The sequence below is a fragment of the Falco biarmicus genome, chromosome 3 (genome assembly GCF_023638135.1).
Source record: "Falco biarmicus isolate bFalBia1 chromosome 3, bFalBia1.pri, whole genome shotgun sequence".
Classification (NCBI taxonomy): Eukaryota; Metazoa; Chordata; class Aves; order Falconiformes; family Falconidae; genus Falco; species Falco biarmicus.
Genome location: NC_079290.1, coordinates 101,483,715 through 101,625,083, shown reverse-complemented (window position 1 = coordinate 101,625,083; position 141,369 = coordinate 101,483,715). Strand labels below are relative to the sequence as shown.

Below are 141,369 nucleotides of genomic sequence, written 5' to 3'. Positions count from 1 at the left end.
AATGAAACAAAAATTATGTGGCAAGCTATGAAATTTGCTCTCCAATAATTTTACTTTTATACTTGTCATGTGTTGGGAGAGAGGGGTTCTGTATGTGTCGGACTCCTGAGCAAGCAATGCAAAGCACTTATCATCTTGCACCGTCTACATTTCAAACAAACTGCTGTTGCGATGGAGGGAAGACACAGTCACTCAATATGAGTGATCAGCAGACTTCGTTTATTGTACCTTACAGTCACCTTTTATGCCTTCTTATAATTAGCTCATACATATTACAAAAGTTAAGCTCATTATTGGTTAGTTGCCTAAATACCAAGCCCGCCCCTAGTTTCTCTTCTGTAGTTATCTGTTCCCACCTGCAACATTCTTTTCCCACCGCGATCTTCCTGTTATTATGTAACAAGAACAGCCAAGGATAGTGTATTTTGCTTTACTTCAGATAAGCTGAGAGCGATGTGCATTTTTGTTCAGCCAGCTGGACTATGTCTATGTGACCCTTTTCAGCTAGCCAGTTATCCACAAACTGCAAGCAGGGACTTTTGTGCTTGGTTCAAGTAAGCCAAACACCTGCCGGTGTGGCAAGATGGATCTGCTCCTTGCCCATCAAGGAAGTTTTAGGGAAGGATGGAAATGCATGGCTGGGTGAAATGGAGAAATGATGAAATGGGGAACAGAGGAGAGGGCAGAATTACCCCTTCCAAAAGGTGCGAACTGGAAGCTTGGATCAACCTATGTCATGGCGGGGATGCAGCTGCACAGTGCCTATGAACCCTCTGCTTAGCCTTTTAAAAGGACGGTCCTACAACGCTCAGGATCCATTCTCAATTAGGAAATATTTCTGTTTTGGCAATGTTTGGCACAGCTGAAATACAAAATGAAAGTAAAATAAAATCTCAAAAAGCTGATACCATCAGAAACTTGTTCTGGAAATACATAATGATTCTTCAGCTCAGGCTTCCACCTGCACACTGGTCATTCAATAGATGTATCAATACACAAATATATGTGGGTTTATTTGTGTTTAGGTCTTAGTTATAAAAATGGAGGGCTTGGGGTGTTGGCTATCCAGGATGTTTTAAGTATCTTTAAGTGTCTGTAAGCTTCACCTTTCTAATATTATTTTTTACATCCAGATTACGCAATATCCATATGATTGTTTCTTAGTGGATATATAGAAGTACATGTAAGGAAGCAAAGAAAACATGTTCTGTTGTACTTAAAATTGCTCTAAGGTAAATCATTACAATGCTATGAATCTTTTTACTTTTTTAAAATATTTAATATTAATTTTAACACTTCTCTCTTCTCCCCCAGTCACTGCTGAGTTACTAAGGCAAAGGTCAAGTGGCAAGAAAAAAAAGGAAGTAATCATCTCCTATTAGTCGCTGAGGTGGGGCCAACTTTATTAGTACAAGTTATTTATGTTTGAGGAAGACACATGCCAGTTATCTTCAGTCTGTCTCATTCACAAAGTGTCAATATTTTGGCATTTTATAATCAGTCAGGAAAATTTCTGTACCTCATTGTGAAATCACCTAGCACTAGATACATCTTCATATATTATTTTCAACGCAGAGAAATAGTTGGCAGTTAGATCATAGCAATCTTACTTACCGTTTAGAAATGTTGACATCCTGAAAAACTGAAATTTCACTTCACTAATTGGCATGATTAAAATCTCATAGTCAGGGGGCTTAATACGAAATGTTGCTGTAAGCTACATTAATCGTGTATTCTCAAACTGAGAGTCAACAGAAGGATTTATTCTGTCCTGATTAGTCAGAAATTAAATAAATAAATAAATATTGAAGGTACCTTGCAAGTGATTTACCTACAAGGGAGTAGGGTAACGTTTCTACATGGAATCAGAGGGATATCATAGGGATGCAGTTCAATTTTAACAGCTAAAATGTTAATTTTAACATACGAAAGTCATTATACTATTACCAAGCAGAGATGTCATGAAAGCAATGGGCAAAACATCTCTAAAATTGTGATAGCACATAGAGATTGTTCTTTTACGATATTTCCTTTGGTAGCAAAGTCAGCTTATGAAGTTCCTGCTCCTCAGTGCTCCCCTGGCTCCTGCAGAACCCCTTTCCCTACCAGATGTGCTGGTAAAAATTTTATGGAGCACTTTGTCATTGCAATGATCTCCACTAAAATAATCAGCCCTCAAAAGCAAAGTCATATTTTTAGATGGTCTTTTCACCAGTCTTAGTCTTTTGTATGGGAAAAAAAAAAAAAAAAAAAAAAAAAAAAAGACTGGTGCAAATGAGGGACAGCAAGAGACAGCACACAAGTAGGTACCACAGGACAATGAGGCCCCGCGCTCGGGAGCCGTGCCTGCGGCCGCCCGGCCTCCCAGCGCCCGGCACCGCGGGGTGGGCACCGCCGGGCGGCTCCGGTCGGGCCCTCCCCGCCACCCGACATGGCGCCACCAGCCCTCCCCGCTGGGGCCTGAGGGCTGGGGAGCGCCCGAGGGGCCGCTGTAAGCAAGGCGGCGCTGCCGGCTGTAAGAGCGGGCAGGGGAACGGGGCTTTTCTTCTGAAACTCTACGGGGACGCACCGAACGCGCACGACTCGGAGGCGACAGGGCTGTCGCGCCTCCACCTCCCTCCCGGCACTTGCGGGGCAGCGCCGGCCGCGGAGCGATGGCTCTGCGATCGGCTCGGGGGGCTGCCGGGCCCTCGCACCTGCGCGCGGCGGCAGCGACTGGTCAGGCCTGGGCGCAACATGGCGGCCCCCGCGAGCACCAACCCCTCCCAGCTCCTGCCGCTCGGTAACCGGCGCGGCCGCCGCGCTCTCCCGGCGGGCGGGCAGGGGGAGCCCGGCTGCGGGCGCGGCGGGGTGAGGCGGCTGGCGGCGGGCGGAGCGGGGCTGGCCGGGCTGTGGCGGCTCGGCTCGGGGGGGCTGGCCTGGGCCCCGCCGCTCGCACCGCAGGGGCCCGTGCCTGCGCCGGTGGGCCTGATCGCCTCAGAACCGTCATCGCCAACGAGCAGCAGTCAAGTGTGCAATGAAACCCTCTTAAAATATATTTTTCTTGGTTTTGGGTGGTTTTTTTCCCTCTCTGTTTTTTGGGGTTTTTTTACTAGCGCCCGTGGCAATTACTTTTGTACCATCACAATGTCGGGGGGGTTGTTCTAAAAAGTACACGTTCTCTGAAATAATCTCTTGTACCTTTCAGTTTGTTTGTTTTTATTTTCAGAGCTTGTGGATAAGTGCATAGGTTCGCGCATTCACATTGTGATGAAGAGCGATAAAGAAATTGTTGGAACGCTCCTGGGATTTGATGACTTTGTCAGTATCCTTTGAGGGAGATGTGAGGCCGCTGTGGGCTGTTAATTCATTTGTTGCCTGTGAGAGGTTTGAGTTCACTGGATAAAACCTTTTTGTACGGTTTAATTGTATCTGTTTATTTTCCGGATAAAATCACAGTTCAGTATAAAATGAAAATAACTTTAAATATTTTGATTTTTAACTTTATGGGCCTCACTTTCCTTGAAAGTGGATTTTCAGATATGGTGTTAGAAGACGTTACGGAATTGTAAGTATAATTTCTGCCTCTTGTTATTTAGTGCTTGGTTTCCTGAGGAAAAATACTGTGTAAAATTTGTAAGCGAAGTGGTTTTGTACTTTTTCGAATACTTCCCAGCTGAATAGTTTATACCATGGAGTTGAACTACAGCAAGTGATCTGTTCCAGCCAGCCGTGTCATAGAGTAGCTGTTGCATGATTTATACTTGTAATCAGGCTCCTAATTTGTAGCCTTAATTCTACACGGTTTGTATGTTGAACTTTCCAGTAGTTTGTTTGCTTTTACATCTCCTTGAGGCCTAGGCAAATACTTAAAAAGCCAGCAGACTTGGGGATCAGTATTTATTACTTTGTTATGCCATGTTGCTATTTGAAACCTATTTTGACTATAGGTGGTATGCCAGAAATTGCCAAGATTAGAGGCTAAATCTGTATAGCTTTATGTACTGAGCAGAAAATTACAATGTATCTTTTTAGTTGCCAGCTAGCTTTCTTGACCCAGCTGGTCAGTTTAGCAAGATTATGCTGCGGTGTGGCTAATGTCTTTGTGAGTTCCAACGAGTGTCATCTTAACGCAGAGATTTATGTCAGTTCTGTAATCAAAACTGTAGTCATTGTCCCTGGTTATGTGTTCTTACATAGTTTTTCTAATGCTGTTTCAGTGAGATTACACCTGAGGGCAGACGAATCACAAAGCTAGACCAGATTTTGCTAAATGGAAATAACATAACAATGGTAAGTCATCGTTGTTAAAAAGCTGCATGCATTTATCTTCTGTACTGTAAATTGACTAGTAATTGAGTTCGACTACTTCAGGCTTAGCTTCCCAGGCAGTTCTGTTAAGCTGTTTCCCAGTGGCTTCCAGGGTATGGGTGTGTATGAAAGTGCTGGAAAAGTGATCTTGCTGCCTTACTTGGTACATGTTGCTGTAAACATGAAAAGAGCATGGCCCTGATTTTTGTTTGGGTGAATACGTTTCTGGTCTTCAGGTGTGCAAGGGCATAGGTGATCTTGTTGTGCGCATTGTAGGCTGGTTCATTCAGTGGCTTTTAACTTCTGAGTGTTTGCCTGCACTAAATACGTAGGTGGGGTACATCTATGTTTCATCCATTATCTTACGTATAAATGTGTTTGCAGCAGTTTGGATGCTTCCAGACTCACCAAGTCATGCAGCAATTATGTGATGCCCAGAGAGCTGTACCTTAGTGTGCTCTGAAAATAATACTGGAGGTCTGTTGGATTACACCAAATTAGAAGTATTATGATTTTTAGTTTATCATGTGCTGGTGTATGTAGATCACAACTGAAACAGTAATTAAATATTGTAATTCCGCAGCTGCCGAGCTCTGCAGTTCCTAAATACTGTAGAATCATACCCACAGCAGTTCCTTGTTGTCTGCATAAGTGTCTACAACATCTGGACTTCCTGCATAGGGGCATTCCTAATTTTGTGGGAAGGGGAAGACTGACTTGAGTCTTAAGTTGGCTCTGTATGAATGAAGAATAATCTCCATTTTGCAGTTTCACATACCTTGCATGTCCTTACTTTGTTTCTGAGCAAGTGCTGTCTTGGCTTAATTTCAAAGCCTTTTTCCAGTTTGCTTATCCTTCTGCATCCCTGAAGAATAGTGCATATTCTGGTAGAATTACAACTGTCCAGTTAAGCTGGTGGTATACTGCCCTCAAAGCAGAAGCTGCCAATAGTTAGAGTGCAGATTTTCAGCAGAACGTAGATATGTTTATGTATTAAACCTGTGTCTCATTTGGAGACGTATCTTTCCACATCAGGAAGGCTATGCTTTAGACTCTTTCTTGCTTCAGTCCGAAAAGCAGTGAAGCTCTTTGTCTTTAGAAGTGCTCAGCTAATTATTAAGAATATATGAAAAGAAATGATTAAAAAAAGAATATATAAATATATTAAAAGGAATATATAAAAAGTAAAAGGAATTATTATCCTCTTCTTCCCCCCCCTTCATGTTTTTCCTTTTTTATTTCTTTTTCTATTGTTTAGTTCTTTACTTTCTTCATGCGAAAATGCTGACTTAATCCACACTGCCTGTGGAAGGGTTCAAGCTCTTTGTTATTTTTTGAGCTCTGTTCAGCAATAGAAGTTGAAAAGAGGGAACCAACTTCCCAGTATTGCAGCTTCTTCCCCAGAATGTCACTATTGGAGAAATTCTTCATGAAAGGAAGTATATTCTTTGTCTTTTTAAAAATTAACTGGTCTGAACATAGAATGTTTCTAGACAGAATCATCTCCTTAAAGTTCAGAACAAAAGACAAAAACCAAAATGTGTGTTATCTAGGATCTCCTTATGTTTTTTGTTAAACATTCTTTGTATTTTGGAGATTCTTTTTGGCATGGGCTTCTCTGGCAGTAACAAACTTCCTCTGTTGGGAGAGGAAGATAATACTGAATCTAAAAAACGTGTTTGTGGTCTACCATGAAGTCTCCATCTGCTAGAATGCTGTAAAGTGGTAACTGTTATATACAGGTTTGTAGAACTCGGATCTATGGCACTCACAAAATTGTCTTATTCTTTTATAGCTGGTTCCTGGAGGAGAAGGGCCTGAAGTATGAATTGATACAGTTGTTATCTATGAAGACATGGATTTTTTTTATATATATATATAATCTAAATAGAGCTTTTGGGGTATGGGTGTGGGTGGGTTTTGGTGTGGGTGGTTTGTTGGTTGGGTTGGGTTTTTTTTTTTGTTTACACATTCTTGCAGTTGAGATTTGATAAAACACAAGGATTTCTTCTGGAAAGGTGCATTGATAATGATAATGCTTAAGTTGTGCTCTTTACTTTCTTGTAAAGATGCACTAATCTGTTCTGAATAAAAGGCTTTATTTTTGTTATTGTGTTCTAGTATGTATGTGTGCAAGTTGGATAGTTTTGTAACTGGCTGATGGAACAAAAAGCCAATTGTTAGATTTCAGTTGCTGTCAGTCTTCAGTTTTTCTACATCTGTTGCATTTGTTTGTCTATGTAAAACACAAGTCCTGAGCCAAGAGATTGTTATTGTTTGGAGTAGAAGCAGATACTAAACTGGATCGTTTGTTTAAACATGGCCTCCGGCTGTGTCACCAGAATCCGCGTGTTAGAGTGCTAGAGAATGCTGAAAGCTCTTCAAAGTGGATGCATCTGATGCTTAGCAGCTTTGGTTCTGCAGGCTTTGCCGTTCAGGTCTTCGGGACTTCTTTTGCTTGGTAGATATACTTTCTTACAGTAAAGGTACTTTCATGATATTTGGCCAGTGAGGATGGACAGACCAGATCTGGTTCATGTTCGGGGGGACGGGGGAAGTTTAAAACCAACCCCCAAAAAAAAAAAAAAAAAAAGGGCGGGGGTGGGGAAAGGCTGGTGTTAAAACTTGTCATTCTTGTCAGCGGTGCCTCCTCTTTCACCACGAAGTGGAGCTGTGCTGCCCATGCCTGCTTGTGTAGTTGGGAGTAGTCATTTTGGAGTAACTGTTCTTTTGGCTGCATCTGTTCTCCCGTGATAGAAAAAGCTGACAGATAGTGGGGGCAACTACTACTTTAGGAGAATTTATATAAAGTAAAGAATTTCCTTTTTTATTTTTTCATGATGGACAAAAACATAATTGAATCTAAATCCTGTTCACTGCACCTTATGCTTTCATAATAGCACTACTCAACTGATTTGTATGTGTAAATATCTTTGGAGAAGAATCACAGGTGCCCGCTGTTAGTGTAGGGACAAGCAGGGTACAGAGTGGGTTCACAGGGACAGGAAATGTTTTGCCTTCCCATCACCAGAAGAATAAAGAAAAGTTGAGTAAGGGGGTTCTTACAAGAGCTCTTATAATTTGCTTATAATAGCAAGCAGCGTCCTCTCTGTTTTCTTCTGTCCCTGATCTTCACTTTTAGTTACCTTTTGACTGTCCGCCTTTGAGGCAATTTTCTCCTCCTGTTTTCCTGTCTCATCATGAGCTGTGATAGAAGCAAAATAAGGGCACACTGACAAGATACTTTCAAAAGTGAAAAGCTACTCTCACAATTGCTATATGTGCTGTATCATACTAATTTATCTTGGAAAAGTGTATTTTTAAAGGCACATAGATGGCAGTTGCCAGTCCTTAGTGACCTTCTTTGCTTGTGGGGTGTTTTTGAAAATTGCCATACGTGTATTGCCATGGCAATGAATATTCCTCTTTCAGAAGTGGTATATTATTAATAGCTGATAACAATACGTACAAGTAGCTGCTTCTCTGCTTCCTCAAAGTGCTGTCCAAAATGCCACTCATGCCCTGCCCAGAACATTTTTGTTACCACAGTACTTAATGGCACTGTTACGGTTTTTGGCACCTGTCTAGCAAGAGCCAAACTGCTCTTTTCACAAGTAATTTGAGTAAATCACAGGCCTTCTTCTGATGCTTTGATTTAATTTTGCTTGTTATATCTATTGAATGAAAAATCAGAATTATATGTTACCAAAAGCAATCATTGTGTAAAAATTCTTGGCAGACATATTGCATCTCCTCTTTCTATTTATACATTATCCTATTAAGTATGGGCAGTAGATCCATGGCAGTGTAACTGTTTTACATGGAAACAACAGCAAAATTGTGGTGTGCTCACGCTACAAAGGTCCACCATAAGAGCAATGCAAGTCCTGTGTCTGCTTCCCAGCTTCTGTGGCTGTTTTCCAACATCCTGGGGTGAGCCTGGGGCAGTAAGCTAGCATGAATATACCCTTTTAGGTATTTTGAAGTTTCTGAAGTTTATTATATTTTTATTTAAAATATTTTAATTATTGCCTTTATGCTTTCCACTGGGATGCAGTAGCTGACCATCATGATGCAAAGACAGTTTTATGCGTATTAACTTTCAGCTGCAAGTTTCATTATCTCACCGCAGCAACTTGAGTCTCTCTGCTTTGTCCCTGCCATGTTCGCCCACCAGGCTTGGCAGTAAGGATTCCAGATCCACACAAAAGACGCAGCATGAGAATTTAAGGTGAAGAAAGAAAGGATCGAGCCTCCCACACCAGCTTTTAGCTCTCCTCCATGCCAGTTGATTCTCAAAGGATGTATTGTTGTTCCTAGATAAAAGTAGCCTGTAAAAACTAAGTTAAATGTCTTTTTCTTTAATGGAACTTAAACTTAGACTCGCTTCCTATAGCAGTTCTCTGAGTACAGCCGGAGCCAGTTGCAGTTTTCTGCTGCAACTGTAGAGAGCAGTCGGGACCAGATAGATTGGAGGATTTTCAGATTTCTTCTTTTAGGCTGTCTTCCCCCATTTTTCTGAGCATCTCACTCGAAACAGCAACAGATACCATTTTTCATTTTGAAAGTACTTTATGTGATTTGACTACTCTTAGTCCTTCAGAAACTTGTTTCTTGAATGACATGGGAGAATAAATTGTTTATTTCAAGGCCAGATCAGAATTCAGTAATTCCCTGACTGACATCTAAAACAGATATTGACAAAAGAATATCTGCACAGTGTAAGGGTATTTTATTCCTTCAGAGGGATGCTCCTGGGAAACATTTGCTCTGGTGTTTGTGTGATGCCAGTCTGTGCAGGGAGGTGCAGGAGTGTGTGTGCATTTGGTGCAGCGGGCTGGCAATGGAAGCCGTTGTGCAGGAATGCACAGGTGCTCTGCTGCCAGTGGTACCCATGTGGAACAACAGGATCAGTACTCTACCTGAGGGTCAGCAGGAAGGAAGAGAGAGCTCGTTTGTCTTTAGCGTATGTATTGTTATGTGGCTTTTTCCTTCACGTTTTATAATGGTAAGGCGTAACTCATTCCAAACAATTAATTTCAAGCTAGTGTCTCTAGGTGTTAAATATCAAGTATTTCTTATGGCATGTAGGTAGGTTAGATTATCCAGTTACCCATAAACATTGTTTCAGTCTCCATAGTTACTCAGGTGAATCTGGCATTTTTCTTCCACACCAGTGGTTGCCACGGATACAAGCTGTTATAAAATGCAGCAGCTACCAGTCCTTCCGCGTGTGGCAGTTGTCTGTAATAAAGCTTGTTTGACATGGCATTTGACTCTTGAAGGCATTCTTAGTGGAGTAACTTGAATTAACCAAGTTAATAAGTTTGTTGTAAAAGGAGAGGATGCTCACCAAAACTATCAAATGTAAAACATAGGGCATAACTACATTGCCTGAAATTAAGCACTTCAGTAACTTCTGGCAAAGACAGAGGAGTATCCTGATCCAAACTATATTCCTCTCAAATAGAATTCCAACCCAGACCAGAGGAGACTGAATCAGAGCAGAATGCTTTCTGCGTTTTAGGCCAGTATTACCTTACCAACAGGATAATCTCCTGCATTGTACAATAGCTACTTGTTAAAAAGAATCACAAGTATTTCCAAATGTCTGCTGCACTATGTAAACTGACAAAATGAGGCAAAACCGCCTATAAAACCAAAAAGGGGCAGAATAGAAAGTGCGCATAGCTGGGTTGACATTTTTCTAACCTCAAAATTGCGAAGACAGTTTTATGTGGACGTTCATGTTTAAGTATCTGAACTGTGGGAGGAATACATAGCTGCGATAACTGTATTTAGAAATTGAACCCTTAATGATCTACATCAGATTGCATGAAAGAAATGGATGCTGCTTGTAATTTTGCAGTTCATATATATTAAAAAATAAACCCCTGTATTTTCAGTAAACGCAGTTCTCCAAGATCTAAGCTTTTCAGTTCTTTCAAATTGAAGACAATAAAAGAATGCTGATACTTTTCAGACATGTGACCCCATAAAAACAACTTGCTGAAAATCTGTGGCTTCTTATTGTGTAAAAACTCAAAAATTGCTAGTGTGCTATAGCACATATCATCCTAGCAGCTGTAATATTTACTCTTAAAAGGACAAGCCAAAATATAATTTAAAAACTTTATGAATATTGTTGCTATCTGAAATGACAGTTCACATTTCTCACCAATAACGTGACTCTGAAAAAAATATCCTTTCCTCCCATGAAAAAGAACATTTTAGTTTTTTAAGGATAGTCATTTTCTGCCTTAAGTTCTAGAAATCCTGAGTATCGAGTGTCTAAAATAAAATCTTGAATTGTTTTTGTTGTCTTGTCATTTTTTTTGAACTGTTCTTGTCAATGGATTTATTTCCTTTTATAAGATGCTATATTTAAATCTGATCACACAGAGAGAGGTTTTTTTAATCCATACAGGAAATTTTTAGGCATTTCTTCATATTGTTTAAAACATACTATTGACAGTAACTGTGGCATACAAGGCACGGACTTTGCAAGGATTGTGAAGCAAAGGCTTTTATTGTTAGTTAGTTAAAGCTCTCATAAGTTTATACTTTGTACACACGTTGCTAAAAGATTTATTATTGGTCAAACTCTACTGTCCACGTGCCCAGCCGCTGTTCGCTATAGGTGACTCTTCTGCTGTTCACGCTGTTTCCTTATCTTCTAGAGGTGAGATCACATTCCTCCTTTGCTTCTGTCTCATCCAGGTTTCTTCTCGTACTCCCTCAAAGTTATTTACCTCTTTGCTGCAGGATCACAGCTACACATGGCCAAAGCAAGGCCACAGCTGCACATTATCAATGTCAAAACAACCCACTGTCTCTGTTCCCTACAAGTAACTTTCTTAATGCACAAAATGTATGCAATAATTAGAAAAAATAGAAATGGCTTTCATTTCTGAAACATACGCTGTCCTTTTAAAGCTAGACAGTCTTACCTTCTTCTTAGGAATATAATATAATTTCCAGAGACCCACAGTTTTCCCTTTAAAATAATATATTGCACTTTCAAATGGTTGACCATTCTTACACTAAGATATTAAAGAATCTGTGAGGGGAGTCTGATTAGCTGCAGAACAGGAAAGGTTGTTTGGGTTAATTTAATATAATTAGGTACTAATTTTTCTTTTCTCAATTGTGTGCTTTCCTTTTTTAAAAAAGATTTTAATGACTTACCTCCAGGTGTGCATTTTCAGCTTGTTAAGAATGCTAGTAGCCAGCTGATTAAACAGCTCCATGAAGAGATTTGAAAATTTATAATCATAATACTTTGTTTAAGATCAAATTCAAATCTATTAATTGTAATTGGGAAAAGACTTTTTAAGCTACCAGTGTTATAAACCGAAGGCATTAAAATTCTGTCAGGAATTCATTAGGAAGTTGCAAGTTTTATGTGCAAGCTAGTCCCCAAAACACCCCGAACCAAGCAGAAAGCACTCTAGTAACACTGTCAGAAGTGTTGATGTAAAGTAAAGAGCTAAATCTGTGCTGCTTTTAGGCTTGTCCTGAACATAAAAATAAAATCTGGGTGTTTAGCTCCAGCATAAGGGAGCTTTTGAGTCCAGGATTTTGATATGAGCTGTTATTCAAGAGCTGGCTGAAACCACCTTTCTAGACAGGTTGCACTCTACCCCATGAGACATGCTTCTCTGCATCAGAGAATAGCTGCATAGGCCTAGTAACAGAGAAACGTTTCAGCAACACTGAAGAAAGCAGTATAAAGGAAACTATGCTGCACAGTGCATGGTGTAGGTGTTCAGGAAATCAGATTTTTCTGATGCCTCTTCTGAGCCACTTCTTCAAAAATCCAACCTCCTTATGCTATCATCTACCAAGTTGTGGCAGTTTGAAGCTTTGGATCTCCTTCTTTCTATCTTAGGAAAAAAAGGAGCGTTTACCACCTCTGGAAGAAGGGGCAGGCAACTCAGGAGGACTATCAGGATGTTGCGAGGTTATGCAGGGAGATTAGAGGCGAAAGCCCAGCTAGGACTCAGGCTGGTCACTGCTGTAAAAGGTAACAAAAATGTTTCTACAAATCCATTAGAAACAAAAGGAGGGCCAAGGATAATCTCCATCCTTTATATGATGCTGGGGTGGGGGGCACATTGCCAAAAAGGCTGAGGTGCTTAATGCTGCCTTTGCCTCCGTCTTTAGTAGCAACTCCAGTTACCTCCAGGGTGCCCGGCTCCTTGAGCGGGAGGACAGGGACGAGGAGCAGAATGAAGTCCCCATGGTCCAGGAGGAAGCAGTCCGTGACCTGCTGCTCCCCTTGGACACGCACAGGTCTGTGGGGCCAGGTGGGATCCACCCAGGGTCCCGAGGGAGCTGGCGGAGGAGCTCGCCGAGCCACTCTCCACCATTTCTCAGCAGCCCTGGACCCCGGGGAGGTCCCGGCTGACGGGGGGTCAGCAGCCGCGTTGCCCACCCACAGGAAGGGTGGAAGGAGGATCCGGGGAGCTCCAGCCCTGTCAGCCTGACCTGGGTGCCGGGGAAGGTTCCGGAGCAGCTCACCCCGAGTGCCACCACACGACACGTGCGGGGCAGCCGGGGGATCAGGCCCAGCCAGCGTGGGGTCGTGGAAGGCAGGTCCGGCATGGCCAGCCTGCTCTCCTGTGGCAAGGTGACCCGCTCAGCAGATGGGGGCCAGGCTGGGGGGGTCTGCCTGGGCCTTGGTAGTATCTGCTCCCAGGGAAGGAGCGACAGGAGCAGAGGGAACGGCCTTGAGCTGCGCCAGGGCAGGGTTAGGGTGGGGGTGAGGGGACATTTCTTCCCTGGAAGGGTGGTCAGGCACCGGCACAGGCTGCCTGGGGAGGGGGCACCCGCACTGGGGGCGTTTCAGAGACGCGTAGATGTGGCACTTGGGGACAGGGTTTAGTGGTGGCCTTGGCAGAGCTGGGTTAAGGGTTGGGCTTGGTGATCTTAAAGGTCTTTTTCCACCTAAATGGTTCTATGATTCTATGACTCTTGCCAACGCATGGTATGGAAGCCAACAGCTAACACAGGTTCCAAAGGACTTTGGGTACTCACAGACTGGAAATACACAGACACAGAAATTCCACAATCAGCTCACAATGAGCCAAGTATGACTACATGCTGGGCAGATGTTAAAGCTATGATGCATATTTTTCCTTAGCCATCTACTTCTGGCAACAGTATAGGACAGGGTACTATCGACCTTTGGTTTGACTGTGCTTATGTAAGAAATATTGACATATGATTTCAACAAACACGTCTCCAACATAAAAAGGAAATAAGAATGAAAGATTCTGCTGAAGATAAAATTACACTGTGAGATACAAAACCACTTGAAGCTCAGCCTGGCTAATTGCAAATAGCTTGGATTTCCTGTTCCAGGCCCTCCATCGCTCCTTATAACCATAAATGGTAGTGATATGGTTACAAAAATGGATCATGACAACATTTATTTTTTTGAAAAATATCTCTCTGCTTTAGTATTACTTATTGTATTATACATATTATATATAACATATAACAATATTATAATATTATTAACAGATAATAATTTAGTAATTCCAGTCTGCTATTCCTTTTTGGAAGGGCAGCCTCACAGGGCCATGTCTGGTTGAGTACCTTTGCCAGCACCGACTGGAGGTCACAAAGCCAGCTGAGAAACTAGAAAGGGAGCAGGGCCAGTTGTTTTACTCTACTTAAAGGCACGTAAACTGTGCCAATCTCTTTTAGTTCCTCTGTTTCCACAGCCAACTTGTTTTTGAGGACTGAATAATACTATGCGAATCAACTATTGCATGCAACAGTGACAAACTTTTGAAATGAGAAAAAGACTGCTGTGGGGATCAGAAGCCCCTGTCCCAGCTCCTGTCAGCACCACATACCCCTCCTGCCGCCTGGGGGCCTGAACGCCCACCCTGGGGTGCCAGCCTGGCCTTGCTGAACAAGGCATTGTCGTGCCCTCTGGGGCACAGTTAACTGGGGCAGGGGGCTCGCCCATCATGCTCATGCTATAGGTTGCCCATGCCCTACGGCCACGGGGCTGCGTGCCTCTCTGCTGCAGTAGGTCGTGACATTAACCACAAATGGGAGATGACCAAGAACATTTGGATTGAGGAGAGGGTTAGCGAGTGTGAAGTAACCCTTCCTCTTAGGTCAGGAGCCCTGCTTACCTCCTGGCTTCAACAGGCTGCCCAGGTGTAAAGAAAAGCCACATCTAAACACAGCTCTCCATTATTTTTGGCTTCTTGAAGGGCAGCCATGATAGTACAATTGCAATAACATTGCCATAGTATTTTAAAGGAACTATTCTCACCATGCCCAAAAAGCTTCTCAGCAATAACACTCAGCTTAGAAACATCAGTGTGAAGCCCCATGAAAACTAAGGCAGAAAACTCAGCACTTGATTAATTTAATTATGTTCCCAAATAACTAAAATCTCATAAAATCCTAAGATACATGTTGCTTTTTACAGAACAGCTCTCAAACATACCAGAAGAAGAAAGAGTCCTTGGGTGTTTGGGTTTTTTTTTTTTTCATTTTGAAAGGGTGTTTTGCTTGCTTAAGGAAATGATAATGTTAGAGAAAAGGGGGGTTTAACATTGCTCATCATTTCCCACATTGCCATACTGTGTCTTTTATACATGTCCTTTACACTCTTTTGGCCTACGCATGTTTTTACAAGGAATGAATTTGATGTTAAATGAAATTAATCCCTCCCAGTTTAAGTAACTGGGAACATTGCTAAGTGAATTGGACTGAACCTAGTAGAAAGACCACTTTCTTGTACCAATATTCAGGTCTAATCCAAACCCTTGCATGGATATAAAAACTGGGACTGTGCCAGTAGTATGAAATTTGGAAGTCTAATATGAAATCGTTAGTGCCATGTAATGCAAAAAAGACAGCCTAGTTAGCCTTGCAATGTCAGTCCATATTTACTGGCATTTTTAAGAAGTTACTTCGGTACCAGTTGACTTTAGATCACCAGAGATGTTACCTCCCTGTATCAGTAACTTTGCCAGAGCAAGTCTTCCCTGTCCTCCTGCAGCTGGCTGTCAGCAACACGCCGGCGCAAGCCACTAAAGCCAGCCCCAGCAAGCAGTGCCCACACCTTTTGCTTTGCTGCACGCTCTCTTCGTCCCCACTAAGAAGAACAAAATGTCATGAGGTTTACTTTCACCACTTACATCTCCTTCACCTCCCTGGTAGCTGCAGCCAAAGGATTCATGAGGAAAGTGAAGACAGGGGATGGCAATTTAACATTCCGAAGGATCCTGGAAAAAAGCAAAACACAATAAACTCATGCTTTGTCAAAGAAACACCAGTTTACATGGCCTCCTGCATTAGGGCTACTTCTGTTTATGTGGGTACCGGGTACCCTCTGGACTATTTTAAAAGATAGGAAAAAGGCTAATGGCTGATGTTGTAGGATAGGTTTTAATTTGTGGAAGAAAGGAAGAAAAAGGAAGATTCAGACCTGTGTGTGACTTGGGACAGTGCCTAAACTGTGGATCCATCTCTAGCATCGACTAACTGATCCCTCCTTTGATTGGCAAGTTTCTTCACCTTTGGAATGGTGAGTAAGTGGGGACATAATGCTTTTATTAGGAACAAACAAAGTCGTAACACCTTGTAAGGGACAATTTATTTGTCTACCTATAAAGACAGGCAAGAAGAAGACTATATTCAGTGTAATTAGTGGTTAGTCATTCTTCCAGAATGAGGAAATCATGCATACAGCTTTTAAAACTCTTCTTGCACTACAGTAAAAGCAATCATATTTAAAAAATATTAAGAGGTCATAAATGCTAAATGTTTTACTGAGTATGGAATGCTAAGCAAGCACTACCTCTTTAATTAAATACACTTTAAGCCACTTAATAAGTACCCAAATTGCTGACAATCAAGAGTCAGAGCCCTTATATCAATTTGCCTCTTACGTTGATGTAAAAGGTAAAATAGCTGCTGAGTATGGCAACTAAAACTTGTAAGGAAACATCATAAATATTTAAAGGAATAGAAACAGCAAAGTGAAACCAAGCAAAACACTTACTGGGCTACAACTTATAATTTGATTTCTTTTCCTGATTCGGTGATATAATATTTGCCAACTATAAACCCCAAAGGACTTATACAAGCATGGGAATATAAGAAAATGCAGTAATTGTCTCCTATTAATAATCGGTGCTAACAATGGATCTTGAGGAATCCTGTGCTATCGGAGGCATTGTTTTATTAATGCTTTGATTCAGACATCAAGAGAAGCAGCTTCTTCTGAGGATCCAGGCAAAGTTTTAAACACCTCTACATCAAAATAGCTTGAAATTACTAAAAGAGAAGAGATATACATAGAACAAAATAGGGAAATGTTAAACATCAGTGGAGGTAAATAATAAATAGATGGATTAAAAAAAAAAAGGAGGCAAAACAACAGTAAGAGCAGAAAATCATGTTATCATGATTCAAAGTATACACCTGAAGAACATTTATGCTCTTAATTACATGGAGTAAACTGAAACCATAACTATAAAAATTTGTTTTACAAAGAGGAGGTACATGGAAGATTAAAGCTATAAATATCACACATCATATAAAGGTTTGGAAGTCAATTGACACAAGGACAAAGAAGACATATCCAAACCTACTAGATCAAAATACAAACATGACTACTTGTCTTATAGCAACACCTGAAAAAACATAACTATTGTTATGGTTTGTGCACAAAGTAAAAGGCTTTGCCCTATAGATCTTAACTAACTGAGAAATTAAAACAATGCAAAAAGTGGAAACTGTCAACCAGGAGAGAACAAAGATGGGAACAATTACACAGAAACAGATTGGTGTGTTTTGATGAGTAATTGGCATTATTTTCAACTGTATCAGCTGAATGTGATTTTAAAATCTCCATCTCTAAAGTCCTGTTACCACTTCTTTGTATTTTGGTGCATTTTACCTAGTGGCAGGCAATCCAATACAAAATCTTACCAAAGACACAGTGCATGCAGGTGCTGTCTTGAAACACCCAGTGCCCGTAAACCCCAAGCAGAGGTTACAGAGTGACTCCCCTGAACTTCATTAGGGTACAGGTTTCCAGGTTTTGTGTTCACTAAGAGTACAAAAAAAGACTAATTAATAAAGATTCATAAATAGCATCTTTTTACTTGGAGACTAGGCATGTTGTGGAACATCAGCTCAGAGGAAACAGCCCCAGCAACAGAGAAGCCGTCAGTGCAATGCTGCCATTCCAGTAACGGCCGAGAAAACAGGAGGCTTAAACAGGAGATGCAGTAGACAGGAGTTGCTGAATTACAATTGAAATGAAATTAATACCGTATTGCACCAACCCATGGTAAAGTCAGTAGTGTATCATTACTTATGGATTCATGCATACATGGCTAGAAATGGACCTACTAACATAAAGAAATGTTGTAAAACTACAGTTTTGGTTAAGGAAAAGGGTATACGTCTGCCTCAATGAAAGATAACATACTTCAATAAAAGAAAGAAGGAAAGGATTATACCATGTCACTCTAATCTTTTGCACTTCTACTAGATCTCCTGATACTGTCCCTAGTGGGACAGAAAAGCTAATAAAAACTTACTCGGACATCAGGTGTTGAGACAGAAGCTTTATGTGAACTGACACTGGAAATAACATGTGGCCAAATACAGCCAAGAAGGGGAACTCACCTCACTGAGACTTTCAAAAATTCTGACAAGTATTGGGGAATCAGAAATAAATCTGTCTCAGATACCTCGAAGGTGAATACTACCCTCCTTTTCACTGTCGGCAGACACTCCCTCCAACTGAAACAGATCAAGGTTTTTTTATCTATTTAAGATGCAAGGTGGGGAAAGGGCATTTTTGGAAAAGCACAGTACAGTCTAACAAAGGTTAAGTGTTGGCAACCAAAGCAGTGTATCTCCCAGAATTCTTTTTTTTGGAATAGATGTCACATAGAAAACTTCAAAGAAGCTGGTTCAGTGAAGCAGGCGAGAGGGGGAAGGAAGCAGGGTGCACGGTGAAGGGGAGGGCTGTGCCAGCCCCCCGGGATGCAAAGAACCTCTCTGCATGCCGCAGTGATGTTCTGCCTCAGGCCAGGGCTTCCCCGTCACAGCAGCAAGCTGCTCAGAAGGGCCATTTGGCAGTGATGGGGGGGTGCGTGTCAGAGGCAGACTCCGAAATGCCCCTGGATGTCTGGCAGTGAGTTAGCTGTGCTGGGTGATGACAGCTTCACAAGGCTTTTGTCTTACCAAATGAATGTGCTTACTGTGGGAAGGCAGCTGGAGGTAACCAGATTAACATTTACCTACATTTTGAAGTTTTAATGATTTTCAGATAGCGTTACAGCATGCTGAGCCTATTACTTCATGAGGGTTAAGCCTATTAGTTCATCAATGATACGAAAGGCAAGAGTTGGCTCAGCAAGAAAATGTCCTAGCCTCAGCCATCTGCAGCGCCCCTGGTTTCTCAGTCTGTTCCACCATTTCAGAGCGTTTCTAGAGTCTGCAGACTGTGAACAGGCACCAGGTGCTGCTGCTGGGTTTCTCGAACAGGAGCTGTTTGCTCTGGTGCCTTTGCATTTCTGTAGGACTAGCGGTGCCCCGTTCTTTTAATGGAGAAGGCAGTCTGCGTGCAAGAAAGTCAAGGGCACTGGATCAGCTCCTTCTGTGCAGAGAAAGCAAAAAGAGGGACAGTTACGGCTCTTGCCCCCTTCCCCCTGCTCTCGCTAAGGCGGTGGGAGGTGCCCCCTGACAGGGCTCACGGAGAACTTGCCTCCCTAAGCCTGTGCTGTGCTAAGGAGCCTTTTGGATCCTTGCACAGATGATTCAAAGAGCACTAGTGCTGAGTATACAAGTGAATAATCTTCCTCGCAGAAGAAATAAAAAAAAAATAACTGTGCCACTGTATCTGGTGCTTTTACGGTCAGTAAAATTAGGATCGCAGAACCACGCGAAGCATTGGAGGACAATCCTCTTCCCGCAGTGGGTCAGTAAATCAACCCTCAGTGCTGACAGGAAGGCTGCCAGGCAAGAGAAATGGGGCTGCCTCACAAGGGAAAGCTAGCCAGGCTTCCCTCCTATGCACACACCTCCTCTTCAAAGTCAAGAGGCCTTGGTCAACATCGGAAAAAATACAGCAGTTTTCTCATCAATCCTTTTGTGTTGTTATTATTCTGATAATTCTTAAGAATGCACATGATCCTTTTTACTTCAAATGAGCAACTTCAGCCTCCATAAGCTGGCTCAAACAGCCAACAAAGAAATCACAAAAAATGATCCTGTGGAATCAAAGGAATCCAAACTGGCATAACCACATAGCAAAAAATATATTTAAAAAAAAGTCAACAGACAATTTGTTTTGGCTCCTTTCCATATATTCACATGCAATCCACTATTAGAGTTCAGAGATTTAATTCCTTGCTTTACAGAGCAAGCACATGAGTTACGGGCTCCCCATGCCAAGAGTATTTAAGTAGCTTCGGGAAATGTCATACAGACTATTGTTAATAAAAGTCGGTAAAGTGGGAATCAGAAGAGGAGATAAAAGCAGCTGTATGCTCAAGAGATGACATTTTTACATCTTTACAGCACTTTTTTTTTCATCACCCTATAGCACCTGTGAAATACCATTTACCCTGAGTCAAGTGTTGGCAGTTCATTAAAGATTAAGCAGAACTTGGCAATACACTAGCATCACTAGCAGGTGGAAGAGAGGATTTGGGACACTGACAGACTGGTGCAAATCCACATGAAACCTTTGCAATTAAAACTTGAAACTCACAGCTCTATGCATTTTATTTTACTTGAAGTTTCTTGCTTAAAATTTTGCTAAGATGGACAAACTTAAAACTACTTATTTATGGCACATGGATTTTGGTGTCGAGTAGAAAAATGCCTCTTTCCAAAAGGAAATAGGCCAATTATTTCAGAGTGCAGTTGTAAAAATCAAAGACACGAACTATTTTTGCATGCTCTGACTGCAAACACTATAGAGTTCCTCAGCAGAAAATATGAATGAGGCAAGAACCAGGATAGAGCTAAATCAAAGATGCAGAAATGCTGAATATTTTATGGAAAACCTGTGCTGAACAAGCTATGGGTACTCTTATAGAGGGTCCAGAGATATTTATTAGGATGCAGAGCTTTGCCAGCTAAGCAACATCAGGTCTCTGGCCCAATGCTTTCCAGAAAATTGTAAAGAAGCAGAAGGTGCAAAGATGTATAGACTGGAGGGCCTGCCCCAGCACAGCTCACGCCAGACGGGTGCGAGCCTCCCGCTGCAGTCCCCACGCAGCCCAGCCACTGCGGAACAGCCCCGCCAGCAGTGCCAGCGTCCCCAAGACACTGCGCGTGGACACGGGGCTGCCAAGCACCGCACAGGTGGTGGAGAGCTGGGGACCACGCAGCATGACCGTACACAGGTGGTGGCAACACCATAAAGTCAGTCATGGAGAAAAACCCTCTAAGACTTGATTTGAAGTTTTAGAAGGCAGGCATTCTTTATTACAGCCCTGGGAGCACGGGGGAATGTTTCTTCCAAGCGCACTCACCGAGTTACTCGAGGGTACACATTCGATACAGCAGAGCACTTGCACATCCACAGTGTGTTACATTTTCATTTTCATTCACGTACAGGATTGCTTACAAGTTTCTGGGTTCTAATGCAAACTAGCACGCACCCTCACATAGCACTGCTGAAGTTTTTTATCAACTCCGCATGGTCCCCACGTGGGATCTGCCCTCTCTCGGGCAAGCCCCTTGAGTCGGAGGTCGTGGTCTCCCACTGCCACGATTACCTTTGTCCTACTTTCAACCAGCTTTCTGTGGATTGCAGACCTTATCAGCTTGTCCCCTCTTGCGGCCAGAACTTCCTCACTTGGAGGCTTCTTTCTGCATGACTCAAGATAACATAGTTCTTTTCCCCATCCATTCTTTGCTGCCCCTCCTTCCCAAGGCTGACTCCCTTGATTAGAAGTCTGTCCCTTCATTCATCACTTTTAACAGCTTCAGAAAGTCAGCTTGGCCTAAACTGTGTGCACACATTTGTTTAACATACAGCTAAACACTAAATCAGTGATTGATACCTGGGGGGTTTAGTCATCCTGTCCCTTATATGGCAAAAGTCTTTCAAGATAAACCTGAACACAACGAAAGGTTAAGACCTTTTGCTGAGCCAGCAACCTTCCCTTAACAGAATACGTAAACATATGTACAGTGACACCATGGGGACCCCCGTCGAGGCCCGGTGGCAGGCTGACAAGGACACTGCCCTCGCCCTCTGAGCACTGGCACACAAAGCTGGGCAGTATGGAGGGCTCGGCTACCTTGTCACAAAGGCTTGTTGAGTCCACGCCTTTAAGAATTTCTATGTAAGGCCTTAAGGCCTGCGAGGCTCTCGCTGCTTTACCTATCTCCAGCAGAGCAGCACCGCGGTAGAGCCTCTGGACCGGTAAAACTCCTCATAGCGGAGCCCTGTGGGAGGTAACCGGCTCCACAGCCGCTGGACCCCGCTGCGGCGGGCAAGCAGCCGGGCCCACACACCGCGGGCCCCGTGCCGGGCTGGCGGCCCTACCGGCGGGCGGCGCCATTTTCTGCCCCCTGCGCCCGGCGTCTCTCCCGCGCCCCCTCCTCAAGATGGACGCGCGGCAGCTCCCCGCCTTGCCGGCGGCGAGAAGCTCCCGCGTCCCTGCCTGGGGGCCGGTTCCCGCCTCTTCTCCCCTCCGCTGAGGCAGCCGCTGCCCACAGGTACAGCTCCCCACCGCTGCAGCGGGCGCGGCCGCCACAGCGCCGGGTCGGCGGTGGGCGGTGCGTGCCGAGCTGAGGGTGGGGGTCTCTGGGCCGTGATCCTGCGCGAAACGCGGTGGCCGCCCCCGGGAGGCTGCGGGGAGGGAAGGCGCCTGCTCCTGAGTCAGCAGCGGGGAGGAGGCGGGCGGCACCTCGCCGCCCGGGCCGGCCCCGCCGAGCTCCACCGGCACCTCGCCGGCTTCCAGCCCCTCCCTGGCACCGAGCACCGGGGGAGGAAGCGGGCCGCGGCGGCCCCGCCGGCTCCTGCCCTCCGCCAGGTAGGCTGGTCGTCGCGGCCTGGGCGCGGCCGCAGGTGCCGCCGCAGGTGGGGAGCGGGTGGAAAACCGGGCTCGGTGCTGGCCGGCTCCTCGCTTGGGCAGCGGCTGAGTGCCTCCCCGAGCTGAGCTACCGCGGCTGCCCGCAGAGGCGCTGGGCTCCGCGGGGCAGCGCCGCCCGCAGCCGGCCCGCAGGGCGCCGGGGCAGCAGGAGCCGGGCTGCGGGGAGCGCTGCGCCCTGCCCCGGGGCGGCGCGGGGGGGCAGCCGGGGGGGCCGGGAGCCGGCAGGAGCAGCCGTGCGCTGCTTGCGGGGAAGGTGTGTGTGGTTTGGTATTTCATTGCAGGTAGATCTACTCATATGGATATATAAAAGTATACCTTGCTATATATATGTGCGTATGAAGGATCAAATAGTTTTGCTGGGATGTTTCCTAAGCGAGCCCGTCCGTGTGGCAATATCTGATTTGAACTAAGAAATCATAGCTTTGTTGTCCTCCATGTATATGTGTGTGTATATAGATACTTGAATATTTACATATCCAAAGAATGTAAGAATATTACTCTTGTCTCCAGTCTTCTGACAAAGTGCGTTTGTTGCAGCCTAAACATGTAATTTCTGTGTGACCGGTGGGCACAGTGCTCATGTGTTGGGTGTCAGGTGCATTGTCGGATTGTGTTCTGAGTGGTAGAGCAGAGCTTAAATACCTGAAAATACTATGTGTGAATTTTATATCACTGCAGTTTTGGGTGCCGTCTATGTTGTGATCGCTTACAAAACCAGAAGGCAGTTCAGTCACTCCCCTGACCACCTTCAGGAGCATATCACAGATAACCTATGAACAGCCACATAGCTGAGCGAACAAAATCAGGCACCAACTGCTTTGCCCTGTGTTCCTTCTCTCTGTTTGTGCTGTAGGAGCGCTCTCAGTGTCTTCCCCCCACGGCAGGGGGCTTGGAACTACATGATCTTTGAGGTCCAAACCATTCTATGTGCCTCATACTGACTCTACTGACGAGATAGTGGAGTTCATACAGGATATATTGGCTTTTAAACTCAGGGGTAGGGTCTGTATCTGCCTTTGCCTTTACAATATCTTGCGTAGCTGAGGATCAGTCCCCTACTAAAAGTCTAATGGACGTTTGTCTTGTTTAATTACCCACTCATGTTTCAGAAGGTTGAGTGTTGCAGTTGATATTTCACATTTAGGCATTTTCTTGGGCTGCATCTGAATCTTTAAAAACCTGGCATAATACAAAGTTTGTAGTTGATACTGGCCATACTAAATTTTGGTACCTCAGATGATGGGGGTTGAGCTGCTCAGCATGTTGCACGTCAAATAGTGTGTCTGAGTGGTGCAGGTAGGGTGAGCACAGAAAATGCAATGTAGCCTGGATTTTACATTATTGAAGCTAATTGGAGTTATGGTTGTGGTCTGTGGAGGAGTCTGTGCTCTGGGGATGCTTACCCAGTTTAGTCTTTCCCCACATTTTCTTTCAGGGAGTACTGTGATGGAGGGCTGGAGGTGCACTTCTGTAACACTTTGAAAACTTCAGATTCCACAGAAAACGGATGTAAGCAAGTATGAATCTGTTACATCTTCATTAGTTGCCTACCAATGAGCTGCAATTCTGTCAATTCTAATGAGCTACGTGGAGTGAAGTTTTGTTAACCTGAAGATGCTGTATTTTAATTCAGCTTTGCATATGGCTGACTTCTTGCTGTATTGGTTTTGGATGCTGTCTGAGCAGGCTGCAGGTTTCAGTGGCGTGGAGATGACAGAGTTTGCATGGTCAGGTTTCTGAGCCTGCTAGTGAAATCTCCATCAGGAATGCTTCAAAACCAGTTGATTCTCTCTCCTCCCCAGGTGCACAGGCATGGTATTGGTTTCAAGTAGGGAGTCCTTTAGGTTCTTTCCAGCTGTACCTTCTGTGATGTTGAAAAAGTAGCCTTGCTGTGGGCTTCTTCACATACTGGTTAGTTATATGGACTTTGCTTCTAGGCCTTTCCTTTAAGAAAGCATGTGGTGATGCTTTATGTTTGCTAGTAGTACCAAATGTATGTCCTTACTAGGAAATTGGCAATTAAAGGTGGGGTTGTGATCAAGTGCTGTATATCCAGCAGTCTCCAATTTCAGCGCTGTAGAGGAAGCACAGAACCACTGTAATGGATATTGTACCCATGGGGAGAAATCCTTCCTACTGTCAGGCAGTTAGCTTTCAATTTCTGTCACAAAGTGTCTTTCTGTACAATTTTATAATCTAATTTAACTGCAGATATAGTTGCTTTTCCATTTAAGTACCTAATCTTTTTCTGAATGGTGCCAGGGCATGACTGTTGAGTATTTTTCAGGGTGATCTGACTTTGAGCAGATAGGAATTCAGTCAATCCAGTTGGAAGTAATATGAATGCGGTTAGCCTAATGCTGATGAAGGGGCAGTTTAGTGGATTTTTCCTGTCCTGATGTGTTTTCCTTGATAAATCTGTCCTCTGTACAGTTTATCAGCTTATCTGCACAGTACAAGGAGTTCCACTGGTTAAATAATAGATGGATTTTAAAGAAGTAAAATGTGCTTAGTCAGTCATCTGAGGTGGGGCTCCAGGGTTTTGCATCTTAGGGGAGTGGCTGTGCATGGGCACATGTGCTTTATCTGTTTATAAAAAGCAAGTAGTTTTCTGAACAGGAGAGTTAATGAAGAAGATTGCGCTTAATTTGTGTCTCGAGGTCAAACAAGGATTTTTCCATTGTGTTTGCAGGTGCCTGTATGTTTTTTGCATGCAATTCCCCCTTTCCACAGACTGCACTGACAGGGTGACATGTGGGCTACCATTTTCAGTTACGGAAACTGGATGACATGCTTTGGGGTTGAGCCTGTAGAAGTTCATATTGCAATTTTGCCTTCTCTGGCTTGGCTGTTTTTATAGAAGTGATAGGAACTTAATTACATGCTGGCAATCTGTTCTTCTCTGGCTGAAATCAGGTGATGGTGTAAAAGGGTACTGTAAGTAAAAAAAAAAAAAAAAAAAAATCTATTTACACAGTGGTCAAGTAAGCTTTTTCTCTGCAGGAGACCAAGCTAACAATGGACATAAAACTTGGCATGGTTATGTGGGTGAAAAGACTTCCCCATCCTCCCCCTGCCCTTCCTTAGCCATGGAAATTTACTCATTTCTCTGCTCTTAAATCAACACACAAGATTTCAAGTCTATAAATGGATGTACAGCATCTTTTCTTGGTGATAAAATAGCAAGACACAAATGGAGAGAGTGCTTATATACTTCACTTGCAAGATTTCGGCTTTTCTGGCTATCTGCTGTTATACCCATACCACCTTATGCAAGGTTTTTTTCTATAGTGTGTGTGATTGTATCTCGGGCAGTGACTATCTGCATGTTCAATATTCCAATCTCAAAAATGGTCAGTTAGCTTTGTTGACATAACTACTTGTATTGCTTGAGCCAGTCTCTGCCAATCAGTCAGTGAACAGCACTTGAAAGCTGTAATAAATTAGATGTACTTATATAACTTTTAATTCTGGCTTTATAACACCATAGTCTTTTTATACAAAAATATTACCTGAAATCCTAGCACATCCATTTGACTTTGTGTCAGACTGTTGTTTCTTCTGCTGTATGGTGTATTGTTAATTAGTGACGGTAATACTGATTGCCTGAAGTCCATAGAACAGAAAGTTTTGCTTTTCTCTGGAACCAACTTCACTTACAATGAACTTTTGCAGTAAAATTTTAATGTATTCATTCTGCATTGTCTTCCTCCACAATGTTTGCAGGGTAAGTACCATTGCCACTATAAAGTTAAAGTAAAATCTAGTAGTTGATTTAATTGCAGCAATTCAAATTGCACTGGGCAATAAATAACATAAAAGCTTTTGCTACCCTTTCTGTAGCTGGTATTGCTTTGGTTGAAGTTGTAAACTTTAGTTGTTTCAAGTCAACCTCATGTTTTACATGGTAGCTACCCTCTACGTTGTGGAGATAGCAAGTGTCTGCGGTGTCCTTTGAACTGTGAACATGTCTGTGTTCAGCACTTCTGAGATCAGTGTCCAGGGTTCCTACATAGCATATTTACCAGCTTTCATCCTCCGGATCTGTAAAGATTAGCTTTGATACTTAGGTAGAGATCAAATTACAAGAAGAGTTGATTATTTTTAAGTATTAGTTATTGAATAGCAGTATTAACAATTGCAAGGCTTCATGTATTATAAATGAGATCTCCTAAATCCTGACAGTGACTTAAAATTCATGCCTCATAAAGTTTTCCTTTAAAAAAACACACCCAAAACCCTGTATTTAAAGTCTTGATAGTCTGTGAAAGACAGCGAATCTCGTAGGTTCAGATTTATAGGGCTTTCTCTGCATTTATGAGAGAGAGTGTGGTTTGGTTTTTTTTCCTGCTGATGACTGAGGCTTTTTCAAGAATTACTGTAGTTTAGAAAACAGTACTTAAGGAAGAATTGTCAAAATCCTGAGAAATGCAGTACAAAGGTGCTTTGAATCAACTAATAGTTCCTTTTTATTTCTGAGGGTTTATCATTTTAGAAGAGAAAAACACTCATTTTCAACCCAGCACTATAGCAAATTTTTTATTGTAGTTTTAGTATGGTCATTTTTTACCTTGAACGAGTGCAAAATAGGTAAATTATTGTGTTCTGTGCACTTCTGTGATCCAGCTTAAACCATTTGTATCTGTCTTCTAACTCTCCTTATAATTTATGTGAGTTTCTCCAGAAGCATCAGCCCTCACCTGCAAATTGTAGTTCTGCTGCAAAAGGATGTCTTGGTCTCTAGTTGGAGCCCGCTGTGCAGAGCAGCTTGCTCTGTGTGTTGCTTTCTGTCATAATGGCACTTAGAAGTGGATTGAGACCACGCAAAGTTGTCACACAAGCCTTCAGTCAGCTGTTGGACAGCAACAACTTTAAGCTCTGCAAGTTTGGAAAATATTTGTACCATCCCTTCCATGTTATGTCTCCTTCCTCCAGGCAGTCTACTAAATCTTTTTTTTTTTTTTTTCCCCATCCAAAGCTCAAAACTGTTGTTGTGTATACCTGATGGATAGATTTATTCTGTGGTCTGTTTTCCTGCTGTAAAAATAGCTAAATAGTGAGAGAAGATAGGTAGAGAAATTCTGCAATAACCTTCGTGGGAAGCTTAGGGACAGGTTAGATAACAATCCAGAGGAGGATGTAAGGATGCTTGTCTTGCTTCTGGGCCGTGGAAGGGACAAGATACAGTCTTGTTCCTTCAAGCTTTCCCTTTCCAGGTCTCACTTCATTTTCACTGCAGAGTACTTACTTGATGACAGCAGAGAGAATTGGTAAGTGAGGCCATCTTCCTGTGAAAATGGAAAACATATGGAAGGCAGAGTATGTTGTTTTAGAGGAACTGTCTGATAGTTTGCCTCTCTTCTGAGGTGAGATACTTCTGCATCCCTGGCCTGTCACTGGGGAGTGTGGGGCTCTCAGGTGTCTAAAGATCTCACTCTGTCCTGCTAACTCTTAGTAAGGGTAGTTTTAGATTAGTTGCTGCCCCCTCCCAGCTGGTCTGGCTGACCTCAGGGCTATAGAAATGTCTGTATTACAAATCAAGGAGTAACAATCCTGAATTATTCTGAACTTTGGAAATGTATTATTGTATGCCATAATATGATGTAAATCCTGACACCAATAATAGTGTTTTAATTTCTCAGCAGAGCAGTTCCACCATTCAGTTCAAATCTTTTTTTTTCTTCCCTGTAAGTAATCCTTGACACTACATACACCTGCTAACCTTTAGGATTTCCACTGTTTGCTCTCTCCACAGCAGTTGTAATGAAGGCTGCTTTGTAATCTTGTAGAATAGAATGATTCTTTTCATGAAGCACTATTGGTTTTGTTTTTATTTGTCTGGTTGGTGTCACTTAGCAGTTGACAGAGCTGGGATGTCAGTGGAGCTAGTGGAGCATGTAGTCCATTCAGGGCTAGTGGAAGGTGTCCCTCCCCGCTGCAGGTGGGTTGGAAGCAGATGATCTTCAAGGTCCCTTCCAACTAAAACCGTTCTACTTAACATGTAGCATGTTAATGTTAAATTAACATGTTACATGTTAAAGTAACATGGCAGGATGTTTTCAGCTATTCAGTTTGTTATCTGTCACCATTAACTTGCTGTTTGTGCCCTGAACTTGATTGAGGAAATTGATTTGGAGTTGGGATGTAATGCCAATCTAATGTCAGCCTTCAGCAAGACCTGTGGGAGCCCCTCTGAATAAAGCAGAGAGATGTTTGCAATTATAGCTATATCCTGTAGCTGCAATAACTTTTCATCAGTAGTCATGGTTTTGTTTTCAAGTATAGGTACCTACTGTTAGAAAATTTTGTGAGAGAGGAAGGTTACTGTGCACAGGTGATAAGCATTGATGAGACCGATGTCTTCCACATCTGCTGAAGGGCTTGAAAATTATCCCCTTTATTTAGATGCCTAACCTGTGGCTCTTTTGGTAGTATGTGTTTGTACAGTACCTGTTTAATGTTAGAACTCCTAGTGCCTGCACATGTCCTGTTTTTCTCTGTTATTAGGGACATATTAAAGTTATATTTTTCTTTCTTCTGCAGTATTAATGCTCAGCTGTTAACTAACTGGCTTGAGTATTAATGCAGGTGCAATAGCTGATGAAATAACTAATTTCATTTTTTCATGAGATTTCCTGAAGGATTGTCTTGTGTTTAATAGAAATATTGATGTGTGTGTATATATGTATACAGACACTTTCATTAAGTGTAGGACCACCAGATCGGTAATGTGTTCATTTACTCAGCCACCCTGCTTTTTAAGAGATGCTGTCAGTTGAAAAATAGGGGGGTTGCTTTAGCTGTGGCTTGACTGTCAGATGCTGTTTCAGTATTTCTTTTGGCATGTTGCCTAGCTCTGCTAAGGTCTGAAAGGGCAAGGAGGTGAGAAGCCCTTGCTTGCCTTTCCCACCGATGCAAGTGTGGCTGGGCCCAGCATTCAGGGCCATCGCTGTCCCAGAGGTTTCTGTTGTCTGGCATTGCTCTCTGCCTGATTTCATGGCACTACTTGTTCCTGCCTCTGATTCTGTTAGCGTGAAGGGGTTCGGCTACACCTTTTGTAGGGTGCCAGTGTACTGCCTGATGCTGTATTTGCTGTTTGGCAGCTCTAGGATTTGAATGTAATCCCAGATACAGGTCATTTGGTCCATACGCTTTTTTTACTGTTTGAGCCCTGCCCTGGCCTTATTATGTGTTCGAGGTAGCAACATAGTTCTGCTTGGCTGACCTCTTTCTCTCTCTAAGGGAGAAAATTGAGTCTGCATTGAAGTCCAGGTGAATAAAATGCAGAGTGAGATTTGGATTGGAGAAGACTGAGACAATAGAGGCAATTCCTTTTCCATGGAAAGCTGTTGTAATTCCTGTGTTACCTGCCAAAAGATGTTGTGGTCCTGACCAGCAACTGCAGATGTTTAAAACTTTGTGAAGTTGAAATGCTTGTATTGGGAGATCAGTTCAGAATTCCCCTTCTATTGGCTAGAGCGCTGCCAAAGCTGCCAGCTGCAGCAGAAAAAATCCATTGCTTTCAGAGTAAGGCAATATGAGTGTAACATAGTTACTGTACCTGCCTATATAATTCTCAAGGCTGCCATATCTCACCTAGGTAAGAGTGCCAAGACATTCCAAAGTCATTACCAGCAGTGCTGTCTGCTCATATTGTTACAAAAATAATGGGCTTTTTGATATCAGTGAAGGATAGAGATTCAGCTAGAAAATTAATCTTGTGGCCTTAGTTATTTTTAACTGCTGAAATCTTAAGGCTGGCTGCCTTCTTAAATTTTAATGTCTCTTGCGTTTGTGATGAAAGTTGCACTTGTGGGGAATAGTACCAGGGGGAAGATAGGAGCATTGCACGTGTACACTGCAGCAGTGTTTACTATCTTAACTGCTTAAGAAAGCATGCAGGTTTTGGTAGCTGTGTTCTCATCTGTGGATCAGAAACTATGCACTGAATTGTGACCGTGTATGAGCTTGATCCTAACATTAGGAAATGCAAGCCAATTTTGCAGTGAATGCAAGCTCTTCTATTATGTGGAAATTAAACATTAATAGATGCGTAGCCACAAAAAAGCATGGGAGGACACAGTGCTGGTTTTGTGCATTCACTGTATCCTCATATGGTATGTTCCGTAAGGATTCAATCAAGAGTGTGCATGCAGTCCAAAGTCTGGCATTTTGTAACTTGGGTAACATATTTTTCTTAATATAAATTTAAAACAAAACACCACCACAACTGTTTATCACAGCTGTTTGCTACAACTACTTGTGTTTCTGAACTCAGGACAAGTAATGCTTCAAAAATCTGGATCATTTGCATTGTCAGTGGTTTTATTCATGTTGCTGGAAGTAATCACGTGGATTTCTCATTCAACTGTTCTGTAGGATATGGAAGCTGCTACTTGTTTCATTTTAGCAGCAGTGAGATAGCAAATATGGCCTTGCAGAGGAAAAAGACCTATAAAAACAACAAAATTATTTTTCTGCCTTTAACTGCAGTTAGTTGTGACCTCCTGATGTTCTGATACTGAGCCTGATGTGTTTTTCCTTGGGCTAAAGGATTGAAACTCTCTCTTAGACATCTGGTCCATTTGCCTGCTTCTGGGAATGAATGAAGGTTACAGCAAACGCACAATATCTCAGAAACCTTGTGTTTCAGTGATGAGCTCTTCTGCAAATCAATTTTTGATGGCTAACAACTTTTCCAAATCTAGGCAGATATCCATAGAATCAGGAAAAAGGCTGCATGTGGAATTAACGGTCTCACTATATCATCTTCTCTTCTCCTCAGTCTGCTGAGATACATGGAGTTTTTGCATTAATAGGTTGTAAATACTTACTCAGTTGTCTATCCTATCTATGTTCCTCTGTTCTCATTCTCAAAAGCAACAGAAACACTCCAAAAACTGTTGGAAGGTAGAGTTTATACAAATTGTATGTTCTGTACAGCTCTGTGGTTTAGTTTAAATGTTCTGAAGTACAACACTAAATAAAAATAATCACTTTGAGCAATGTGTTAGAATAAATGAGCAGATGCTAAGCATGGGCAGGCATATGCTAGTGGGTTCAGCTGGAAAGGCTTAAGAAATCTGTTTTCACTGGAGATCACTGCCTGCATAGCTGAGAGCCGGGATAGATTCACCAGGGGAAAGTTATGCTCGACCAACCTCTTAGTCATTTCATTATAGAAATCTGGCTTGGTAGATGAGGGGAGAACAGTGGATGTTGCCTGCCTTGACTTCAGTAAGGCTTTTGACACTGTCCCATAACATCATTGTAGAGAAGCTGTTGAAGTATGGGCTGGAATAAGCAAGACAGTGAAGTGGATTGAAAACTGGCTGAATGGCTGTGCCTGGAGCATGATGGTTGGTGGCACAAAGTCTAGTTGGAGGCCAGTAACTAGAGGTGTACCCCAGGGGTCAATACTAGGTCCATCTTCAGTACTGGTTAACATCTTCATTAATGATCTGGATGATGGGACAAAACTGTACCCTCAGCAAGTTTGCTGATGACACGAAACTGGGAGGAGTGGTGAGTGGAGGGCAGAGGGTTGTGCTGCTATCCAGAGTGACCTCGACAGGCTGGAGAGATGGGCTGTCAGGAACCTCATGAAGTTCAGCAAGTGGATGTGCCCATGGGGGAGATCAGCTCCGTTGGGATCACCCAGCTGTAAAGAAGATTGTCAGAAAAGGACCTAGGGGTCCTGGTGGACACCAGGTTGACTGTGAGCCAGCACTGTGCCCTTGCCACAAAGAAAGCTGTTGATATCCTGGGCTGTGTTAGGATGAACATTGCTAGCAGGTCAAGGGAGGTGATCTTTCCTCTCTACTCAGCATGGTGAGGCCACACCTTGAGTACTGTGCCCAATGCTGCGTTCCCCAGTACAGGACTAATATGGAGCTATGGGAGGGAGTCTACTGAAGATGACTAAGGGACTGGAGCATCTCTCCTATGAGGAAAGGCTAAGAGAGCTGGGGCTGTTCAGCCTGAAGAAAGCTTGGGGGGAACCCTTCAGTGTTTACAAGTGCCTGGAGGGAGGATGTAAAGAAGATTGAGCCAGGTGGAGCCCAGTGACAGGTCAGCAGGCAACACAAACTGAAACATAGGAGGCTCCCCCTGAACATTCGGGAAACACTTTCTTACTGTGAGGGTGAGCACTTACTGGCACAGGTTGTCCAGGGAGGTTGTGGAGCCTCCATCCTTGGAGATAGTGGGATCTGTCAGAATGTGGTCCTTGGCAGCCTGCTCCAGGCTGCCCTGCTTGAGTGGGAGCGGAGACAAGGTGACCTCCAGAAGTCCCTTCCAAACTCAGCAATTCTGTGGATTGATTGTGTGAGTCTGTGTAATCCATTGTAGCGCAAAATGGAACAATTCTCTGTGCATCACCCTTACAGTGAAATAAAGAGGATGCTCCACAGTGTGGGACCTTCAGGACTGACTTAAACACTTTCCCTCGTATGCTCAAGTGCTCATTTCTGTTCAGTTGTTGATGATACTGATGATACCCTGACACTGCTCAGGGCTCAGCTGTTTCAGTGCCTGCCTTCCAAGTGGGACATTTGGAATGACATGGCTTAAAGTTTTGAAGAATTCTGGGGCTTTTTGTCTGTTACAGAACCAAGTAACTTTATAATTGATGGAAGGACAGAAGAGCAATTGGGAAATGCAAGACAGTAAAAAAAGGCCCTGTTGCTGAAGCGTGCTATCTTGGAGCATCCGGACAACCTGTTGCTCCTTCTGAAGTGTGCAGCCTTGCTAAATGAGTCCCGTTCGCCGCAGAGAAACACAGCTATGTGTGTTCTGTCAGGAGCTGCTTCCTGAGAGAATATCTAGCTGCAGATATCAAAACAAGGTTATACTAGAAGCAGCGTAGTGTCTGGTGCATTTTGGTGGTGGTTTTGTGTTCTTGGGGTTTTTTTGTGCCAGTTCAGTTATTCCTTGTGATCAGAGATAGTTTTTCTAATTGTGCAACATGTGAGGGAATTGGGAGACCAGCTTACTCTTCAGTGTTCTGGCTGCTTTGCAGCTGCCTTAGGAGGGGGACTTGTTGATGTTGGATAGAAAAAAGGTCACAAAAGTGAAGCTGTATTTTAAATCAAATATCAGGCATTTGGAAAGTTAATAATACAATCTTTCCTGGTTTAGTGGGGAGCTTGCCCCAAGTCTTACATTTTTGTACTTGGGAGTTGTTCCTAAATCTAAGGGGTTTCCTTCCCCTTCCCCTAGTGATGTTCTGTGGTCATTTTGTTTATGTCTTGAGCAGAATTAGTGTTTGTGCCACAGACCTGAGGAGAAGTTGTCAGAGTCCAGTACTCTCTGATGGGGTTCTTTTAGATATTCCATGTGTGGAGGATGTGATGTTTAATATCAAATTTTTTTTAATTTCAGGTACTTGATGTGACAGCGGATTTCTGGTTTAGAACAATACAAAATATACTGAAATCACAATGTAAATGTACATTACGCTTGGCAAAATACAGCAATGGCAGTATACAGTTCAATCACAGTACTGATGTGATTCTCATTACCGGTCTTAAATTTTCCAAATAAGACAGCCTAAGCAACAAATAGGTCTACTGAGGAGTGAGTAGTTCAGGGGAGAAAAGCAAGATGGTCTTTCATCGTATAAAATTATGTGTGGTAAGGAACCGGCCAAAAGCAGCCAGTTAGCAGCATTTCTATCATATGTAGATCCAGGCAACTGAAATATGAAAGTCATTACCTTTACCAAGTCATGTAATGAACGTCAAAGGGAATTTACTGGGATATTTTGCCTTGAGAATGGCTGTTCTTTGGCAAAAGCACTGCCTGTGTTCTCATTTACAGAAGTGGTTATTTGGTCAAGCATCTACTTAAGTTCTTAAGATCCTTGGGGGGAGCAGGGGTGGGCGGGGGGTGAGGGAATTGTGAGTTTGGCTGAACTGCCTTTTTTTGTTGCTTAGGCTGCTTTATGTGGCAAATTTAGTGTCCTGTCAAGGAATATCTCCTTAGAAGTTTTGGAGAAGTGTCTGCTTGTGTTACCTTGATAGCTGGGAGAGAACAGCTTGAGGGCTGCCTCAAGAGCTGACTTAGTACTGCATGGATTTTAACATGGATGATACTGTCTGTGATTCCTCAGGTAAGGGTACCTGCTAGTCAGAGCAAAACCAGGTCTGGGTAACTGCAGACAGAATATTTGTGGGTTTTGAGGTACAGGAGCCCAAGCATGAAAATCTTCCTAGCACATTTTCTCATCTTCAGAGAATGAGATTTCCAGGTAAGTAGTTTGTTCTCGATCTTCAGCTTGCCTGATCTGCTACGTCATCCATCAAGAAGTCAGGAAATAATAATAAAGACTGCATTTAACTTATCTATTGGCTCTTACTGTGACATTCCAATTAATGCTCACATCTGACCTATTTTTTCCTATGCTGTCTGTTGCAGTGCTTCATGGCCACAGCAGGGTACTAAACGATAATAGAGGAAACCGACATTAAGACATACGGCTTAAATCCACACGGCTGGTTAGAAAAGCAGTTGTCACTGCCTTCCTGGTGCAGCATGGCGTTTGGACTTGGTGTTCTCTGCCTGTTACTGTGGGCAATAACAGGTAGGAGTTTACTACTTGTGTGTCTTGAGTCACATGGAATGAGTGAGACATGCTCCTGGAGTGTGTATACAGGTGCAAATGAAATATGAATAAGGCATGAGCTGGGAAATCTCGTGACTCCTCAGTGCAAAAAGTTCCTGTAAGGTACAGCTTTGTAACTGGCAGTTGATTGCAATGCAGGGAGGCAGTTGTGAGTAGCTGGAGCCAATCTCAGTAGGGCTGTTTCAGGAGAGATGCATGGGGCAAGAAGGGGTAGTGGGAGGGTTCAGAGTTCTCCTTTCTCTTGCAGGACAGCAGTTAAAGAATGACATGTTGTTTGTGTTCTAAGCTACATTTTTCCTTAAGTATTATAGAATGATTTATGAGAAGCATAAATGCATTTGTTTATCTCTCACCTCATGATCAGATTTACAGACATGTATTTCTTTTCGAAGACCACAGGGAAGTTCTGTAAGATTCTGCTTCAGCTGCACATATAGGTAAATTATTTCCATAATCAGATGAAGAATGATAGTAATTCTTAATACTGCCCCCATGTCACAGGAAGACTTGATCTGGCAAAGGCAGTTTCGACAGGGTGCCTACAGAACAATATATGCAAAGATGAGGTTTATTTCTTTAAAAGCCAGTGTTTGAATTCTGGCTGTTGAGATACTGGCAGAGTCTATATTGGCAAGAATTGGGAAAATAATCCTCGGTAATCTGGTTTTCATCTCCTGTGGTATAAACAGGTATGGCTGTTTCATGAGAGAGAGCCTTTATAATGTGCTAAGAATTAAACTGACTACTGAATTTGGAAATGTTGGGTGATGGGGGGGATAGCTAGATCACCCTGAGGATCTCATCATGCTAAGTTTTTTGAAGGGAACATGGAGCTGATGGTTTTATTGCTGTAGTAAACAATAAATATGCCTTCTGTAAATAAATAAAATGCTGTCCTATGGCATAATGAGTACCAGCTATAGGGTCTATGCCCTATCTTTAAAAAAACCAAACCACAGCCACTTCAATAAAAGGTAATAATGTGCAGTAAATACTGAATTTTGGCTGTAGACCATGTCAAAATTTTGTGCTTTTTATAATGCTGGTAATTGTTAGCAGGCTAGAATATCCTCCATGTGCATATAAAAAGTCTTGTTTTCATTCTTTAATTGCAATTTTGCTAAGTTCTCTTGATTTATCTGAAAACATGACCATTATACTCAGGTGCTGGCTGTATTCCAAGCCTCTCACTGTGTCTCAGGTACCAGCAATAATGTTTAGGGGCTAATACTTTCCAGTGTCAGATATTATTTTAGTAAAGATTTTAGTATTTATTTCCATCTTGAGTATTTACAGTATTTTCTGTCCAATTAATATTACCCCTTACCTAAAATGGAAGGTACTTGCTGGTTCCAGGATATGTTTGCTGAAATAAATCAGCAATGGATGCTCACCTTTAAGTCAGAAGGACTTATTTTTAGTGCAAGCTTTAAGGTGAACTGGCTCAGGCTCAGAATTTTCTGGATGTTCATTTAGCAATTTTTCCTCTGCATATGAGCTTGTGCTTTTTTAGCATCGAAACCTGTGTATGCAGCTCCCAATTTCTCCATGTAGGTGTTCTTTGTAATGCCAGTCTCATTTCACTGGCTTATATCCATTCATTGATGAAATCAGCTTGTATGGAAACAGATTTAAATTATTCTGGCCGTTAATAAAATCAATAGTTTTTAAGCTAATGCATCCAAGTTTTTGTTTTTGGTTTTTTTTCCTATGAGAGATATAGAAGACTTTGCTTTCCACCACAGAAACAAGGGTTTATTTTGCAACTCGGAATACACCTTGAAATCCATTCAGTCTAGCTCTCATCTTTATCAGGCATATTCTAATCTGGCATTTGAGGCAGAACTTGCAGATACTGCTATTGAAATGCATTTCTGCACATATAATAGCATTCTCATGGCTGATTCTCAGTTTTCTCGTACTGTGTGTTCATACTGTAGTGCTTTGTTCTGAGACTAGCCACTCCAACAAAGGCACAAAGATGGATTAGTGGGTAATTGCAGTCACAGGTGTTGTGCAGTCTAGTCTCCATGCAGCCCAGCTGTAGATTACATGACCTCCCAGAGTCTTTGCTGCACATCGCTAGTATACTTTTCTTTGCTCTAGGGGAGTGTTTTTCTAAATACATTACAAGCCATCAATTTTCAACACATTTCATTATTGCTGGTCTTGGACTTTGAAGAACAAGATGAATACTGTTTTCTTCCCATGTATTTAATGCATGAAAGTTCATGGAGTGTCAAAGGATGCCTTAAAACGTAGTATGCCTCTGAAATGCCAGTTAGAATGCACTGTGACCCCAGGTTAGCAGTTCTTCTCGCTTGTACTGCCATGGCTAGATGTTCTAGTAATGTGTTCTGATTCACACAGATCTTTCCAGAGAGACAAGATGGTGAAGTGCCTGATTATGATCTCTGAGATTATAGTGAGTTATGCAGTATGTCAGGTTAGTTTACATTGTCCATGTCTGTTAGAAGTGGTCTGGTGTTTCCTGGTGGAGGGATGTAATGGCTGCACCTATGCATCGACCCTTCTAGCCTCCAACTGCAAATATCCTGTGTCCTTGATGGGGCAGACAAGCTGTCTGTTGAGTGGTTCATTGGGCTTAGATGCTTGTGTGTAAATGAAGGGAAGAATGGGGCCATGGGTTGGATGAATTGTTTTGACAGGCTAGATCCTGGTCTGCAGTTTGGGCCTGTTTGGATCGTGAGCATATCCACAGCCTGCTTTACAAAAAAAAAATAAATAAAAAAAAAAAATTGGGGGAGGGAGATGTGTTCTTTAGGGGCTGGGTAGTTGTTTTTAGGTGGGTTTTTTTTTGTCTTTAGATAGCACTTGGTTGATTTATCAGTGGCAAACAGGGATGATAACAATTCATGCAATGAAAACAATACTTGGGAGAGGACTGTCAGGCCCACTGAACTAATTAGGGAGCTTTAACTGATCCTGAACACCAAGTGAATGATAAACATCATGAAGGCTGCTATAATGGCCAGAAATACTTTGCAGCTTCATTGTTTGTAGATTTAACTAGAATGCTCTTGGCTTTAGCTTTGTGTTGAGAATTTGCTTTTATGTAACTGAGCTTTTTTCTTTTTTGTCTGTTTGTTCTCCTTCTCCTCCTCTTGCAGTGATTAATCTGCAGTCAGCATCGTTACTGAGGCCCAAAAGAACACTTTGGTATGCCAGATGTGTCCCTGTTTAAAGTCCTGTGAGATTTCAGGGAAAGGGAGGGGAAACACCAAATAACCTAAAAGCAGCCTGTAGAAAAAAGAATGAAAACATATTTGTGGTGTACAGAGGTGTTAGCTGTTGTTAGAGGAACTAATGCAGTGACCTTTTAGTTATTGATGAAGTTCTCAGTAATACAGCTTTTCTGGTTTCTAGGACAGTACTTTCTATAGGCCTTTGCTAAAGCTGCTGGAAAATAAGTCTTTTTCAGCATTTATGATATAAAGTGTGTTCTTCGGTGGTTTGTAACTCTGCTGTGGGATTGGCCCTAGCTTGAAAATTGGAGTTCAAGTTCTCCTCTGAAGCAACTGAAATTTTTTTTTTGCTTCCAGAACTTTAAAAAAATTGTTTCAACGTGTTATGGTGGTAGGAAAAAAAGTTATTTCTTAGTGATACAGCATCTTTCATCTCAAAACTCAACAAAATAAGGTAAAAGTTACTTGGATAGATTTTTTAAAAAATAATTAACCCTAAAAATGGAATACAACTAGTTTGTTGCTTAGAGTGGAGGGAGCAGATGTCAAGAAAGCAGGGACAATCCTGATCTTCCTGTAGGAAACTGCTGTAGGACCTTCCATGTGCACATCATTCAGAGGCTCTCAGGCTGTGAGAACAGTGTGCCACATGGGCTCTCAGTGCTGTGCTGCTAGCAAGAAGGTAGTGGGAGGTGATTCTGGTCAAATGTGACTATTCTTGGTGCAGGGTCTGAATCTGAGCTCTCCTCTATTGCACATTTCCTCAATCCCATTTCTGCTGCTTATACTGCTTGCTGCTAGGGAAAACAAATAAACCAGCCCACAAAGTGGGTCGCTCTGTCCTTGTAGGGTTTCATACTGGGGTAGTTAGCCATGGTAAACCCAGCATTAGTGCGCTGTCAGTTTCCTAATTACTGACTGAAGAATATTTGCCTCCAGGTCATTCAGGTGCTCCAGGCCCTCATGGTTGTGTGAGCCTGCTGGAGATGGGAGAGAGCATCTGTTAGGCTTTGCAGCTACTCTCCATGTCCAGTTGAGGAAAGGTCTCCAGCCAGCTGTGACAGGAACAGCTGTGTTCCTGCTGGGCTCCTGACATCCGTGGGCTTGTGCACCAAGATATGAAAGATTTGTAGCATACAGCTCCAAGAAGGGTGTGGATGTTTCCTCACTAAAGGAAGGAATCTCTTTAAAATGAAGCTGTATTCCACAGTGTGACTCTTTTTATTAGGGTTTTGGTGGAGTGTATGGATTTGGGATTTTAGGGTAACCAGCTTGCCTGACTATGTCTCTGGGTCAGTGCTGACGTGCTTTAGACATAACAAGGTACAGCTAAAAGGGAGGGGAACACTTGGTTTGCAGAACCTTTAGGATATTGCTAGCCCAGGCACCAGAAGGCTTTCAGGGCTCATAATAAAGGGAGGCAGTCTTTCTGTTGGTAACACAGATGAGTACTTCTGAAACAATAAACAGGATTGCATGATGCTGGGTTTTTTTGCCATTACTGGTTAAAATAGAACAGTGTTTTAATTTCTGAGTTCGGTTAACTAATGGAAAACAGCTGTGCTATGACCTCAGACAGCAGGTAATGGGCAGGTAATGTGTTAATAGACACAGACCTCACTTTGTGACCATTCATGTGGCACGCTTTCAGTAAATTTTCTGTAAATAAGAGACCTTGCTATCTCTTAGTTGAGCTCATTGCAGGCTGGAGATTGGACAGTGTGAGGGGAATATGAAATCAGAGATCAGACTAAGTTCACTCGAAGTAGATCTTACCTGTTTTCTATCTGAACACAATTAATGGACATACCTAGTGTCAGGCTGAAATAGCCTGCTAAATTCACCCTTTCTTGCCCATCTACTGCTAGAATTTTACTCAGGTAAAACCCTAGTTGAAGCAAAACATGAAACCTTGATTACTTTGATATTTGGATTACACTGTTACGTTTAATTTAGAGTTGGTAGGGAAATAATTTTCCTGTTGTACAGAAATTCTGAAGTTTAAATTTTTTTCCATTTTATATTGGGATGAAACCAAGGCCTTCTGACATTTGAAAAAGGGAGCAGCTAAGGCCTGTGGCTAGGATGCTTGCTTGGGGGAAGTCATGCATTACCTTAGGAATATGCTGGGCTTGTTTCTCTGGATAAAGAAACACCGTTAATTTTGTGGGAGCTTGACTATGCAGTGTGGTAGCTGGTGTGTCAAACTGAACATGGCAGTGTGAGACCTGAAGCTTTGTTTGTCATCAGGCTGAGTGAGGACTTGAAGTCTGGCCTCAGGTTAGAGGTTTGGATTATTCCAGTTGTGTAAGTCTGTTTCTAAGACAAGAATTTTTGGCTATTCTTTTCTGAACAAATAAATAATGAAACCTCAAAACTTCTTAACAGGTTGGTCACTTTCTCCTTCAGGGGTGAGGTAAAGAAGGGAAGGGATGAAAACAGCCCTCAGAGGAGTTTCGACCCACCTCAATAGTGCTGGTCCTAAGGAATTAATTGTGATGAGTTGTTATTGACCTAATATTGCACATTCACACAGAATTGTGTTTCTGTTTTACCCTGTTTTAAAGGCCTGTTTCTCATATCCCTGCTGATTTACAGGATTAACTAAATTGATATGGGTTGAAAAAGGACCAAATGGTTAAGTGGACAGCCTGACTCCTATACTTCATTTTAACCCAGAGCTCTGCTGGCTCCCCTGTCCTAAGTTGTGCAGACGACTTAAAGGAAAGACTTGTGATGACAGTTCAGAGTCTCTGCCAGGTTCTTACATTTCTGGAGGTGAAAGGGAATGTAGAGGAACTATTTACATGCAGTGTGAAAATAAATAAATAAATAAATGCACAAATTCTGAGCATCTCCTGGGTACAGGTAAAGAAACTTCATGTCGGGGCTATATTAGAACAGGATAGGTTGTTTTAAATTCATGTTCCCCTGGGCAGATTTTTCACTGAAAGTGTAAAATAGAAGAGTAAATAGCATCCCAGCTGTGTGTGAGGGAGCAGCTGCAGTCAGAAAAATGGTACTTGAAGCTGTTTATCCTTTTTGTCAGCTTCCTATTCAGTTATACCTGTATGCAAGTCATTGATGTTTTCTTGAAATTTGTTTTTGTTTCTTGTCTTTTCCTCATCCCAAATAGCCAGCTCTGCAAAACCTTTGTAAAGTCTTGTCCTCTCTATCCCTCAGTGTGTGGTGCAATTTTTATTTTTTTTAGGGGGGGGTGGGGGTTGTTTGGTTTGGGGTTTTTGCATTGAACTTAACCTACTTTGGAAGCTGTACATTCATCCCGGGCAGTATGATGCCCCACAAGTATTTCAGTAGCTGTATTCAGGTCATGTATGGTGAGGGACCAAACTACAGTTCAGCCCAGAAGATGTGGGTGGAACTGTAGGGCGGTGGTTAAATGTACTGCATGTGCGGGAGAATCTCTGCATCTCTAAGGTCATGGTCAGACCTAACCCCGATTGCCAGCCTATTCCTACTTGATTTCATTTTTCCTGCCCATCAGCTCAACAGATTTGAGCTGGGATCCGTTAGTCAAGCTGCTTTTTTTCTTTTTCCCCTGCCATATACTGTTGTGAATAATGAGGTTTCTGCAGCCATAATTCAACTGTTAATGAAATGCAAAGGCAGAATAATTCTGTCTTCCATTACTGTCTTAGCTCCACAGTGGTGACATCTTGTTTTCATTGATTGAGTTAACATGATTTTCATCAAGACTTGCTAAGAAGAATGTCCTGGGTTTACTCAAGTGTTTTTTGTAGCCTGATTAGATTTTTTTAAGTTGCATTTTGGAGAGAGGAGTTCTGAAGAGCTGTTATAACCAGGAGAAAAACACCTAGAAGAGATGTTAAAAATTCCCTCAGATATACGGTATGTAGATTCATGCCTGACTTGAACACTTCACGCTCAGTCTGTGATGTGCTATGAAAATAATTCTGTTGTCATACGAAAAGATGACCACTTCACTGCAAAGGAAGGAAAGATGCTCCCTATTGGAGCAAGTTCTTAGGATTTCACAAGAACTAGTGGGTAAAGTAGCAAGAGTTTGAGAATTTGATCCAGGTTTTATATTAAGCCCAGCAATTATGTTGGTGTGAGGGCCTCTTCATGAAGTTCAGGTGAGATGGTAAATGTTTCTCTTATGTAGATTTCTGCTTCCTTCTCCTTCAGATGAAACAATGACATGTTACAGAATATTACTTGAGTTGTTTTAAAACATGTTTTGCTCACTGTGCTGTGGGGGTAATGGAGATACTCCATGATTTATTTTTTGTATGTTCCCTGCTCTGCTCCAGTTTTTAAGTATTGGCAACTCACTTTCATTTGTATGTATTTGTAGCAAGGGAGCAAGAGGTATGATGAAAAACATACAGAGATCCTACACTGAAAAATCCTCTAAAGTATAAATACTACTGCAAAGGGGCATGCTGAAACAAAAGTAGTAGTGACATTAGTGAAAGGAAATTACTTTATTTAAGGAGGTACCACCTGTCTTTATTTTGTCTCCTGTGATAAGCCATTTTTTGGTCACAGTAAACTATATTATGGCTTGGTTGTAGTGTTGTGTCTTATGTTGGTGGTGTTGTTTCAGGTTCCAGTTGTGAGCAGTGCAGAGAAGGAGCCACTTACTCAGGTGCAGTAATATCTCCCAACTTAGAAAACACAAAAATTATGCGAGTTCCTCGTGCTATGTCAGTGTCCGACTGCATCGCAGCATGTTGTGACCTCTCTGGTTGTGACTTGTCTTGGATGTTTGAACGACGCTGTTACATCGTGAACTGCCAACACAAAGAGAATTGTGAACCTAAAAAAATTGAAACTGTGAAGTCCTATCTTACTTTTGTGCTGAGGCCTTCTCAGAGGCAAGCCTCACTGCTAGGATTTGGGCAAGCGATCCCAGGCATGGTCCACTCTGTGGGACTCCAGAATGAGCTGTCTGAGGAAGTGAGTAGCCTGAAGGAGCTGTCTCTGCTTGGCAAAGATCCCGGCCTTGAGGAGATACCTGAATACATTGATGATTATAAAGAGTTGGAACAGGACCCCTTTCAGGTGAGCATCAAACATGAGCAGAAGGAGAGCACGGATTATGCTGACTGGAGCCTCATGGTGGCAGGTGAAAACGGCTTCAACTCTTCCATGGGTGGTGATGGAGATAATCAGGAAGACTTTTCTGAAAACAAAGGGGAGACTGGGAAGGTGGAAAGCCTTCTGAATAAAAACAGCTCTGAATTGAACTCTGCCACTGAATACTCCATAGAGAGGTGGTCATCTCTCCCAGAGATTACACCGTTCCCCAGGAAGGCATTTGAAGGTGAAGCAGCTGTTCAACTTCTTGCACAACCTGATGATGCTTTGCAAGAAGAGGTATGTTTGCCCTTCAGGAAGCAGGCAGAGTATGGTGAGGCCACTTGGCAATGTTTTGTTTTTCAAATCAAATTAGGTTATTGCTTTGTTATGTAACCCCAACACTCACATAACTTAGTGCTGTTACAGTGTAGAAAATGCTGAAGGGGAGAGGATTGTCTTAATAGGCAGATGAATCGCTAAAGGACTCTTAATTTTTCTGTTATATAAGGAGCAGAGCTCCTTTGGGGACATTGTGGGGTCTGCTTGAAAGTATACAGATGATTGGGCTTGGACCTGGTGTAATAACGTTACAATATTCTTCCTTCTGACCCTTGGTGACTCATTAGAAGTTAGCTGAGCAATCGTGGATTATCTGGTATCCAAAGGCCAAGACCAGTAAGCATAAGCTCCTCCACCAATAAAATCCACCCTGTTTTGGGGGTTTCATGTTACTAACACATAGTGGTGTTACAGGTGTAATGGTGCTGGGTAAACACCTGTTGTAATGCTTTTAAAACATCTGAGAGGCAGGCATAAGGAGGGACAGTGGTGGGTTTGGACCATGATGTGCAGTGGGGTAAAGTGGATAAGATGTTTTTAGTCTCAGAATCCTTTTTGTGAGTCTGGCAATAAGAAAAATAAGTTAAATACTTCAACCCTAAATACTTCAGTGAGATGCACTTGTTTTCTATTTATGCCACCCAGGTAGATCAGTTGAGACTAAAGGGGCTCTGGTTCCTGAAGAACAGAGTGGGATCAGTTAGAAAGTTGAAACTCAGCATTTACTGGGTTTGACACACGCTCCAGCTAGAGGGAAGAGGAAATTAAGCAATGTTAGCTGGATTGCTCTAAACTCCACTAGATTTTTGTAACCAGCAACTACCTATCTCTTGCTGTATAAAGATAATGTATTGCCATTACTGTAGGGAAGAAAAATACATGTAAGTAAGAAAGTTGCATGACATCTGTGACAACTGAGGTTCTTAGAGGGGGTGACTGAAATGGCAAAATTGTGTGGAGAACAGCAAGGCTTAAGATACAATATGTCTTGGATACCATTGCAGCGTAGAGGTGCGGCAGTTCCTGGGCTCTGCTTCAAGATCTTCTAGATATTCTGAGAAGTTCTGGGATTCTTGCTGTGAGGAATTTAAGTGGTTCCTGCAGCTGGAAGAAGGACGACTAGCAGGGGCTGGGGCCTCTAGCAGCTTCTCAGAAGCTCTGTCAGCTGCTCTTGATCAAAGAATGCTTTGGGCTTTTGCCCTAGCTGGCTCATGATCACGGAGGGTTCTTCTTCAGCATGTTCTAAGGCAAGGCTTAGGAGCTCTGCCTAGAGACAGCAATGAGCTAGTCAAGAGTTTATATGGGTTGGGGCTGGCAGGCCAGCTGTTGTGGGCACCATTAGGGTGCATGTCTGCTCCAGACTGCCTGGTCAGGAAGAAGCAGGTGAAGCCTTCAGGCAGCTGGGAGGAGCCTCATATTTACAGTCCCTTGGCCTTACTGGAGGATTTAAACCACCTCGGTACCTACTGGGAGGGCAAGAGAGCAGGGTGCAAGAAATGTGGGAGGTTTCTGGAGTGTGTTGGTGATAACTTCTTGAAGTTGTCAGAGGTGATTGTGGACTGACAAGGAGAGAGGTTCTGCTGGTTCTCACCCTTGCAGGCAAGGAGGCATTGGTCAGGGATGGTGGAGTGGCCATGAAGTGGAGGTGGAGTTCAGACTCCTGAGAGGGGCAGGAATGAGTCAAAAAGCAGTGTCACAGCCACGGGCTTCAGGAGAGCAGCCTTTGGCCTGTTGTGGGATCTGCTTGGAAGAATCCCAAGGGGGACTGTCCTGGGGATAAGTGGGGACCATGAGAGCGGGTTGCTTTTCAGGGATCACCTCCTCCAGGCTCAAGATAGCCTGCAGCTTTTATGATTGACCAAGTTGTCTGGAATGTGTTGGCACGAGTGAGAAGAGATTAGAACTTGTCTCCATACATATGGAAGAATACTTGATAAAGTGCTACTGCAAGTTCAAAAGTGGGTGCTGCTTCTGCAAGCAGAGCTCACTACAGAAGATTTGTTTTTAAAAGTATCTACCATGCAGACCTTGAAATGAGCATAAATTAATATGGGAGTTTAGGTGAGAGGGGTAGATACTAGGGTTTTTTTTCTATTAGTATGGAAAAAGTACATATAAATGCACATATGAAAAGTGTGATCCTGAAGTATACTGTTCCCACGGATAAACTTGGTGTGACATTCTGTCATGTACTAGAGTTGCATAACAAAGAGCAATAGCTGAGCTGTTCTTAAAAAGTTAAAAATAAGGAAACCAACCACTGCTGTACCAAGGTCATCTCCTGTTTCTTGTTCCACCTGCTAGGGAAAACAAACAAGCATCTTCTGGTTACTGCCAGTGCTGTGTGCTGGAAGTCAAGTCGTGGAAAGAACCTGCAGTAGCTTCACGCACCACCATGTTTGTGCACTTTGGGTGTGCGGTAAGACTTGAAGCTTGTCCCCATTGTACGTTGCTGCCAAATGGCAGCCACATGGGCACTGTGCTAAGCTTTAGCCAGTTGCCAGGATCCTTGCCGACTGAACTGCTTATGCCTTGTGCCATACAACTTTGAGTTCACCTGAAGTGTGACAAACGGAGCTGAGCGAATTTGTTCCCATCTCTTAAGGGATCATGTGACTACAGCTTTATGAAAGTTGAAATTTCACATCTTGTAATGGTAAATGATATTATCTGGCCAAGCCTACTTTTAAGTCTTTACTTTCATTTTTTGCCATCCCAGCCAGCATAGAAAGATTTTTCTTTTTGTTCATGCACCACTTGTGGGTAGATGGGAGTTTATTGTGAAGTGAAATGCAGAGAAAACTATTTCTCACTGGGACACAGCAGAGGCATTCCTGTGTGGCCTTTACATTATGCTAATGTTATGCTAACAGAGCTGTTGAAATTCCTGTGGAAAGGCTGAGGAATGAGCTTGCTTCTTGCAGAAGGGATGAAGCTCCACAACTGGGTCAGTTTTTAGCTCTACCTGGTAGTGACGTTGAAGAGCTGATAAGACAGTAATTAGAACTAAGGTGATAGGGCAGTGCTCCGTTAGCAGAGCTGTAGAGAGTTGATGGAATAGCATTGAAAGCTGTTCATTAAATGAATCGTGAAATGACTCTAAATGACTCTATTAACGTCGAGAAAAGTATAGAATCTGGAGAAGCAGAAGGCTTTGAGAAACTGCCAAAGCCTGTGCAGCCTTTGTTTCCCAAGTGGGAATCCTTTGAATTTAGACATCCATAAAGAAGTGAAGATGGCAAGCGGTTTTGGCAAATGCCTTTCCCTGGCATTCCCCAGGTTCAACTTCAGTCCAGACGCATCTCCTTTCCCCTTCCTAGTCTCCACTGCCCTTCTTTTCACTGCATGTTATGCTCGGCCCTTTTGGTGACAGGCAGCACAGGAGGTTGGGGTCAGTATGCAGAAATTTTCTTTTGCCACTTGTTGGCTCTTACTCTTTTCTGCCACTGTTCCTTCCTCCTTGTTTCCTCTGCTCCGGTGTGGGCTTCTCTGTGTGCCTTAGTCCCCTGGGAGGTGGCGTGAAGTCTTCTTCCAAGAGTCTGTCTCCAGCCCTGTGCCCAATAATGACCCTTCCACATCACCCCTCTCCTGCTGTCCATCCCACCCACGTCCTCCCGTGTTCCTGCCCCCAGTGGATATTGCCCTTTCTTAATTGTGTCCAAGTGGTTGCAGTGTTGGTGTGTGGTGGATTGTTTTCATCCACTGCCAAAACAGGGACCGCAGGGGTGACCCCTGTAGCCAGTCCCCTGACACCCAAACCCTGCCAGTTATGTCTAACACAAACTTCTGGCTTGCCTTCAAGTTTTTTTGGTTTGGGAATGGCACTTGTGACTCTAGTAAAATAAGATGCTGCCTGCGATAAATTCTGGTGATAGGTTTTCCTTTTTAATGTGCCTCTTTGTCCAGCAAGCAGATATTTTAATCAAATCTCATATGGAGATATTTGTGTTTCCTTCTCAAAAAAAGTTTCTTTGGAAACTAAATTTTGTTATTAAGGAAATCTTAAGTTTTTATACTGGGGTGAAAAGGCTGGGATGCCTCCAAATAGTTTGGATTATATACCAGCAAGAAAACTCTCAAACTGTGGTCTTTTTATATAGATTAAGAAAATATGAAGGTCTTAAAAACGTTTTTGCTAATAACTTTAATGAAATACCCTCTGTTCATTGCATGTTATACACTTTCCTATCCTCTGCTTAATTCTACCACAGCTATTCTATAGCTCTGTTCCTAAATCCATGCTGACACACTGTTCTGCAGCTTCCAGACAAAGCTGTTTTGACAAGCAAGACAGAGCAGGTGGCAAAAATGCTGTTCCTCCCTTCACAGTAGTCATCAGGATGCAGTGTCCTTGGGTGCTGTGTTCTTTGAGCAAGAACCTGAAGAGAGATTTTAAACTGCGAGACCAACCAAACACAGGCCTCCAGAGTCTGTGCCCTGGGAGCATCCTTGCCATAAATGCAGTCAGGTATAGGGGGTTCTGTATGTGACTTGGGATAGAGCATTGAGTTCAGAGTGATCTTATGGACTGCCACCCTCTAGCAGCTCAGTAACTTGTATACATTTAGAAATCTGTAGAGACTAAATGTTGTCAAGCTGGCCAAGTCAGAAATCTGCAGTGCTCCCATCCTTGAAGTGAGATACCTGTGAAATATTCATTGTCTTTCTAAAATTTCCAGTTACCTGCTGATCTGTTAAGCAAGGTAAAGTTTTTGAAGTCTTAGATTCCAGCTACTGCTCTGTTGATAATGCAGTGTGTCAAACATTTATTTAGTAGGTTAGGCCTGACTTGTCCTGAGTGTATTGGATTTGCAGGAATAATGGTGCGCTCAAAATACATAAAGCTCTGCCTAAGAAAGCTTAAGATGGCTAAGAGAATATATGTAATGAGCCTTTTAATGTCTAATTGGTATGCCTTCAGAATTTATATTTAAGGGTTAGAATGAAGTGAAATATCAGAGATGTTCATATCTTATTTTGGCTTTATTTCAGTTTTGAGGCCTGTGAATGCTCAACAGTTGTGTTTGGTTAAAAATGCATTTACTTAATCCCTAGGGGATCCTAGGATCAGGAATAAGAGCCCTGAAGGATATTTTGATATTTAGATTTACTTGTCAAAAATATTTATTTCTTTCTCGAAGTCTGCACTTCTTGTCATACAGTATGATGATTTGCTCTTCTGCAGCTCCCCAAGTACATAATTAGTAGAGGTCATACTTGCTTGAAATCATTAGATAATTGAATGCAGAGAAGGATGGAAAAGCATATCAGTGAAAGAGCAGAGTTTCACTGCTGACAGGGCTGCTCCTCGTGTGATTTTCCAGGTGAACAAGAAAACTGTAGTACCACTTGCTCTGTGTAGTAGTCATGTGCAGAGGGGCATGGAGGAAACAGTGCTGGGGAAGCAGTCGTAAAAAATGCAACACCAGCAGCTATTGACTCACCAGAGTCCTGACCAGTTGTCTTTAGGAGTTCTTCATGCTTCCTTGAGGGGGAAAGGAGAGTTGCCTTGGAGGATCAGGATGGAGCAAGGCAACATGGCTGGACTCATCCCTCCCATCCACAGGGAGAAATGAGAGTGCCAATCTACGAGGTCAGCCAGGGACCAGAAGTGGGGAAGGATTTCTCCTTGGTGTGATGCTGTTGCCAGCACGGGAACTTTGAGCTTCTCCAGGGAACTGCATGACTATGTTTCTTTCCTTTTGGATTATGAAGGTGTTCTTGTTTTCTCTTGGAATTCTCAAGAGATTTGTGCTCAAGTCAAACCCTGAGAACTGAAGGATGTGGGCCCTCATGGTTGGTGTGTTTATTTTGTAACAAGCAACAGTGGCTGTACAGGTGGGTTAAAGCAAACAAAAAGCCCCCAAAGCCCATATCAGCCAAACTGCCTACTCTGCTCACTCCCAGGAGGAGTCTTTCTTTTCTTCCTTTTTCCATTCAGTTCCGAAGCTGGAATTTAGGTTAATCTTGCCCTCCACATCTGTTCTAGCCCATCTCTCCATAATAGTTTCTGCGTGAGAGCTCAATTTCTGGCTGCCCTTGCCCCAGTTACCTGCTAGGCAGTTCGCTGCCTGCTAACATTCGTAGTTTAAGCTCTCCTGTTGGCTGTGACACTGCTTCAGGCATGACAGTGCCACAGGGCACCTTTTTTGACTGCAGAGCCTTGCTGAGGCTTGCTGACTGGAGAGCTCCTCTGTGCTGCTGCAGAACACTGTGTCCCAGGAAAGGTGCTTTGGAGGTGCCTTTGTCTCCATCTGTCCTACAAAGCCAGGATGGCTACTTCTCAGTTGATAGATTGGCAAAGAGCCAGGAAAGGAGGAGAGCCAGAGGAAGCTCCAAGAAGTAGATTTCCCTGAAATGTGGAAGGCAAAGAAACACTTTGCTTTGCCGTAGTGTGGTAAAAGATGATCTTTTTGGAAGATGTGGGTTGGAGTGAGTATGTAGAGGAGAGGTGTCTGGAGGAAAGGCCTTTAGACAAGTTATGAGGCTTGAGTCTGTGTGTGATCATGTCGTTGAGGGCGAGATTCCTGCCTAGGGTCTAGGGCTGGCATGCTGAAGGCACTGCCTTGGCAGAGCTGCAGTCCCTGGTCCTGCTGCCTGTCCCAGCTGCTCAGACAGATCTTGCTGTCTGCATAATGAGCACAGCTGGAGGTTTGGCCACAAAAGAGCTCACGTTACCTGTGTTATGGGCCCATCTGGAGATGCAGTTCTTGGTGTGGTTCTCAGCCACTCCCACTGAGTAGGCAGCCGCAGTCCCCAGCGCTGTGTCACTGTCCCAGCTGTTCAGGGATGTTTTCTCTCTGTCCTTGTTGAAGGCAGAGAGGGGGTTCTCTGACTTCCACACTTTCTGTGCCCTCACAGGCTGGGAAGCAAGAGTCCCTGACTTTGCTTTCCCATTCCCAGCTGCACGGGGAGCTTTCCATCCTGCACAAATCTAAGGCAGAGCTGCTCTTGTTACCTAGGAGGCAACAGGCTGCAGAATGAAAGTGGAGCACCTGAAATACAGAGAGAAGCTGAGAACTGGGACTGTTCAGCATTGGGCAGAGAGGGTTCAGGGGGATCTTACCAATGTGTATAAATGACTATGGCAGGAGTGAAGAAGATGGAGCCAGGCTCTTTCCAGCACTGTCCAGTGACAGGACAAGAAGCAATGGGCACAAACTGAAGTACAAGGAATTCTGTTTGAACACTGAAAATGGTTCTCTTTTTTCTTGTGAGGATGGTCAAACAGAAGATGAAAGAACAGACTTTCCAGACAGGTAGTGGATTCTCTGTCCTTGGATATATTCAGCACCTGACTGGACGTGTTTCTGAGCAGCCTGCTGTAGTGGACCCTGCTTTGAGGAGCGGGGTTGGGCTAGGCTGTCTGCAGAGGTCCCTTCACACCTCAGCCATTCTGTGATAAGAGTGTACATTTTACCAACCTTAATAATCCTATTCTTCATTTAACAGATTATGTACAAATATTAGCAGTATGTGATGTCTTCATGTGCCACACAGTAGCCATAATTGGCAAAATGCTTTTCTCTAAATTTCAGTCAGAAATAAACCTTGAGAATGGAAGGAAAAGCTATTGGCCTGGTGAGTCTTATGTGTCATTGAAAGGTGTTGGGGCATGAGAGAGAGGGACAAGGTGATGGGCAAGGTTAACGGAGTGCTGAGATCTGCAAAACTTGCTGTGTGCATTGCTGCAGTTCTGATTTACTAACATGGTGGGTCAGTGAGAACAACACTACTGCTTGGTGACCGAAGTAGAGATTTAGGGTGTTAGTGGTGAGGAAGTAAGACATGAGCAAGTGTTGGTCAGAACAGATGTAGTAGGCGGCAGGGATGCTCTTAACATTTCCGTGTGTACAGCATGAAGACAATAATACCACACAGACTTTCTGTCATTGGTTTTTAAAGGTTTATGACTATTTAGACCTGTCCTACTGTTCTTTCTTGAGATTGTTAGCTTTAGTTGTATTCCAGGTTACCTTGTTTTGATGACTGTAGGCTACACTGCTCGGCATCTGAAACTTGGCAAATAATTAGCATTGCTTACAAAGCCTGATGGGAAAAAAACAGTCCTCCTTTCATAAATATTCTGTATGAATAAAACATCCTAGTAACATCAATCAATAGGTGTACCCTACGTGCTATTTAAAAAGAGCATACCTCTAGATCAAGAAACGTGGAAAACGGCTCACTTATGACAACTCTTTCCCTATAATTAATTTTTCAGACTGCTACGCCTTCCCCTTCTTCAGACAAACCGGATTTTCCCCCACATGTGTCAGAGAAAACGCAGACTCCCACAGCGGCCCCAGAGAATGTCACTGAAGATGGGATCATGCTGCTTCCCACTAATACTGTGCCATCTGAGCCCATGCAGCAGTTCACACTGCCTGCTACTGCTGCTAAAGCAGGTAATGTTTCAGCGTAGCTGGAGATCTGAGGGGTACCTGCAGGTTGGACAGCGGGCGGGGATTGCTTTACTACCGTCAGGCTTCCAACCTGTTAGTTATGAGCTTGCTCTTAATCCAAATGTAACATCATTGCACTTTAAGCCTGTAGATTTACAGTAATGCTGCGAACTCCAGACCTCTTGGACAGTTACTTCTGAGGCCAAACTCTCACCAGGGCCGTTAATGGGAAATAATAACTCAAGTAAATACAGCAAAGTAAAAAGCGGAGGTTAAAAGCCTTTTTGAAATGGGTTCATTTTTATACTTGGTGAGAAATACCTGAGGCTTTCCAGAGTTTCAGAACAGGCTATTCTAGCCATGCTGTTATTTTTGTGTGACTCTTCAGAACACTAGACCCTCTCAGCAGCTCTTCAGTAGAGTTCCCACTATATATAGTCAGATATCATGCAGCAACATAGGTGGGACCAGAGGAAGCTCAGCCCTTAGTAGAAGAGAAGCCTAGCCCTTAGTAGGGGAGAAGGTGGTCTCCTCATATTGGAGGGGAAAAAAGTTTTGCTCTGATTTCAAAGCTGTGAGGAAGCTTATCAGACTTCTAACCGTAGAGCAAAAGTGTTTATTTTGAAAAGGGCATGTTTAACAATGATGTCCTCTGTAGCTGTGTTAAATTCTGTGTGTATGTTAGCGGATTTCCTTTTTCCTGCTGAGTTCCCTGCCTCCCTGTGCACCCTGACAAAAGGTGGAGGGGCCATAAGAAGCAGAGCAGCACGGATGTGTGTTCTTCTGCACTCCTGATGTACTGAGGGATATGGAGAGCTAAGCTCTTTGTTTCCTGGTAGAGCAGATCTGGTTTGGGATGTTCTTGGCACCATCTGCCAGACTTCAACCTGCCAGCCAGGATAGTGGTAACAGGGAGATGAGCTACAAGAGATCCCTCTCCAAGATCATTATTACCCTTGAGTGTTGACTAGGCAGCTCCTCCTTCACTGGGGGAGGCTGAAGAGTACTCAAAAAGGAGCTTAGAAGAAGAAGCCGAAGGGAAGGTTGTGATAAATCTCACTGTAAGTACTGATTTGTGCAAGGATTGCCTCAAGTTTGTGTGTTCTCAGCCCTACTGTCTCGGAAGTCTTCAAGCCTCTCCTTTGGTCATCACTCTCATCTGGCCATTTTTATTCTCACCTCATGTGGAGGTCCAGGTACAAACCTCCACTCCACTGGTGTCCTGTGAGCCATTATGGAGCTTTGGGTGCATTTAAATAGCAGTGGCAGAAAACATGCTGTCAATGTGGCCTCTTCATCCATTTTTAGACCTGTCCACTGCCACTGCTGAGTAGGTTCTTGCTCATCTATTCAGAGTTTGTAAGTTGGATGTTTAGATGCTAGAGAATGTTGCCATTGGAGAAACTTTGTTCTGTGGGTTCCCAATATTAAAAGGAAGACATTGAAAACCTTTGAAATACAGATTTGTGGGAACCTGTCCTGAAGTTGTGCTTGGTATGTTTCTGTTGCGGTCTGGATTTGTGAACTTTGGCATTTTTGAGAGAGGAAAGAGTTTTCACAGATGAGAAGCAGGAGGGTGTTCCTGGGTGGTGGATTGGTTGAACCTGCAGTTCAGCTATGAAGTAACACCTTTGCCCTGCTATACAAGTGGAATTTTTAAAAGGAACGCTGAACTGGACATTGAGGCATGCCTCACAAGTGCCACACAAGCGCAGAAGTCATCTTCGTGAAAGAAGGTGTGATATTAGAGTTCTAGTATGGACTATGTTACTTTATTTAATGAGGTTTGTCCTGGTGCAGATGGCTTTGTCTTCTGTAATCACGTATTTTTTAATTCCTGCAGTCCCATCCAGTTACTAAGAAAAATGCATAATTCTTTTTGCAGAGCAATGTTACCTGTGATAGACAGAAATATTTAGAATGCTTTTCTCTAAAACAAAAGTAGGGGAAATGACACTTCATATTTTGGGAAGAAAAAAATTTTTTTTGTTTGGTAAAAGGTGAAGGAGCTGTAGTCATCATTATAAGAAGAAATTGCTCAATACATAAGCAAATAATATTTTTTTTTACTTATCTGTGCCTATTCACTGTAGAGTGTTTATCAGATTTTACTTAATCCATTACAAGTAATATTTGAAGATACTAAATTTATATCCATCCAATCTGTTAAAACATAGCATTCTCATTTTGTCTTAGATACAATAAAAGAACTTACTGTGTCTGCTGGAGATAACATACACGTGATGCTACCCAAAAATGAGGTTGAACTGAATGCCTTTGTTGTACCGCCACCACCTACAGGTGAGTTGCAAGGAGATGCACACACCACCAACCTGTAAATGCAGACAAGTCTGATGTTATGTGAACATCTGCACCTCAAGATAAAACCATCTTTCTCATCTCCTACTACTCCCTTTTTTGTGGCTCCAACTACAGAGAAGATTGCCTTCTTTGGATTTTTGAGGTTGCTGGGTTTTTTTAAGTGGCTTTTTGTTTTCAGAACCTCAACTTGTTAACCAGATGGTTCAAGAGAAGGCCTGTGGTTTCTACCAAAAGATGATGTGGTGCAGGTTATAGCATCTTGCTGTAAAGCAGAGGTGGGGAAAAGTAGGTTCTGAATACAATACTTACCTTAAAACTACAGCTTCCAAACTGCAGCTGCAAAGAATACGTATCTTGTAGGTAGGTATGTAACATGCATTTGCTTCACATGAAGCTGGTTTTTGTGAAGAAGTCAATTATTTGTGAAGTCTGTTGCATCCTTGCTGCTTTACCAAGTTACAGCATACTGTGGAAGTTTAACATGTATTGGTACTGCATTTTGCAGGCTAATCAGTAGCGGTCATGATTTCCTACTGTAGCATTTTATCTGACGGATGGTGAACTTGATTTCTTTGTTGCATGGGCTTACCTTGAAGGCAAAGCTGATTATTTTTATGCTGTTTTATTGCTCTTAGAAACAGCCTACACCTATGAGTGGAGCTTAATCAGTCACCCTGCTGACTATGGTGGTGAAATGGAGCGCAGGCACAGCCAGACCTTGAAGCTCTCTCATGTAAGTGAGCGTAAGCTCAGGCTCATGGTGTTTGTGTGGTGCTTTCACAGGATTCTAACCTCTGGGGAAGGGCACCTTGATTCAAGGAGTTTGAATGACTGCCAGACTCTCTTCATTTGCATGTGTCACCAAATCCTTGCCAGATTAGAAGTGGCTTTTTTTAGAGTTCTCTAATAATTTTCTTAGAATAAAAATTCCTAAGTGTTTGCTTTGTATTCCCCACTTCTGAGCATTGACTTGTGGTCTTTTGTGTGTGTATTTGTAAAAGGAGCTCTAGATTTCAGATATCTGGTTTTTTCTGTTTAAAATATGATTGGCAGATTTATGCATACTGCTTTTGTATAATTCGACATGTAACCCAGTTTGTTCTGTTTGTCTCAGTTATCAGTGGGACTTTATGCCTTCAAAGTGACAGTTGCTGGTGAAAATGCCTTTGGTGAAGGTTTTGTAAACGTCACAGTCAAACCAGGTAAATCAGTTGGCTGAAGTAATGAAATTAGTTTCTTCAACACAAGTACAACATGCTTATCTAACAGTTTGTTATGTACTGTCTGTCAAGGACATCTGGTAGTCCAGTCACGCAGATATGTTTCAGATCTTGGTGCCTATAAAGCGTTTAAAGGAAATTGTGAAGGACCTTGCTCACTGTGTTAAAGTGCTCTCTGGTCTTGTAACCTCCCCAGGCAAGGCCTGAGATAGCATCATGTCACCTTTTATGGTTCCCTTCTCCAGTATTGCTAGGAACAGCAATTAAGTGCTGAACCACTCTAGCTGCAAGTTACAGGGCACAGATCTTATCTAAATTATACCAGTTAGAAGTGGCTGCAGCAGTTCTGCTGCATCAGCATACTCTTCAGTAACCTTTTCTCTCCCTTGTCCAAAAAAGACAGCAGATTCTGCAAAGCTGTCAATCCTAGATTTAAGTCACTAGGAAATGTTGGTCTGTAGAGTTAATATATTAGTTTTGCCAGGGCTTTCACTACTGTTTGTTTTCTTTTTTTCTTCCCTCTCCTCCCTGTCTCACAGCAGTCAGAGTTAACCAGCCACCTGTTGCCGTTGCTTCACCCGAAGTACAAGAAGTTTCTTTGCCTACAACTTCTACCTTCATTGATGGCAGTCGTATGTACTGGACCATCCTGTGCTTATATTCTGGATTTATAATACACCATTACAACAGTATTTGTCAATTACAAGTGAAATTCCTTCTTGCTCTATGCAGAAGTCTTCTGAATCATTATTTACTGTAGGAATTTGATTTCAGTTATAAATTACTTCAAACAAAAAAAGTGGTAAAATCCCTGCTTGGGGATTGAGGTGCAGTGTGTCGGAGGCTGCTGTATCCAGGGAGCAGCTATTCCTACAGCCTCTTGTCCTGCCCAGAAGGCCTTGGTGCCAGTACAGCTGGGGCCGTGGTGGAGAGCTGTCACACAGGGTGTGAAGAGATGTCATAATTACATTCATAATTACTGAGAGCAGGCAAGTTGGAATGTGCGGAGTCTGAGACTGATTTTTGTGTGTGTGAAGAATTGTTTGTTTAGACAAACCATACCAAATGGAACTTGTAATCTGTGGTTTAACAGCTATGGTACATAAATCCTGTTTGAATATGCTTGAAAAGATAATTGTAGAAAATGTGTTAGGGATCAGTGCATGAAAGGTTTAGTATTCATTTCAGCAATTGCTACAAGAAACTGATACGGTTTTCCTTTAATGAATATAGAAAGTATAGATGATATGAAGATAGTGAGTTACCACTGGGAGGAAATTAAAGGTCCTTTACGAGAGCAGAAGGCATCTGCTGACACACCTGTCTTGCACTTGTCTAACCTTGTTCCTGGAAACTACACCTTCAGGTACTGGCACAGATGCTTTCCTTTGGTGTTTTAACTATTTCTGTGATGTCAGTTAAATGTTTCTCATTGTGCTTACATATATTTCCTTAAACAAAAAACTAAATGTTTCTTCTGCGTGCTGTTACCCTTCATTTTGCATAGTGGAAAGGCATAGGAAGCAGTTTTATTAAAAAGTGCTTGCAGTGATTTTGTGATTCTGGTGAAGTGATACTTCACAGCACGACGTTATGCAAAACAAGGCATCTGAAATGAAATACCTCCCGCTCCCACCAATAACAACTGTGACAGAACACTTTTATTTTTTTTATTTTTATTTTTTTCCAGCTTACAAGTTGGCAAGTGTCCTGAGATGAAAATCTGCAGTCAGACTGTGAAAGTCATCCCCTGAAGGGTGGTGGCAGACAGAACAATATTGGGAGACTGATCCCTGCAAGGCATCGTTGTGTGCTGATTTCAATAAGTCATTCTGTTCTTCATAAAAGCCTTTGCCTTGCTACTCTTTTCCTCCATTTATGCATTGCTGAAGCTGGATTTTGTCCAGACAGTGGAAGCGATGTTTGCAGTTCTGGGTGCTTTAATTAAAATCAAAGTTCATTTTCTGAACTCTTTAACTTAAAGCTTAGTCTGTGCAGAGGCAGACTTCCCACTGACGCAGCCTGGGTTATTTGGCTGCCAGTGGGTGACAGCCTACCAGTCACTGTATTATGTATCAGTGTAGCATCAGCAGAATGTTGAAGCCAGTATATGCATACGTTAAATGTGGTGCTTTGCATAAGCTTCACCAAAAATTGCATAGCTTCACCTTTCATTATATGTTCTTTACTGAAGTTGTTCCTTATTATACAGAGGCAGAAATGACCATAGGATTTTTTTTCTGTATTAAGAGGGGCTGAGCTTGCTTACAAGCAGTGCTCTTAATTGTGTTCCAAACCTCAGGGAAATAAGAAATCACTTGCTGTATCTGTGTACCTCTGGGGGAGGCTGAGGTACTTGAACAAATAGAGCAGCATGTTCAGACTTAAAGGAAATGAGCTGGTCAACAAAATCTAGTGCTTCTGATGAATGGATGTGCACTGACAGCAAAAGTATGTGTTCCGCAAGAATTATCGAGCACTAACGTTTTTTCAAACATAAACAACAGAATTAACTAGGTTTGTTGCCATTTGGGAAAAGCTTCAAGAGTGGCTCCCTTTTCACAGCAGAGGTGAATTAGAGATGTAGTTGGTTCCCATACTACGGAGGACAGTCTTCCATCGCTTTCAGGTGTCTGCAGCAATCTCATTTGAAGCTGATCTGTCCTCGTGTTTCTGAGAGGTAGTAGTGGTTCTTTTTAAACCCTGAACTTCTTTAGTTTTGTGACTTGACATATTTAAAAATCTGAGCTGATACAAAGCTTCATTAAAATCAGTAGCAGTGTGCCACAGAGAATTAAGAAGTTAGGAACCACTGCTGTGCTATAAGCAGAGCTTCTGAACATCCACAGTAGTTTTGGATATAGGTGTTAACTGGGACTGTTCTGCTGTGGCTGATGAATGAAATCCCTGTTTCTCACCAAGTAATTTTTTTAAAGAATTTGCATTGAAATCTGTTGGAAATTGGCGAAGTTGCCAGGGGAAGGGTTTCATCTGGGATCCAGAATACAGAATAGCTAGGGTTTTGGTTTGGTTTTTTTTTTTTAAAGGTTGAAAGCTGTGTTTGAAAACGGTCTTCTGAATTTCCTTTCTACCTCAGCTGAGCGATACGTGTTTCTGAAGCTGAAGTTCATAGAATCTAATCAGTGGCTCGGTGTTAGGTGGTGTTTGAAAAAGTGCTTTGAACTTGGACTTGGCAGAGATCCACCTTAACAGATTTCCAATATTGTTTTTACTGTTGCAGACTCACAGTGATTGATTCAGATGGAGCAGCCAACTCCACCATTGCATCTCTGACTGTTAACAAACCGGTGGATTACCCACCTATTGCCAATGCTGGACCTAATCAGGCAGTCACCTTGCCCCAGAACTTCATTACGCTGAATGGAAACCAGAGCAGTGATGACCATGAAATTGTCAGCTATGAGTGGTCACTCAGTCCCAAAAGCAAAGGCAAGGTTGTAGCAATGCAGGTATGTCTTTCTTCTTGCATAGGATTGAAAAGCTCTTTCATCTCCAACATGAGTAAACATATACCTAAGTAACTACTCGGAAGCACTGAAATATCTAGAGTGCTGTTATTCTTTTTTTTTGTATTTTTTTTCCCTCTGATGTATTCACCACTTATTTTAGATACAACTTTTAATTTCTTCTCATCACTTTTTTTCATTCCTTATGGCCATTTCTGATTCCTGCTGTTGTTTGTTCCCTGGTGGTTTGGAAAGACTTTGAGTTCCCTATATCCGTCACTGGACCCTGCTCCACAGGTTTCTCTTCTGAGACACGGAACATGCTGAAAACTGGTTTGGGGAGAATGTGGTGGTTGCCAGGGTTTTCTTGTAACACTTGCTCCTGGAGAAAGTAGGACTCACAGAAACTTAATTCTCTGAGTGAAAGATGACAAGACTTGTGGCAATGTTATGCAGCCATGCACTGTGGTGGGGGTTTTTATGCTCGGTAAAACACGGGTTTCCTGTGAAGGCTAACTGAATTTATTTGCATGGCTGTATTTTTTTTTATTTTTAATCTGAGAAAAGCTAATAAAAATTTTCAGTGGACTTGCACTCAGTAAGTTGGAGATTCTTGTAGCTCTGTAGGTAGTTGAGGTAATTTGCATAATGAAGCCACCTGAAACTCAGAAGCCATTGTTTATAAGAAATTATTTCTGCTACGTTGCCAATGCTCTAGACCTTCAGAACTGGAAAGAGATCACTTTGTAGATCATTTTAGGAAAGGAATGATATCGATACAAGCCTATGCTGTAGAGGCATTTACAAATCTATGGAAGGGCTGATAGCATAATGGTTTATTTCTATTCATTTACCAAGACAAAAACTTTCCAAAAGCATCCATGCAGCCTGAACTTGTAGTTTTTAAGAGCTTTTCAATCATAAAGAAGCCTTCTTGAGAGAAGGGAATGACTGTTTGACATATCTAATGGATTTATTGGGTATTTAATGTGGAAATGCAAGAGCATTTTACAGTTTTTTCAAGAGCCTAGTAATCTTCATGTCCCTAAAGCTGAGGTTGCCGGTCTCAGGTGTGTTACATGTCACATTGTACACTAACTGTGGGTAATAAGTACCTCTGCTTGTCAGTTAATCGTTTATCAAGGCCCTTAGTTCTCATTATCATCTTTATATAAAAAAAAACAAACCCCTAATTGCATTGTGATTCGTTATTCCTCATATGAGAGATGCCACAAACGTTTATTTTATTAACAAAATGACCTATAGCTGAGCCTGGTCATTTTACGAGTTTGTATAGCTATTAATCAATACTGCTGGAAGAGTGTACTTGGGACAGTCATCTTGTTTAGTATTCCATAAGCCTGGGATCAAATCAAGATTGGTCTTTTATTTAACATTTTTTTGTAAATATTGAATAATGTAATGATGTTTGTTTTTAAAATACCTCTAAGGAAATGGAATAAACTAGCAATTTTCGACAGTGTTTAACTTCCTAATTAAGAAAGTTTATCCCATGTGTTTCACAATTATTGTTGTTCAGAAAAACTGCAGTCAACATAAGAAACTAAGGTTTATTGTCTACAGGTATCTTTATTGTCTACAGGTATTTCTCTGGATTGGTAGGGACAATTGTAATAGTGAATACATTACATCTGTTATCAAATTTTAAGTCTTTGTCTACAAAGTGCTTGAACTGCTTGCTCAAACTTCTTAGTTGTGAAGGGTTTAATTAGTATTTGCTCTGTAAGGTGTTTCATAATAATGAGCATTTCTGTTTTATCTCACACTCTCCGTCTTCATAAATGCCACGTAGGGAGTGCGGACACCGTACCTCCAATTATCTGCAATGCAGGAAGGAGATTATACATTTCAGCTGACTGTCACAGACTCTGCGAGGCAGCGGTCCACAGCTGAGGTCACACTGATTGTACAGCCTGGTAAGTCAGCTGCCAGGCATGTCTGGGTCCCTCGGGGTGGGCCTGCCTGATGCCTTAGCACTGTCCTCAAATGCCTCACCTCCTGGCATTGCACCACTGAAACGACAGTCAGAATGTCTGGTATCCCTGCACCAAGGACTCTTCCGGCTCCATATTCTGTCAAAGCAAACAGTTAAAACAGGTGTAGAATCATAGAAAGTCTAGGTGGTGGTCCTGAGAGCTCACACTGGCCTTGTTACATAAGGAAACCTACACAGAGATGTGTTTGAGTGTGCTGCTAAGCGCTAAAATGTAGCTCTTGAGTTTAATGTCCTACAAAGTCTGTTTTTGCAAAGCTGTTCAATCAGTGCTGTGCTCAGTTTTCTTAGTGTTTTGCAGTCCTCCTTCAAGAATCCTTGTGTGATTTGAATTAGAACTGTGTTGTACTTTCTAGGGAAAAGTATCAAGCCAGGAATTTTCAAAAGCTACATCTCTCACATGTCTGTTTAGATCTGGGAGCAAAGTGATGAATAGGCCCAAATGGTCTGGGCCTCATGAGATATTTTTTTTTGTGCTTTTCTTTGTCTTTGCCGATTACATTCAAAGTGGCCTTTTCTGCCCACCTGAAGGTCTTGCATTCCACCATGGGGTAGTGCTTTATTTTTCTTGTTGTTGCTTATTTCACATCTTTTTGTAGATGACCCCTTCTCAGAAAACTTTACAGTGGGCGTTTGCCACAGAAATCAAGAACACAGATTGGAAGTACAGTGTGTGGTGGTGCCTTTTGGTGGGAAACTAGAAAGGTGCTATTGCTGAAGTCAACTCTAAGGGTATAATAAATACGCAGGAAAATGGTAGCATTGCCAGTTCTACCATGCCACAAAAGCAGAGGGTGAAAAAAAAATAATAAGTTATACGTTCCTGTACTAAATCCTCCAAGGCTCTGAATTGGCACCAATTCGTGGCATGCTGCTGGCCCTGAGTAGCAGAAAACCTGGGCCAGTGTCTTCCTCAAGGGCAAAGAGATTGGCAGTCCTTGCCAGTGACTGCCTAGCAAATGTCATACACTAAATATTACTTTTACAGAAAATAACAGTCCTCCAGTAGCAGTGGCTGGCCCTGACAAGGAATTGATCTTCCCAGTAGAAAGTGCTACACTGGATGGAAGCAAAAGCCAAGATGACCAAGGCATCGTCTTCTATCATTGGGAAAATGTCAGGTATCTAGATGTTTTACTAATCTTCTGTAAAATAGAGAACAATGTGAAAGTAATTGGGTGCCAGAGCCTCTTATGCAGTTGTGTTAGGTGATGCACTGTTGGAGAACTGCTTTGAGGATCTTCCCATGCAGGTGGATATAGGGTAAGAGACAGGTATTTTAAAGTCAACTTGGAAAGCTGAGGCAATCTCTGCCTCTGTTTTGCAATGTGTCATCTTGAGGCCTACTGTTACAAAGTTAAGTTCCTGCCATTTTCTCTTCTGTCTCCTGTTAAAAAGCGAGTAACAGGCTTGGGTACCCTCTTGTAATACACCAAGTTTTCCCATTTGTCCTTAGAACTAGGTTTTCTTACTCACTTGTTTGTTGAATAATAAGGTAAAGTGAAATCTCTTTAGCCTGAGCTTTCAATAGTAAGTGACTAAAGTGCTCTTGAATGATCATTGAAAGTGTTTTACAAAAGTTTGTTATATGCAAAACAATTGATCCTTACTAAAAGAACAAGGTATTTGCTCACACAACTGTCACGTCTATGGTACAAGAGGAGGTTTGCTGGCACCCTGTATATGTTTTGAGTGGCTCTTAGAGCAACAGCATTTGCCTCCTCCCATAAAATAGTGTAGTGAGGAGGCTGAACTTTTAGGGTACTTTTTTCTACTCTTCTGATACCTGGGTATGTGATGTTTGAATGCTTTGAATGTCTTGAAAAAATGGATTTAGGAATTCTTTGAACTAAACTCATGTCTCATCTAGTTCTTTAACCATCAGTTCTTATAGTGGTTGTAGAACTACAATATGCATAAAAGCAAACGATACAAGCAATACTGCTGAAAGAACGATTTGGTTCGCTGTGCAGGATTATTTTTGAGATGTTTTGTTTCAGTGGACCAAGCTCTGTACAGATGGAAAATGGTGACAAAGCAATAGCAACCGTGACTGGTCTTCAGGTTGGTACCTATCGCTTCAGGTTGACCGTGAAAGACCAACAGGGCTTAAGCAGCGCATCTGTGCTGTCTATTACTGTGAAGGAAGGTAAGCCTAGCTGCTGCTGCTTGGAATATCATAGGCACCTTGCAGGTTGGTTCAGTCACTGACAGGCTGTGAAGGAAACCAGACGGAAAGGGATAATGTATTTCTTGTCATATTTCAAGGGTATTCAAGAAGAGTTAACTGCTATTTTGTAACAAAGTAGTATGTGATTGGTAGAATCAACTTAACTTATTGCAAGCTTTTTAAAAGTTAAGTATGTGCAGAATTAGTTGTAACAAAAATGCTCCACAATACTGCTTTTGACCACTGTGTGTCTAGTTTGTTAAGAGGATATGTTTTTTATTTTATTCTCATTAAGCTTTGAGCAGAAATGCAATTTTACTGTGGTTTTTAAGTAACATCCAAGAAATGAGGTCTCAGAGTATACCAATTTGCATTTAAAATCTTAATATTAAAAGACCTGTATTTGTTTGGGGGTTTTGATACAGAGAAACAGTCACTGTCCTGGATTTCTGTATTAACTTTTCCCCCTAACATGCATGCTGTAGAGGAGGCTTTATGAAAATAATACCTGTTCCCTGAGATCGTAGAATTGTGTAGGTAGGCAAAGACCCACTGTTAAGATAATGTCCAACCATTAACCCAGCTCTGCCCAGCCCACCACTAAACCCTGTCCCTGAGTGTTGCATCTACAAACATCCCCAGTGCCGGTGCCCCCTCCCCGGGCAGCCTGTGCCGGTGCCTGACCACCCTTCCAGGGAAGAAATGTCCCCTCACCCCCACCCTAACCCTGCCCTGGCGCAGCTCGAGGCCGTTCCCTCTGCTCCTGTCGCTCCTTCCCTGGGAGCAGAGACCGACCCCCTGCCCACAGCCCCCTGTCAAGCAGCTGTAGGGAGCCATCAGGGCCCCCCGAGCCCCCTCCTCTCCAGGCTGCCTCCCCCCTCAGCCTGGTGCCCCAACCCCTTCCATGGCTCCATTGCTCTTCTGACAGAGGTACTGTCAGGTACTTCTGACAGATTTTATGGCTTTGACTTACATTGCATCCTCAAGTTTGCAGGTGGTGATAATCCAACCATCTTTTGCCTCATGTTCCTTATGAGTGATTTTAGCGGTCTCTGTGGACCTATGCCTCATTTTAAAGAAGGTGGCATAATACATTTCAAATATTGTTTGGTCCGGAGTTTGGTGCTCTGTTGCATACCTTGTTTTCTGAGGGTAGCGATGCACTCTGGCTCTGCAAGTGTGGTACCTATACCATTTATGAAATGATAGTAGAGTTTCATTAGACTTGTAGATGCTACTGTCTTGAAAACAGTGCAGCCTTGTTTCTCTTTCACTTGGTATCACTGCAGAATGAGTTAATCGGAATCACAGAATGGTTTGGGTTGGCAGGGACCTTCAAGACCATCTAGTCCCAACCCCCCTGGCGTGGGCAGGGACACCTTCCACCAGACCAGGCTGCTCCCAGCCCCATCCAGCCTGGCCTTGAACACTGCCAGTGATGGGGCACCCACAGCTGCTCTGGGCAGCCTGTGCCGGTGCCTCACCACCCTGTAGTAAAGAATTTCTTCCTAATATCTAATCTAAATCTGCCCTCTTTCGGTTTGGAGCCATCACCCCTTGTCTTATCACTTCATGCCTTTGTAAAAAGTCCCTCTCCAGCTTTGTCAGCCCCTTTAGGCACTGGCAGGTGCTGTAAGGTCTCCCTGGAGCCTTCTCTTCTCGAGGCTGAACATCCCCAACACTCTCAGCCTGTCTCCATAGGAGAGGTGCTCCATCCCTCTGAGCATCTTCATGGCCTCCTCTGGACCTGTTCCAACAGGTCTGTGTCCTTCTCATCTTGGGGACCCCAGAGCTGGATGCAGCACTGCAGGTGGGGTCTCATGGGAGCAGATTAGAGAGGGAGAATCGCCTCCCTCACCCTGCTGGCCATGCTTCTTCTGATGCAGCCCAGGATTTGGTTGGCTTTCTGGGCTGTAAGCGTGCAGTGCCAGGCCACGTTGAGCTTTTCATCCACCAGCACCCATACATCCTCCTCAGAGCAGCTCTCAAACCATTCTCCACCCAGCCTGTATTTGTGCTTGGGATTGCCCCAATATGCATCTCGGAGAAGCAGCTGAACTCAGTTTTACCGGTGTCCATTATTGGCTGAACTGTTTCAGGATTTCAGTTAGGTGTTTAGTCAGAAACACATGGCAACAGCTCTGCCCAGATGTGCCTCATGGCCTCATTGATGCTGTGAAGTGTAGCCACAGTATGTACTGAATGCAGTCACAGGTTCAGTATGGAAAATACTCAGTGCTCCCAAGTTTAATCAACTGGCTTATTTTGAAGAGACAAGATCACTTGTATCACAGAGAACTCTGCTATTCTAAAGAATAGAGTTACAGCCAATGCCCTAGAGATCTGCCCAAAATCGAATTATTTATGTCCAACCTAATACTCAGACCAGCAAGGTATTTCACTCAGCCTCACAGCTTCCTGGAGCTCTGTCGTATCAGTTGTGTTCTACACAAAGATCAGTGATGTCTCATTTCTGGGAAGAGAATGCGTTCGTGTTTCTTTGGTGTTCTTTGGCTGTACTCCCAATGCATGCCTTAATTTCACTGCTAGCAGTAAGCAAAAAGCATTCGGGAACTGGGTTTACTCTGAAGTTTCCCGATTACACTTTGCCTTAAATACAGGCATTGTGAAGATATAAGACCTTACACAAGCTTCTATCAGGTAATAAGTGATTCTGAAGATGAGAAGAGCCCAGCAAGGTGATCTCTTGCTGGGCTGTGTTTCCGAGTAAGAAAATCTTTTTGATTGACTAAGAAGACCTGATGGTTGAGTTATTGTGGACTGTAAATAGAGTACCCCACAATGCTTTTTGAAAAAGATCTGTTTGGATCGTACCTCCTATTGGTATTCTCCTCATAGTGCGGCTTTGCTTTTGTAAGGTTGTATTAATCCTGGAGCCGAATTCTGTGTATGCACTCATCCTCTCCCTGTACCTTTGTCATGAGATTCTGTCGTTACTGCCTGTAATCGTCAGATAAAGAATTGCAGTGTGGGTGTACTGGCAATGGCATGTCACATTTCGCATGTTTTGAAAGCAAATCCTTCTCCTCCACTGTTTTTATGGCTAGAAAACAACAGTCCACCCCGGGCGCATGCTGGTGGGAAGCATGTTCTAGTGCTTCCAAATAACTCTGTTACCTTGGATGGCTCAAGGTCTGCTGATGACCAGGGGATTGTCTCGTATTTGTGGATTCGGGATGGTCGAAGCCCAGCAGCTGGGGTAAGTTTCTTGAAGGTTGTAGCAAGTCAGATTTGGCTCTTGTTACTCGTGTAGCGTTAGTGCAGCAGGGCAAGCACGTACAACTTAAAAGATGGTATGAGGCATGGTGTCTGTGTCTGGTTTGTCTCCCCTGCACACTCTAATGCTTTGGTTCTAGGAGCTTGTGGTATGTTCAGTACAGCTACAGAATATGGTAGCCAAGTGAGAGGACTGTAGCAGTGTAGACTTAGGTGGGTAAGACTTGAGATAGAAGAATAAAGTTGTGTCTCTTTAGGAGTATTTGGTGACAGTAGCAAGCTAATGTGTTCGAGAGAAAAATAATCTGAAATCCAAATAGTCCAAAAGAGGAAGGGTCTGAGAGTGCAAAAAGTGCTAATAAAGACTAAGGAATCATGTCTGGTGCCAGATGAGGGGAAACTTGCCGTTTACGATGAAAATGGTGTTTGGCACTAGACGTTAAGATACCTTGCCTGGCTGACCACAGTGAGTAGCCTGGGTCATTAGGGCAGTGGAGTCTGCTCTCTGAGTAGGGACTTCAGGAAGCTGAAGTTTCTATGTCAGCTACTAAAACTGTGATAACTTCTTCTGTCTACCTGCACAAAGCGTTATGGATAGCTCTTTGCAGTCAGGAAGATAGTAGCGAATCAGCCAGAACTGGGAGAGGAGAAACAGCGCATGATAACTAATCTTCTAGAAGCAATTCATGTGAGTGTATGAGAAGAATTGAAGAGATTCAGCGTAATTATAGCTGGCAGAGATGATAGTTGGAAATACATGAAGTCTGAGGAAAGGTAGTAACTTGGAAGCTAAGAAAGCAGAACTAAGGATACTGTAGTGGAAATGAAGAATAATAATGTACCTGTTTCAGATTTTCAAGCTGATGAGTACTTGAGAATGTCAGCTGTTCTGCGGAGATTTTTTTTAAATGGAAATACCCATACTGTGCAGACGTCCTCATTAACTGCCACCTCAGAATTTGCATTGCTCACTATAAACTGTGGGTAGCACCCATTTGTCCCAAAAGCCAAAGCAAGAACTCACGCTGTCATACCAGATACCCAACTTGATAGTGATACCTGCAACTTTCTCTGAGGTTATAGTCATCCCGCTACCTTTTTTTTGCAGGATGTGATCCACGGCTCAGACCACGAGGCAGTACTGCAGCTAACCAATCTGGTGGAAGGAACCTATACTTTCCACTTGAAAGTGACGGATGCCAAAGGAGACTCAGATGTTGATTCAGCAACTGTTGAAGTGCGGCCTGGTATGACAATTAAAAGGTCATCGATACGTTGTGGATACCCCATCTTTTGTTCTCCTTTTCACTTATTTCAATGTTGACAAGATTGTCTCAAGTTAAAACACAAAAGCAAACAGACCTCTCTCTTCCTACCTTCTTATTGTAGGGCTGAGGGAGTTAGAAAAAGACATCAGGCTTCTTAACTATCAATTACACCATTGCCTTACTGGAAGCATAAATAAATAAAAATGATACTTCCTAGTTAATATATTCATTAGGGTTTTTTGTTGCTTTTCATTCACTGTAGATTTTTGTTTACTTTTTTATAGTTAATTAGTTTGGTCAATGGAAAGAGATGGGAGCTGAGCCTTAAGTTTAGGTTCAAATGCTGCAATTGTGTGTTTGATGGTTGAAAGCATGTTTTTATACTTGTTTTCCTTCTTTCATCATGAAGGACAAAAACATCAAAGGCTTCAAGGATTTTTAAATTGTCTTTTCATGATTTGATATTGTTGATATATAGACTTATTTTCAAGTGCACGATAAATGGCTTTGTGATGGAAGCATAAGTTGGCATTTTGGGAAATGAGTCTGAAACCTTCCATCTGTCAGAGATTTCTTGTTTGTCTGGTTCCCAGGCAATGATTTTATTTCTGTTCCTCACTTTATCATTGAATGTAGTCACAATAATTGGCACAGGATTCTCATTGGATATCTGTGAAGCTTGGTTTTTTTGCAAGGCACTCTAGAAGTTCAAGTATTACTTAACAGAACCCTCAGTTTGTGAAGGTAAACATATTTGATATTTCTCAGATCGACAATCCTCATTTAGAGTTGCTCACACAGTCTTGCATGCCACCATGTGAGTCCATCTTTGCCTCCCTTTTCCTAGGTGGTAGCCAGCAGTAGATAACTAGCAGGGGACTTAAGAATTAGGCTTGCCTAGCACTTACCTCTGACCTTAAGATGACAGCATTTAGGGGAACAGAACTTGCTGTTCTGCACAGAAATGTGGTAACGCTGAACTGAAGTACACACTGAAGTGCTTTCTTCCAACTGGTGAGGTGGGTTGCTATCTTAGGACCCACCAGGTTTGTTACAGAGGGAATATGAAAATGTAGGTTAAGTACTTTTGTAAGAACACAAAAGGTTTGGGTTTATAAGGGATATGGGTCTTATGCAGGAAAACATAGTATTAATAAATACTTTTGAGTACTGCATGTTGTCTTAGAATCACAGAACCATTTCGGTGGGAAAAGACCTTTGAGGTCACCAAGCCCAACCCTTAACCCAGCACTGCCAAGGCCACCACTAAACCCTGTCCCCAAGGGCCGCATCAACACATTTTTTAAACGCCCCCAGTGCGGGTGCCCCCTCCCCAGGCAGCCTGTGCCGGTGCCTGACCACCCTTCCAGGGAAGAAATGTCCCCTCACCCCCACCCTAACCCTGCCCTGGCGCAGCTCAAGGCCGATCCCTCTGCTCCTGTCGCTCCTTCCCTGGGAGCAGAGACCGACCCCCTGCCCACAGCCCCCTGTCAGGCAGCTGTAGGGAGCCATCAGGGCCCCCCCGAGCCCCCTCCTCTCCAGGCTGCCCGCCCTCAGCTCCCCCTGCTTCCCACCTCAGCCTGGTGCCTGAAACCCATTGCCTGTCTCGGGACCTCGATGTCCCTCTGGCAGCGAGGGGCCAGAACTGAGCCCAGGATTTAAGGTGCAGCCTCACCAGTGCCAGGTACAGGGAGATGGTCACTGCTCTGGTCCTGCTGGCCATACTGTATTTCAGGTGGTACTGAAATATTTGCCAGGCTCTGAAAGAATAGCATGTTTGTCTTCTGCCAGATCCCAAAAGGAGTGGTCTGGTGGAGCTGATTCTGCAAGTTGGAGTGGGACAGCTGAGTGAGCAGCAGAAGGACACCCTGGTGAGACAGCTGGCTGTATTGCTGAATGTTTTGGATTCAGATATCAAAGTTCAGAAGATACAAGCCTACTCAGATATAAGGTACAAAGATATCCTGCTATGTCTGGAAGATCTGTGATTTTCATTGACTCACAGCTCGGAAAAGATCATTTTGCAGCTAATTGTAAGATGACAAAAAATGCTATAGCTCTCAAGTGAATTTCTTCTGCTGTTGTAGAAAATTGATGAATTAAGCTCTCTGGAGACTCAGAACACTCTTCTGAGTAATAATAACTTAATTCTGTATATAGTTTTTATTATTTATTCTTTTAAAGAAAGTATACGTGTATATGGCAGTGTCTTTGTTTCATACAGTGCTGCTAGTTTTTCCTAAATATTGGATGGAGACAGGCAGACTTTTTCACAGTGAAGCAAGTATTATATTTCAAATTAGGGTTCTAGCTGTATCTATTCCCCTTTTCTACTTCCTGTCTAAAGTTTTGATACTCTTAATTATTTTATAAACATATTCCCATATAACCAGTGACGAAAATCCATTAATTGCAGAAAAAAACCTACACAGTGGGTACTCCTAAGTGTGTTATCTTACTCTGAAGTAGAAATACCCCCTCTACTTGATGTAGGGGGCTAGAGGTGGCTGTGCGTACCCAGAGAAGCTTCTCAGCATGATTGGTAGAACCTGTTGACACAAGTTATCTTTAAATTGCTTCTTGTTAACTATTTGGTAATTTAAAACCTATTTTGGTGTCTATTTAGCTCTTGGGGAATTTCTTAAAATTTAAAACCAAAGAGTTTGGAAAATCTGGCATTTATAGCTATGATATTTTTGATCGCAGCTTCCAATTACTGCTTTTCAGATAAAGATGTTCCCTGAAATGTTTGATACAGGATGAGATCGACACCATCTTAGTGAAGGGGTGGGAGGAGGGCTGCTGCATGAAGTTCTCTGGCTCCCTTGGTTCCAAGCTTTTCCGCGCCTCAAATTCAGGGTTTTTTTAAGTTCCTCAAACTGCATTGGAGTGCTTTCTGACAGGTTATAGATGAGAGTGGGGAAAGCAAATGTGTACGTATGGCTCTTAGAGCAAGACTCAGGAAGACCGAAGAGGGAATTACATTTGCTCTTGTCCTCACCTTCTCTGAAACTGAGAAGCCAGAGAACTGCTGGTCCTGCCAGCTCAGGGTGAAGTCCATGGCGTTTGGATGGAGTTGACTGATCCATGGACAGAGTTCCCTAATCATTATCAGTGGTGATACTTACTTCCCAGAAACAAACAGAACGAAAGGCTGTATACTGCATGCCTGACAAAAGTGCTCTGACAGTAGTCGTGACCTTAGCTGTTCTTTCTGCAGCACCGCGGTTGTGTTCTACGTGCAGAATGGGCATCCTTCCAAGGTGATCGAGGCATCGGATGTCTCACGAACTCTGCACATGCAGCTTTTGAAAGAAAAGGCTGACTTTCTGCTTTTTAAAGTCCTGAGGGTTGACACTGCTGGTATGTTTTGGATCATGCTTGATCATCTTGGATCTTTGTAGGTATTTGGCTAACACAGCACCTAGAAACAGTGCATGAAGGCCTTCTGTCTGCCATCTGGTGCCTGGCCTTGGATGTAGCTTTCTGAAAGACGACACTGAAGCCAATACTTAAAATGCTTGTTCGTTTGTGGTTCTCTGGCGCCAGTTACTTCTGTTCTTTTGAAAGGCAAAATCTGTAACAGAGGTTAAAAGCACACCTTAATCTGGTCTGCATCAGGAGGGCCTAGGGAATGAGGGTGAAGATATCCCACTCATTGCATCTTTTGTTGGAAGATGAGCGAAACTTAATGCAGCCGTAATATAGAATATTTCCTGTCTCTGGTTCATTCAGGCCTTTTAGCGTTCAGTAATGGGCTTGTAACGTAACTTGTTCTTGTCTGTCTGTATGGGGCAAAATGGTTGGGCGACCACTGTTATAACTTAGTCTAATATGTAGACATATTAGGCTAATATGTAGGCTGCTGGGGTTTTTTATAAAGACCCTTTTATTTTCCACAAAAAGGTGCATGAACTTCTAAGCTTATTCTAAACCACTAATAATTTGAATCCTTTGTGATACCCATATATTATAGATATAACTTCTCCGTAATTTAAAATCAGGACATAATGATCCAAATACAAAGTGAGTGAGCTCTAGTAATAAAATAGTCATTGATTCTATAGTAAATTCTGTCTTTATTTACCTGTTGAAAAGGACTGCTGTTCTGTTGTAAATGTACTTGGATTACTGAAATGCATAGGGTCACTTGAAAATATGCATTAACGTTTTTCTCAACATGGCAAATCTGCTACCCTTAAGTTTTAAGGGGCATAGCTTTTTATTTTAATCTGATAAGACATATTGATCTAGCAATAGTTACTACTGTAAGCATATGAGTTATGTAAATGTTCTGGCCTCAGATGCTGTAATTCTGTTTTGAAATACTGACATACACTCTAGTTTATTGGTATGATGTTTGGCTTCTGGTACCTGAGAACGCTGATATTCTTCAGTTCTCAGGTACTTCAGAAGTTCTTACAAATGCCATAAAGAAAGGAGCCAGGTCTGAATTCCATAACTTAAACTCATCTTCATTTCTGTTTAGAATAAACTGTTCTTGACTTGAATACAACTTTGATGTTGTATGCATAAGATACATTCTTATCGTTCTTTTCACAGCCAGGGTCTGTTGAACTATAAATTTATTTAAAATGTAACCGCAAAGGAAAGGGAGATTTAAAATGTATCAGGATGTTATGAGCTAGATGCTTTACCACCAATCTAATCTCACAGCAAGAGGATGTGTGACAAGTTGCCCATTTACACAACTGACCCTATGTTTGGTTTTGTTCTTAGCCTGTCTTTTAAAGTGCTCTGGGCACGGACACTGTGACCCCATAACAAAGCGCTGCATTTGCTACCAGCTATGGATGGAAAATGTGATCCATCGTTACCTAAATGATGGAGAGAGTAATTGTGGTGAGTTTGGGTGTTGTGGGATGTATTTCAGGAATAACTCATCTTGTGAGACTGTTGATTATTTGCTGTCAGAATGGGGAGTACTTGGGAGGTAGATGCTGAGGGAAGACTCAAACTGTCTCTTTGTTTTCCAGCCCAGCAGTATCTATAGAAAGATACTCAAATAACATCTTGAAATGATATCTTGATAGTGATAGCCTGTATTTAAAATATTTTTATATGTTAAAATCTAAAAAGTGTTGCTATTTGAGGAGGAAAAAAAAAGCATGAAAACTTTGTCATGTGGGAGAGATCTTGCAACAGTTTGGGGCCGGTTAGAAGGATTGCTGAATAGCCTGGGCATTGTGAAGCTGCTGAGTAGTGTTCATCTGACAGTTGCAAAGCTGAAAAATAGGCAACAATTTAGATTCTTTGAGTAGGTGATTGATGCTTTTGTGCCAGAAATGTGATCTGAGCTAAGGAAGGAAAACACCGGTGTTCTGGACTAACCAGTATAGTCACGTTTAAAACGTCAGCTTTTTATCATGATTAATTTTGCTGTTTCTTTCCATTTGCCTGTTGCATCCAGGAAATGCAATTTAGTTTCATCAGCTTAATCACGTTTATATTTTGTAGCACACCTAACATATCAGCTAAAATTATTTCAGATGTTTAATAGTTTTATTTTAACTAAATTGGTCTTCTGCTTAAGCTGGAATAAAGCTCAGCTTGTAGTACTCTGCAGGCTTGGAGACATTTGCTGAGCAATGCACTAGTCTTCAAGTAAATCTATAGACATTTATAAGGAGCTTGCTACAAGCCATTAGAGGATCATGTGTCTGTGTCTTAGTGAGGAAAGACTAATTGACCAACTAAAATGGCACAATAGGTTTTAAGCCTGAGGCTGGGATCTCCCGCAGCCCTGCCCTAATGCTGTGTTGTTCCGTAGCATAATAGTAACACTGAAATAGTGACTATTCACATGTTGGAGTTCACATCATTGCACATCTCTGTATCCTTCTCATGTTGTCCTGGATTTACAAATGTAAGCATGCAGGTAGAAGGGTGTATCTCTAACCCACCGTTCTCTTAAAGTACTGCTAAAATGCCAGAGCCAGAGTATACCTGTGTTTATTTCAGTTAGAGAATAACTGAGGTGGTAGCGATGCCCTCTTGATTTTCAGTTCCCACATAGGCTTCAGGTATCTTGGGGAATGGTAAAATGTATTGGAGTGGAAGAAAATTTTCCGATGTGCACTTCCACTCTGGAAGCTTAAGAATTATTAGGGATTTTTCTGAGAATATGAAGGTGCCAAGTTTTCCTAAACCCCTGTTGCCACTCCCCATTCCTCAGGATTGGTTCTTTTAATAAAGTTGCATTAGAAATTATCTTATTCATACCACTTTACAAAGCACTGATGTTTTTCTTTTTTCAGAGTGGAGTATACTCTATGTGACTGTATCTGTTTTCATTTTGATTGTGGTCATGATAGGGCTTGCCTGGTTCTGCGTCTGCTGCTGCAAAAGGTACATGATTTCTGTCTCTTTTTGATGGGGTACACACAAAAACTGCACAGAACTGCAACATTTTAGTCCAGTCCTTAGTACTATACCACTGAACTCTTTACAGACGTTTGAGGAGCTTCTTGTAGCTATTTCTGCATAGACACACTTTCACTGAAAAAAAAAGGAGTATCCATTTGTGGCGCTGTGATCTTCTGCATTTTGAACACCAAAAAGCTGATATTGGAGTATCTTTCATATTAAGAGATAATTTATGTAAAAATGCTGAGAATACACTGCAGATCTTCATGTCTCCCCCTGAGTCCTCCAGGTACTCTATGCTAAGAAAAAATAGGCATGTCTTGAAGGTTGCTTGTGTAGGAATGTTGGGAAGGGAGCTGCTCCCGACCTGGTGTCTCCCTTGGACGGGAAGGGTGGGCAGGTGGGCTGCATCTGGCTGACAGGCAAGGAGAGGAGTCCAGTGGTCTCAGTCACACAGACTTCTTACTTCCTCTTCCCTTAAACAGTTTTGCCAACTACTGTAAGTCATTTCCCTCTCTGCCCCGCCACCCCTTCCAGTCTTTCCTAGTGAGCCAGCAAGAAATTATCTTTTAACTGACAAGCCCCTGCAACTTCTGTCAGTAGAGCAAGTGTTCTTGCTGCTGCTCAGAAAGCTCAGCAAATAAATAGCTTGTTCAGGTGTTAGCAAAAATGAAATGCTGTCAAAATATTTCCAGGTTTTCGACTTTTTCTAGGGTGTCTTCGCAGTATATAAAGGATGCGGTTTGAAATGCATGGGAGTTGATACTGATTTCCTTATTGTGATTGAAGGAACAGTGTTGTTAGTGGAAAGGTTTAAATAAAAGTGTGTCCCCACTTCACCCCCACAGCTGTGGGGTGGAGCCTCACAGGCTTGTGTGGATTTGATGAGAAAGGGATAGTTTATTGAGTTTCTGTCCTTTGTCCTTATGTGGCTTGTGCCAGTGAGCGAGAGCTTATTGATAGAGATACACGTAAAAAAAGAGGGACATGCTGCACAGGACAGAATGGGAGGAGATGCCCTTTGCCTTGTGGAACCTACAGGGAAAATACATGCTGTAGTCCAAGATTTGGCTGGGGTTTTGGGGGTTTTAAAGGCTTTGAGTTATATATGCGGGAGCCCGTCTCTGTTTTTGTCTGGTCTTCTCTATCAGCATCACCAGACAAGCACCACTTAAATGCTCTTCAGTTAAAAATATAAAAATTGGGACTAACCAATTCTTACAGAAATCTTATTTGGAAACGAATGAATATATGTCTACCTTGTGTCTAGTTACTATGTTGAAATTGAACAAACTGAACCCATCTGGCCTAGGAAAACAAGTCACTTTCTTGCTTTTTTGCATTTTGGAAATCAGAGAAAAATTTAAGTTATACCCTCTGGTCAAGATTGCACAGCTGCTTCATACAGGTATAAACTGGAACAGCTCTTTTTGAGTGGAGGTGCAGAAGTACAATGAGGTTCTGTGTATTGGGCTATGTAGCTATGTGTATGAAAAGGGAGAGGGAGCAGGTTTATGTGAGAACTGAATGTCTTTGTGGTAACTTTCTTTTTAGCAGGAAGAGGACTAAGATAAGAAAGAAAACAAAATACACCATCCTAGATAATATAGATGAGCAGGAGAGAATGGAGCTACGACCCAAATACGGTAAGTGTTTCAGCTAGGAGCTCACCCACCAAGCTTACAGTCAGTGTGTTTGGGTTGACACCTGCAGCTGGGAGGAGCTCAGAAGCTGGCTTAGAAGTTTGGGAATGGCAGGCACAAGTATAAACAACGAAAGGGTTGGAGGAGAATCTCTTCCTTTCTTTCATGAGGCCTTGCTCTTAGCCACTGCTCTGACCTTCTTTGTTAGTCTTAATTTAGACCATCTAATTGTCCCACACGCTTTCTCCATGTAACCCCTCCTCTCCTGCACCCACTTCTATGTGGAGCTGGTTTTGTTGCTATGCAGCAATTCCCTCCTGGCCTGTAAGTGCCCTGTTAAAGGGCTGTAAACTTCAGCAGCAACCCTCTCATTTACACTTTATTTAATTTACCTGGGTTTCAGTTTTTAGCAGGGGAAATACTGGAATCCAGGGAAATAAAATCATCCTGAGAAACTGCTGCCCTAGAAAGACAGACATCACATTTCTGTAGCAACCATGACCTTTCGTTGCCGTTCATGTTAATCAGATAGTTGAGTGGACAGACTAATTTCCAAATTCAGTCTATTAGAAGTCTACTAGCTATGTGCTAAGATCATCTGATTGTTTCAAATTGAAACACACACATTCATATTTCGGAGCCCCAAAGTGATGGGCTTTCAGTGAACTCACAAGAGTATCTGCCCAACTGTACATGGTACCTCCTAGGCCAGGTTTTGTATCGATGGTGGTGGTGGCGCACACTATTGTGCTGGATTGCAGAGAATGTTTTCATTTACCTTTCATACCACAGCAGAGGAGAGGATGGTTAGTTGTTACTAATAAGTGAAACCTTTCAAATGAGCTTGTTTTGCCTTTTTTTTTTTTTTTTTTTTATTGTCAGGTATAAAACACAGAAGTACAGAACACAACTCCAGTCTGATGGTCTCTGAATCAGAGTTTGACAGTGATCAGGACACTATCTTCAGCAGAGCAAAGATTGAAAGAGAGAATCCTAAAACTCTCATGAATGGATCCATCAGAAATGGAGTTTCCTTCAACTACAGCTCCAAAGACAGATAACTGAATGAGGGTAAAAGCACAGAACACACTCGTCCAACACATCTGAAACATGTTGGCCCACCTCTGTTTTTCCAGAACCGAAAGCTTCCTAAAATACCAACTAATTGCAGATGAAAGGGTAGGTTTCTAGCACAGTTAGGGGAAGGAAGAAGGAAAGATTAGATGGTCAGCTAACTCCTCTTATCACTGTTATAGGAACAAGGAAAAGCACATCTTATTTCTTGCATGTTCCATGCTGAGTGTTTGTCTGAACTTCAGAAGGCCTCTTTTCCTGTATCGCTGCTACAAAACTAGCCAGGGCAGTTACACTACTAAGAGTAGTAACTAAGATGCATACAGATTCGTGTCCTGTGCTCCTCCCTCTCTCTGTCAGAGAAGCAATGTGATTATGATGCTGGCCTAAAGCAGCAAAAGCCAATATAAGTAAATTCCCCTGCAACTATGGAGAGCAATATGTGACCACAGGTTCCGTCTTCATTTTCAGTTTAGGTTGGGAACACAGAGAGCACTTCTGTGCATTGTATTTATCTCTGACTGTGCTTTGTGACCTCCTTCTCTAGGGTAGTGCTCATCAGATGGGAATGTCTCTGTTTCAAAGAAAGTTTACAATTAGCAGTTGCATTTAATCATCTGTACTGTGATACATCTGTGTCCTGTAGGATGCAGCGTTCCCTGTATTTACGTAGAAAGGATGGTGCTTGCAGGGAAGTCCAGCCTTAGGTTGCTTCTGTGATGGTGAAGGTGTTTTGGTTCTCTGGAGTCTGCCACATCCAGCCAGGAAATGGCAGCAGAAAGGCAGGAAGGACTCAGTGAGATGTGCCTCCAGAAGAATTTTGAGCACCCTTCAAACAACCTTTTGCTGAGGGAGCACTTCTGAAGAGCTCTGGAACTTTTGAGACTGAACCCTCAGCTGAGATGGGTTTTCATTGTCAGCTTCACTGCTCAATTACAGAATGTGCCAGGTGTTTGTGTGGTGAACTGATTGTGGCAAAATATGCTATGTGGAGCCGGAGGTTCAACACCTACCTCCATTGTCATGAGAACTGGTGCTGAGGAAGGTTTTAGCTTGAACATTAGATTGTTTTACTCTTTCTTCTTGCTATTCAGTGACTAGAGAGATCCCTTGCAGTGTTCAGGAAGGGTAGATGTGTTGGAGTTCTGATGTTCTTGTTCGCAATCTGGATAATTTCTTCACAGCATGCTTGTTAGGCTTTAAAGCCATGCCACCAATACTTTTCTTGAAATCCCAAACTGAAATCCTGACTTTTATATGTAAAACTCATTTGTGGGGGCATCTGTGTCAGTAGTACTATCTGGCCACGATGTCGGTCTTTCCTGGGGTTGCTTTACTGACTTGCAGGAGTCGTGAACTGAGCTGGAGGAATCGTGTGTTCTGATGGAGAAAACATGCCTCTGGACAGGTAGTTTTGTTGGGTTTAAATATAAACCTTTTTGGGTTTTAGATCTGGTGGTGGAGAATCCATTAACAGAAGGGTGGAGCAGTATAGAAATCGGGGAGGAGATGGGAAGGGTCAGTGAGGGGACTGACCTTGCATCGCAAGGAATGATTTGATGGAGAATTTGGGGGCTTTCTCTATCCTTTCATAGAAGTCTGACACAACAGAGTAGTTGGGTTGAACACTGGGCAAAATTCAGAATAACTGTCTGGGTTGGAAGGAATTGGTAGTCAAAAGTTGCAGCAACATGGCATGCTCCTAACTGCTTTCATACTTTTGGTTCTCAAATGCAGCCAGCAACAGTCCCTGAGGCTGCACTGAGGAACACTTATCCTGTGCCCAGCCCTGCATTTCTCTGGAGAGCTGTGTGAGCTGTGTGGCCACAGGAGTCATAGTGGTGGGAGAGGCTGTGAAGACCCAGAAAGGGCTAATGCAAGTGTTTTCCACGTTTTCCCCATGCCCACCAGCAAGATGCAGTATAAATGGTATGATTTGTGTTCTTCAGAAGCCAAGTTTTAACTCATTGTGTGTGGAGGTTGTAGACTATTGAAACAAGTTACTTTATCTCACCCTCTCCTTTCTTGAGTGTGTGTATATATTTATTTTTAAATAACTTGGTCAGTAAAAGTAAGGTCAGCTTGTATCAAACGCCTTTCAATTTCTGCTCCGGATGCATTAACATCATAACACAATGTTCACTTTAAAACATTCCTGAAGAAAGTTAAGGCCCACTCAAAATACTAATTTGTTTTTCCTTTTTAAATTAAATTGTTAGGCTTAATCCATTCTGCACAAATACCAAAAATGTTGTAGCAGGAATTATGCTTTAGGAAACATGCATTTTTAAGCAAACAAAGAACGTTGCATTAGGAACCACAACTTTGTATTGGCCACAGTGCCATTAATGCTTCTGCTAAATACTGTATCCAGTGTGCCTTCATCTATAAACTTAGCTTAATTCATACCTTTGTTGTTGTTGTTAAAAACAAACTTAAAGAATGATTCTCTTGTAAAACAACTACAGGAATCATAAACCTGCTTTCCTCAAAGCTGCAGAGTTCCCAGAGCTATTCCCCCCTCCCACACAAACATATGCTGTGGGTTCAGATCTTTGTTGGATCAGTGGTAAGTTCGTGTGCCATGAGAACATAAGCATGATCTGGCTAAGTATTTCTGACTTGAACAAATAAGAAACATTTGACCAATTCTCAATGTATAAGTTCCTAGCGAGTGGAAGTTGCTTATTAAATTGTTCCCTAGATGATGGTTTGATATCTTTGTTGCTAATGGTATTTTAGGTATGTTTTGAAAGTTGAATATAGTTTACATTTGTGATCTGCTTCTAATTCTACTAGTTTGATCCTTCCACCTCCTTGGAAGGAGAACTCATTCCTCTTACATAAAATCAGGCTTGCTCTTAATATGAAACTTGCACAGAAGTTGAAACTAATAGTTTCTGGCTCTGTGAATTTGTGATACTGTGTGTGTGTCACATGACCAAGCATTTTTATCAGCACTTTAGGAGATACTGTAGCAAGCCTTGTATCTTGATTCAGTATAATCTCTAGAACTGTTGCTTTCTTGCAGAATGTCAGGTCATACCTGGACTGAAAGGGTCAGAGGGCTAGCTGTTAAGGTGCAAACACAACGGTAGATTCTGATGCTAGCCTTCTGGTTTGGGTTATGGTGCGATTGAAGAAGGTTCTCAGTCCTCACATGTACTTCCACATGCCTTTTTCCTTCACATACAGAAGGTGTGCTGGCAGCTTCTTTGTGAAATAAGGATGAGGATATTCCCAACAGTCTTGTCTGCACTGAAAAGCAGAGGAAACCAGATACAACTTGTCATGTATGGCTCAAAGTTCACTGAAAATAAAGAATAAATTCAGTGTGGCACTGCTAAGATACTGCCTCTCTTTGAAGGCAGACAGTGTGCTGATAAGTAAGGAGTATATTTTGGAAAAAAAATTCCTTAGCATTACTTCCAGCAGTGTTAAACAGGTTCAGTACTTAACACAGTGGATATGGAGCATGAAACTGCCATGCTGCGAACAGGTTCTTGGCTTGTGTTTTTAATTTTCTTAACCGAAATGCTACTGCAGTATGAAACAGAATTTACCTTGGCAAATCTGCTGAGATGCACATCCAGATTCTCTGTCCTGTGGTTCAGCTTTTCATATTAACTGAGTAAATTGCTGAGAAATTCAAGCAAAATGTGAACAGTCTAATTGTAGAGGTTTGTTTATTTGGGGAGGAGAAAAAAGGTTATTCTTGTTTCATGTGTAAGAGTACATTTTCAACTGTGTCCTTTTAGGTAAACAGTCTTAGCAGTCTGTGATGCATCAGGTACAGGTACTGTTCAAGCATCTGGTTTTGTGCTGTCAGGCTGTGTTTGCTTGTATGATGCTAATTTTCCTTGCTTGGTCTTTAGTGGGCAAACAGAAGTGCGCACACATGCCAAGGAGCTTGACAGAAAGAGAGTCAATGCGTGCGTGCGTTCTCTATGCTGAATTTAAATGTTCCTTAGACAGTTACGATGATCTTGAAATCATCAAGTTCTTGGGCAAATTTCCTATTCCTGTTTTAAGCCTCAAGTGAAACTAGTTTCGCCCCTCAATATAATGATAATGGGCAGTAGTCAGCTGGACCTTCGGGATGGTGGTAATAAGATGACAGCTACCTTAGTCTTTGTGAGCCATTTATGTGACGTTTGAGAGACTTTTAAACATTCCTCTAGAAGAAGGGAAATGCGATAGAGGTGAATTAGTTTCCTAATACCAGCTATTGCTTATCATTGATCCCTAACTAGAATACTAGTCCCATACTTCTGCAGCCAAGGAGAACCTATTTTACATCCCTTTTGGTCCTGAACTCCCCAAGGCAAGGGAGGGAACCTTAAAGCTTAGAAATAAAATGTAAAAAAGGGGGCAGAAAAGGCAAATCATTTTCTCTTGCACAGGCTACAAATCAGCTGCAGATGAGCCACACATCAGGCGCTTGTCTCTGTATGGAAACGCTTCTCCCTGTGGGTGGATGGGTGAGCAATTACAGAATTTATATTAGGAATCTGTTTCTAGAAAATGTTATTTATTGCAAATGATAATGTATTGTAACTGGAACCATTTCTGAGCCAAAATTACTACATTTATGTAACTACTAATAAAGTTTTGTCTTTCCTTCTTGGAACTTGTCAGGTACTCTTTTAGACATGGTATTCTGTATTGGATGCAACACTCAGGTCAGCCCAGCAGAGGTAAGTTGTGTACCATCGCTCCTATCTGTACTCAAACATAGCAGCAGTGCACGATCTGATCCCTTCCCTTCCAACTGACAAAAGCAAAGAGGTGCTGCGATGGAGACGGGACGCAGCTTGATGCAAGCAAATGTCAATTTATTGTATAGAAACACAGGTATATATACTTTCAGAAGTCGTGCATTTTAAACAGATTGGTTCTTTTGAGCTAAGCATTGCATACTAGGCAATCCCTGATTGGTGGTTAACTACCATCAATCAACAGCAAGGTGTTACCTTTCCTTGGAGCCACCCTTGGTGCCATCTGTCCCCGCTCCCCTGTGCTCTCTCAGCATGACTCATCATGTTAATTGTTGTGTCTATACAAGCTCCAGCGCGCTCCCCTCAGCTGATTGCCACGCATGGTCCTAGTTTCCAGCCCGCTCCTGCAACGCATCAGGCAGCAGTAAGGGTATTTGGATGCACGGTGCCACACTTCACAGGGTACCTCCTCCCGTCACGCTCTGCCCCTGCAGGGGAATCATGGCTGCTGAGAGCTGGTGGGATAGTGTCCTCTGCTGAGGGATGGAGCCTGCCCGACCGTTCCTGCACTGTGATGGTGGTGACAGCAGCCTCCCCCTGCGCTGTCAGGAACCTGCTGCAGTGATTCCTGACGCCTCCAGCCAGCAGGGTCAAGTAGCTTCAGCATTCGCTGATACAGTGAATTAAACCACCAACTTCTTGTGTCTTGGAAGGTCATAGGCAGAGAGTTTTGACATTGAAAACACTTTACACAAGTGTTAAATTTGAACTTGGAGCTTCTGAGCACCATATTTAAACCTCCTCCTTTAGATAGCTCAATCATTCCCTCAGCTGTGGGGCTGGGACCAAGGGCATGACCGGTTACACTTCTGGCTCTGCCAGTTTCACCAAGACAGTTACTTCGATGCCAAGTCAAAGCATGGAGCTGCTTTTACTTAAAGGATGCCCCGTTGATTTAGAACAGTAAAAACTATTTTAGTCTGTGCAAACTATTTAAACTGCTATTGGCTTTCATAAGTAAGTCACAAAACATACAGGTAATCAGAAAAACGTGTCTAAAATCTTAAAATGTGTCTGAAACCACCAGTGTCTGGGAAATAGGCTGCAGAACACTGGCCTGCTTAAACATGTCTTTGACCTTGGTGACAAGAGGTAACTAGATGCAGTCTGCCAGCTGCTGTGAACAAAATTAAGTACTAGGTAGTGGTTGGGCTTGACATACTTCTCAGTAAGCCTGACTGTCTGTCCTCACTGGTATTGGATCAATGTTAGCAGCATCAAAAGCCTCCCTCACCCATCCTGAGCACCCAGGGTAGCCTTGCCAGCTTAGCGTACCCATGGACAAGTGTTACTAGAGTGACTTGCAAAAAAAAAAAAGCTTGTGCACTGTGGTTGGAGGTAACTTCTGCCTGTTAAAGCTAAAAATGCCAGTACCTAGTAGAACAGGTAAACATAGTTTCTCAAGAGTTTATTGCACAGAGAGGACAGGCAGTGGGGGATCAAACAACAGCTCTTTAAAGGGTAATACTGGAAAACAAAATGGAAATTGGCCATGACTAAGTCAGGATGGAAACTGAAGACGGTTTCTGAAGCTTCAAAACTGTATTAACTAAAAGAAAATAAAAAAGCTTCCAAAAATCTGTTTTAAATCTTAAGTAAAATCTGCAGTAAAGAATTATGTCAGTAATCATATCCTGAAAGCAGGGAAAGCCACTCTAATCCACAAAGCCTAGATCGTGTGGTAGAATGTTTGGTTCAGATAAAAGACTTGCACACAAAATGACTGATGGTGTGTTGGTATGTCACAGTAGTCTCATTGATTTGATGTAGGTGCAAGGGACCGTAATTGGGGTAACCAAAATCTTACACCTCATGAACATGTGGATGCAAAGAAGTGTCGTCTTTCCCGTGTTAAAGCTGGGTTAAAAATATACTCTGTGCAAATCTGAGACTGAACTTAATGTGGCTGCTGTCAGATTGTCGAGTCCACTTTTAATAAGGTAATAAACCACATAATCCAGTGCTTTCACAGAAGTTATTTATTAAATGAAAACATTTTTCCTATCACAGTTTTAACAGCCAGAAATTGCTAAACTATCACAGGTGTAATCAACATAACTGAGGTGTGAGAATTCCAGTGTATCTTTTGTTGAAGAATCACAGCTTTTGTCATGAAGACAACTTTAAGATTATTCTGTGCTTAACTGAAGTAGACCTTACTGACACAAGGATACTATGCTGGACTCCAACCACAATCCAATCTAGACAAAGATATTTTTAAAGTTTATTACATATGTTATCTTCAGTTATGGTTTGTGCTTCTTACCAGGCATAGTAAAAGGTATCATTTGCTAGAAAAAAAGTAAACATTTACTCATTAATTTTAACAGTGCTATTATGGGAAAGACATCAAGTTTTTAAATGTACCAATGCATCAGATCAATAACTTTGCAATGAATAGAGCATGGGTTAAAGAATTTATCCTCTAGCTGCACAGTGCCAACAAGTACACCCACATTCAAGACTGCACTGTCATACAGCAGTGTGCCTGCATCACTGCGCTCTGGTACCCAGGCACCAAGTTATGGCCGCCGCCTTCCTAGTTACTTTTTGAGTGATGGACAAACATGTAGTGGCAGCCAGGGCTGGCAAACAGCTGCCTCTTCCACACCACCGTATTCCCCAAATTCAGGCAGCCTTGTGCGCTCAATAGCATAAGCTTAGAAGTTGGCTGTTAAGATAAGTTTCTTGCAACTAGTGTATAAATTGGCCATCCTTTTTCTGTTCTTGACAAGCACATAATGCTGCAACTGATAACAGTATTAAGTCCTTGCTATCTTAAATGTGCATCTTTGGTGCGCTGGAAATTACTGGAAGGGCAGCAAGCATCCTATAACCACCCTTCGGTTGGCAATCATGTGCACACACGCTCCACTGCCAGATAATGTGCTCCAGACCCACCTGGTCTCAAGTGTTACACAAATAGAACCATAAAAAATAGTTAGAAATAATAAGTAGCAATCAATGCTACCTTATGTGCGCTTTAAAAAACCCCATGAAACTCAGTTCTGACTCGCTTTTCTTCCCCCATGCCCCCCCCAGGTCTTTTGCTACCCGGTACCTCTTTTCCTGACTGGATAAAATACCTTAAAATATCCCATTTCACAGGGTACATTCATTACTGTATAGGAAGAAGAGCTCTGTTGCCTCCTTCTATTTATTTTTAATAATTAATGGGTAAAGCCCCACCAAGTAAAGTTAACCAACGCAAATGAAATTTATTCCCCTTAGCTTCTGTAGTGCTGACTTATTTGCCAAATTAACATTGCATGGTTTTTGAAGTGCTGCTTTTGACTGCCATTAAAACAGCATTGCTTTTGTATTAAAGAAGCTTTATGTCATCTTTTGAAGGTGATAAAATAGTGAGGCGATGTGTAGAAGTCTCACCTCTTATCACTTCTATTTAAATCTTTATTAGGTCACAAGTTAGCCAAGTTTAAAGGCTTTTAAACATTCCTCCCTAATGGACATTCACCTGTGTAACCACAAATCCAATTCAAGGCACAAAGCCCATGGAATGTAACCATCTCTCTGCTCGTGTTCTTTGGAGGTGGCGAGTCACGTTCCTTTGGACACTGAACAACATTTGCATCAGCGACTGTACTTCTCCCAAAGGAAAGCCAAGTTGTTTTCATGAAAGGGAGCTTATCTGTATCGTCCTGTCACCGTCTGCGCTTCCTTCATACAACTTTTACAGCATCCCCTTACAATTCTGCAAGTTATTCTTGCAAGTAAGCATCCCATCTGCCTCCTCCCACTCACTAAGCCAGCAAGTCCTCGTCCTGGACTGTCCTGTTTCCAGGATGCTGGGGCTCACAAACCATCAAACAAGGGCTGTTTGATGTTTAATTCCAGGTGTGCAAGCTGTTAGGCACAAACTACAGCTGAGCAGGTGGCAGCTCTACAGCCAGCATTAATGTGCGCTGAAAAAGCTGTCAGTTTGCCTGAGTGGATACCGAGCTGTAGCTAAAAGCAATTCCTTAGCTTTCATAAGCATCAGATTCTCCCAAAATTAAAAAAGAAAAGAAAAAGACACTCCTGCTTCTAAAAGAGACTCACATAACCACATTAGAAAAGGTGAGTATTTACACAAAATTCTAAAGGGGACACTGCCGTCCCCCAAAGCGTTCCACATCCACACTGAAACATTACAGGCAGTAGAAAATAGGGGTCTGATTTCCCCTTGCCATAGATTATGATCTGTTTTCATTACGCACAAGTCTCCAAGTCCTCCCAGTTACACAGAGGTAATCCGAGAATAATAAATGTGCATTCTTCCCTACTCCTTACTAAAAATGATGGACATTGTGATCACATTGCTGAAAAAACATACAAAGAACGTGTAAAAACACAGCAGCACATAATACTGTAAATAGCTCTACACATACAGAACAGGGTTGCTTAGTTTTAAAGGCAGAAGTTGCATTCATACTTATTTCTGGTTCAAGAAGCTTATTAAAACTACAGCACTCTTTTCCAAGCTGTTGGGATTGTGCTTTTTGAAGATTTTTATAAGCCTCCAAAGCAGACATATTTTATTTCTAAGTATTCATCAATGCCGTATTTTGAACCTTCTCGCCCTAAGCCAGACTCCTTTACGCCACCAAAAGGACTCTCCACTGCTGAGATTATGCCTTCATTAACACCAACCATTCCAACTTCCAGCTGTTCTGCAACTCTCCAGATCTGGGCTGGATCTTGGGAGTAGAAATATCCTGCCGTGCAGACACAGACATAACAGGAATGAAATTAAAATCAGGAAGAACAGTTGCAGAAGACTGTAAAAAACAGACTTACTGACATTAAGAATCATCACCCCATAACGCTCATAAACCCACAGAAATACATTTATCTGACAGAGAGACATACCTGCTAAACCCACATTAGCTGCGTTCGCTATAGCAATAGCTTCTGCTTCAGTCTCAAATCTGTCAATATAAAGAGAAAAAAAAAAAAATGAGGCCTGCGGTTCATCTACCGTCTTGCTGACTTACAAACAAGCAGCAGCCTTACCAGAAATAAGAAAGTCAAGATGCAGGCTTTTCCCAAAAGTGTATTTTAAACATCTAATGTAATTTTCACTTTGAAGCAATGGAGGAGTTCCTACCACTTCTTCTTAATTTAAACTGCGGTTAAGTCGTTCAGATTGCCTGTCTCCTCCCTAGATACTGGTAGCAAAAACATTTACTTCACATGGGTCACCCCACCAATTTCCCCAATTACACAAGCACTCTCAGCTAAGAGGTAACTGTATTTCTTCTATCCCATCCAGCTGCTCTGGATGGAGGCAGGGAAGGTTTTATGGAGAAAAGAGAGCTCTAAGTTACCCTTCATTAGAAAAACTTTGGACTAGCAAATCACAGGACAAACTGCAAAGTCCTGCCTCCTACTTCATAGCACTGATCATGAAGCTGATGAAAATTTTGTTGTTCTCTACCCTTGCTTAACTGCTAATACAATTTAAAATAAAATTTTCAAAAAGCTGCAGAGATGCTAAAATTGGGTCAGAAGAGAAACAAGCCACATAACCAAAGTAAGTCTTCACATGTGTAACCTAGTCTTATTACAAGACTTGTGTGATCCTACAAAAGCATCTTTTGGGAAACTGTCATTCAAATCTTATTTATTCAAAATAATCTTTCATTGGTTTTTTAATTGCGATTTTTAATCTGGAAAATGACTAATCTTACTTGATAACCGGTGCTAAAGGGCCAAATGTCTCCTCTTGGGTACAAAGCATTTTTGTTGTAACATTACTAAGTAATGTTGGCTCAAAGAAATTCTTCCCCAAGCTGTGTCGTTTCCCTCCAGTCACAACAGATGCTCCTTGAGAAACTGCATCATTTATGTGTCTCTCTACCTGAGGTAGGCAAAACAAAAATCAGAAACACAGCATTTAGGAATGAACAATAGTGTATTTTCCACTGACAAAATTATTAATACTCTTCAGTATTAAATAGAAGATTTTTAGGAGGTTTATACTTTGTAGAACACCATTTTCAGTATTATTTAAAATTTCCCTTGGATTTTTATTTCTCTCAGTTTGACAATTTCAGAGGGATAAATTACAAGTATGGCCCCAGTCTCATGGATATTAAAGATTCAGCTTCTCTGTCGAAATGAAAAGGTTACATCTATTACGAGAACAAAAAAAAAGTCTTTGCAGGACTAAGTACACCTGGTATCAGTGATCAAGCATTATGAAAACAGATTTACATATCTGTCATTTAAAGAAAAACAGACAGCTTTCAAGATGGTACTGGCAAGAACATTTTCTACCCCCTACACCTACAATTCATCCAAAGATGAGAAAGTAATGAGAAGACTGAAGTAGCAGTCGCCACCTAGAATACTGTCCTTTGAAATTACAGAAAGGCAGGTAGTGACTATATACGTGTGTATATACAAGTCCTTGCTTATTTAGATGTATATCATACACACACACACTATACTTCTGTGATGCACAAAGGGAAGGCAGGAAGTAAAGACCTAAAGTACAGAGTATCCTCTGTCTCCCAAGTAACTCGGAATATTTCCATATTCTATTATTTGATAAGCAGAAAGATTCTGGCAGTGTTCGAGTGTAACGGGATTAAAACCAAGCCTGCGTATAACTGAGCCATAGTATCTTAGAAAGTATGAACCACATAATTTAATAATCTTTAATCTTAAGGAAAATTAAATATTACAGAAAATGTGACTTACTGTGATTTTACAAAAAAATAATTTCCTGAAGTCATGAGTCACCCACAACAGAAGACCCAAACCATGCACGTTAATGTTTCAAGTCATTACAACATCCAGAGTTCTAGTATTTTTAACTTCAATTTATTATTTGGCTTAGCTTTTTCCAAAACAGAGGCACTGTTCTTCCAAGTAAGTTGTCATTCACATTGCTTCAGAGCTGCAGGATCACCACACAACTCTCACAGTATATCCAATTTCAGTAAAGATTCCTGAGAACAGTTAGGAATAATCGGGAGGAATCTGTTTCTCCTAAAGCAGGAATCTCTTCTTCTCTTAATGGAAACAGGAATGATACATTAACTGGCTGCATCTGTTCGTCTGTCTGTGCACATGGACTTGGAGGAGGGAACATGCTTCCAGCCACACTGCAAATACATTCTATATTGCACTTTTTTACATGCTTGTTTTGTTAAATCTAGTTACTTTATAGCTCACAAAAAGAAAATTAAGATACCAAAAATGAAATATTTATTTATACCTTCTCCACTGCTTTTTCATTAATTAGTGGCCCTTGGGTAGTTTTTGCATCAAATCCACTTCCAACATGTAGTTCTCTCTCTATAGCTTCTGCAAACTTTTCCACAAATTGGTCATGAATTCCCTTTTGTACTAGGAAACGGTTTGTGCAAACACAGGTCTGAAAACAAACACAAAAAGGAAAAACAAACAGTGGTTTATATTCTATTTAATCTATCCATTAATCAATTCTGGCCGCCAAGCCACAGTATCAGGTTACTACAGTGACCTGTCCTCTGCCTCCGATATATGGATCAACCAAGGTCCAGAAGCTGCAAGGAACGCCTTCTAATTAGACTGCAGAACGCTGGGCTGAGCAGCAGAACCTCAGATCACGCTTGTTGGTGTGGGGTTTTTTTTTCTAACTCCTTCATTAATTGAGTTTGAGTTTCCTTTCTTCCTGGAATTTGTCTTTAAGTGCTTTCAGTAGCCTACTTACTTGTGCTACCCCTTTGCTCTCACTGTGTCCTATTTTGATGGCTACAGTCTCTCACAAAGAACAGCTGCTTTATCTTTCTATGTAGCAGCAGAGGCACCTTTTACATTAGACCTTGTCCAATCTGTGACTGGTCACTCAGTGGTCCTTGTCCACATTCCATTGTTTTGTTTCTTTTCTTTCTCCCCAAGATCAGTCTTATTTTTAATTCTTGTGTTATTCAAGCAACGTTTTTCCAACCAAATGACCTCCCAATCCCACCAAAACCTTGCTGCTTCTCCAAAGCTGGAGTTCGTCAGCTCATGTGTAGGGCTAATACCTACAAGGCTGGACCAGTCTCCGCACAGCCCTACTCAGCTGTTCTGGAAAGTGATGCTCTTAAAAAGTTTTTTACTCCAAGTAAAATAAATTTGAAGCAATGTACAATTGAATCCTGTCTATCACTTTTTTAAGCTACTCAATGTGGAAAAATCTAGCCACGAGTGTCTTAACAGATTTCGATCCCCTTAACTCCTGCTGGGTGTTAAGGAAAGACTTGGATCAAACACACAGTCTTACAGATAGAAACATTTAACCATGAGCCTTGAAGCCATGATTTTAAGAAAGAGCTAGGCACATGTTACAAAATATAATCCTGAGGACTCGGGCAGGATGGTGTCTTTTCAGAGCTGTAGTTCTCCAATGAATGTAATGCTACTAAAGCGTATGACTGGTGAACATCTCCCTTCTCACGGATATTACTGACTGCCACTATGTTGTGAAAGCACACAGGATGTTACAGTGGTGTTACGCAGACTCGCTGACAACTCGCTCGAGCGCCCAGAGCCATGCATGACTCCAGCATCTTTCTCTTCTCAATGAAATGTTCTATGCTTTCCTTTAACATAAAATAACTTGTTTACAGCTTAAACTACAGCAATTCGCTTTGCAGAATCAAGGACAAAAAGGTTACTCTTACCTGCCCCGAGTTTCTATACTTGGAAGCAAGGGCTCCTGCAACAGCATGCTCCACGTTGGCGCTGTCAAACACTATAAAAGGAGCGTGTCCTCCAAGCTCCATGGAAACTCGCTTCACAGTGCCAGCTGCGTGTTTCAGCAGTATCTGCAGGCAACAGAGGAGACAGAGGAGTCTGTACCTCTACCACATGTAAAGTGTGGAACCACAGATGGAAAGCAGTGAAAAACTAACTCTGGCAGGGAATTAATCTGCATCTTCTCTATAATGCTGGACCATCTGCCTTCTCATACAAAACAAGGACTAATTTCATTCAGTAAAATCTTTACAGATCAAATTCTGGTCAAGAAATAACAAAGAGAAGGATTTTCATCAATTTCAGGTCAGGTCAGGCTTTTATACACTAATATTGTCACTCTTGTTTGCTCGTTCTTTTCATTTTTTGGTAATAAAAATCTTGACTATTCTTAGAAAATTCTTCCACGATACGACAGAACTTGGGATCAAGATTTGCCTTGATACCAAGAGTTCTTCATTCTGCATACAGCTATCCCATAGAATTCTATAATCTTCTTGTCACTCTGCTGTTTTACTGATTTCATTTGAGATGGTGACAAGATTGCTTATTGACTAAGGTTGACAGGAGAGATTCAAGGGCCTCACTTCTCTAATACTTTCTCTCAACTGCAGAAGCCGTTCCTGAATAGCACCTTTGAACTCAACTGCAGTGTTCTTATCAGTATGTTGTCATGCTATGATATGGAACAAGAGCATCTCTACAGAACTGTTCACATTATAATTTAATAAAGGGCAGTTATCCGAAGCTGCACACAGGCATCCTTCTGTGAAGTACTGATACTAAAGTAAACAGACAGTATCTCAAGCACACAATTATTTGGACAATCTGACAATCTGTGTACAGCAGCCAGAAAAGAAGAAGGCTCTGTATAAAGGCACAAACTTTGCCCCTACCTTTCCAGTATAACCACAGTAATAATCTTCAAGGATATTCTGTGCCCTTATGTACCTTTCCTGTTGCTGTAGAGCCAGTAAAAGATATTTTGGCTACCAATGGGTCAGTGCACAGAACCTCCCCTACAACCGGTGTCTGTTCTCTGGAACAAGGAACAACATTATACACTCCCGCTGGAATTCCAGCCTGGTTTGCAAGCTGCGACAAAAGAAACAGAGAATTTGCATTATCAGTGCATTTAGTATGAGGAATAGTCACTTAACATTTGTTTGTTTTGAAGAAGTCAGTCTGTAAGTCAGTGGAAGCCCAAAGTGCACAGCACAACTAGTAACAGATGCCATGGTGTCAAAAGAGCGGTTTCACTCTGGTTTAAGGCTGGCTGTCATTCAAAGTAACCAAGGGAAAAAGATAAAGATGTTTTGAGTAGCTAAACGGCCAGGTCCTCCTTGAGGCTCTAGGCCATGTCAGAGGCAACTTTCAGAGATTCTTACTAAATTAAAACCTGCAGCTCAAGTCAGCCAGTTTGCCCTTTCTTCATGTATGAAGCTGGCCGGAGTTATCTTCAAAGCCCACCAGACTCCCCACTTACAGCTGCAGCTCACTGCTAAGGTACACCTCCGCACAAAAGCTCACCTCCCCAAGAGCTAATGCTGATAAAGGTGTGTCCTCTGCAGGTTTCACCACCACCGTACAGCCAGCTGCCAGAGCTGCACCAACCTTCCGGGTAATCATAGCGCTGGGGAAATTCCACTGGATGAAAGAAAAAAGTACAATCAAACTGGAGAAAAGTTTGCCTCCCATTCTTGCAGAAGTAGCTGATGTTTTCTGTGATTATGCGCTAACTTAAACAGACCTGCATCGCGTGCTTTGTCTAACTAAACATTACAGAGAAGCACTGCCAACCCAGGAAGAAGTGAGTAGAAGGCACAAAAGAAGCTTCACAAGGGTGTTCACCAGAGCTGGAGGAGACATAAGGCCACAGCCCCACACTGCGGGCTGAGCCAAAAACCCTCGCATGACTTGAAAAACTCAGCTATGCTTACTGGGGTTATAATGGCTGCCACTCCTACTGGCTGCTTCAGCACCAGGATTCTTCTGTCTTTCGCAGATGCTGGAATGACATCACCATAAACCCGGCGAGCTTCCTCCGCAAACCATTCCAGAAACGAGGCAGAATACAGGATTTCACCCTGTGCTTCTTTCAGAGGCTTCCCCTTTGATTAGATCAGATTGAAGACACACTGTAAGCAGCAGACCAAAGCAATAAAACCAAATTCAAGTAATTTCGGAGTTTCTGTTCTTTTCAGAGTATGTTATAATACCTCCAACACGTACACTGTGATCTCCAAAAAAGATTATGTGATCACATCAGCAGTAGCTGCGCAGCTCAAATCCACCAGCATTGTATGTTCAACATTTTGCATGTTGGTTCATACCTGCCTTGTGACAAGGAGCTAGACTAGCAAACACAGCACGTGTCTCTGCAGTTAGCTGCTACTACCATTCTGAAGAAGATGCAACTCATGGCGAAAGAGTTCCAAGTTTATGCCAGGGACATTTGTTTTGGGGAAGTATTACTTTGGACTACCTCCAGGTCTGATGCCACAGACTGAATGACCATTAGCAGCTGGGACACCACAGAGGAGCTGCTGAAGTATCTTCCAGCATGGTTTCATCTAAAATGATACCAGTCTGCAAGCTCCCAGTTTGCTCTGTGATGCAAACCAAAGCGCACCGAGTGAGTCCAACTTGCTTTAATAGCACTGCAATTTTTTCCCCCGAGTTAATGAAACTGATAAAACACAAGTATTTCTGCTGTGAAGACCCATCTGGGTCGCCAAAACTGTCACCAATATTGGGAATAAGAAAGCTCCTTAACGCCAATGTAGCATTAAGCAGCCGGCAATCCTTTACTGCAGTGCTGGATGCACAGGGGATTGCTCCACCTAACGTGCGTGCCACATTTAGGCAAGGTTATATAGACCATACGTATGTTTATGCATTAGACCTGTCGGAAGAGCCATACATATTCATTCATTTCCCAGAAATAGGTGGTATTGTGTTAATTAGGTGTCATGCATGCTCCTTACATGTATTTTAGTCTTCTGGGGGTCTCAAAGAAACAGTGAACCCTCTAGTTACAGCTGTCGGGGACCGAACCTCCATTTGCTTTCCCCATACAGACTTATCTTGACCACGGCTGAACTTCTTTTGCCAAATCTGGTTTCAGATCTGGCTTCGCAAGAAGACTGTTTTAGTGTTTTCTTGGAATTATTGATTAACCTTCCCTTAATGACACAACGTCACACAATGAACGTTTGATGGTAATTATCTAGAGTAATTCTACCGAAGCAAAGCACAGGCGCACCAAGGCCGCAGAGCACAACACGGGCCCATTCCTGCTGGCCGGTGGGTCCCACCATCGCCGCAGTCAGTGTCCTGCGTGTGTCCGAGGGAGGCACCCGAGGTGTCACCCGCCGACCCAAGGGCGCGATGCCAGTGCACAACGTGTCCCCTGGGCTCGGCTTTTTTAAGTGATGAAGGAGGGAAGGTACTGTGGCTAGGGTGACGGGCACGCAGGGTGTTCTGGTGCTGCCGGCTTGGGGTTATCTCGGTGCCGGCAGCCCTGTCAGGCTGGGCTGGCGGGGCCACCCCACCGCCGCACTCACGTTCTCCGCCGTTATGATCCGCGCCAGCTCCTCCCGGCTCTCCACCACCAGCTCGTACCACCGCCGCAGCAGCCGGCTCCTCTCCTGGGGACACAGAAGGCTGCCGTGGCCGCTGCCCGCGCCTCCCGGCCCGCCCGCCCCGGCGGGACCCCCCTCCGCCACCTTCCGCAGCCGCTCACCTTGGCGGGGAGGCGGCCCCAGGCGGCGCCGGCCCGGTGCGCGGCCCGCACGGCCTCCCGCGCCTCGGCCGCCCCGCAGTCGGTCACCCTGCACAGCTCCGCGCCGCTGGCCGGGTCCCGCACCGGGAAGGCGCCGGCAGCCTCCACCCAGCGGCCGCCCACCAGCCCGCCCCGGCGCACCAGGCCGGCGGGGAGCGCCCAGCTGCCGCCCCGCGCCGGGGCCGGGGCCGGGGCCGGCGGGGGGACGAGGAGCAGGCGGCGGCGGGCGGCGGCAGCCCGGCCCGGCAGCAGGCCCGCCATGGCCGCGCAGCGCTGACAGGCGGCGGCGCCGCGGCCCAGCCCGCCCCGGAGGCGGAGCTCGGAGGGGCCGGGGCACGGCGGCGAGGCGGGGGCGCCGGGGCTGCCCCGCGGAGGGGGGCGGGGGGTTCCGCGTCCCGGCGCCCCGTGTGCCGGCGGCTGGGGTGCTGGTGGCTGCGCTGCAGCGGTACCGGCCCGCGGGGGGCTGTGGTCGCGCTGGGGCCGTGGCCCTTGCCTTGGTCCCCTGGGTCCCGTGGCGGCAGTGGCCAGTGCCCCGTGGGGGCCGGTGGCCCTCGCCTCCGTCTGCTGGGTCCTATAATGGCTGTGGTTGATCGTCTGCCCTGAGGGCTACTGGCCCTCACCTCCGTCTGCTGGGTCCTGTGGTGGCCATGGTCGGTCTCTGCTGAGGGGGCTGGTGGCCCTCACCTCTGTCTGCTGGGTACCATAATGGCTGCGGTCAGCCTCTGCCACGAGGGCTAGTGGCCCCTGCCTCTCTCTGCTGGGTCCCGTGGTGGCCATGGTTGGTCTCTGTCATGGCCCTCACCTCCATCTGCTGGGTCCCATGGTGGCCATGGTCAGCCTCTGCCATGAGGGCTAGTGGCCCTCACCTCCATCTGCTGGGTCCCGTGGTGGCCATGGTTGGTCTCTGTCATGGCCCTCACCTCCATCTGCTGGGTCCCGTGGTGGCCATGGTCAGCCTCTGCCATGAGGGCTAGTGGCCCTCACCTCCATCTGCTGGGTCCCGTGGTGGCCATGGTCAGCCTCTGCCATGAGGGCTAGTGGCCCTCACCTCCATCTGCTGGGTCCCACAGCAGCCACGGTCAGCCCCTGCCACGAGGGCCATGTGAAGCCGGTGCTCGGTGCCACGGTCCCGCTGGGCACCAGCAGAGCAGCCCGGCCCAGCGGCCAGGCCCGGGGGACGGAGGATGGCTGGGAGCCGCAGCATGCCCAGCCGTTGCAGTCAGGCAGGCATTCGCAGCAATACGCACGGCAGGAGCGCGCAGGATTTCCCCCTGTATCAGTCTGCCTTTCAGTCTGGATTGCGAAACCCAAACGCACGTGTGTAATGGCCTGTCAGCTCAGCAAAGCATGAGAGTTTGTGCTGCCTACGGGTCGGGAGCGAGTGTGTTTCTACTAATCCTGCTTTGGCGATCGGCTTTGATTTTTTGTGAACTCTGACGTATCTGTTGTAAGGGCAGCTCACCATGAGCTGGGCAAACTGGGAGGATGCTCTTCTGTGCTGTGCTTTTGTACGTTAACAGAAAGCTGACTGCTGCTGTGCTGCCCAAACCCCGGAGAGGTTGCAGAATTCAAGAGCGAAGAACACCTCTAGGTAATTTCTTTTTTATAGGTGACTTTATCTGAGGTAAAGAAAAGCATTGGTATAAAACAGCCTTTCAAATAACGGCAGTCGTTTACTTGCTGTGTCAGCGATACGCCCGAAAGAAAAGGCATGCTCCGTAACCCACATTTCAAAGGTCACGGTGCTACCGCTCCAGGCATCTGGAAATCACCGTTGGAGCCAGCGTCATGGCTGGTTTGAAGATTTGGTCTGTTTTGCTGGTTATATTGTGCTATTGCTGTCAAAGATGTATCCCAAGTGGAATTTCAACACATGTTGAAATAGGTAAGTCATGTTTGGGATGAATTTTTTTGTCTTTTGAGTTGCTTGGGAAAAGTAAATTTGGATTTGGCTAGAAAGCTAAGGGAGGGAATAAAGTAATGAGCATTCTACATCATTTTAAAAAAATGTGAATAGCACATAGGATAAATGAGTAGTTTGTCTTTGGAGTTCGAAAATTTACTGTTTTTTTAAGCAAAATGCTTGAATCAATTTGGTTGCGTATTTTTCCGTCTTCCAAAACACAGGCATTATGTAACTGGGATGTTTGTGTCAGTGAGGCTTAGGCAGACTGGGTTTGCTTTGGAGAAAGAAGAGGAATACTTTATGTGGTTTATGGGATTGTTATATTTAAACTAGAGAATAACACAGATCATCCGTGGTAGCTGTGTTTTCAAACCATCATGTATTAATTTTGCCATATCTGCATAAAACATATCTGCATAAAGTAGTGTAAGGGGGTTGTATCTACAACTAACATTGTGAACATTTTTTGTTCCGTGCCTCTTTCTGGTATGTTGCTATCTTTAGCCTGAACAGCCTAGATTTGTAGAAATGAAGGACAGAGCTGAGTGAACATCAAAGTGGGGAAATATTTCTGTTCTGAATTTCTTGTTTACATGTGTTATTTTTAAAATCTGGTTTCTGCTGTAGCTCTTGCAAAACACTCTTTGAGGAGTGTGAGGTTGTTCTGAAACATTTTCAATTGTTTGTTCTTCTGTTTCTGACTCTAAATCTGTTGCTCAAACATCGTAAAACGTATGATGTCTCTGTTTAGGTAATCTCAGACTTTACTGAATGCACACCACTTTGAACAAGTTAAAGGCTGGGATTATTAGTGGCATTCATTTGAGACTGAGAATATGTTCCCTTGCTGAGTGTTGTACCCTCGGTCAGAGTGCTGCAGCCATTTGCTTTTCTTAACCATACATTAAAAAACCCATAGCAATGGGTATACGTCGCGCTGCCTGAGGTTAGGCATGTGCATACATCATTGCAAGCTAGGGGGTCTAACTACTATGAGCTTCTGAAAACTTGAAATAACAGATTTGTTAGAATAGAGTGTATGTGCAAGAAATCTGCAAAGGGAAACAGTTTACAGATCTGTCCCAAAGCAGACATTTTTTTCTAATCAAGGAAGCATATTGTAGAAAACCTGGATTTATATAAATTAAAAATGTTGGTTGTCTGAGGGTAGTGCATACACTGAGCTGTTGGGTCATGGTTTACAACAACTTTTGTCTGTTTGTCTGAAAATGACATTAAACTGGGGTCAGCTCTGATGCTGCTAAAATCAGTGCTTTTGTTAATGTGCGAGTAAAAGCCCATGATGATAAATACTGAAAGCTATTACCAAATCCACACACTGAGTATTCCTAGGGGGGGAAAAACCCAACAGTCTGAAGAAAGAAACTCCTCCGACTTAAACCCAGCACCAAAGTCTATCCAGGACAGACTTCCGAAAGTACTTTTAAAACAGTGAAAAGCTCTGCCTGTTCAAAATGTTGCTCATGTCCTGCATGCTGGGCAGAGCTGTGCTGTGCCCTACTTGCCACAGCCGTGCCGCTGGAGGCCGGGGCTGGTGGCGGGCTGCGGGCGCAGTGGGGCTGTGGGGCTCTGTGGGGCTGTGGGAGCGCTCACGGAATTCATTCCAAAGGTGAATGTGTAGGACCTGGACCCACAGGAGTAAGGAGAGAAGTTGGGGGGGATGAGACCTCCCACACTGGGAACGGAGATGTGTGTTGAAATGGCTGAGCCTTAAAATGCTTTTTTATTTCTATTTTTAAGTTATTCCTGTTTTGGTACAAGATTGGTCCTTAAGGTATCTCAACATATCTGTTAAGGATGGTTTAGATCAGTGAGTAAAATTCAAAGTCAAAGATCATTCAAACCCATACAGTTTTGTCTAGGTCTTATTCCAGATTGAAAGTGGGTTATTGGGGGTGAGGGGGGGTGTGCTTTTTTTTTTTTTTTTTTTTTTTGTGTTGTGGTTTATTTAGTAAAGATTCAATTAAAATCAGCATATTCTGGGTTATCTTGATCAGCCTTAGTTTGTAAATAGTGTGGGAAGGCATGAAGATAACCTACATGTGCAGTTTCAACCAAATAGTTTTGAAGGCAACGCTGGGCATTTTTATAATAGTGTTAATAGATTATCCTTAGGATCTAACATTAATTAGAAGGAGACTTCATTAAAGAAAAGTGATGTCAGTGTATTTCATTGTCCTGTTATGCTTGCTCAAGAAATATTTTTGCATTAAGAATGTCTGCCTATTCAGTGAATAAATAGTATTATTTACCTTACTGACTTTAGATTTCTGTTTGTTTTCATACACGTTAAAAATTCATCAAATTGTTAAACATCCGCATTGATTCCTGAAGTACCTTTTTCAACATTAAGGGCAACAGTGATATTTAAATATGTTTAATGTGGGTCCTTTCCAGCTGGACCCTTAGGATCCACGCTGGGGCCGCGCTGGGGCTGATGGTGTCGGTCGTGGCTGTAGCTCAGTTCTGGATGTGGGGAGTTCCTTTTCCCTGGGGGTTCAGCTCTGTGGGTCGGCCTGGGAGCTGGGGCTTAGAGACAGACTGAGGAGACCTCAGTGCCCAGAGGTGCCACCGAAACGGCCTTTCCTCCCTGGGTCCCTCGGTGAGGAAATGTGCCCTCTGCCGCGTACAGGTGCACCTGTGCGGCTCGGCTTGGGGACGGCAATGCAGTGTGTTCAGGGATTGATAATGCTTCTAAAAACAGGGGCCTGGCCACACTACCTGTAAATCAATACTTCAATATGTTGTTTTTCAGCACATAGAGCTCTGGAATTTTTCACTAGGCGTGAAGGGAATGTTAATTATAGACAGGTAGGAAGCACATTATTGCTTAATTGTGTACACCTTTCTTCTGAATGTTTTTCTGTCTGTCTTCTTGCCTTTCTTTTCTTTATTATTTATTCTCAGTGATATGTGTGTAAATATTGTGCCTAGACTGTATTTTTGCATTTTTTTTTTGTTGAAAATCTTCTGACTCCTTCTGAATACTATTACAAATATGTAGCAAATATAATGATATGTTTATACTCTGTGTGTTTTCTCACATGTTTTCCCATCTTCTTAAATCATTCTCATTATGAGTAGTTTTATTAGAATCGCTTGAGGACTTTTGGAATGGAGATGTAATAAACATAAGGACAGCAAAATGGCAGCAAGGTTTGGGATTTGGTGCACCGCATACATCACTGAACTGATTTCTGCTTGGTGCAAATAGCTTTTTCTGTTGTGGGCTGTATCCAGCTGAGCACTGTAAACACGTGGACAGTTTTCATAAATGTATGAGCAACCCCTATATGTGTTTTCTGTTTGAAGCGTTTTTAATATCCTTTAGGTCAGTGTGAAGAAGACCGTTTTATATAACTCGATCTTTTATCAAAGGAGATCGCTCCAGGGAAGTACTCCCATTGTAGACAGCTATGCTGTGATTCAGAGGATGGGAGTTAGCAGCCCAGGCTTTGTGCTTAGCCCAGGAGGAGGGCACCTTCAGAAGGTGAACTCGTGACTTCACCAGCTCCTAAAGTTAGATCATACGAATACTTGCCTAAATGGCCTTTCAAATTGCAGTGTATACTGATCAGTTTAGTTTTGCTTACAAGGATTGGGGGCCGGGAATGGTGTGAGATGCTGCTGCTGCTGAAGCTGGATATTTAAATTAAATAATTTATAGTTTTGGTATTTATATTTTATTATATTATATATTGCATACTGTATAATATATCACATAATATTATATAATATAAAATATATTGCTGGGTATTTATATTTCAAATTCTCCTATATTGGCAGTAAACTGTGTTTTCATGCTTTGCAAAGGCATTCTGATTCCTTTTTTCCCCATCCTTTCCCCAGTTATTACTAAACCACCAAGATGCATTTCAGGCTGGGAGTATTTATCCTGATGCCTTTTATCCTATGATCTGCAAAAGAGGTAAGAAAAGCTTTTAAGTAAAATATTGTAACACCTGTATTTTTATGTGAAAATCCTATAGATTTTGGTAGGGTTGAAAATAGCTATGTTGTAGGAAATGAAGTAGGGTCAAAAACACCTTCCTGCAAAAACATCTACCATTTTTGTTAGTATTTTGAGCCTTTTTGTAGAACTCTGTAAGAAAATAATACATTTGAAAATGTTTGTAGAAAGTAACTTTTGGGTAATTTCAACTAATGTGTAGGGCAGTTTGAGAGAAGGATGCTGTTTGATTAAATTAGGTCAGATTACTGAGTGCTGTCTTAGGGAGAAACTGAGAGGACAAATTTATCTTTTTTTCTAAGTCTTAGGGAAACCCTAGAGCTGATTTCTGTATTAGGAAGTATTGCTTGCTTTCAGATCAGTCGCAAAGACAGTAAGAAAATATATAAAACAAACCCCACCAAACCAGAACAGTGTACTACTTACTGCGGGGGGAGTTACATCCTAGTTAGCCTTTCTTTTCCAGACTGCTGTCTTCTACATTTTACTGGTTCCTGTTTGAAATTAACGTCAGTCTTAGTTTTGCTGCTTGAAGATCTAAAGACTGCACTACAAAATTACCTCCCTGTTGCAATGGCTGTAAAAAGTATGTCTTGACTTGCAGGTGGTCCCCTGATTTTGCAGCTCTGGTGGATCAGCTCTTGAGCGTAATCAGCTTCTCCAGCAACACCAGAGGTGTAGAACAGCCAGCTAGGGCTTGCTCCAGGGTATTTGCTACTGAAGTGGTAAATCTGGATAGTGGCAATTAGCAAATGGGACAAAGGCAGCCCGTGCTCCAACAACAAGCTGTTGGTTTTTCAGGCACACAGCAGAGACAAGGCGTGATGCCTGGTTCGGGTGAGGGCATCTGGCCAGATGGTTGCTAAGATCTTACCGAAAGTGTGAAGCAGGGGAGGTGGTTTATGTTAGTGGGTCAGGCAAATTCAGGTCCATGAAATTCAAAGTGTTCTTAGGATCCTTGGTCTGCCTCATCTTTTATGGTTTTTTTTAGGTGATTGCCAGTGCCTCTGCTTACCTCAGTATTTGTTTTTCCTGCCTCAAGCTGCAAAATCCTTGTCTTTCCAAGGACACTTTCCTCATCTTTTCCCATTGCCTGCTTTACTCAGAGTCTAAAAGCACATAGTGGCAGCTAGACTTCTTGTTTCTCAGTCAGAGGTTGTTGATGCTGACTGTTGCTTATGCCAGCTACAGGCCGTTTGGTTTATATCCTTACAGGCAGGTTGCCCCATCTGCGTTGCCTAATGGGGGATCTTCTCTGTTGCTACGTCGTGGTACCCAGTTCAAATCCAGATTGCCCCTCTGCTCTGGCATTCAATACCAGTTTTGTCTGCTGTCACCAGGTCACTGTTCCTGGTGTTCTGCCTCGCTTTGCTTAAGATTGTGTCCCAAACTTCAGTCTCGCTTGCCCTGTTTTCAGGACTGATGTTCTCCTGGGATTTCTTCAATTCCTACCTTAAATTGATTATTTCCATCTCATCTTTCCCTTTCTAACAGTTTTGACTTCTGCCTTATAGCAGCCAGAGCCTCTCTACCTGCAGCCTCCAGCCCATATTCCCTCACTGAAGCTGGGGTCCTTCTTCCCTTGTTTTCACTTGGGGCACTTGTCAGCAGTCTCCTTAGTCAGTGTGGAAGAAATAGGGACCTCTGCAGATCTGAGCTGGTTTAGATCAAGAACAAAGCCATCCAGACCGCCTTTGCAGGCAGGAGACAAACTTAGGTGTAGAAGTCTACACTGTGAACATTTAATTTTGGTCTAGTGAATCCTACCTTCTTCCCCCTTAGAGAATTTAATATCATGCTGCTTGATCTTGTCACGTCGTCACTTTGCCCTTAGCTTTATGTAGGTACACAGAAATTTTTAGGCAAGGTCATTGTTAGGTCCTACATAATCTCTTCTGCATAAATCTAAGTGAGAGTAATAATTGATGCGTCAAAGGAAAACCTGATTTTTCCTGCTTTCCTCTGCCCTTCTGCTCCTACACTGACTGCATCTTGGCAAGTGTGCCTTTCTGCTGAAAATGATGATTATGATGACATAGCCCTCCTCCGCCCTGTGGAAACTGCTACCTGTCCGAAAGTATGGTATTTTGAGTTGGCTGCCATGCCCATCAGCCTCCCTGCCCTACAATTTGATGCATTCACTTAGTCAAAAGCTTCTCGGTCAGCTCTCTTTATCCTCTCCATCTGGGAGGCAGTTTTTCGTTGTACTGTACCTAGTCACAGGCACACAGAAAGGGAGCAGGCAAAAAACTTTCCAGTGCTTCATACTGAAATCTTAGAAGGTAAATCTAGTATCTTTTTTGACAATATAAATCATATAAAAATACATCTCATTTGGCTGTTCTCATGTAAGTGGATTGCAAAATGTATCGTCTCTATGATACGAAATTGAACAAGAGTCTGTATTTTTTTTCGTGGGGAAAACCTTTTCTATTTCTTTTTTCTTCTCCCACCCCAAGAATAGATCAAATACTGATACAATTTTATTGCAATAGGAATATTCCATGATGTGTCTGAAGATACTCACTGGTCACCATTTCTCAGCGCAAGTATTCACTACATCAGAAGGAATTACCCTCAGCCTTGGGAAGAAGTAAGAAAATTTCATTAACTTTTGACTTTGCTTTCTACTGTTTTCTTCACCTTCACTACTTGTTACAATTTGATCCTTTGGGAAGTGTAGAAAAAATAGATGTTTTTAAATTAAAGTCTGTGCTGATAGAGGAAAATTTGAAATCCTGTTTTCATCTTTACCAGACAAAAATGTTACGGTTTTCCCATGACTATCAGTTATCTCCAGTGTGGTCTGGTGCTTATGATACACTTCTTGGGACCAAACATCCAAATGTGACTGGTGATCTTGAGTTATTCTCGGATCTGGTTGTGTGTTAGCCGCTTGAAAACCATGTGTCTTTTAGAATTCACACTTGTGAAACCTTGGACTTAGTCCTGATTTGCTTTTGTTTATGGTATATGAGCTACACAGGAGGAGAGGAAAAACAAACTTTCAGAAGTGAAAATTATTTTGAACGTAATATTTTCTTTTCCTTACTGGAGAATTTGCTGTTCTCTCTCTGCTCAGGAGAGTCATCCAGGTGGAGTAACATTTGAGAGTATGCACTCTTTAAAACCTAAACAAGTCTGCCTGCCTTTTGTCGGGCCAGCGGTGATACTGGCCTTGTGACTCTTGGGAAGTATCACTTCATCAAAAACTATGATTCAGTTACAGATTTTTTAAGACCTCTGGAAATTAGAGTGATTCAAGGCAAAGAAGACTTCTCTGGAGAAATTTAGTGTTGCTTGTAAATTTATTCCAAGTAACTTTTCTGTTTGTGAGAATGAGTGATTTCATATCTGGACTTTAATCAGGTACTTTTGTGGTGAACAGCACTTGCACAGGAATGCCGGTCTCTCCTCTGTGTGCCCGTGCAACACCCACGGTGGCAGAGGGGCTTCGCTCCTTGGAAGTGGAATTGTTTGTCCCCAGTCCAGAAAAACACTTTAGTACACATCTAACTTGGAACCACACAAGGTGTCCTAATGTCAACCATGCAATTCTATGGCCTTGGACTGTATGAAGTGCTTAAAGCTTCTCAGGTCACAAAAACGTGTCTCCAGCATCAAGGAATGAGTGGTCAACACTTTCTCAGGCTAAATTCTTGGATTATAAGAGTTTCCCACCTTTATGCCTGTATAATGTACTTCTGTAAAATGCTCAACTCTTCTGAAGGATAGGAGTGAAATTACTGCTGTGACTACAAGTGGATTGTTGTTGTGTAGGCTACAGAGAAGCTGGTGGCTTTCCTGTTTGGAATTGCCTCACATATGGTGGCAGACGTTAGCTGGCATAGCCTGGGCATTGACCAAGGATTTCTCAAGGCCATGGGAGAAGTAAGCCTGTGTTATTTTATTTCTTGATATAACTGGGTTTATTGGAAGAGATAGCTTAGCTTTGGACATAGGTGAGGAGGGAAAAGAAAAGCTGGAGCCCTGTTTCAGGAAGGTTTTTGGAGACACGTAATGTCACAAACTCTGTAAGAATGAAGTTGGCCAGGTTTGGGACCTGTAAACATCAGGGCTGCTTGGATGATTTGTTGCTGCTTGTACATTTGTATGGAAGAATGAGTAAAATAAATGGACAGTGTTCTTGGTTTTCTTTTTCTCCAGATTGATTTTCATGGTTCATACTCAGAAGCTCACAATGTTGGCGATTTTGGTAATGTTTCCGTTTGCTGATTTTGGATCCTTCTATTGCAATAATATTGGAAGTCCTCTTCAAAACCATAGTGGGTGATTTTGGCTCCTACCCCATGCAGTGCAGGAGCCAGGAATGGGTCCTGTGGGCACTGTGTTCTCACTCTCCCCCCCAGCTTGTGAAGCTCTGCTATACCTGTCCCCATGCTGCATGTGGCAGGAGGTGTGGTAGGCCATATGGACACTTGTTCTAAAGCCAAAACACAGGCTGAAGGATGCTAATGTTGAAATGGAGTCACTACTGTGATTTTAAATTTTACAATATTCTTATTCTCTGGATGTATAATATATGCAGCATACTTTCAGGTGAACCATTTCTGTATTATAAATGTCTAGCTGGAGGATCTACCATATAAGCATAGATAGCATGGCCATACACAGCTTCAGTCATGCTGTTACCCACCATAGGTACTTACCAGGTTTGGATTGTTGGGCTCTGTGGGGTTTTTTCATTCTTCCATCCACAGGAGGAGATGTAGTGAGTCAGTTTGAGCTGGACTTCAGTTATCTGGCATCGAATTGGTAAGATAATGAGATTACTTTCTGTGTTTTAACAAAATGCTGTCCTTTATCTTTCTTTCAAAAGAAATCCTTGCGGCTCTTGGAATTTTTCTGTTTGGTATTCCTTGTATGCATATTTACTGTCCTCTGACATAAAAAAAATGGAAAGAGAGAAGAAAAAAAGTGGTTTATGTATAGGAACAGCAAGAAGGATTTAATTTTTTTTATCTGAAGGGAATTATAAATAATTATATATAAAATAATCAGTGAAAAGGGTCTGCTGGAATGTCCTAGCAATTAGTTCAACAAATCTCACTTAGATTTCCATTTAAAGTTTTGGCAGTTGAGGATGTCTAAGGTTATAGATGCTGTGGAATTCAGACAGGTCGTAAAAGCATAAAAAGAAGCAGCAGTTTTAGATATACACTTTTTTTTTTCCCTCACAGTTTTTAACTGGAATAAAAAACTCTTTTCTTTTCCTGTTGATAAAGTAGGCCATTTGAGTTGTTTTGTTTGAGTAGGATGTGGTTGCTCCAGGTGTAGAAGGCACCATTCATTAATAAAACTCTGGCCCAGGTGTGGGAAATGCCTGTTTGGCCATGAGTAGATTCGGCACAGAGGAGAGCTGGAGGACATCCTCCAGGCTGAGGTGATCACCAAGCCGGGGATCCAGCGTGGGCAGTGTGGAAGCCACCAGCAGCAGCCCTAGGGGAACGGCTCTGTGGGCCACTGCCTTTGAGCCTCAACAGGAGAGCGCTGCAAAGAGTAACTGCGCCTGCAGTCCTGGGCTTGTGGGCATGACCTTCTTTTGAAATTTAGAACATTTTAAGGCAGGCTACTGTTGTTACAGAACCTTTTATCAGGGGATGTGGGAAATCTCTTGTTATAATACCTTCGTCTTGTTTTAAGGTATGTGCCAGTCAAAGACCTAGCAGCTATCTATAAGGAATTTTATGGAAAAGAGATCATAACTGAAAGCACAATTACTGACTGTACTTACCTGCTGTTTCTTGAACTGTAAGTAGAATAGCTTTGTCTGGTTTTTCATAAGTGAAAATTTTCATGTAGGAAAATTATCATGATACTATTTGATATGCCTTTTGCATTGATGCCAGCAATATAGACTCCCTACTAGACCCCAAAATAGTAAAACAGCTGATCTTTTTTTAATGGCTAGAATACAAATTTGGACTGCTTAATGACTGTTAAATTCATAATTACACCACATATTCAGCGTCTTAGCTATTTAATGCATGTATGCCTATTTATTTCAAAACAGCTGCATCTTCAGGTACCATTGCATGGTGGCATGTTAGCAATATAAATTTCATGTACTGGAGTAGTGTGCATACCTAAACAGATGGCTTACCTACACTTTGTGTAGATCCTTTCAAGTCCAAGAATAATTCAAAAGAGGCTTCAGATACCTGGCGATGTCTGCTTTTGAATATCATAAAGAGCCTAGCTGTATTCTTTATTTCAGTTAATTACCAATAGTCACACAGCATTTACAAATACCATGAATGAATCCCTCCAAACTAAGGGCAGCAATAAAGTTAATATTATTAATTCTCACATTACAGCTTTAAAAATTATGTTAACAACCAACAAGGAAATGTAATGACTTGCATAGTATTTCCCATACCAAAGCCTTGCAAAGAACTGTTTAAATAATTAAATATTATTAAATTAAGCAAATTTGTTTCTGATTTTTTTTTCTTGTTGTTTCAGGTATGGAGAAAGGCTTGCTGTTAGCAGGGTTGGTTTTCAGTTTTCTTTATAAAAATGAACATACAGCATGAAGACAATGTAACCCATCTTATTAAGTATGTGGCTTGTCTCTTAGCTTTTTTCAACATATGCTAGTAAATCTCCGTTTCTGGTGGAGAAGTTCCACGAGTATTTCCTGGGAGGAGTGGACGACATGGCGTTCTGGACAAACAATATTTTTGAGCTGACGAGCCATATGCTGGAGAGTGGAACCAGGTACGGTGTGTTTCCTGCAATGAGCGCAGTAGTCCAATTCTGACACCCATTAATTGCTCTCCTGAAGGCAGGTTCTTTCCTAGAAAAGGTGCTGAGCTTTAAATCCTCACTGGGACAAAGGGATTTCTGTGGCTGTCTTTTACCTGGGCACGCAGGATGACGTAGACCTTGAATTCACATTTGTTACGTGTTCACCCTCCCTTCCCCAGGCAAGGCTCCGGGGTGCTGAGCGGTGCTCGAGGGGCTGCCTCAGCTTCGCATAGCCCTGCCCTGAGGTTCTGCCGGGCCTGGCTGGGGCTGGGGCTGCCCCTTCTGGCTGCTGTCATCAGCCAGCAAAGGTGGCTCTTCCTAGGGGAGGTCAAAGATTGCCTTCACACACTGAAGGAAAATTGGATGAGAAAGAGTAAGGGTATCTATTCTAGTGTTGGAAGCTCAGAACGCCCTGTTTTTATAGAAGTTCTAGTCTTGCACTGCTCTGTTACAAGTATAACTTTACCATAAATGACTTCGTAAGACCAACAGTGGCAATTAATCCATGCATTTATATGGAAAATACCACCGCAACTGTTTTGGAAAAATGATGTTGGAAATACAATATGGCATAATCTGTTGTGTTCTTTGTTCCAGAATGGCACTTTCATTAAAAGTGCTTTAGATCAATAGAATTAGCAGGACAAGTTGCAATATGCTTCCATTATATAAAGACATGTGAGATTCATGTAGAACCTAATGGAGGTCATTAAAATAAATGTCAAAGGGGTTCCTAAGGATCACGGTGGTGCTCTGAATTTGAATAAGCAGGCTTTCTTGAGGAATCTGACGACTTCTAACAGAGGAACCAGTAAGAATAGGATGGTGTATTTTTAGTTTCACTTCCATTGTGGGAAAACCTTTAAAATGCATTCTGCATGTTTCTTCAGTGGCTGCTTCCTGCCCGAGAACCCTCTGTTTATAAACTGCACAAGCGAGCACAAGGTCAGCTACGTGTAAGTACGGCTCTGAAGGTTCAACGATTTACTGATGAAAGGAGAGTCTTCCGCTAGTGTGGACAGTGAACTATTAATAACTAGAGATCTTTTGGGTTATGTACAGAAATACGGGACTCCGCTGTTTGGAGCACGAGTGTGTGTAGTCCTCTGGCAAAGATCTCGAGAGAAACCAGCTTAATTGGTTTCTTTTGAGAACTCTGTTTATATGTGGGAGAAATGGTCACCTGATTACATGCAATATATTTGCTTCTCCTAGCTTTGTCATAAAATACTCAAGCCATTAATTCAGTTATATTAATTGTTATGACTGCCTTTATTTTAGCAGAAGCAAACAGTCAAAACACGAACATCAGAAAAATGCGACTTCTTTGCTTACAAAAACACTTGAAAAGAATATCAGTTTTACAGAGAGAGGAGTTCAGTTCAACATGCAACCTTGGGCAACAGTAAGTGAGAAGCAACAAATGTGTCAGGTAGAATTCAGCTCTGTATGACACTTTTAACTTCTGTCTGAAGTGCTGCGTGGTGGAGCAGGGTCTCTGGATGTCAACAGTACTCTCTGACTTCACTTCATGGAGATTTCAGCACCATTGTTAATGTGTATATTTATGTGTACATTGTAAATACTAAATTTTTATGCTTTGCTCATTGTGTAATGAAGTTAGAATGCATCTTGCAGTGCTAAATATAACAGAAATGTATCCTTAGTATTTAAGAATCATACAATCACTTTTTGAGGGTAAGAAGTCCCAACAAAGCATAGCAGTGAGCAGTTAGCAGTGCTCCATTTAGAGCATACAGATCTTTGTCTTTCTAGAAAATGGTGCTCATGACCTGAGCCAGAGAGCACTTAGATCAATGTGGCGATTTCCACCGTTGGTGACTTGATTTTTGAGGTGCTCCATAATGTTCTAGAGCAGGAGTCCTCAAACATTTTAAACAGGGAGCCGGCGCGCAGATGAAGTGGCAGGCAGTCATCTGTGGCTGCTTGGTTTCCCCCCCCAACCCCCGGGGTGGGGGTGGAGGGGGGGCATGGGGGGTTCTGTAAATACCGGGGACCGGATTGAGGACCCTGGGGGGCTGTATCCAGTCCGCGGGCCGTAGTTTGAGGACCCCTGTTCTAGAGTTTCAGCCTGTCTTTTAACCATTCTTGTGTCTCTCCATTATTTTTAATTCAGAATTCCCTCCGCTTGCTAAACCGTGATTTTGCAACCAATGTCTGGAGAGCATTAGCAGCAACACCTTGGAAATCTTCTAAGCACATCTCCAAGCCATCAGCTTCATATTTTCTCACTTCACCCTACGCTAGACTTGGATGGTTGGTATTTTTTTCCCTCCCGCCTCCCTCTTAATTTCTGAAAATTTTGAGTACCCACCAAAATATTAATGTTTATTCCTTGGATACTCTTGAAAGGTGATAGTCCAAATCAATTAGTGGCAAATCTGGCTGAATGGCTTATTTTATCTGGCCAGAACAACAGGTTCACCCATAAGACCTTTCAGGTGTTAATGTAAGCCTCTTTGTGCCGATATTGCATAAAACTGTATCAAGAGCAAAATTTGCATTCAGTTGTGAGTTCTGGTCAGATAACCTCTTTCTGTGGAAGGGTGGTCTTGTAAATTTTTTTGCAGTCTCTCCTTAGTGAAGGAGCTCAGTGTTCTGTCTGTGATCAGGCTCTAGTTCTAAACAGCGTAGGAACATTGTTACCCTTTTTTGGTTATCAGTTGATGTTTGTGCAGAATTAATTGTTTGTCCCAAATTGATCACTGGTGGTGCCTAGCAGGTGTTCTTGGAAACACTGCAGGACCAGTAGGGAGACAGATTCAGGACGCAGAAAGAGGCATATTCTCTCTCCTTGCCTGAGAGGTTCTGGCTTGACCTGCCACAGGGAAGAGTAATAAAATAAATTTGGAATGCTGCTCATCTTGCTTTATTTCTTCTGGCTCAAAAACTGAAGTTTTAATTCTTGAGTTTACTTCACACCAGCCAAATTAAAAGTAGTTAGTTCTTCTGTCTCCGCATTCCCTGTCTAAACTCCAGCATGTTACTGAGACCCGTGATCCCTTTGCTTATCTCCTGTCAAGTCCATCGATTAAACCAGAGGTTCTGTTAAAAAGATACTTAATTTCATCTTTTATATTCTGTGTCATATGCAAGCAGCCTTTGTTCATGCTCCTTGCTCTGATTCCTCTCGGGTGCCTTGTGTCAGTAAGGAAAAAGCAGTTCCTACAGATCTCTGGTGCCGTAATGGAAGATGAATGTTCAAGGCTCTGGGGGGTTTTTTATTTAATTCAAGAAAACAAAAATCAAATATATAAAATGAAAAAAGCTGTTTAGATTTTTACAAAAATAGGTGGGAAAGACAAAGTCTTGGTTTACGTGAAAGAAGTGGAAGTATTTTCTGCTAATGTTGTGGTAGTCTGGAAGCTCACGCTATGATTCTGTTGCCTCCCTTGCTGAACAGGGCAGTGACCTCAGCTGACCTGGACCGGGACGGGTACGAGGACCTGGTGGCTGGAGCGCCAGGGTACAGCACGCTGGGCCACGTTCAGCTAGGGCGGGTGTATGTCATCTACGGCAACCAGTCAGGTTTGCCGCCAGAGGACATGGATCTGGATGAGAGAGCTGACCAAGTGCTCCAGGGTCATCAGGTGAGGGGTCACATCAGATATCTGGTGTTTGGTTTTTTTTTTTTTGCCTGAAAATGTGGTAAATTTTGACTGAGCAACAGTGTCATTAATATGGGTGAGGATTATGCCTGAAATACACCCCCCTGATAAAAGGATGCTGTATGCTTTTCAAGAAAAGGAACTGTTCCCGGAGTTACAGGAACAATTAAAGCAATGGTCACCTGTAGGTTCACTTTTATTGCTGTGCCAGATAAGTGGGTATTAGAACATAATTTGCCCTTGAATATAACTGAGGTAGTGTCTCTGTAAGTCACAGTATAGCTCATGCTGGTCCCTGCATTTAAGAAAATACTGTGATCTTTCCCCTCCTTTTTCATTGAAAATTATTAATTCAACTTAAGTTTCAATCCCTTCAAAGCTACATTTTTTCATTAATTGATAACTTCTCACAAAACAATTGTTTGTCCTTACTAAGAGTACATGTTATTTTAAAAAATGAGAAAACTACAATTCGACATGGTGACTGGCTTGTGACTGAGAAGCAGGATCAAATCATCTCTTTGCGTAATAAAGACGATCCTCTGTACAAAATCTTTATTTACAAAGAAGAGAATGGAGAGAGATGAGATACATTTCCCTTTAATCTCTTTCTGTGGTTTACACACTGTGGCGTTACCAGCTGCTGCCTTTCACCTTGTGGTGGTTCACAGCTATGATGCTGTTAACAGGAAGGGTCACAGGTATAACCCCAGGGGGGCATTAGGCTCGGCAGAGGCGACAGCGAAGCAGCACCACATCCTGCGGAGGTAGTGCACGTTTTAGCACCTCCATAGCCGAGTTAGTGTCTTAGTATGACAGCTGTGGCTTGGGAGAACAGTGACACTAAGAAAATCTGAAGGATTTTGGGGATAGATTTTTCTCATCTCTGCTTCCAGTTCTTCCCCGTGCTGTGGTTGCAGACGTGCATTAGGTTTTGATGGTTTCGTCTTGAAAGTGTCTGTTATTTTCATGGGAGCATTCCCTCTTCTTTCAGCCTTCAGGAAGATTTGGCTCTGCCTTGGCCATCCTGGACTTCAATGTGGATGGAGTGCCAGATCTGGCAGTTGGAGCCCCTTCTGTGGGATCTCAGTTTCTTACTTACAAAGTAAGCCACACACATGGGTTTCTTGGTTTTTTTTTCCCTCCGAGCAGAACATTTTTATTGATGCATTGGGTTTTTTTTGAACAGCAAAACGAGAATTTCTGTTGTTGCTCAAGGCACATTGCAATTTCAGCACAAAGGGTTATTAACCCTTGTGGGTACTTTGACTAGAGCAGTGGCAGCTGCCTGTGTGTCTCTTCCAGTGGCCTTTTTGCATGTTAGCAGTCCAAATCAGATTCCAACTTTGCAGCAGTGATGCGCTGGAAATGTAAGGAGCCGTTCATAAAATACAGGTGCACTCTTTTTGTTTGGGAACAGAGAGTCTGGAACGGGCATCATGGGTCAGTGAGCCTTGTCATCTGCTTGTCACTGTCACAGGCCAACAGATGATATCTAAAGTGCGATACAAACACAGACACACTTCATAAAATAATCAAGCTACAGAGGCTTAATGACTTGCAGCTTACCAGATAAGCCCACATAACGGTCCCTGAGTATTTTCAGCTCACACGAACTGAGAAGCAAAATGTTTTGGTTTAAACCACGTCCATTAAGCTTAAAACTCTTCAGAATTTCAGATCCTGAAATAGCTGCCTAAATAGGAATTTAAATGCTTTCACATAGACCCACTGGCATGGAAAATTGCATGCACCTGTTGTACTTGGCACTGTGCACCAGTGCATTAAATAGTACTTAACAAAATTTGAGCCACCTGAATGTGTGTATTAGCAAATATAAATATCCAGTATACTGTCCTTACCCACAGTATGAGGAAAATGTACTTCTCTGTACATCTCTAAGTTTGTTGCCAGGTTATAGCAGCACCCATTGCAGCACGGGTGTTATTAGGTTTGGGGTGGAAAAGACAGTATCAGGGGAAGGTTCTAATATTTTATATGTAAATTAATATTTATTAATAGCCCTTGCAGAACTGTTTTACTCCTTGTGCTTTGTCCCAGATTTCGGTCAGTGCAGACATGCGGGTGCTCTCATGTTGTGTTTGCTTTCCCTGCTGTAGGGTGCTGTGTATGTCTATTTTGGCACTGAGGGAAGAGGCTTGGCATCTCAGCCAAACGTTACCATAACTTGTCAGGTAAATGCGTCAGATTAACACAGGGCTACCCAGGCAGGAGGTGGGGGAAGGGCGCTTATGGGCTTAAAAAAAAAGAATGTTAAATTCTTAATTGCAAGGGGATTTAGACTGATGGGGATGATGCAAGCAGGTGCTTGCTTGGGTTGATTGTACGTGGGAAATACACTTGTACCCCAGTGCAGGGGAGGCAACAGGGTGAACAGAAAGATGGATAGCCCTCAAAAATCCCTCAAAGAAAATGAAATTGAAGTCAGAGAGTGGGAGGGTAATTTGATCAGGAGCAAAGTTAGCTCTTTAGAAGAAAATTGCTCTATTTTGTTACAGAACTGGTGGTTTCAGTTCAATGTCAGGCTTAAACTAATTGTTTATTGCAGTATTCCTACTGTAATCTTGGTTGGTCCCTCCTGGCAGCTGATGTTGATAGAGATGGAAATGCTGATCTGGTTGTGGGCTCTCCATACGCACCTGGTGGTGGGCAGCAGAGAGGATTTGTGGTTGCATTTTACTCTTATTTCAACAGGAGTGACCGAGGTAATATCTGTTGAGTAGATTAACCCACCCATATTTCATGTGACTGTTCATTTATTCCTAACTAATCGTAGGATAATTCAGGTTTGAAGGGATCTTGAGAGGTGCCTAGTCCAGCCTCCTACCCAAGGGGACAGCTGTGAAGTCAGACTGGATTGCTCAGGGCTTTGTCCAGTCAGAGCTTAAAAGCCCCCAGTGGTAGAGATTGTGCAGCCACTCTGGGCAGCTTTTCCACTCCTTGGTTGGCCTTATCGGGGAAAAATGTCTTGTTACAGCCAGTGTGAACCTCTCTTGCTTCAGCTTATGCCTGTTGTCCTCCCCGCACGCCCAGTGAAGTCAGAGGCACAGAAGGCATGGGTACCCCAGTGCACTGGGCACAGCCTGGCTCTGTCTCCTTGTTAACATCCTTATAGGTACTGGCAGGTGCCGTTAGGTCCTCTCAAAACCTCCTCTCCTCCAGGCTGAGTAAGTCCTGGTCCGCCAGTCTCAGCTCACAGCACAAGTGCTCCAGCCCCCGGCCATCTTGGGGGCCCTCTATTTGCTCCAGTTTATCAACATCTTTCTTGTTCTGTGGGGTTCAAAACTGAGCAATAGGTGTGGTCTAGGGAGGAGGGGAGGGGGAACAAGCCCTTCTCTCAGTCTCTTTGCCATGCTCCTGCTTGTGTAGCCTGGGATGCTGCTGGCCGTCTCTGCTGTCAGAGCCCTGTGCTCAGCACGCTGCCTGCCAGGCTCGCCAGGACATTTTCCACACAGCTGCTCCCCAGCCTGCGTCACTGCTGGAGCATCTCTTTCTCGGGGCAGGGCTTTGTGTTCATACTCGTGAGGTTTGTGAGGTTCCTGTCCAGTTCCCCAGCCTGTGTGGGGCCCTCTGAATGGTCGCCCTGCCCTCAAGCGATAGCCCCCAGTCTCCTGTCATCCACCAACCTCATGGAAGGGCACGTGGTTGCCTTTTCCCGATCATTTATAAAAGTGTTCAGCAGGATGAGCCTAAAGATCGATGCCCGAAGGCACTCCACTGTCCCAGCCCGCTAACCGCTGCCCTGTGAGGGCATCACAACCAGGAGTTTCCCCTCTGGTTTTCCACCCACACAGGCTGCAGTGTCCCAGCTGGGGTACAGCAGCACTGCGGGGGACGGCGCTGAAGGCCTTGCTAAAGCAGCCGAGTCCGCTGCGTGTTGGTGGTACCAGGGCAGGCTCACCTCTGCCTTGGGCATTGGCAAACGTACCTCCAAAGATGAATTTTTATCATTCTGTGTGCTCCTCAGGTGGCTAAAGGGGAACGCTACAAGTGAATACAGCTAATGAGTGCAGGCGGTGAGGACCGTTGTGCTGAGGGAGGGAAGGCCACATGTGGAGCTAAGCCGGGTCCAGAGGGGCTGGGCGGGATACGCAGGTGTTCAGAGCTTTGTCAGAGCCATGTAGCTGAGACTTCCAGGAAGGCTTAATTTCTGTGGCTTGTTCTACTTCATGTAAAATTAGAAGCCACAGGGAAAACGGGTTTGAAAACACTGCTGACTGACATTTTTGTGAAACCAAAACAGGATGATTTGCCTTAAAGCCAGGATTATCTGAAGCTACCCCACCCACCGCCTCTGACGAATTATGAGTCCTGGTAAATGGTTTCTGTGCTGGCCTGTCCCTAAGGAGGAGTCACTAGTTTGGGGCAGGCTTGACCGACAGCTCTCGCGTGAATAATGGCTGTCACTGGCCACCAGCTGCCGGCTGAGCAAGCTACGGCGCCGGGTCACGTGCGGTGTGACTGCATATAGAAACTTGTCCCACGGTGAATCAGTAGAAGGTTGCTGACAGATTTTTCTATGCCAGGGTACACCGAGATTAAATTCGTATTTTTCTGGTCTGTCAGGACTTTTGTCAGTACAGGATGCCAACTGGATGGTAACAGGGGAAGAAAACTATGCTTGGTTCGGATTTTCGCTTGGCAGCTGCCAGCTGGAGGACGTAACATTGCTGCTGATCGGTAGCCCTACATGGAAGAATTGTTCCAGGTGTGTGGTGTACGACAGCTTGCTCTCTCCTCCATTCTGCCCTACTTCTACAATGTTTAACATTTGTAATAATTACACTTCCAGCTTTTCAGGAAGTTTCCTCTTTGTCCTGCTTAGAATATTTTTGTTAAATTATATTTTCATGCCTTCAGCCTTCCTTATGGAGAGGGGTTTTTTAGACCCTCTATAGAGAGGGTCTTTGTTATTTAGAGATACTTGAGAATTTCTTGGGTTTTCTTGGGGAGGGGGAGAAGGGGCACAAAAGTGCAGCTAAAATAATCCTGTGGCGTTTATTTCAAGATAGCATTTTTAAAAGCAAACCAAACACAAAAATGTATTGGGTGGTAAATGGATAGACAGAGCAGGTCTGTGCTTTAAACGTTAACTAGTTAGAACAAGCATGGGAATCACTAAAATAGATTTCTGGAATTTGGCAGCTGCTATTATTCCAAACTTAAAAAGGGGAAAATATTTTAAGAGGAGCAAGCCTAGTCAAATATACAAATATCTTTTGCATCGTAATTCAAGCTGCAATCCCTTCTCATCGGCTGTGGGACAGAGCGTCGGGAAGGTGTATGGCTATAACCCCCCAAGCACAAAGCGCTGGTTTGCAGTGACTGGAGACAAGGTAGGGCTGCTTCTGTAGTCCGGGAGCTTAAGTGATGTGACAGTCTGTAGAAATGACATAGGTGTTTGAAAAATCTCACAGGCGATGGGCAGAACGGGTTTGTCTCTGGCCAGCGGTGTGATGTCTGTGGCTGGGATCACAAGGACAGTTTTGGTGGTGGGTGCCCCTACTGCAGGTACGTCCTGAAAGCTTGAGACCGTTTCTGTTTTGGGTTGTTTCTTTCTGCATGACCAGGGACAGATACAAAGTTAAAAGTTAGAAAAGGGACCTTTTTACTGCCACATAATTAAAAAAACCAACAAACCCAAAAGTGAGAAATAGTTGCTGTAGTCACCTGTAAGTGCCTGACATGTAGAGTTCTTTCTCTATACCTCAACTTCAACAGAGGTTTTTTTCCCTTCCTTAAAATCAGCTTAAGTGGCATTACCACCTTACATCATTTATGTGGCAGTGATTTGCTAGTAGACTGCGTATTTCTTGGAGTTAACAAAACACAGTATTTTGTCCTTATTCTGGCAGCGGGCAGTAAGGAACTAGGAAAGTAAAAATGCAGAATTCTAACCTGAACCCATTTCCCCCCCAGATGCTATTGTTAAGAGACTGTTTCTATGCTAGTTACTTTTAGTGCCATATAACGTTCAATCTTTTTTCATAAATTACATTAATTTTGTCCACATGATGTAATGCCAGCATTACCTGCTGTCAGTGTATTGCAGGTATTAAACCTGAGTTCCTATACCTGACGCTCACATTCTGTTACTGCTGGTGTTTTTGCAGACAGCCTGTCCAGGATTTCATTTATATCCTCGGTGCTGCACCAGGCTGGCCTGGCTCTGGTGTACGACCTGGCAGACAGCACCAAGCCTTCTTTGCTCAGCACCTTCAGTGGGGACAGGAGGTTTTCTCGCTTTGGAGGAGATGTATACTTGAGTGACCTGGATAATGACGGACTAGGTAAAGCTTGATGAATCTAGCTGAGAAGTGAAATGTTTTACATTTGGCAATGGGAAGACTGGTCACCTACGTATTGATACACGCGCTAAACACAGCCTGCGTCCTCAGTGGGCTTGTACCGTTATTCCATCGTGCTGTGGGGGGAGGCGGCTCTGAATTCCTAAGCAACTCAGCCAGAACTCATTTTAACTGTCTTTAATAGGAATTGTGGCATCTAGCGGTATGTAAATGCTGACTCTCTCGTGCTTTGATTTAGCATTATTTCACTTCTGATGTGTTACGTCATCCTTGTCATATTTGCAGCTGAAATGATTGTGACATCCCCGCTGCGAACGAACGGTATCACCACGGTACTGTTCAGCGGGGCGGCTGGCCGCGTTTATATCTACAACGGAAAGCAGGCATCCACCGGGAACGTGACAAGCCACTGCAAATCATGGGTATCTCCCTGTCCTGAAGACTGGGTAAGAACACATAAAAAGCGTTTAAAAAATCAGGGCATGAGGTCATAATGACTGCTAGTTAATTACATCCAGTACAGGTATCTAGTGCATCCTGACTTGGTTTCAGAAAACAGGTGGTTTACTTACATTTCTGGACCTGTGTGATTTGGCTCCTCCTGTTTGTTCTTGAATTTCTTTGCTGTTCAGGAGCCAGGGTTACTGCACTGGTCTTACGCTATCCTAGTGTGGGTCTCTCCACTGATTTTTTTTTTTTTTTCTCCTTTCTTCAGGCCCAGTATGTCCTGATTTCTCCTGAGGTGAGTAACTAGAAAACAGACTACTGAAAGCAGTAAAAGTCCCACTTTAAAAAACACCTTTGCATGTTATATATATATATAAATATGTATATAATTGCATTATAACAAGCAATGTTATTTTACAGGAACTATCAAGATTTGGGAGTTCTGTTATCACTGTGAAATCGGAAAGAAAGGTGAGAAAAATGACTGTTGTCACTCACTTTGTGACATCTTTCTAACTCACATAACGAGAGGTGTTGGCTTGTATATGCATCTTACTCATTTGCAGAAGTCTTAAGTGCTTTACATAGATAAATCAGTCATTCTCTGAGCTGGTACATAAAACCATTTAAAAGGTGGATGAACTCCGGAGTTGCCAAAATTTTGGCACCTCACACCTGAATTGAAAGAGGTCATTTTAAAACAGCCCAAAATCTGAACAGCTGAGGAGCGTGCTGACGGGTGGCACGGGAGGCTGAGCATGGGTACCAGCGGGCGTGCAGAGGGGTGCTCAGTGAGGCAATACTGACCCGCTTGCTGTCCTGGCTACCGCTGGCAGCGAGCGCTGTTCATGTGCGGTGTATTTCCGAGCACAGAGAGGCCCAGTTCTTTCCTGAATGATTTTGGATGTGTTTGCGTACCCGTTTCTCTCTGTTTGCCTCAAGTGCCCATTATTTTATCAAAAGTCAATCCCTGTGTTTGTGTGATGCACTGAGGATCCTTTTTTGTTGCTGCTTGAAGGTTACTTAGTGCTTGTCCAGCTGAGGGGAGTCCAATGTTCTGCTCACCCTGCCATAACGGGTGTGGGAACTGGGGTTCTCTGTGCGAGTACGGAGAAAGCCTCAGCACCAGGCTGAGGGCTTCAGCGGTCAGTGTTTGGCTTCTTGCTGTTACAATGTGCAGCAGAGAAACACCTGGAACTGTAAACGCGTCTAAACGAGGTCAGGGTGCCTAATCCAACACCTGAAACCCAGGCAGCGGGGAGGGCTCCTGCAGCACCCTTCCCCCAGCAGCTGTGCTCCCTTGCCGTGGCACCAATCCAGTCCACACTCCTGCTTCATCTGTATCGATCTTATCCCAGAGCATTTGCATTGGCAGGGGAGTTATTTAACTGGTTCCAGCTTCTTCCAGTTTCCCAAACAAAATAAAGCCTGTTTGCCAGATGGTTTTGGTAACCGCTGTTCCGACGAGGTGGGTGACTCCCCATCGCAGTTCTGTGCGATGCCCATGACAGGGACACAGTCCGGTTTCCCCCAGGGAAGCTCACAGCGGTCAGGCCCCTGCAGTCGCCCTCAGTAACCCTTTGCTCTGTATCTGCAGAAGGAAGTTGTAGTGGCAGCAGAGAGAAGCTCGGCGAGAGCCCGGCTGGGCGGCCGGCTTTTCGTCTACTCGCTCTGAATGGGCGCGGCCGGTCTGGTGCTGGAGAATCTCCGTAGCGTCTGCGATACTTTCCTTCACAAACCAACGACCCCAGGACAGTGAGCTTTTGCCAGAGGGATGTCCCAGGCAGCTGGCCAGGGGCCTAGAGGGCACTAAGGGAGGGATGGGCACTGTTTTTAAGTGAAAGGGAATATGGGCCTTCCTGGTGGTTTAACTTACAAACCAGCCAAAGCTATGTCAGCCATGTAAAAGCACAAATTACTTCTGTTGTGAGCAGCAGCATCACTTAACCTACAACAAGCTGGTCTGAAAGCCTTTGAGAGGCCACAATGAGCGGGCGGGTGGACTTCTGGCAGTAATACTCGGCTGTGTAAGGAATATTCAGTGGTCACCTTCTTTACTGGTCAGGGTATTTACTTGACCAAACCGGGGACAAGTAGCATGTAACTTACAGCTCCTTGTATGCAGCGACACAGACGGGGATTCCAGGTGGCAGCAGGACTGCCTCCGCCTCCAGCAAGCCTCACAGCGGGCGCGCAGGCTGCGGAACAGCCGGGCTCTCCCAGAGAGAAAAAGCACAAACAAGACTGGTTACGTTTAAGGAAATGCTTCTGCTTTCGCACTCGTGGCTGACACTATTCTGACACCCTTTCTTTGTGTTTTCATGTAAAATTCCACGACCATGGTAACTTAGAATTGTTAACAGCTTTTATTCTTAACAGTATTGTCTTCAGCTAATTAACACTAATTTTGTATGATGCAGGTTTAACAGTGTGCATCAATTACCTATTAAACAACTTGAGCAGCAAGATGTGATGCTATTATTACCAACACCAATCCGTAGGCACATACATGTATGTATTCTCTCTCGCCTCCTTCACAAATCACTATTATCTTTAATAACACAAATCAGTGGAATAGCGTGGAATTCTAACAGTCAGATTCCACAATGACACACCTCAACTTACCTTCTTAGGAATTCTCTCTCTCAGGGATGTTGGTTGAATTATAAAAAGAAAACGGACCGAGGTGACTATTAGCTTGCTATATAATGCGTTCTGACATCTATTTTGGTTGAAAAAAAAAAAACCAAACAACCAGGGTTAAAATCTGAACTTTATGAAAGAATTGACTTGATGGAACTAGGAGTACAGTTACCTTACAGATCCATGAGGTGCGGTGTGAGGCAAAACAAGCAATGTGTGGTTACAGGGACAAAGCAGAGGTTTTCAATGAAAACTGATGAAACCAGTACGTTCTGTAGCAGCTTTGCTCTCAACACACAGCCTCTGCTGGCTTTGGGTTTTTTTCTGTGCATTATCTCAGATTAATTTTATGGCACATGGACACATTTTGGTTACTTGAATTGTAAGAAAACCATTGAACATTTGCACAGCAGTAGAGAGAAAGGCGGTCCTATAAAAGATGTGTGTCTCTGTGCTTTTATTGTGCTTTCAGTCACGTACAGGAAAAGGAGTCAGTACCGCTCACAGACGCCTCTCCGCACAAGACAGGGCTCGGGAAGCTGACGTGAAAGCTTCCCAAAGGCTTCAGCAGTGTGTTTCAGTACTGGCCTAATGCAACAACAACTTGATTAAACCATCCGCACCCGTATCGCTCCACACACTGGGTTCTCCTGGGTTTACCAGCCCACCTACAGGAGCCATTGTTTTTTTCCACTGGATTGCTCAGTTTAGAGGGTTTTTTACATCTCTACATGCCGGCAAAAAGGCTGCCAAAAAATACAGCTAAAAAATTCAAAAACACGACAAACCCCAGTAATTTTCTCACCTTCACATGTCTTTTACATCTACAGTTGAAATCACATAGAGCGCAAGAACAACTGTTTGAAAGTAAATGCGTACAACCAATTTAAATCAGACTAAGATCACAGGCCTGCATAATTTTAATTTACATACCTTTTTATTTCCATTTTTGACTCGTTAGTCCCGAGTAAAAAAGTTCACAGCTACAGATACTGTCTTTTCAACCCCTGCCAGGACAGTGATTTATCTGGTGGCACCTAAGGAGCTACTCACTGTATGGTACAGAGAGGTGAAAAAAAAAACCCAAACAAGAAGCAAGACAGTTTGAGACCTGACGTAGGAGGATTTCACGCTCCCTCAACAGACAGAGGGAAACCTGCCAGAGTTTCAGGCAGGTTTCAGTTTCTCTGAACACCCTCAGGAGTTCAGAGAGAAGTCCCAAGAAAAAACACAAACTGTGGGCACAAGACTTTTACTCCTCCTTTCAGCCCATCACAGGACACCAGGCTTCCACACCCTTTACTAACGCGGCTACTTACTATGGCGCAGGCTAGTCCGTGCTGTGTCTTGTCGGAGAGAAAGAGCAAGCAGGGCCCAGCCTAAGAGAAACCCCCAAACCAGTCTGTTGATTATTACCAGTCCTTAAATTGCAGCTAGCTCTATCAGTGCACATTGACGATGCACACTTGTGTTTGCCACCCAACACTTAATCAATGTGCTCCGTTACTAGATATCTAGATAAAACTAGATATGTTTTGGGCCTAAATTAATCATTAAGGAATACCCAAGCTAAGTAGCTACACTTCCAAGCCTGTTATTGCTCACTCAAAATAAAGGAAACTATTATTTCTGGTTACTGCCAACTGCGAGGCGGGGCTTCAAGAGATGCAGATTTGCTTTTCGCTTTGGAAAATGTGTTCTCTGCGATAACATAGGGCATTAAAAAAGTGCCACTTTTTGGGTGGATTTTTCTTTGACATTTTAAGTCAGCTTCCTAAACCTTCAGCTCAGAACCAGAATTATTGATGACTGCTGACTGTTGTCATCTTTGAAGCTGGAAATACTGTTCTCTTTAAGAAAGGCCATTAGGTGAAGAAGTATTTGACAGCAACACTTACAGTGAGAATGCCCAAAAAATAAGTACATGTATGTGATACAGAAAATTAGTGGGGTAGAGGCGAGACGGCTGTGAAAAGCACGTCACTGTTTTCCCTTGTGTTTCTTGGCTTTTGTGCGTGAGCATTAACATCTCACCATAGGTTTTGGCACAAAATATGTATTAAATTAGCAAGTTTAGAAATTCTTGCAGTTTTCAGTAAGGAAGAACAAGTGCAAGAGGTGACCAGTAACAGTAACACTGTGTAACAGTAAAAGTCTCTTCAGTCCTGCTGTTCCTACTGGTTTGTTAATGTGCTTCTGCTCAGGCCAAATGTTTCTGCTTTAAGGTTGCTCTTTATCTCCACTCTTCCAGCTGCTGACTGGGTTTTTTTCAGAACTGCAGGAACCTAGGCAAGATACAAAACACCCTGTGATTACACCAGAAGCTGGTCTATATGCAGCAGAAGGAAATAAAGCTTCACAGAGGCCCAAACCCTGATTTTTCTCCTCTTGATTTTCAGAACACTCTCCCTGGCTTCTCCTTCCCTCATCCCTTTCAGTACATTTCTCCAAGCCAGAGTCAGTACGTGCTGGAGCTGGTTTCGAACGACACCAGAGGATAGTCCAGGTAGCTGTAGCCATAGCCAGCAGTCCCCGACAAATGGCTGCGCCTGCCCGGTAGGGGCAAGGGAGGAAGCAGCGGAGTTTATCTGGGGCTGCCTTTCTTTCCTCACTTGTAGCAACTTAACTTTTGAATCCACTGATACTTTCCTGTTACAAATCGCAGAGTGCACAACAGAGCTAATACAACACGGTCCCACAGGCTGTGGCAGGAGGTCGTCAGCAGGGAAAGCGACCCATTCAAAATCATGTCATCTGAAAACGGTCTCCTTGGAAATCTTTGCACAGCTTGGTGCAACAGGGTGCTGCGCTGCCATCAGCGCCAGGGGCAAAGACAGCTGGTGGGCATGGGAAGAGCCAGTACTAACCCTGGATTGGGAGCCAGGAATCACAGCCATGGCAGCACCCTCCAGAGATGTTACAGCTAGCACCTGTCCTCAGCGTCCTTTTCTCCCTACCTTCTCTTTACAAGACGGGGACTACAGATCCAGCGTTAGCGCGTGGGTGGGAGGAGAGCAGCAGAAGTTATGTTCCTCACTGCGGCGGCCGAGGCGAATGAGGGCTGCTTCTACCGTTGGCCTCAGCTTCCCTGGGCTGCCAGGTGAAAGTAAATGCAGCACGTCCCAGGAACAGCCTGCAGCTTCGCTTCTGGCCAACTGGCTCAGGTGTCTCTCTGCCAGTGCTGGGGATTCCCACTTCATTCAATCCAGCTAGGACTGAGCTGAATTCCCCCATGCTCCGTGCCCACCCCTCTACAACAGCATGATTCCCGCTTTAGAAACGGACCATACGTGCTGAGCCTGAAGCAGAAACCCCAGGCAGCCATACGTACGTGAGGAGGTAGCGGAGGTTCCAGATGCCGCCCAAGGAAGGAAAGCAAACGTCGCCATATCAGACCGCTTCCCAGAAATATAATCCCTGTCACCAGCCAAAATATTCTGGGGTCCTACCAACAGAACCTTCCCATTAGTCAGGCAACTCTATCTTCAGAAAAGTGATTACCCAAAGATAATCTCTCACCCCCCAGCAGCGTTCTCCTCCTTTACGGGATGAAGTGGTAAACCCTCTACCATCAACAGCCAGGCCCCACCTTGGGAAAAGGGCTGTTTCACAGCAAAGCATTTTATTTAGATTCTCTTACTGTCCCATGCCATTTTCCTTGCTTCATCAGGAAGCTTGAAAATTCAACTCTTCTGTTTAATGGATTTGGAAAGGAAGAAGTGTTTGCTTTCCTTTGGGTTTTTTGTTTTAAAGATAGCACGTGCAAGTGTAAATTTGTACCCCCCAGTCTAGGTATAAACATGTAACTGACAGTAGAGTATTCCCTCTGGTGTGCTGGAAATGCCCCGGCTGCTTGCCAGAGACCCTTGTATCTGGCAGACAGAGCTAGTCCTTCCGGAAGAACAGATGATCATTAAAGAAACCTTAATAATGCTTTAAATCAGTCCTTATACAACCATAAATCTGTCTTTCCATTTCTTTTCTGTGGACATTACATAGAAAAAAAGGCTGCAATACTGTGCAGCGACTGTTTGAACACATGAATCAGTGGACTAAATTATGTAAATCTGGAGCTTTACCTATAGAAAAAAATGAAATATTGAATATAAAAAGCACTACAGGAGCAGGGCCCATGTTTAATGTCACTAATAAAAGCAGCACTCATTCCTTACCTCTTCGAGAGATGACTCCAAGTTCATACCAAATGCAACTCCTATGAGTCCAAAAAGAGAGAGAGAGAAAGTCCCCATAGTCAGCTGCAAGTTCAGTCTCATCATCACATTACGGTGGCTAAAGAAAGGAGAAACATCTTTAAGGGGAACCCAAAAATTCATTTGCTGCCTCAGTTCTCAGCTTCCATACAGCATACACCAACACCAAACAGCGAGAGGAAGCCACGCTGGCATTAGGCAACCCAGGCACAAAGCTCATGAAACAACAGTACAAAGAGACTATTGTTCTGAAATTGCCGCATCAGGATACCTCTAAGGCAGCAGGTTCTGCTTAATCATCATCAGATTTTCCAGCATCGCTCAACTTCTCAGAGGTGTATATACACAGAGTAACAGTAAATGTTCACAGAAATTTGTGTTCTCTCGCCACTAACTGCCTGGAATTTCTATGTTTGTATTCACAACAAAAATATTCTGTTCCTTGCAAACAAATATACTTGCAAAGATGTGGCCGGTAAATGCTGCAGACCATAAACTTGACCCAGTTTTAGAGAATTCCATATTTAAGTCTACGCCAAAAGGATTTTTGTGGTTTCCTGGTGCAGCATCCACCAATTGCTTCTACAGGTAACTCCCCAGTAAAGAGGAGGATTATTAAACACTGACCTCAAAGACAGTGAGTGGCACGTGCTTGCAAATGCAAGCTACAATCATTTTTCAGTAAGAAAGCTGACCAGTAGTGAAAACTGTAACATACAGAGAGAGAAAATACTCACTACAAAGTTACTCCACAGAGTGGTAACGCAACTTGTACTGAACACCTGAGCAGCCTAGCCAGACTCTTCAATAATTCAGTTTTGCTGACCTAGGACTAAACTCTCCTGAGCAGAACTTTATTTTGCCCCTAAATCTGCAGACATGCCCTTTAGTGAACAGCTCCCCAGAAGGATCTACGAGACGCCCGATTTCTCCTGCTAGGGAAAGCTGATGCCTAGCTAGGAGGGTTTTCCACACACCGATTAGGGTGTCTTGTTGCTTTGCTCTGTCAAGTTCACTGATAAGAAAAGCACAACGCAGCTTCTCGTGCTGTTACTGCAAGTCCATTCAAACCCTCACAAAGACGGAATTCCCTAACTTTCCTTGCAGGCAGATTTGAGAAAGACTAGGCAGCACTGAATTCTGCTCAGGCAGTCCAACAGAGAGGGCAGCTAACCTGTCCAAGTTGATAAAGATTATGCTTTCTGAGTCGTCAATCAGAACTCTGAGTTCACGAGCTTCATTTGCAAGATCTTCTGCTTGTCTGTAATAGTTCTCCAGCAGCAGCTCCATTTCCTCTGCATGGTCAATCCCAGATGTACTCTCCTCACTGTGAGCAACAATTTATATTTTTCTGGTTAGCTACATGTTGTATACAAGTGTATTACTGATGTATTAAGACAAGGCACATAGGAGTTGCAGGGAACAGCCAACAACAGTGTTGTCAGATCTCAAAATCCAGTCTTTTCAGTGAGGAACTTCCATCAATACCAACAGCTTAAAATAAAAGGCATTTTTATATCTATCAGCTGATCAGCACAGGCACTCAATTATTTTGAGTACAGCAGTTAGCATTTGCTGTGCTCAAGGCATGCACACCACCACAAATGTTACTTCTTCAGATATTAGAAGTTATAAAGTTATATAAATCTTATATTACTTACAAAGTTTATATTATTATTAAGTTACTATAAAGGGCTAACAGTTTTGAAAGAAGATGCTTAATTTCTCGGTGCCCTCAAGTGGTGGAAGCTGGTAATAGTGCAAGCAAAACCTCCAAGGATAAAACATAACCAAAAGTCAGCACACAAACAACTACACAGTGAAGGAGATGTTTTACGTGTTTATGAGAATAGTTTAGTTGTAAGGTGTGTCAGCTATACACAGTAATTACTGCGAAATGTTTTGGGAGCATGAAGGAGCTGAAGAGTGAACATCAAATGGAAGATGCTGCTCTCCTAAGTGAAATTTTTCTGAGGAACTTTCATCTTGCTTCCTGGTCCAGCTGCTGGTGCAGCAGCCTTCTCTGGAGCATGTGTGCACGTTTCTGGCAGTGTTCACTGTGCAGATGAAAGCTGAGGCACCCGAGATTCACAAGAGCTTTCAAACTAGCAGCAAAGCCAGGAAGATTCTACATAAATTTTTCTCTTGTAGTGTGACCTTATTTCTCTAGAGGGACCAAAGTATCTCCTCCTGGCATTGCTGACCAGGAATCTCTCTGAAATGGTTTTCCAAGACAGTAAGTGATACATCTTAAAAATCAACTGACATATGCTCCCTGAGGACCTTTAACAGAGCCCCTAGTTTCTTTCTCTTATGGACCAGAAACTGAGTTAGCTAGGCTGATTTTAAAGCCCTTCAGACCCTGAGGCTTTTACTGCACGCAGGTGAGAGGAGTTGCAGACCTGAAAGCCTTAGAGCACTATCTACTCTATTACAGATTCAGCTCAAGGTCTTACTTCGTTTTACATCAGCTCCCCTATGGATATACAAAGGGAAACAAGAGGCACAGGGACTTGGAAATAACTGCCACCCGAGCTGCTTTCCTTAACTAGCCTCCGGCTGTCTCATGAGCCTTCAACAATCTGCCATCCCTCCACACACAGGCACGATGCCTGCGTCATCCTGCCCTGGGCTCAGCCCACCATTCCTGCTGCAGATGATCTCTGATGGCACCTATACACCTAACTGGGACTCTCCACACCTTCTCAGGCTTCTCCAGTCCATCAAATACCACACAGCACCTGTATCAGTCCCGGAGCCAAGAGAGCTGCCCACACACTGCAAACGTGCTGTTGTAGCTGGCATTTCCTCCTGCACGGACTGCCTCACTGCAACCCGTAGTGTGGCTCTACCACTCTACAAAAGCTCCCACCACCTCTCCTACCCTTGTGCAACGGTGTCTGAAAGAAGAGACGACTTCAGGTGTCTACTGGCATGAGAGTGCAAGGTGACTTTGGTCCTTCCTAGATGTTTCCTACACATTGCCTACTATGAGGCAAGAGACTTGCCAGCAGTTTGTATTAAGTCCGAAGGAAGGCTGTGAGCAAAACCAGGACAAAGACCGACCAGCTGCTGCATCAGGAGCAGCCTGGAATTCAGAGCCCTCCTGATACTGCTCCTGCAGAGGCATCCAAAAAGCAAACCGCATCCCACTTCTGGAATGCTGAGTTTCTGCTGCACGTTTAGACTAAGCTCTGCAGGGCAAGAAACTATCTCCTGTTTTCAAACCCATACTACTGTGTGAACAGTATTCCTAGCCACATTCAACGTTAGGCAAAAGTATTAATCAGCAACTTAGCAAAGCACCCTGAAATGTAGCTTCTGTTAATATGCTTAAACATAAAACATGTCTGTATACCCAAGATTTAAATACAATTCAGCCCAAATATGCTGGGATGGGATCTGATATACATTATCTTTTTGATTTTCAGTTTTTGTTAAACCAACTGGTGCTGCTGCTGTTGTGTGCTGTCTTTTCACCAGAACTTGAGAGAGTGCAATAGGACTATTTCTGCATGTATATTTTTTCCTGAAATGCTGCTTTTCAGGTGCACAACAAGATCACTCCAGGGCGTCTTTCTTTCAGGTTCTGCTGGCAAGAAAAAGCTAGAAGTAAGGTGTTCATAACACGTCTAACAACAGAAGTATGGTGTCTGACCTATTCAAGACAAGCTTTAAAACGTGCCTCTTCGGGGTTTTTTGTGAAACTGAGGGAAATTCTCCCAGAATTTAGTCTGCATTGAAAAATAACCTTTGCTTTTTCTCCTCATGCCATCCTGCTCCCATCCCATTACATACTAGATGAGCGGTCCTGTTATGCCAAGAACTATTTGAAACTGCATAATATGACTACTGCTAATGGAGTCCCTCTCCAACATGGTAAAGACAATGGTTTCTGAAGTAGCAAGCATTAGAGCTTTAAAAAATTAGGAAGCCTTTTTCTTTCCACTTTTTGGCAGGGAACACCCAGTACAGTGTTCAAGTTCTCCTTAAACAAAGCACACTGTTAAAAATGTATGTGGTTTCAAGTATACATACAATACTTGTGGATCAGTCCATTTAGACAGACAGAGCTCTTCTATTAATTCTTCTTCATCTAAGATCTCCAGAATTGTTTCTTTGAAAACTTTAAGATCTGTTTCCAGTGCTGACAAGCTGAAGAAAGAACAGGCAAAAGATCAAGTAATCCCCACCGGCACCAGTGCAGAAAGGTAATCTCTAAATGAGTTTGCCAGCCAACACCCTCGCCAGCAGGAGCAGCCAGGTAAGACTTCCTTGCAGGGTTCTACAAGCTCCTTCAAAAAATCCTCTATGGGCCACGCACACTGAGCAGCGGCAGTGACCTGTCTGGGGATCAGTGAGCTACAGACACACACTAAAAAGGATTCAAAAGTTTTTTTCTGGCTGTATTCGTAAGTCAGGAAAAACCAGCACTCTGTGAGTGGGTAGTGAGTGCCTGTTTGCACTGTCATTCAGAGAGGCTAACACACCAGGTAACAGTGTGCTAGTACTAGTTATCTTAAAGCATAAATCCAAAGCCTAATCTTGTTTTACATTATGGGGAACATTTTTGTGATGTTGTTTTGTTCTGTTAGGTATTATTTCATTCTGCCAGATGCTACCAAAGAAGCTCAACTGTATTTCTGACAAGTTGGAATAGATTACCCTTTTTCTGTTTTTCCCCATATCACTAGGTATTTCATATACTGATCTTTAAATTTACAAAGAAGATGCACAACCCAGCATGACAGCAATCTAGGAAATTAACATTATGTACCATTTTTCTAACATTTAATTGCACATAATTTTCTATGGTCATCTTCTAGTCTCTTCACGGCTTACTCTTATTTACCTCTTGCCATTTTGCAGGAGAATGTGTAGTTTACTCCTATCCACAGACAAAAGCTTGGGGTCCACTAGAGCTTCCAGTGTCTCAACGATCTGAGGCTGCAAAGTGTTAAGTCTCCCCTGCAGTTTGCTGATCTAGACAACAACATGATCCTTCATAAGAATTAAAGCAATCCCTTTAGAATGACTTGGGCAACTGACTCTGGTCTCTGAACATAGAATTCACAGTAATAGGCAGTTAACACAACCGGCTTTCCAACGCCCAGGAAATACTTGCTATGCGTACATCACTTACAAGGTAAAGCCAGTGCAAAAACCAGTATCTTATAAAAGCAATTTGCACTGAACTGAAACCCAGCAACAACCACACCAACAAGGCTGATAAAGCTAAAATACTACTAGAAATGTCATATTGCCATTAACAAGCATGTATTTTTAAGGATAGCTAGAAATTGTCAACCGAGTGCTGCCCAAGAGGCCAAAATCCTCAGCGCTTTTCTGTGACTTCCATTTCAGCTACAGCATGTCTCTAGAAAGGTACCCTGACCCGTTTTTTAATTGTCCAAAGGATGGTGAAGCCATCGCATCCAATTAGCACTTTCTTGGGAAAGGAATGGAAACACATACACACAAACCCATAAATACTAAAGCAACAAAAGCAAAATAAAAAAGAGCTCCTACAGTAAGTGAGGAACACATATACAAATGTGTATGTATAAATATTAACACGAGAATAAAATCATACTGTTCTAGGAAGCAACACCTTCCAAAACAACTTAAATAAAAATGAGATAGCTCACCCGGTACTGCAGGATTGCTTCTATGGCTCGGAATTCAAAGGGCAGGGAATATGTAACTAGTTGACCTTCCCCAGCCAGCTGAGCTGCTAGTTCATTGATGAGCCAGCGTTCCAGATTTAAATGACGATAATCTAGTATCAGAAGAAACTCTGGTGTTATGACAGCCTTCAAGAACTGAAAAAGACAGTACATATAGGAGTCTGAAAAAAAAACCTCAATAAAGACTTCTTGTAATCCCTGTAGTGCATTTGATAATTTAGGCCTTTATAAACCCACTCTTCAAATGTCTTTTCCAGCAGGAAAATAACAGAATCTCAAGCTAACTGCAAACTAGTGATCTCCCACAGTTCAGACACAGCACTGTGCTAGTTAGTGGTGGTACGACTGAGAAGAGGCTTGTCGTAAGCCTCCACTTCTGTAACAATCTTTGCAATGTTTCTCCAATGCTCAGCTAGGACAACAGTCATTAATATGTACTGCTGGTGAACCTGTACCTCCGATTGCTAGGGAGAGCTCCAAAGACACATTTACTGCTGGACTGCACGTCACAGAAAGCTGGTATTAAAAGAACTGTGCAAGAAAATGCAACTGCAAGAACAGTAAGGCACAGTTCAAGTTCAGATTCAGCTATAGGGAAACCATTACCTCCATTCTCATGATGATCCTGTTGTTCCTAGTTGCAATGCTCATTACATGTTGAAACCTCAGATCTCGAGCCTGAAGACCCAATTCCTGGTACAATTCTGTTTTCTTCTTTTCTGTCATAAAAATATTTTTAGACGAAGACATTTAGAAGACAAGCATATATGTTCTGAAATACCATTTTAGTGTGTTAATAAGTCCCGCAAAAGAAAAAACAAAAGCCAGGCTACCTTTAAAACAGTCTTCCTCCCATTGATTCCTCAATGTAATTTATTTTTTCACAAAGTTTAGAAGACTGTATCTTGAGTGAGTGGAAAGCGAAAAATTCTAGATACAAGTAAAAAAGTTGGCCATGACAACGAATCTCATGTAAGAAACTGAGTGACTTATTTGAGAAAGCTCATGTAATCCTACAGAAAAACAAAGCAGGGAAAGCAGCATGCTGGTCAAAAAGGGAAAAGTGAAAATGACCGTCCTGTGACAGATGGTATACCTTATTTTGAAAACATTACTTAAAAATATACAAAAAATTGTAACAATAAAGATACTATGAAGACCAATAGAAGGCAGCTAAAAGAAACAATGTTGCAACATCTCAAACACAGGGAAGTAACCCAAACACATTTTCTACCCCATGCAGATTCCCAATTGGGCTCTTATTTATTGGACAAGGAAGAAAGACAAACAAACCAACCAACCAACATACAATGAAAACTCACCAGAATAGGTAGCATTTCCCTCTTTGTCAAGCTTCATCTAAAGGAATGGAAACAAATGTAACTTTTTCACAGAGCTACTATAAAACAACAACTTTAAAATTGTTTGCACTTGCCTGGAAGTTAAATGACAAACACCTTATGAAGAAAAAGCAACTTTTCATGCCCTGTCTTCACAGTTCAACCCAGTTAAGAAAAACATTGCACCAAATTGCCATGTATTTCACTGTGTTTGTATACACACCAAAGAAAACCAGTGTCATCTGCATGACCATGGTCCTTTGTAAACACTGGGAAGGAGGTGATTTACAGAGGATCAGACTTAGAACAGACCAGACCAGATTATTTCAGTTGGAAGGGACCTACAACAACGGTCGAATCCAACTGCCTGACCACTTCCGAGCTAACCAAAAGCTAAAGCACGTTATTAAGGGCACGGTCCAAACGCCTCAAACACTGACCAGCACGGGGCATCGACCACTGCTCTGGGAAGCCTGTGCCAGGGTCTGAACACCCTCTTGGTAATGAAATTCTTCCTCGTTTCAAGTGCAAACCTGCCCTGGTGCAGCTCTTAACCATTCCCATGCATCCTATCACTGGAGACCAGGGAGAAAAGAAAAGCAGGACATCTTACAATCTGGATTACAAATTTTTCTATTTCCTCTGGAACAATTTGAAAATTTTACAAATATTAAAAAGTACCACAAATCAGGTAGTTAGGCCTCGTGCTCATGTCAAGTACTGCATTAACAGGCTATTAATAAGCCAGTAACTGGCATATAAATCCTCCTTCTTTTAGCATTTGTCATTCAGATTAATCAGTTAACACTTGCATCTCCTAGTAATTTTTTTTTTAAAAAAACCCAAAACTACAATGTCTGGTTTAATCAGAAAGTTTGCTGTTTTGCTTATCAGCCATGTAGCTTAACTCCATATTACCAGCTTTAAAAATAACTTTCTGTGAATTAAACATACCGAAGCATACATTGCAGTGGAGTTGCAGCTGGGGTTGCATAGCCACAAGGATGTAGGTGTGTACATCTTGATACAGAGTGACTGCTCTTTGCTTTCAACAAGGAGGCCTCACCTTCCCTCGCATGTACTAACAATGTTAATCAAGCTTGCAAATGGCTTTCAAACTCATTTTAAAAAGGAACATATGGCGAGCTTGTTTTTCCCCAAATCCTACGTTGTTTAGAATTGCAGCTACCAAGACACAAAAATAGTAATTCTAAAAGGCATCAGCAAGCCTTGACCAGCTTAACGAGAGACCTTCTCAGCCTTCACAAGGCAAGAGAACTTCCAGCAAATGCTGGATCTTAGACAAACATCGTGATGAACACTGTATACCGTAACTGCTCCGCAACTCGGAGTACTTTACACCAGCAACTTAGAACTAGGGATGTTCTCGGAGAGATGAGCCCGCCTGCTCTTACGATGCTTCAAGAAAAGACAGACGGAGCCCATCCTCCTGCACAAGCTGCGCTCCGCGGGGCCGCCCGCACGTACTCACCACTGCAAACACAGGGGACACGCTGGCGAGGGTGGCCTGGGAGGCCTCTGTCGTGGCATGTTGGTAGAATCTACCTGAAAAAAGACAGAGCATTTCCACCTCCAGCACGGCGCCCCCGCGCACCGGCCACCGCCTCGGTGCCACCCTTCGCCCCGGGCCGCACCTCGGGGCCTGCGGGGGCGCCGCGCAGCACCGGGCCCGGCAGGGCCTGGCGCTCGGGGCCGGCAGCGGGAACCCCGGCCCGGCCGCTTACCCGCCCAGCGCAGGCCCCGGGCGCCCGGCCCCGGCGCGGCCCAGCCCCGGCCCGGCGGCAGCCCCAGCAGGGCCCGCAAGCAGGGCCCGCCGCCCGCCCAGCCGCGGGGGCGGCGCAGGGCGCGGGGGAGCAGCCCGGCCCGCAGCATCGGCCGCCCAGGCCCGCGCAGCCCGGCCGCCCGGCAGCGCGCAGCCGCGGGCAGGAGGAGCCCGGCGGGGCGGGGCGGGGCGGGGCGGGACGGGGCGGCCGGCGTCGTGTTCCCCGGGCACCCCGGGCGCGCTCCGGCCTCCCGCCGCCAGCGCATGGGCCTCGCCGCGGCCCGGGTTTGCCCTGCCGCCTTCGGCCGCCTGAGGACAGGGGTACTTTAAAATTCTTTTTTCTGGGTTTTTTTTTTTTTTTTTTTTTTTTTTTTTCCCCCCGAGAGTAGAAGAATTCAGCCCCCAGTAAAGGTCTTGCAACTTAATCTCCTTGCCCTACTTGTCTGTCTAAAATAGACAAATCTAAAATAGACAAGCTGGTTGGCTGAGATTTAAAAGTTTATGCAATTAAATCTCCTCGTCCTACTCATCCATCTAAAATAGAAAAACAAGCTAGTTGGTTGAGATTTAAAAGTTTATGCAATTAAATTTCCTTGCCCTACTTATCTATAAAATAGAGAGACAAGCTGGCTGGTGGAGATTTAAAAGTTCGTGTAATTAAATTTCCTTGCCTTACTTATCTAAAATAGACTTGGCTTTATCTAATCGAGAGAGACAAGCAGGTTGGTTGAGATGTGAAAGTTCGATCAATAACATACCCGCTTCCACTGTGACACGCCACTTTTAAACAGGCATGTCACCCTTCCTCGGGGTCATCCCACCAGCAGCACCCTTCCTCGGGGTCACACACCACCAGCAGCACCCTTCCCTCGGGGTCACCCCCCACCAGCAGCACCCTTCCTCGGGGTCACACACCACCAGCAGCACCCTTCCCTGGGCCGTTGGGTGGCCTGACAGCAGAGCCTGTGCGGAGCCCTGCAGGAGGACAAATTAGCAACACGAGCGTGCCTGGGAAGCAAGGTGCTGCACAGGTCTTCCCAAGCACCCTGGCTCATGGTGTGCAGACGAGCTTAACGAACAAAGCCATTCTATGCTGGTGAGGTCAGGTCCCCAAAATCCCTCCAGCCTGCAGGGCACTGAATGATGACTCCAGCAGCAGAGCTCGAGGAGGAGGTTACGCAGCTTCATGCAACACAGCATGTGGCCCCCGTTGCAAAATTAACCCTCCTGTTGGCTGGCCATGGATGGTGCTTGCCCCAAATCACCATCTGGCAAAGGCAGTACTTACCCACTACTACTGCGCGGGGCAATAACAAACACGATTACGCTGCTCGTTAAATGATCTGTACAGCACAGCTGTGATGTGCAGAATCAAGCTCTACAACTCGAGCAGAGTTACAAAGCACGTATGTTTATTGCAGTACCAGGTGCAAGGGGGATCGCTCCTCCTTACTTGCGCACCATTTCAACAAGCAGCCCGATATTTATTATACAAAGTCATGCATATACATAAGGTTTCTGAACATTCAGAACCTCCTCCCTCTGGCACCTCTTCAAGATGTACTTCTCATCTTCTTGGGCACTTACCTAAAGTTCCTGTTTATCTTTGCATACATTAGCAGTCTTTGTAATTTAGTTTCCGTTGTCTTAAAACATCTGCTAGCTAAGGATTAGGCCTTCCTTACTGTCCTCTCTAAACATGTCAAGCTAATATATGCCCACTGGGTTAGTTTTAATCTATATCAGTGTGATCCCCAGACAGGGGATCCACCTTCTTTGCGTGGGGGCCATGTGAGTAGGAGGTTGCTGATCTACTACCACAATTACTTTACCTTGGTTTATTTTCTTTTAGCAGTTAGCACGTCCCCGTCAGAAGGCTCCTTATTTACATTCCTGTTGGGCTCATCTACATCGATACTAATTGTCCCTTCTCGAAGCGCTAAGCACTAAGATCCCACCCTTCGCTCTTTCTGGGGTGTTAATGTTCTGTTATCTATGCAACTTCTGTCTGCAGCAGAGTTCTAGGTTTTTCACTGTATCAGCCGCCCCAACCGGAGCTCACAAACCTGAACGCTGTCCTGAACATGGGGCTGAGCTTTGGAAACAAGGGGGTCAGCACCAAATTCTGCTCTCAGCTGGGCTGTAAGTTAGAGGGAAGTCACCCAAGGGCAGACACTGTCCCCTCCTTCCCTACACCACATCACCTGTGTGGGTTTGTATGTACATACATTAACATGCACAGATGAGCCCTTGTTCAAAGTGGATTCACGAGGACAGAATCAGAAGGATGGTTTGTGCAAAGTTAAATGACTTCACAAGGAAGTAATTAAGAATAAAAAGTTCCTTAGTAGTTACATGCAGCATGTGCATGCAGACTGAAGCCATCAGAGGTTTTCAGCATCAAGGTAAGCATGCCTGAATGCAAATATTGCCCCCCTTAAAGATTAAGAAAAAAGCTGAAATCTAGTTAAATGGCCTATTTTCACTTTAGTTTTGGTTAATCACAGGAGGCAGCAATACATACAAGGCTAACGCAATACTCCTGGGTGTCAGAGATACTTAACCAAATTTCAGAAATGCCAGACAGCACAGAAAATACTGCAGGAGAGAGGGCAACAAACATGCACCACTGTTGGCAACTAACGGCAGCTTATGTTGACAGTGCAGGTTTGGAATGCAAAAGCTAGGGAAGCAGCTGAAGAACATCTGCCAGAAATTTACATTTAATGAATTTGCAGTGTCACAGCTGACACTTCACACTCTTCAGTAAAGCAAGGGAAAAGATCCTGGGCTGATCTATTTGTTTTCCTTTGTCCATCTGTTATTCCAGCTGCTTACACAACAGAAGGGTTGGAGATAAGATGACATAACTTCACACTGAATATATATTGATACGAACTTTGATATGTACAATATAATAGGGCAATAAACCAGTAAGTATTGGTATTGTATCTCATTACAGCTGCATTATCAGTCATCATTGACATGGTCTGGAAGGGCAGACAATAACCAAGTATCACCTCTCATTCAGAGGGGTGAACTGGAACCCCGGGGTAAGTTGTGCAGCACAGAATGTCTAATTTTATACTGCTGCTGCTGACAAAAGCTAACTGGGGATCTGGAACTGCCATCTCGTTATTGCAGCTCTGAATACCAACAAGCGGCTTGTTGCTTCTGCTGCATGCACATCAGGTACCTGGTCTGTCCTGCAGTGCCAAACTTTGGGAGCAGTTTGCTGTATTTCATCAAATAAATAACAGGTCAAGTTCATCTGCTGTTTGTGGAAGAAGCTCACTGACATGGGTGGGCATGATGGCTGTTCTGCATTCAGCCAAAGTGAGAGGTTAGCTCCTGCACAGGCTTGCTTAGCCATGAAATTGCCATCCAAAACACAAACTATTTGTGAGGTCGAATGATGCAAGGAACTAGTTCCAGTGCCAGCTGACTGTCAGTGCTGACATGAGGGACTGGTCTGATTGCAGCTGGGGTATGTGGAAAAGAAAGAACAGAAAGATCAAGAAAAACACACAGGAAGAGAAGGAAATTGTAGGTATCACCAGAGGAGCCCTTATAAAGGAAGAGAAGGAAATTGTAGGTATCACCAGAGGAGCCCTTATAAATCTCCGCTGAAGAAAAGCTCAGAGAACTTTTTGGTAAAATTATGGTAGAAAGGCATAAAGATGTTTCACTACAGAGAAATTATCTCCCAGCGTATGATGTGTACATTTAATCAATCCTGTTTATATACAAAGATGTGTTTGAACCCATTACCTGTTTCTTCTCCTAAAAGAAAAGCTTTCAGGAGCCTCATTTTATGCACATTGAGGAAAAAAAAAAACCACCACAACAAACCACAAGCCAAAAAACAATTAACAAAAAAAAAAAAGTGTGCTTCCACACAGTAGGTGAGTGTCTGGGGATGATGAGCGCAGCTGAGTAAGAACAGAGAGAACAGGAAAGACCCCATGGAAAACTTTAAAAATATAGCATTCTATATAGAATAATTTCTCTGATGTGAATGAATAAGGAATACTTAATTGATAATCTCAGGTGCCTTGATCAAAGGTAGCTACAGTAACACAATGAGATTTTTTTGCCTAGAAAGGATGACTTCATTTTCATTACCCCATATAAAGACCACACGAAAGATTATTTTCCAGCTTTTTCCCTACTTATGCAACGCCTGTGAAATTTTTCTCCATGAAGAACCATTTCCTCATGTGCCTCTAGGGGTCTGCCAAAGCCTTTCCCCTGTGCAACCTTTTATCATCTCAGGTGTCTCAAGAACACTGTTAGGAAAAACATCAAAAAGCTGTAGCTTAAACTGTGATTGTCTAATGCCTTTTTTAAAGCAAAAATAATTGATCCTGGTATTCTAAGGAGGTTTTGATCTGGCAATTGTATAAGTAGGTGAAATTGCTATGACGTGTGTTTTAAAATCTACAACTGCATCAGTGCATCAGTACTTTGTTTCTTCTACTTAGTTTGTGTGTGTGAGAACTGAACCACCTGGTATTTATGTACTTTAAACTGTCAATGCAGACAGTCCAAATATTTGAGAATTATAATTGGGAATAAAGTGGCTGCTATCGCTTAGTCTGATTTTTAGATAAGCTGCACAAGGTGGTTATTAAGTGTCATTCTCAGCACTGTGTGCCATAGAACAAACTGAATTTTTTTCTCTGTGGTTAGAACATTTATCCTTTTCTGCTCTGTCCACTCTGTCAGTCATTTCTTCACACTAGGACATGTTCCTGTCTTCATGCCCTCACGTTTGGCTGTCAATGAGCTGTGCTACCAGGGACCTGCAACGAGCTGCAAAATCTTTCCTGGTCCTGAAATGCCAGAGACCTCACAGCATTTTGCTGCAGAAAAAGTGACCCTATTCGATGCTGTGTTGCTATGCCATGGCTCTGTTCTCATCACCTCCCCCAACGCGTGCTTGTTACATGGCCTCAGGTGCATCATGAGCTCCTGACACACGACCTGACTGATGTGGTCTCATGCATCCACCTCAAGTAAGATGAGAGGTCTGACATTACTCCATCATAAAGAGATTATGTGTCTCTGAATTTATCTTATTTGTGTCAGGGCGTTCGGCCAGTTGTCTTGTTACTGTTGGGAATGTGATACGAGATTGCTTAGAAACTGAAACAATAGTGGGGATAAGAGGTCAGGCCCTGGCAAGGCTAGAAGGAGCGGATTTTCATGGATGAAGGCCCTGCTATCACGGGCTGAAGCGTTTGAGCTTCTCTTAGCTTTCAGGCAGCGGTTGTACTTAAGCAAGATGGAAAACATGGTGACTTCATACTGAAATGGAAAAACTCTGGTTTGGTTTTGTTTTGTTTCTATTACTGAAGAAAATAAAATCTTTCATTCTGAAAAGGCTGGTGTGAAATAGTGGGCTCTGTAGCCCACGGTGAGCTGGACAGCTTTTTCAGGGGCTGGATTTGAAGGTTGTTGCCTTAAGTGTAAGAAAAGGGTGAGACTCCCCTGCAGCAGTAGTAAAAGGCTAGAGGTCAGACGTGAAAGCAGCTGAATTTGAAAGATGAAGTCTTTAGAGGCACAGCTATTAGCTATGTAAAGGTTAAACTATGGGCAAAATTCATTGCAGTTCTGCAAAGGATTCATACTGTTCTCTCAGTTTTGGACAACAGCAGTGCTCTGGTACTGTTTAAGGGATATTTTATTGCAATCCACAAAAGTGATTGTAACTAGCATGGCCATAGGTAAAGACAAGTAGCACAAGTGTCGAAATGGGTGTGCCAGTAAAACACTTTGTGGCTTATTCCTATGCCAAAGATGTTTGATTGCAAATTAGGCCTAAGATCACCAAAAGTGGTAGAATCTGGCACAAAATAGCAGATGGTTGACATAGCACTGCTTGACTGCAGAATGATGTGAAGGTCAGCAGCATTTTTCATTTTCACACATAACCACATTTTTAATCACGATTTTAATTTCAGGTTGCAATAGATCAATGTTAAACAGCATTAATTCGAGGACAGTAAATGCTTAGTTCTCCCCTTTATTAGTTAGAAGGAATCCAGCAGCAACTAGTGAAATTTAACTGTTAACCAATAACAGTAGCATATTTGGCTTCCCACACCCTGAAATTGCTCTTTCTGTAATGGTTAACTGCCCTGTTGTAACTCACAGCAGGGGGGCAATTCTCCAATCGAAGGAGGTAAGATAAAAGGAAAGAAAAATTCCTTCCATCACATGTGTTAAAATCCATTTGGAAGAACAAACATTACCTTACACTAAACAATTCCACCTAGGACGGTCTAGACCAGTTACAGTCTGGTGACAGTCTGTGGGGCAGAGAGGCTGTTAAAGGAATTCGGTTTGAATCTAAGGCATTTTCTATTTATTTTCTCTCAGGTTTCACAGCTTCTTGTACCCAAGGTGTGGCAAAAATCCACAGTGGAATCAAAGTCTCTGTATTTTATTATGCAGTTTCCTGGAAAGAGCAAAACATTAAAAAGTGTAGCCAAAAGTCATGTCCCAAGCGTGCCTAAAGTGTTTTCAAGTAAAGAGAACTTATCTGTATCCAGAATTTGTTTGGACACATCAGAGACACATCTGCTCATTGAATAAGTCCATAAGATGCATGCTTGATTGAGTTTTTACAATTTTTAATAATCTAAGGAGATTTTTTTTAAAAAATAGTCTACTATTTTGATAATGCAATACCCAAAGTTACTTCTTAAACATTGGACGATCTGGAGATGTTTGGCTGAGAATTAGCAAGGAAAATGCAACTTGCAATTGGATCATTCGTTTACGTATTTTTTTAAGATGAAAATGGTATCAGGATGATATCATGATCTGATATGTTTATGTGTGAAATCTAAGGGAGTCTTTTGATAATGGTAGAGGTTGGATCTGGTACTAAGTATATATATTAATGTATATCTGTATATACTATGTCATATCTACTATGTAGAATTACAAAAACTTACTTAGGAAAGAGTGCAACATTAACCCAGTCTTTGAGCCACAAACGGGTTATTTTCTTTTGCCTATTGTTTTCCTGTTCTATTCTGTTGATGTATTTTTGTTAAAAATAAATTGTGCCCAAGGATATTCTTCTAATTTATCAGGCTACTCTTCATGGTATATTTGAAATTCAAGCAAGTCACCTCGGAGTCTGATTAACTAAAATTATTCAGACAGAACTGCAGGTTTGGACCAGCTCAACAGAAGTGGTATTAGCTCTTGTGATAGATCACAGATTCTTAAGAGAACAAAGTGTAGCAGATTCAATCAGCCAAAGAATGATAGAAATACTGAAAATACTTTATTTTGGAAATAATTGGAAATTTATTTGGAAATGCAAATAACTAAATAAACGTACCCCCAAATACCAGGGGAGCATAGTTTAGTTTTGTGTTACTGGCCAGTTTTGCCCATTTGGATGGTAGGATGGAGGAGAAGCACCCAAACAGTGTCTCTAATGTTTACATACCATCTCAAAAAGACATTCAGAGGGCATCAAGTTAGTAGGCACATTAAATAAGAATATATATCAGTGGCCCTTGCATATATGCAATTAATTTGTGTAGTCCAAGAGCCTAATTGCAACCTCACTGATAACTTTTTTTCCCTGCAAGATCACAGTCCAGCTTTATTTCTGACTCTCTGGAAACGTAAACAGCAAATGTCTACAGGCAACCTGGAACAAAGATCCACTTTTCAGGTGGTACTTTTAGCAACTGACAAGGAAAGTAAAAACAGACTAAATAATGGGAGGCATGATTTTTCAGTGGTTCATTTCCTTTGTACATGGACCATCCTGCACACACAAGTGGTCATCATTAGATGTTAATGATGAAGGCAAGGCAAAAATCGGGAACCAAGTAACTAAATCTCCAGTGGGGAAAGCGTGTATCAGAATCAGCAAAGGAATACAGAAAAGAACTCAGTGCAGGGAGCCTGAAGCAGTCACTTGTGTTGCTGAAATTGCCTTTGGTGAGGCCCTTACTGCCATGCTGGGCCAGCTGCCTCACATTTTCGTGAGCTTGTCCTGGATGGTCTATTAAAAGCCAGTTTTCTTCTTGAGAGGGGAAACCCTGACCCCTTTAGTAAGAACTCCCACAAATAGCTGGCCAGATGTGAATGAAATGCCTGTTTTCCAGTCACCCCTCTCCCCTGCCCACCCCGGCGGGGCCAGAGGCAGCAGGCCGCAGGCCACCACCCCTGACCCCCGGCCCTCGGCGGCGGGGCCCGTCGGGGACAGGCTGGCGGTGGCGGTGCTGGAGACCCCCCGCCTGGCGCGGGCCGCCATCTTGGGGCAGCTCGGCCTCGCCCGGCCCGGCCCGGCCGCCGGCTTCCCCCCGCCCCGCCGCTGGCTGCGGGAGCGCGGTGCCGCCTCAGCCTGCCTGGCCGCCGCCGCTCGCCCTCAGGGCAGCTCGGCCGGCCCTTCCCTTGTGGCGGGGAGCCCGGCGCGCTGCCTCGGCTGCCGGGGAGGAAGCGGCAGGGCGGGGGCTTCCC

At 43.1% G+C, this 141,369-nt stretch overlaps 5 protein-coding genes across 17 annotated transcripts; 3 read left to right on the top strand and 2 right to left on the bottom strand.

Annotated features, from left to right (window-relative positions):
* Nucleotides 1-2,431: 2,431 nt before the first annotated feature.
* LOC130146532 (U6 snRNA-associated Sm-like protein LSm5) lies at nt 2,432-6,400 on the top strand. Of its 6 annotated transcripts, none has more exons than XM_056332754.1 (5): nt 2,432-2,515; nt 3,209-3,304; nt 3,520-3,547; nt 4,200-4,272; nt 6,086-6,400. In XM_056332754.1, exons 2-5 carry the CDS (start codon nt 3,250-3,252, stop codon nt 6,116-6,118), a joined length of 189 nt encoding a protein of 62 aa, XP_056188729.1. In that variant the 5' UTR covers nt 2,432-2,515; nt 3,209-3,249; the 3' UTR covers nt 6,119-6,400. The 6 variants fall into 6 exon arrangements, with proteins under 6 accessions (XP_056188729.1, XP_056188726.1, XP_056188725.1 ...); XM_056332751.1 differs by lacking the exon at nt 2,432-2,515 and adding an exon at nt 2,560-2,782 and having other exon boundaries at nt 5,549-6,400; XM_056332750.1 differs by lacking the exon at nt 2,432-2,515 and adding an exon at nt 2,571-2,782.
* A 15,717-nt stretch (nt 6,401-22,117) lies between these two features.
* On the top strand, nt 22,118-81,474 carry KIAA0319 (KIAA0319 ortholog). Of its 2 annotated transcripts, none has more exons than XM_056333312.1 (21): nt 22,118-22,340; nt 34,818-34,983; nt 42,823-43,595; nt 51,862-52,045; nt 54,239-54,343; nt 55,000-55,097; nt 55,479-55,566; nt 56,124-56,216; nt 56,818-56,950; nt 58,826-59,054; nt 60,865-60,988; nt 62,054-62,186; nt 63,066-63,214; nt 66,304-66,455; nt 67,581-67,719; nt 69,532-69,691; nt 70,961-71,103; nt 72,481-72,603; nt 74,019-74,109; nt 75,685-75,773; nt 76,653-81,474. In XM_056333312.1, the coding sequence occupies exons 2-21, from the start codon at nt 34,935-34,937 to the stop codon at nt 76,829-76,831; spliced, it is 3,234 nt and encodes a 1,077-aa protein (XP_056189287.1). In that variant the 5' UTR covers nt 22,118-22,340; nt 34,818-34,934; the 3' UTR covers nt 76,832-81,474. The 2 variants fall into 2 exon arrangements, with proteins under 2 accessions (XP_056189287.1, XP_056189286.1); XM_056333311.1 differs by having other exon boundaries at nt 75,682-75,773.
* Nucleotides 81,475-83,586: 2,112 nt separating this feature from the next.
* Nucleotides 83,587-94,424, bottom strand: ALDH5A1 (aldehyde dehydrogenase 5 family member A1). Its single transcript, XM_056333320.1, has 10 exons — nt 94,098-94,424; nt 93,919-94,002; nt 92,293-92,463; nt 91,883-91,999; nt 91,304-91,447; nt 90,280-90,423; nt 88,848-89,006; nt 87,313-87,482; nt 86,492-86,550; nt 83,587-86,337 (listed from the first exon to the last, which is right to left on the bottom strand). Exons 1-10 carry the CDS (start codon nt 94,395-94,397, stop codon nt 86,132-86,134), a joined length of 1,554 nt encoding a protein of 517 aa, XP_056189295.1. The 5' UTR covers nt 94,398-94,424; the 3' UTR covers nt 83,587-86,131.
* A 1,027-nt stretch (nt 94,425-95,451) lies between these two features.
* On the top strand, nt 95,452-119,675 carry GPLD1 (glycosylphosphatidylinositol specific phospholipase D1). 6 transcript variants are annotated; one of them, XM_056333314.1, is made up of 25 exons: nt 95,456-96,021; nt 98,819-98,874; nt 99,913-99,991; nt 102,529-102,626; nt 103,814-103,924; nt 104,201-104,249; nt 104,755-104,809; nt 105,698-105,805; nt 106,520-106,547; nt 106,635-106,774; nt 107,695-107,760; nt 108,089-108,209; nt 108,942-109,081; nt 110,229-110,415; nt 111,428-111,538; nt 112,554-112,628; nt 113,003-113,159; nt 115,021-115,162; nt 115,691-115,790; nt 115,872-115,965; nt 116,568-116,744; nt 117,048-117,208; nt 117,478-117,504; nt 117,630-117,680; nt 118,807-119,675. In XM_056333314.1, exons 1-25 carry the CDS (start codon nt 95,925-95,927, stop codon nt 118,882-118,884), a joined length of 2,508 nt encoding a protein of 835 aa, XP_056189289.1. In that variant the 5' UTR covers nt 95,456-95,924; the 3' UTR covers nt 118,885-119,675. The 6 variants fall into 6 exon arrangements, with proteins under 6 accessions (XP_056189290.1, XP_056189289.1, XP_056189288.1 ...); XM_056333313.1 differs by having other exon boundaries at nt 95,459-96,021; nt 108,086-108,209; XM_056333315.1 differs by lacking the exon at nt 111,428-111,538 and having other exon boundaries at nt 95,452-96,021; nt 108,086-108,209.
* Nucleotides 119,676-120,767: 1,092 nt separating this feature from the next.
* MRS2 (magnesium transporter MRS2) lies at nt 120,768-132,998 on the bottom strand. Of its 2 annotated transcripts, none has more exons than XM_056333323.1 (11): nt 132,836-132,998; nt 132,583-132,656; nt 131,073-131,109; nt 130,357-130,469; nt 129,712-129,885; nt 128,916-129,046; nt 128,102-128,218; nt 125,238-125,390; nt 124,025-124,142; nt 123,184-123,297; nt 120,768-122,137 (listed from the first exon to the last, which is right to left on the bottom strand). In XM_056333323.1, exons 1-11 carry the CDS (start codon nt 132,981-132,983, stop codon nt 122,027-122,029), a joined length of 1,290 nt encoding a protein of 429 aa, XP_056189298.1. In that variant the 5' UTR covers nt 132,984-132,998; the 3' UTR covers nt 120,768-122,026. The 2 variants fall into 2 exon arrangements, with proteins under 2 accessions (XP_056189298.1, XP_056189299.1); XM_056333324.1 differs by having other exon boundaries at nt 124,025-124,065.
* Between the last annotated feature and the right edge of the window lie 8,371 nt (nt 132,999-141,369).

Excerpts from the sequence above, each read along its gene's own strand:
- LOC130146532 (XM_056332750.1), top strand. The coding sequence starts at position 2,737 with ATGGCGGCCCCCGCGAGCACCAACCCCTCCCAGCTCCTGCCGCTCG. Across the intron at positions 2,783-3,208 it reads CTCCCAGCTCCTGCCGCTCG|AGCTTGTGGATAAGTGCATA; the intron begins GTAACCGGCGCG and ends TTTTATTTTCAG. Across the intron at positions 3,548-4,199 it reads TTAGAAGACGTTACGGAATT|TGAGATTACACCTGAGGGCA; the intron begins GTAAGTATAATT and ends ATGCTGTTTCAG.
- ALDH5A1 (XM_056333320.1), bottom strand. The coding sequence starts at position 94,397 with ATGGCGGGCCTGCTGCCGGGCCGGGCTGCCGCCGCCCGCCGCCGCCTG. Across the intron at positions 92,464-93,918 it reads GGATCATAACGGCGGAGAAC|GGGAAGCCTCTGAAAGAAGC; the intron begins GTGAGTGCGGCG and ends ATCTAATCAAAG. Across the intron at positions 89,007-90,279 it reads AGTATAGAAACTCGGGGCAG|ACCTGTGTTTGCACAAACCG; the intron begins GTAAGAGTAACC and ends GTTTGTTTTCAG.
- KIAA0319 (XM_056333311.1), top strand. The coding sequence starts at position 34,935 with ATGGCGTTTGGACTTGGTGTTCTCTGCCTGTTACTGTGGGCAATAACA. Across the intron at positions 43,596-51,861 it reads ATGATGCTTTGCAAGAAGAG|ACTGCTACGCCTTCCCCTTC; the intron begins GTATGTTTGCCC and ends TTAATTTTTCAG. Across the intron at positions 56,217-56,817 it reads TACCTTCATTGATGGCAGTC|AAAGTATAGATGATATGAAG; the intron begins GTATGTACTGGA and ends TAATGAATATAG.
- MRS2 (XM_056333323.1), bottom strand. The coding sequence starts at position 132,983 with ATGCTGCGGGCCGGGCTGCTCCCCCGCGCCCTGCGCCGCCCCCGCGGC. Across the intron at positions 130,470-131,072 it reads GGGAAATGCTACCTATTCTG|AAAAGAAGAAAACAGAATTG; the intron begins GTGAGTTTTCAT and ends TTTTTATGACAG. Across the intron at positions 125,391-128,101 it reads TGGACTGATCCACAAGTATT|TGAGGAGAGTACATCTGGGA; the intron begins GTATGTATACTT and ends TGTTGCTCACAG.
- GPLD1 (XM_056333313.1), top strand. The coding sequence starts at position 95,925 with ATGGCTGGTTTGAAGATTTGGTCTGTTTTGCTGGTTATATTGTGCTAT. Across the intron at positions 103,925-104,200 it reads TTCTCAAGGCCATGGGAGAA|ATTGATTTTCATGGTTCATA; the intron begins GTAAGCCTGTGT and ends CTTTTTCTCCAG. Across the intron at positions 106,775-107,694 it reads ATGCTGGAGAGTGGAACCAG|TGGCTGCTTCCTGCCCGAGA; the intron begins GTACGGTGTGTT and ends ATGTTTCTTCAG.